The sequence below is a fragment of the Pyrus communis genome, chromosome 2 (genome assembly GCF_963583255.1).
Source record: "Pyrus communis chromosome 2, drPyrComm1.1, whole genome shotgun sequence".
Classification (NCBI taxonomy): Eukaryota; Viridiplantae; Streptophyta; class Magnoliopsida; order Rosales; family Rosaceae; genus Pyrus; species Pyrus communis.
The window spans coordinates 30789217-30933395 of NC_084804.1; the positions used below are offsets into that span (position 1 = coordinate 30789217).

The window sequence follows — 144179 nt, forward strand, 5'->3', positions numbered from 1 at the left end:
ATAATTCACTTTTCTTTTATCCAAAATCGAATTAGGTTTTGAGACCTTTGTATCACCATAGAAAGTAAACTTTTCTCCATCTGGGGTTGTCAAGGTTATCAATTTCTTTCCACAATCAATAATAGCTTTAAATCGCTTAAGCAAATCCATTCCAAATATTACATCATAATTCAACAAGTCCAACAACAACAAATTGCAATCCAATTTATGATGTAATATATCTATTATGGATGATCTACATACTCGATTTACTTCCACACAACTTCCCCAAGGAGATCCAATAAAAAATGGACGTTTTATAGATTTAGATTTTAACTCGAGAATGGACGCAAATGATGTAAATATAAATGAATTCGTAGCACCAGGGTCAAACAATATCCTAGCTAATGAGTTAGATATTAGAAATGTACCTTCCACTAATCCTGCTACTTGACCAATAGCATAAACTCGACCTTGAGCAAGTTGTCCGGGTCTTCTAACATCTGGCAATGCCCTAGGTCTCCCTGGTGTAGGTTGTCCTCTTGGATGTTGTTCCTGTTGATTAACAGGTCCTCTAAATTGATTCAATGGAGGTTGGTACGAAGCACGATATGGTGGTGGTGAGGGTGCATGGAATTGTGGTTATGGAATTTTAGGTGCTTGGTTCATTTGCAACCTTGGACATTCCCTTTGATAGTGTCCTAATTGCCTATAATAAAAACAAGATCGTCCTCAAGTTTGACCAAAGAGTGTTTGATTTTGTTGAAAGCGAGGTGGAACCAACCTTGGGGGTTTACTACTTTGCCCTGCACCTGGGTTCTTATACTCCAAAGCTCTTTTAGAAAGCATACCTCTTTAGTTTAAAAAGTTCCACTTTTTCTTTGATCTCTGCTGTTAATCTTTCTTCCAACTTTGTTGCTTTAGTAGTCTCATTTGGAATCATGTAAGGTGCAAAACGCATTAATTCTTCAAACTTCGACACATATTGTGCCACAGTCATTTCATTATGGCAAAGATTTACAAACTCTCTGGTCTTCATGACTCTCATAGGCTCAGGGAAATACTTCTCCAAAAATATAACCTCGAATGCTGTCCAAGTTGTAATTTGAAGATCAAGATTAACTAGCACGGATTCCCACCAATGATAAGCTTGTCCTTCCAAGTAAGTACAAGCAATTGTTACTTTCAAATTTTCCGGAACATTCTGATCATTCAATTTTCTCTTGATCTGGCGTAACCATTCCTCCGCTTGCATTAGGTTTGGGTCACCTTTAAATATTGATGGTTGGGCCTTCCGAAATTCCCCTTGAATCCTCATTATTTGATCACTTTCTATTTCCTCATGAGGTTCATGTTATGTTGATTTGTCTCATGAATCGCTAATGCCATATCTTGAATAGCTAATAATACTTCTATATTATTATTGTTCATACCATTATCGTCAAGTCCTTCTACTTCTGCCATCTCTATAACCAAAATTTGAAAAATAAATCTACCATAATAATATTTAACATAAAATGCCTTTTAGAATAGAGAACTTAAGGAGAAATAAAATAAGAAGTTTGTAAATTCAATCATGACCAAGCAAATCAATCCAATAAGAGTAAACCACTTAGAGAAACTTGATCACATTCGCTTACAAAATATAATTTGTAGATGTACCTTAAGAAATAATAATAAATCAACTAAAAACAATCATTCAAATAGATAGTATCATATGTTGAATAAAAGCTACTTTTGTTGGAATGCAATACTATGTTATATAAAATCAATCAATAGTTACTTTCTCTTTTTATACTTGTACAAAAGATGTGAAACAAGTCTGATTCACCCCTCTTTTGTTTTCTTTCCAACAGTAGTTCAATCAACACAAAACCAAGCAGAACAAAAGAATACAATCTCAAAAGTATAAGTCAGACTTTAGATGTATAAATTAAAATAAACACACCTATTATACATTGCTAACTTATTGGTTATAGGTTAACATCAGTAGCGACGCATAATTTACAAAGCTTTCCCAAAAGCTATAAGAAACACGTTTCATAAATTACAAAAGTACATCGAAACTTCTGTTACGAACAACAGCAAAAATGCATCAACGGCTATCCTTTGAAGGCTATTACTTCTCCCAAAAGCATATATAAGGTTGTACACTAATTACACCAAAAATTAGCCATTCATATCAGTCCTTCACTGCAAAATATTTACACTAGTCACTTCCCAAACCTGAACTTAGTCTTCATTTAAATCGAATTGACATTCGGGAAGTCCAACACTTTGAGAAGGTTCACCAGGGTCCTCTTCAGGGTCATCTTCATCATCAAACTCAGAATGGATGGAGATAACAGGTGGAGGAGTAACTGATGGTGTAGGAATAAAAGCTACATTATAAGATAGGTCTTTCGGAATTTTTGGTACTCCTTGAGCTGGAACTTGAACTGGAACCTAGGCTAAGTTAACACCTGGCGAAGGCTATATATTTCCACCTCAAGCTATCACATGGTTCATCACATCACCATAAAGATTTTCACTGGACTCTATCTGGATACGATATTGAGTCTTGATGTTCAGCAACTTGTTTATATGCCAAACTACTTCCCATTGCATCTCTGGCCTGTAAAACATTCTTCTATGGTTGCTTTCGTATGTATCATACACCAACTCCATAAAAGCTTCATTACGAAGGCGGGTATGGTACAAGTCTTCATTATAAGGCTCTAAATCGTTGGGCCCCACCTTAAATCCGCCCCATGCATCATTTCCATTTGCAGGATGCATCTAAACATCATCATATAAAGTTAGTAATCAAATAACAAATAAACGCATACGGTTAAACAAAACCTAGAGTTCTAATACCAAATTGTCACACCCCAAGCCAAGGGTTAACGTAAACCTTGATTCAGAACGTGAATCACACCTTAATTATAATCTTAACTAATGTAATTAAGAATGTGACTTGAAATAAAGGCATGTATAACTCGCTTGGAATAAAATTCAAATTTATTATTGAAAGTTTCAGCCAAAATTTCCAACTTATGAACTACTCAGAGTTCACACAAAAGTAGTTCTTTATTCAAACAAGAGAGCAAAAGCCAACAAGCTCACCTTTTTATTTCTTTATACATAGTTACACAACATACAACAAGCAGACCTTTAGGTTTCTAGTTCTGTACTTGCAAAATTTCATTAGGGTGAGCTTAAAAAGCTCAGTAGAGACATATACCTTCATTACTAAAATAATAAAGTATAATTAAAATAGCATAATTAAAACCATGATCAGAATGATGCGTAAGATTGCAATGCAAATGCCTTAACCATACCCGTTAATCCACATAACTAAACACCCAAACCTTGTACGTCTCATTCCGTACTTATACCACTTGATCCCGAGTGTTTAATTATATAAACTAACCATCATCCCTAAACATCCCCGAACTCCTTTTTTTGTTAGTCATCTTGCCTAAACTTTTCGTTTCCAATCCCGAATTACCTTTAAAGAATTTATGCACTGTGGCCTCGCTTGAGACCTGATACCTACTAAGAGTTTGGCTCAACTACACAAAAACTAATAGTCACCACTTTAAATTCCCGAAGTTCTTTCTGACAACCCCACTTTACTCCCACATCATGGATCTAAATTTCATTTTCAACATTTATACTTAAATAACCATCAGAAACAGTATTCATATTCAATTTGAATTCAATATGTATATCAAACTTGTATGTGTACTTAAGTAAGAAATAATTAAATTAATAAATATAGAAGGTTTCCCAGAACCCTCTACCTTGAATTCGATTAATTTTGTTTCTCTGAAGAACCCTTCAAATCTCTGAATCCTTCATTCAAAATCACGTTCTCTATCTCTCAATTTCTCTACCCCCTTTTCTATTTCTGATGTTTTGCCACTTCTGTGCAACCCCTTTTATAGTTTCTCTAGTCCTACCCAATCCTATCAGAGCCATGATGAAAACCTAGCTTCCTAGGCCATCCACCTCCTGCTATAGACCTCTGTGTCTCTTCTCAGTTCATCCTCTGCCGAAAACACTCCTTAGTGCAATAGGAGATGAGCAACTCTATATAACACACTCCTTTGATCAATCAAATCTCGACCTATCACAAGATTTCCTAACCTCTATCCGATTTGAGTATGAAGAAAGAATATTTTTTTCTTCCTAAAGCTGTGGAAGTGCCACCTCCTCCCAGCTTCTTTGTTTCCATCGCACAGAAAGGAAGAATGTGAAAGAACGTTCTTTTCTTTTCTTTTGTAAAATATATATATATATATATATATATATATATATATATTTTTAAATACTACTTCATTGCTATACCAATAAATCCTTATTTGTACCCTAAAACAATTATAATAATAACAATAATAAGAAATCTAATAAATGAAAAGTATAGTATTAAAAGCTATTAAACAAATAAAAACGAAGTAGACTAAAATTTTGTATAAAAACAATTATAATCACTCTTCACTCTTACTTAAACGAGGGAAGGTAGCCCACAAAAATACATCTGCGTGCCCTTGGATCAAGTTTGTGTGAAGGTTTAGTGTTGCTGGCGTAACACAAGCAGCCAAAGACTTTCATGTGGTTGTAATGAGGTATGGTGTTATAAAGCTTTTCATATGGTGTGCTTTTGGAGATGATAAGTGTGAGTAATCTATTATTATATAAGCAGTAGTAAGAAAGCTTTCCCCGCAAAATGTAAGTGGTAAGTGAGCTTGGAATCTTAGAGCACGATAAACTTTTAAGAGATGATGATGTTTGCGCTCAATGACTCCGTTTTGTTGTGGTGTTGTTGGGCAAGAATGTTGGAAAAGAATTCCCAAATCATTAAAAAAAATGACGGATTGAAAGAAACTCACTCCCATTGTCTGCCCTGACATGTTCAATGTTGCATTGGAATTGTGTTTTAACAAAGGCTATAAAGGATTTTAGTAAGTTTTGTGTCTCAGATTTAAAGGCTATAAGATACACCCAAGTGCAGCAGGAAAAATCATCCACAATAGTTAAAAAATAATGGGCATCAGAATGTGAATAAGTGCGATGGGGACCCCAAATGTTACAATGTATGAGATCAAAAGGTGCACGTGTTGAAATTGAACTTAAATTGAAAGGTAGACGAGTTTGTTTTGCCATTGGGCAAATTTCACAATGCTTATTAGGATGAAAGGAAACATTGAGAATTGTTCTAGATAAAAAATTGTAATGGTGCAGCAAAGGGATGTCCTAGGCGGTAGTGCCATAAATCTTGAGTGGTGGAGACAGTGTTGGTTCAGATTTCTGATGATGGTTTAATGGTTGTGTGTTTGGACAGATAATAAAAACCGTTATGCTCCTTCCCCAGGCCAATCACCTTCATCGTTTTCAGGTCTTGTAAGATACATAAATTAGGATGAAAAATGACGATACAACATAAGTCACGAGTAATTTTAATGACTGAGAGTAAGTTGACTTGAAAGGAAGATACATGAAAGACATTTTTGATGAATAAATTTGGATAAAGTTGTACTGATTTAACAGATAGGATATCTATATATGAGCCATTAGGTAAACCAATAGTATCATGGTAAGTTGTTTGATTTAAAAGATAAGATGAGGATGATATATGATCACTAACACCACTATCAATAATCCAGGTTAAATAGTCTTTGGTATTAGGTTTACCTGTCACATTTCCACAAAACTGATTTTTACCAAGTAAGGCCTTTATCTAATTGTACTCCTCCTCTGTGAAGTGGGGAAAGTTCTGGTGTGTATTTTCTACAGTGCCGGGTTTGGCATTGTGAACATTGTTGGTTGTGGTACACTTGTTCCTGTTTGGTGGCTTGACTGCCTTGCCATGGAACTTGTGCCTTGGTGGAAAACCGATAATGTAGAAGTAGCGATTAGCTGTGTGTGTATCACCTTCACAGTATGGGCAAAGAAAGGATTTCCCTTTGTTGTCTTGTGATTTTGCCGGCTGCTTATTTCCTGTGTTCTTTGTGCCTTTCGTCACATTCATAGCATGAATAATTGTGTCATGAGCATCATCAAGTTGTTGCTGTTTTTCTTCTTGGAATAGAAGTGAGTAGATTTTTTTGATATTCGGAAGTGACTGCATCAAAAGGATTTGTCCACGAACAACAAAATATATGTCATTCAATCCCATGAGGAACTGGAGGATTTGCTCATGCTCTTCCCTTTTAGAAATCTTCTTCAACCCTTCACAATTACATGAATGTGGAGGGTTGGACATTCCCAGTTCGTCCTAAAAAGACTTAAGTGTTGTGTAGTAAGTTGTTATGGACTGTTGTTGTTGACGATGCTCAACGATCCCTCGTTTAAGTTCAAAAATACGGGAAAGATTAACTTGTGAGAATTGATCTTTAAGGTTTGACCAAACCTCAATGGATGTATTGGAAAAGATCACAGCATTGGTCATGTCTGGGCTAACTAAGTTTAGGATCCATGATTTCACGATCTGATTGCATTTTCTCCAAGCTTTATATTTGGGATCATCCTCCGACGACGCTTTGATTGAGCCGTCAACAAAGCCAAGTTTGTTCTTGGCCTTAAGAGAAATCACCATGCCATGACTCCACATCGCGTAGTTGTCACCCTCCAAGAGTTGAGTGAAAAGATAGTGCACAGAATCATTGAAATCCATAACCTCTGTAGGTGAGGTGATGGTGGTTGACTTCTTTGTTGGAGTTTCAGACATGGTGGTCGATGATATAGATGAAAGCAAAAGTGAGCAATATTAGGCACTAGGATGGCACTCTTGTACCATAAAGAATTTGATAATGAAGAAAAAGCTTTCTTGTATATTTATGTGTATCTGTACAACTTGTTTACAATACTTATATAGGAATACATTCAGTCTAAAAGAAGTAAACTAGCAGACAAATAGCTAAACTTTAAGACCTAATTACAGTGATTACAGTTTGATTTATTCTCTAATATTTGATCCACAAATCAAGCTTTGATTGACGTTGACTTTGATTTCTAACAGGCCAAGGCATCACAAGATCATAAATGTCCATATTTCTCCTTGTAATTAACCACTGTGAAACGGAAACAACAATCATCATCATAAAAGAAGGTTCAATGTTGTCAATAATCATATATACAAGCAAACACTGGATGAAACAATTTTACAGGTCACAAATCTAATTCTCAAACCAACTGAATTAAGAATAGAGTAGGAAAGGGAATAAAGAATCATGGAAGCAAAAACATCAAATCTTCATACCATTGTTTCGCGTCAAACCTGTAATCTTACATCAGTTGCATCATTCATGCATCACCTATGAATGCAAATTTTGTCCGTGGCTGATTTGACAAAATTCCACCTATAAGAGAACAAACACAGTGGCCTAATTGACGAACACCCCAGAAAAAGGGGAGGTGTCTACCAAAGGAGCCTAAGAAAAGGTAGAGAGAAAAATATAATGTGAGAGAATTCTGAATAGTAAGTGGCGATTTCCATTTCCTATAAAAACTTAGCTATTTATAGGGAATAAACCCTAGCAAGCACTGGAATGGGAGGCAAAGCATATTAGCTAGTCCTTAATAATGCAGCATAGTCTCAGCAATACGCCCATCTAGTAGTCTTAAAGGTTTATATTGGTAAGAGTACAGGTATGGTACGGGTATGACCTGAAGAGCCTGAAGAGCCAGGAGATCCCATAATCTATGTCATGGGTGGCCCAAAAAACCCATAATGTATGGCATGGGCAGCCCTGAGAGCTCATGGCCCGTTAGTGGCATAAAATTCAATTGCTTACAAGCAAACTACGTCTTATTCCCTTTAGGTAATTTTGTGGTCAACTTCCGACGTTAAGGATAAACTAGTCACGTTGAGCATATTGTCCATGTGTCATTCTCCTATTAGATGTGGTTAATTTATGTATCCACATCACCTCACCAAATTGTCTACCTTAGTGACCTCCTCATAAAATAAATATTATACAATTGAAGAAATCATGAGAACAACATTGCCTACGTAGCCAAAGATGAAAAGAAAAAATTGAAAGTGTGGGAGAAAGAGCGACAAATACTAAAAAGAAGAAATTGAAAGTGTGAGATGAAGAGTGACAAATACTAAAAAGAAGAAATTAAAAGTGTGAGATGAAGGCCTGGTTTGGTACTGAGGTGATTCTGAAAAAAGCTGGGAGCTGTTTTTGTGTTTGGTAAACATTCAGCTTCAGCTTTTCTTCACAGTTTTGGGTGAAAAAAAGCCAAAAAACAAGAAGCTGCGAAACCTAGCTTTGAAAAACCGACTGTTTTTCACATCTATTTTACATAAAAGTTTACCAAACACTATAATACTGTTTTTTTTTTTTTTTTTTTTCAAAAGCACTTTTACAAAAAATTTTACCAAACACTCTGCTACTTTATTTCACAGCTACTTATTCTCACAGCATAGCAGAAGCAGCTTTTTTTCAAAGCACAGCAATACCAAACTAGCCCGAAGAGTGACAAATACTACCATGGCAAATGCAGGTAAACTCATGCCATCAATTTGTTTTAACTCTCAATAATTATGTTTGCTGTAAAAATAAAATAACAAAAACAAAGAACATGATTTGAGTAAATCTGAAATGGAAGGATGAAGCAATTAATCCAACCTCCAAATGGCATATGTGCGTCAATTAAAAGATATAGAAAATTAAATGAAGAAAATCACAGATAAAATAGGAAAAATTTATCTATTAGAACTTGTTTGGGCCCAGATTAATGGATTTGGGCCGAGTAAGGTTATAAGTTTGGCCATGGTGAGACACGTTCAAGCAGCCCAACCTAAAGTACTTTAGCCGAGTTTGAATTGATGAAGGACACTTGAAGGTCAAAAGTGGATTTGGCTAAGTCTTGATTCGATCAGGAGTTCTCAAAGATAAGGATGATGTGAGAATATTCATAATATTCTAAAGGTCTGGTTAGAACAAAGAACATAGGAAATTTAGGAGCTAGTGCAATTGATTTACAACTGTTCGACATTGAGTGAAGGGCCATGATTAATTGATCTTTAGGATTCTAACAGAAAGGATCCATAGGTGATCTGGTCCCTACATGCTTATTTGTTTCTAGATAATTCCAATTTTTCACTCATGACCTTATCTAACAACCACGGCTAGGATCGGGTAGTCAGTCAAAACGAGTTAACGGTGATCCTCATCCCAAAGTCAAAGTACAAAAGAAGACCATAAAATAGTAGAACAGGGTAGGGCCACGTATCCGAGCTCATGATTCGTTGGCGTAGCGGATACACACTCTTTTGCATATAAAATAAAGCGTTTGAGGGCCTTTGGGAGGCCAGATAGTTTTTCCCAGACGCTTTCTTCTTCAATTTGTTAAGCTCTCCCCGATATTCGCTGCCATGGCTCGCCGCTCAGGAGGTACGCGCCGCAGACTCTTCTCTTCCTTGTATCTGTTTTCTGCTTTTTTATTATGTAGATCAGAATCCTCCGTTGGGTTTGGTTTCCATTTGTTTTCGTTGATTCTAGGGTTTCGGATTCGATGAGAAAACCATGAATCGATATGAAATTTATTTTTCTTGTACAATAGCATATGTCGATGTCGCTGTTTAATTAGGGTTAGGGTTCTAGGGTTTCTAATTTCCAAGGACATGGAGGTTCTAGGGTTTAACTTAATTTATAAAGATTTTTATCTAATCGTTTTCATTTGGTTTTCTGAATTAGGTTTATTGTTTGGCTAGGCGAATTAATGCATCCACAGAGACATAAGGGATGCTTTATGAATTGTGTTTTTCCTTTTGTAGTGCGCTTTACATGTTGTTACGATGTTCATAACCGAATGAAAGTTATTAGATGTAAATTCTGTTATGAAATTTTAGGGCTTGTATGTTCCCATGGCTGGGATAAACACTCTGCATTTTTGTTGTAGTAACTTTTGGAGAGAGCTTGAGTTTGGGTTTGATTTCTTCATGTCACGGTGATTTAAATGTGTTTTCATTTTCCCCATTTACGGGTTGTGTATGGTTAGTTTATTGCTCGTTGAACTCCTTTTGCAGGTCGATCTGCCCGCCCAGCTCCCCGTCATGCACCTGCACGCAACCCTCCTCAGCCTGGTACTTATTTAGGACTTTACTGATAAATTAGCACTATTGCTAAATTAACATTTATTGCAGCAAGATTTATTTTGTTTGTCAATATATAATATTGCCCTTTCACCTCTAATTGCATTATCTGTGTTACAATGCAGTTCGCCAAGCTCCTCCTCCAGCTCCAGCTCAGTCTGGAAGTGGTGGATCTATGCTTTCCGGAATTGGATCAACCATAGCACAGGGTAATTTGTTTGTCTGGTTGCTTATTTCTGTGTTTGCACGATAAAAAAAAATGGTCTTGTATGTCTGACTTCCCCTCGTGTTGCAGGTATGGCTTTTGGTACTGGAAGTGCCGTGGCACACAGAGCTGTGGATGCTGTGATGGGTCCTCGCACTATTCAACATGAAACTGTAGTCTCTGAGGCCACTGCTGGTGCTCCAGTCCCCATGGCTAGCAGCATGGGTGGCTCAGATGCATGCAGTAATCACTCCAAGGCATTCCAAGATGTATGCAGAACTCTACACCATTTTCCTTTTATTTTCCTGAGAATTTAGTGTCTCAAGTAAATGTTACTATGTTTCTTTGTTATACTTGTGGATGAGTAAGGGGAGGAATAGGAATGTACCCTTCTAGTGTTTATTTTTTATTTTATCTCTCTTGCCCTTCTGCATTGCATTTCTTTGGTGTGAAATTTGGTAGTATCTTGCTAGAATTTTTTTTATACCCGTTTCCAAGAACTTGTGGTGCCCAGCGTGGATTTTTTTATTTGTAATTTCATAATATCTAGTTTCCTTTTGTTGTTTTAGCATCGAATGAGTAATCTACAGAATCCCCTGTGGAATTTTCATTCCAAATATCCTGGATTTTCAAGTGCTTTTCAGAAGGGTGTTGTAATGTTTGGCATGGATATCCTTGTGTTTTTATTTTTGGTGAAATAACCAAACGATGATATGAATCATGAGATATTTGTGTAATGACGTTTCATGCATCTGGAAGAGTTTTCTAGGTAGTTGAGATATGAATTATCTTTTTAATGGTTTTCACGTCGGTTTATTTGACCATCAAAATGTTCTTGTTTCAACATTTATGTTGTAATTTATTTGACTGATCCTTATTAACTGAAATGAAAAGTGTGAAGTGGCTTCAGAACTAACTTCAGTCTATTTGTTGACATTGCAGTGTGTCAACCACTTTGGAAGTGATATAAGCAAGTGCCAGTTCTACATGGATATGCTGTCCGAGTGCAAGAAGAACTCCGGCATGTTGAATGCCTAAGCACACTACTTCCTTTGCCATGAGATGAATTATTACCCGATTTAAACTCTGAACGTTTTATTCATTCCTGTGCCTGTCATGATGGTGAATTAGTGGTCTATTGTGGGGGAAGGATTTATAGAAATCTTTGTATGCATGGTTTTACATGCTGCGTTAATTAGTACCTCTTATTGAAACTCGGTTTCTTAGTATTCATGTTGGTAAAATAATGATTTTTGGAGCTATACTGGTTTCCGTGTTTTAAGTGCTCATGTCTTCTGCTCTGGTCTTTTCTTTACTGGAGCTGCTGTGGGAAGACTTTTTTTGAACAAATGATACTATTTACACTGAGAGGGAGGGGTGGAGAGGGTGAGATTAGCCAGCCTTATAATGGGTTAGAAATAATGTGGTTCAAATTTGTCTTTGACGAGAATTGATCCTAAGGTCTCTTACAAGTGAAGGAATAGTAGGAATGTTATTAGATCGTAGTAGTAAATGGTAGGGCATAAAGATTTATATGTAAAGAAAATGCAATGTTCCTCTCCCAGCAATTCCAGCCCATGGAGATAGGCTGGTCCAAAGCCTAAAAATAGGCTGGCACCATCAAAAACCACACCAGCCGAGCCAAATAGGCTGGCCCAAAATGTGTTAAGCAATGTTTTGGCCTATGTGACATCACGCTGGCGTCCAATGAGGGGGTGGCTTTTTTTTTTTTTTTTTTTTTGGCGTTAGGCACGTAGGTGCATGTTCCAGATAGAAAAAGGCGGCGGGGCCCGCTGTTGTAGTAATAATTGGGAGCTTGAAGAAGCCACGTGGTGCGTCTCTGTCCGTTGGATTTCCAATGGTAAAAAAAATTTGAAATTCAAACCCAACGGCTAGTGACGTGGTGCGTTCTGGGCCGTCCGATTCCTAAATCAACGGTTCATGAATTTTGGCCAAAAAATGTAAAAAGAAAAAGAAAAAAGAAAACAGTCAGAATTATGACTGTTGACCATGTGTCCAAATCTGGGTGGTTGGATTTCAATCTTTTTCAAATCCAACGATCTAGATTAATTAACTCAATAAAAAATTAAAAAAATTGTTTAAAAATACATAAAAAATTAAAAAAAAAAAATTATTATTATTTTTTTCTATAAATACCTAGCCATCATCTTCCACTTTACACCACATTTCAATCTTGGCTAAATTATTGTAAATAGATAGTGACACGTGGCGCTTCGGGATTGGTTGAAAATCTTATTGGAAATCTATCTACAAAATAGTAATTTTGCTTTTTATTATTTTATAAAAAAAATTAATAATATTTTAATATGAATTGACTAGACTTTGTGCCAGCGCATTTTTTAGAGGTGAATATGCATTTGGCCAATTACTGCTCATTGGGGTCAATCACTATTCATTTCAGTGAATTAAATGGTTTGAGTGTCAATGCATTTTTAGGGATGGGCTTGCTTGTTTCCAAAGTACTACTCGGGTCATTGAGCTTGAACAAAATGTAGGGTTCCTCTCCCAACTGCAAGAAATCCTTCTCTTTGTTATAAGAATTAAGAAATTCATTCTTAATTTCCCAACAAACTATAACCTCAAGCCCATTGTTTTCTATTCCTCAAGCTTTAAGCTTTTTCCTTCCACTTCTCATCCTCTACCTTTGAAACCTCAACCACCATTGTCAAATGCTCACCAAGACACCAAGAAAATCCTTAAGCCCTGATTCCACACTCAAGCTAACACCAAAGGAAGCTCATGCACTCTCATCTGCTAAACTTGTGAATCCTTTAACTCCCATACCTCAAGCTCTCATGCCAAGCCATTTTCCAGTGTTAGCATATCACCACCAAGCATTTCGACAGTTGCCAAAAACACTTTATCATTGTCGGGAGAATCTCAACAGAACATCACACCAAACACTTAGCAGCTTCTGGCAAAAACAACAAAGCATTCTCTAGGGACTCGCTTCACCTTGAAAATGCTTTGGGCCTAGTTCATGCACTCATATCTTTAAGAACCGTTAACGTGTGATCAGACAAAGATCAATTAGTTAACGTATTAGACCTAAAACTCATTATTTTTATATCATTTCGAGTCGATTTAATAGATTGTGTGATTAATTGCCAAGTCTAGTTGAAAATGTTGAGCTGTGAACAACTTGTTGGCCCACTGCTAACAAATCCAACCCTCCACTGCTGGACCCTTTGTTACGCATTTTTCTAATTAAAGTTGTCTTCTCGAGAATACCAACATTATAGTGAGAAAAGAAGAATTCCTTCATGTGGAATTCTTCACTTAAAAATTTTATTATTTTTTATATGGAGTTATACAAATGTTGCGTTGTGCCGGGCACCAAAAATCTCAAAACCGACCCTGCAACTTCTTTCATGTCTTCCCTTATCTCTACTTTAATCTGTACTGTTATAAAGTTGTTTGGACTATAATTTTTCTAGGCATTGGATGTCAACCGTTCGAACCATAATTAATTATATTAGGATTGATTTGCAGTAATTTTTGTTTCCTTTTCGCTGCATGCTAGGCCACGGATGTCAATCATATTGTACTAGTTGAGTGAGATGATCAGAAAATGCAAAGATTTTACTAGCAAAATTAAGCAACCTTGCAAATTCTTCTTCAAATTATACTTGATAGCATATTAATCCTTAAGCTGCCAACCTAAACACAGTTACCAACCTAAGAACACTGAAACAGCTAACGACCCTTTCTTAGCCTCTCCTCAACACACAACATATTCACACTTAATTTTTATTTTCTTTCCTTCTCATAAATTAGTCATTTATCATCATAATTCACCCTTGAGAAAGCTTCTACAAACCCTCTTCCATGCCTCTCTGTCTGGCTCACATGCCTCCACCTTGGCCTTCAATTCTTCAGTTTCCGAGTCCTAAAACCAAATCAACAATAACAAATTAAACTGTTGCATGATTTGTTAACTAGACGAACATTTGAAAAGATAATGATAACGATTTTGATACTCCCAATTTAGCTTCTGGACCGCTAAGCGGAATATTTATAGAGTGTTTACGATCACAAAAATGTTATAGAAGTATATTACCAAGATGTATTCGAGTTTGGCAAGGTGATCGATAAGATTGAGAAGAATGTCTTTGGTGTACTCAGGGTGTCCTTGGATTCCCATCATGTGATCTCCATACTTAAACATCTCCACACCAGTCTTATCCGACCAGGCAATTAACTCAGCCTTAGGCGGCAGTTCCCACACCTATTTTTTTTAATGAGATCAATGACCATGAATTTATCTATTAAAACTGATGCATAACAAGTTAAGCAACATATAATTAATTAAACTTGACTTTCGCACTTGGTAAGGTAAACCCTAAACCCTAAATGCTAAAGCATTTTGCATGAAAGTCAAACTGATATTGTAGGACGATCAACGGAGGAGAAGTAGATTTGTGGACACACATACACACCTCATCTCGATGGATTTCATATATGGAGAGAAGAGCTGGAATTTTGAGAGTGGATAAGGCCTTGGAAGATGATGACACGTGGATGGTTCGGATTCCGATATCCCAGCCTGTGATGGCTCTGCCAGATTTTCCTCCCAATGCACGGCTCAATATCTAATCAAAGCCACAACTCTCAATCATTCATCACAAACATAAACAAGCATCAATGGCATTAATTTGAAGGGTGGAGAAGGAGTTGGCTGCTCAACCATTTTCAAGCAACCCAAAACGAAATATAACTAACTAAAAACTAATAGAATTGACATATAAGTTATAACACACCAAAAAGTCGAGGCCATCTATTGTGTCCTAAAAGAGCAATAGAACGAACTAAATCTTTTACTTTCGTTTTTTTTTTTCGTGACTTTTTTCACATTAAGTGCCTCCATATTTCAAAATATCACATCCTCAACCAGTGACTCGTTTATTAATCAGTAATCAGAATAACAAGAATTGTATTGAGGAGGAGTTGGAATGAAGTGGAGTTAGAATCAGATTCCTATTGACATTGTTTACTAAAAATTTATGAAATCATAGTAAAAATAATACGATTCCGTATAAATTGTTTACTAATATAATTCACATGAATACGAATATGAAAGCCAATGTGTGTGATTATAAAAGCTCTTATTCTAAATAATATATTTTAGATGCTTCTTACTTGTGTCACTATTCCTATGCACACTATAATACTTATTTTTAATAAAACTTTTTATTAATTAACCTAAATAAATTTTAAAGTTTTTTATTTGTTAATTGTTTTTTGAATTCAGTAGAACTTTTCCAGCAACTAGCCAGCTATGCAAACATAATAAAGCATGTCTCGTATTTCAAAAGAAAATTCAAGGAAATAAGGACTGCGATCATGGACAGAAGAGGAGAACATCGACTACGGACAATAGAGGGAGGAGAGGCAGCGGCCATATCCCATGTATCAAGTAGTGGGAGGTGAGGTAATTCATTCACGAGAAGAATCAGAATCCCTCCCAATAAAGGCAAAGTTGCATGGAAGTATAAGTATACATGTATATTTTTAACGTATGCATGTGGTGTTGGACACGTTTATCTTACGTTCATAACAAGCAATTGGCGACAGTGCGAAACCATGCACACGTTTCTCTCTCCTTCCTCCAAACCAAAGCACCCAAAAGTCACAATCCCCACTTTTCTCTTTCCTCCCCCACGATCCAAAAGAAGAGTGTATTTTTCTCACCATCCTAAATGTTGGTGCTGCTCACCACTTTATCAATTACTATTTTTCACCTCTTCGCCCGTTATTTTGGAGCAAGTCTCTACAGTTTAATAGATCTCCATCCCAAACCCTCCTATACGCTCTATTTTGAGTATAGATCCGTGGGATTTGGGGTGTTATTGTGGTTGTGGTAGGTTGAAGCCACCATCTTCCGCTGGTTTCCAAGGTGGCCGTGCGCTTTTTGTCCGTTTCAGTGGCTTAGCCACCTCGCATGTCAAGATTTGAGCCGAATTCACCTTGTTTAGGCCATAATTGACGCTAATCCGTCTTGATTCGGCAGTGGTGTGGACGGTTTTGAATCTGTCACCACTCATCATTGATTTATTATGACAAATTTGCACTGTTAATTATTGTGTATTGTGTTGTTTGTAGTGACTATGCAGGGAATTTACTATGTTTGTTTGTGGTGCTTGATCACTGGATAAATACACCCAGTTTGACACTTCTATGTAATCATGTTTTTACTTTAATTTTATATTGCTATTGCTATAAAATAATTAAAAAAAAAAAAAAAAAACACCGAAAAGCCAGAAGCACACAACATTTCCTATCAAGTTTAGTTTAGCCACCGACAAATTACAAAATGTCATGGAAACTTTCATAGATATTATATTTAATTCTGCCAACGTCAATTGAATTTAACTTTTATAATATCTATTGGCCAAAAAGAAAAATATGTGACCATAAACCAATATACCACGCCTCTTTCGTCCTAACCCAATCAAATCACACTCAGGAACAAAATAGTCACCTAATTCAACACACATTACACAAATTACACGCATGTTTAATTTTATACCCACCTCTCTTTAGTGTCAGTCACCGACTCTTGTTTGAGACCCAAATGCTGGTTTGTTAGTTCACAGACTCGGACAGATTTTTATTGGAATTTATGCTCTATTTGAATGAGCAGCACTGTGATTTTGTCTCTGAGTGAAAGACAACCAAAGCAAAACAAAAACAAATATGGCCAGATATTATATTATCTTTTTATGACATATTTTATCTTCAAATAAGGAATGTATCAAGTAAATGGATGTATCATTGCTAAGACACAAAGTGTCAGTCAAAAGATAATGAAAATAAAATGAGAACCAACGCTGGTTCTCCAATAACGTAAGGGTAAACCGACAAGGCTATGTTTGCGACATAGCCAAAAAAGTTGAACATTATGTCTATAATTTTTTGAAAAATAAAATGTGTTAAAAAATTATTGGACCAAATAAAAAATATGAGTATATAAATCGCTCACTAGTGAATATTTAAGTATTATTTTCTAACGGTTACTTAACTTATTAATCACAATTAATTCTGTGCTCCCATAAAGACTATTATACCCTTAGTCTGAAATGACTGAAAATGTCAGTGTCCAGCACGAAACAGTCTTTTTCCCACCATTTTGTTCTTCTCAATAAATGTTTAAAATTTCTTTAATATTATTGATATTTCCGTGGAAATATCCGAAAAATCAGAAAAAGATATAGAGGGGGTAAAGTCTAAACTTCACTATATATAAGAAAAACTCTTAAATTTCAGCTAAAATCAACATATTTTGTTGAAATTTCCGACATATCAGTTAAATATCGAAGAAATCCTTATATTTCGTCTAAACTAATGTTTGACAATCCTTAAAATTTCATTTTTTATAATTTCCATAAAAAACAACCGATATCGATATATCTATCGATATTTCAACATATTACATATCGATATTTCTACCAACATCAACATTTTAAAAACTGTTCCCAATATGGCATCCAAAATCAAAATCCAAAAAAAAAGAAAAAAAAAAATTCAAATAGGAAACCACATCAAAGCAAAATATACTAAAACGACCAAAATGCCCTTTCTTAAAAAATCCAATTTCCAAATGGAAAAAACAAACCGATTACCGATTCGACGAAGAAAACAAAAGACAGACAAAGAATGAATGAACAATATATACAAGGATGAATTGTGAATATGATTTTTCTCATCAATTTTGATTTGGGTTCAAACCCACACTCATTTCTTAGTGTAAATTAGAGTAATAATATCGCTGGTTCTTGTAAAGATGATCACAAAAATAAAAATGATGGAATGATTATGTACCTGATGACCAAAGCAAATGCCGAGAACTTTTTTCCTGATGGAATCCAATTTCTGGAGGAGTGAGAGGAGCCTGCAGATCCAGGCATCAGTGCCGTGGGCATCCCTGCTGCTTCCGGATATCACAAACCCATCGTAGCTTTCAATCTCATCATCCTCCGGAAACTCACCGCACGCCACCCGGTACAAGTCCCAAGCCTCCCCCTCCTCCGCCAGCATTCTCAGATACACCCCAAAATATCCCCCGTACGTCTTTTTCACAAACTCCGTGTCCTCTGCGCACAGAAGCACTGCGAATTTCTTCCCACCCATCTCAGGGAGAGGGAGGATTAATTGGATTTCTTAATGGGGTTTTGGAGAGAGATATTGCAATGCCTCTCTGCCTCTCCAAAAGAGGAAGTTTGAGAGAGAGAGAGATGGTCTGGTTTGGTCTGTGTAAATGTTGAGTTTTGGGTGTTGAAACTCCCTGGACTTGCAAGAGAGTTGGCCACATGCTTTTAAACTGCTGGGTTCTAGAAACGCTCACGTTTCGAAGCCAAATTTACGATTTTGACACCTCAGTTTCCCAAAAATACCCCTTGCCATTTGAACAAACGATGATATTTACGCGAAGGAGAGGGATGGAGCTTAGTTTTATAATGGGTGAGTAATAATATAGTTCAAATTCGACTTTGGTAAGAATCGAACCTAAAATTTCTTACTTATAAATGAACATGAATATCACTAGACCAGTAGTTAGTACTAAGTGGCTACCCCTTGCTATTTGGGTCGTTTTGTTTTTTAGTTTTTGGTGTTTAATTTTTTATGCATGCTGGCTACAGTGAACGTAAATGAATCTGCCCGGCTTAATGGCCTCCATTAGAAGGTTAGATGAACCTTCTCATATATAATTCCCACGTACGCAAACTTGCCTTTTTTTGCCAAAAAGATGCTCTCCGGATCTCTCCTGCCAAATCCACCAAGTTCACTTATTTGGACTCTTAAAATTTGATCAAACGGCTACAAACAAGGAATTCCTTAAAAAGATAATAATTTTAGTTGAATCAAATTTCAAGAGTCTGGATAAGTGAACTTGATAACTTTGATGGGAGAAATCCGAAGAGGATCTCTTCCCTTTTTTGCCCACTACTCACCATCACCATGCCTAAGTTAAGGGCTCAAAAGTTAAAACCCCACAAAAAAGGAAAGAAATCTGTTATTTGGATATGTTTATCATATTTAGCGTATGTGATTGGGGTACTAAAAGGTATTGCGTCTAATTAAAAAATTGTTTAAACGGAAACAATATCTTTTGAGCTTATGCCGGCGTGTTGCGGGTTACATGCAGATTGCGTCTAGTTAAAAAATTGTTTAAACGGAAACAATATCTTTTGAGCTTATGCCGGCGTGCTGCGGGTTACATGCAGGATTATTATATAAAGGAAACTAATGCAAAATGTTTGAAAATTTTGAGTTTCAACAATAAGGATAAAATAAAGGGTAAAGTGAATAGTACTAGAATTGACTTTTTAGTGTAAAAATATGATTTTTCGTTAAAGTAAACAGTATTTGAAGCTTTTCGTTAAAATTCTCTATTATATATAAAAAGTAGCTAGGGCTTAATGTTTTCTTTGTTTGCATGATGGATGTACACAATGACGGCATAACCATGAATCTTATTTATATTAACTTCTTCCTTATCTTCTTTTCTTTTACTGCATGGATTAAGATTGCCCTTATCAAAAATCAAAAGAAAGTTTTTTGTTTCTCCATCTATCATCTTTCATTTACTAAGTTTACGGATATTGAAAAACAACAACGTTGGGTTGTAAGAAAGAGAGTATTTTCATGTAATGAAGTTAGATCAAGGGCAAAATCTAGGTTATAAGTGTTATCATGGTTTCATGTAATGGAATTAGATGAAGGGAAAAATGTAGGTTGTAATTGTTATCATGGTCTTAAAAGACGCCAAGCAATAGTCTGACAGTGAGTAAGAGCCTAGCACCTAGGCTTCTAGGCTAGTTGGGGGCCTAAGCAGCTTTTTTTTTATTTTTATTTTTTATAATTTAATCAAATTTGTTGTATAAAATGTTGAAATTTTCAGGTCGGAGGGCTAAGGGCCTCACTCCAACATCACTGATACTATTCCCAACTTGGTAATTACCACATGCCCAACTCGTCAGGTATGAGGTTTTATCACAAAAGACTTCGGTGTTAATTAGAGTGAGGTAATCCTATTTAAACTCTTATTCTTCTTTCCCTTTGGTCGATGTGGGATTCAATAAAACATATAAATAAATGTCTACTTTTGCTTAAAAATTACATAATTGTATTGAGATAAATAAATTACAAAATAGAATTAGATATAAATTATAAAGTACTAGACCATGTTGAAAACATGAAGAACAAACATAATGAGTGTTCTTCTAAGCATCTAACAAGTCTCTTACAATTAATTGAATAACTAAAATGCAAGATGAAAGTTATCTATTTTCTGTCTAAATGAAAGTCACTACGCCACTTCCTTAGATTTTTTTTTCTTAAAAAAAAAAAAGCAAAAAAAAAAGGTTTCAAACCCGCCCATCTCGTCTAGACCACCTAGGCGGGCAAGGTGGATGCCTAGGCGAGTTTAAGCTGGCACCTGGGTAGGTCTAGGTGTCCTTTATTAATTTTCTTAAATGCCTAGGAATTAATTGGGGCGATGGTCAATCCCCTATATTGCATTATCAAAGAATGAGGTTATAAATGTGACGTTACTTTCGATTCAACATAAGGAAATAAACCAAAACTCTAATTGTTACCCGTTGTGGAACCAAAAATAATCTCAAAAATTCTAGAGGCGACACATGGACTTTTACTCAATAAAGACAAGATTGCCCTCAATAAATGGGCAGGCTCCTTAGATACTCCTATGCGCAGCTCAGACCCCTGAAGATCTCAGCAGTTGAATACGATTGCCCACAGCTCACCTGCCCTTGACAAGGAAAAGTCAAAGCATTAACGATAAGGATTAATTACCCAAATCCTATTTTTAATATATTCCCAATTGAAGAATGACTCCAATCAAGTAAGTAATCCCTATTTAAATCAATAAGGGATAATTACTCTATTATCTCAAGATATTATTTCCTATTTAATATTTTGAGAATATTTTTCCATAAACATTGGCCAATAGGATGCTGCTATGTGTAGGGTAAAACCCTAACACTATGGCCGACCCTCTTCCCTATACATACCCCATATTCTACCAAATTTCAGAAGCTTTTACTACCCTTAAAAAGCCCTAAACACTTTACTTTCTCAGATAAATTGACTTAGGCATCAGAGATCCATTGGCCTAACCCCTACCTCTTGGGCGCGTGAAGCTTAAGTCTTTGATCAAAGGTGTTGATTGTTTTGCAGGTGCATTTTCGTCAAGATTGGAGACAGCGAAAATTTGCATTGACAAATTGGTGCTTTTATTGAGAGCTAATTCAAATACTCGAAGAAGCCTCTTGCATTTGTTTCTTGAATTTCTCACACGTCATATCAATTAATTTTTCCAAGAAAAGTTTTTTGATCAATTCTTGGAGAAAGGATATAATGGTAGGAAATTTAGAAACCATGACGAATGGAACCCCTTACATACAAGGATTTGGAAGGAGAGTGTAGACAAGGACATAACCCTATGACGGCGATCTTCAAGGCTCAACGCAACAACAAAAGGAGCCCTACCACCGCCACCGCAACCCAGCAGCCACGGTAGGGCCACCAGGCCATGACCCAAATGCAAGCACCGCTGGCCTTGCAGCACCACAGCCCTCAAAATCTTAGGAAGGAGGCCCAGATCCACTTCTTAACCTATGGGCAGGAGACCTAGGTCTACTGAGAAGCAGGCTGAGCCCAAGAGGCCCATACCACTACAGCTAAGGCCGCTAGCCAAGCAGCCCAAGTCGTAGCAGCTGGAGACCAACCAACAGCCTAAGTTGCAACATCCCAGGCCCAACTCGCTGCTAAGGTAGCTCAAGCCCACTTAGCTGCCTATCGAGCCTAAGCTCGTGAAGAGCCAGCGCTGGCCCATCACACAGCACAGGCCCAAGGCCAGCTGCCACACGCGCGAGCCCAACGCACCCATATGCATGGCCCAGCCACCCAGCTGGGTTGGCCTGCCCCGCGACCCATTCCGATGACCCCTTCCCCCAACCCAATCCAATTCGAGGCCACTTTCGGCGATCCAGTTTCTGATCACTAGTCCTGCGATCGACTCAGGGTTATTTTCACCCCACATTTATGCAGGAATGCCCGTTCTGGGCTCAAGCTTTGTACCTATAGTCCACTATATTTCCACCACGCATGGAGATGTCTATTATCCAGACTTTTCCAATCTAAATGGTGAACAGTACCTGCCCCAGTAGGTCGCCAATTTGATGAATGCCCTCGCGCAACAGACCATCTTGGTGAACCAACTCCTCGAGCATAACGAGATGCAGCGCGCCCCATACTAGGTGTCCCGCAGCAGGATAAGAATGGAAGAACGTGACTCATTTCAACGACATTTTGGCAAAGAGCCGCTCAGCCCACCACAAACCGTGCATTTAGGTAGTGTGCACTCTAGTTTGGGCCCTCGGGAAAACGTCTTCTCCCACTTAGATGTGCAGAGAAGCGTTCATTCCCGACTTAGCTCACGAGTCAGTGTGCATTCGAGGTTGGGTCCACACTTCGATTAGCACTCAGGACATTTTAGGCAAAGCATCCACACGAGGCTAGGCCCACAAATAGATCCTCCTACGAGGCACCGAGGTAGGCAGTCGCATGGCGGACAAAGGAAAGCATATGAGCAGTCCAGCTCAAGTTCCACTAGCAGCCCCCGCTAAACGAGACGGCGAGTAACACAGAATGAACCCCGTGCATCGTGATCGCGGCACATATGAGAATAACATATGGAAGAGCAACATGGACTAGCAGATCAGCACCGGGGACAGCTGGAGGCTCCGCTACCCAACCAGGCACAAATCTAAGAGGAAGTACAAAGGCTCATAGTAGAGCAGCTGCGCGAATTCTAGTGCACTGATACTACCAATGATGTTTTTCGTAGAGACGTGGCCAACCTGAGCAGGTCACCATTTACAGACGAGATCGAGTAGACGGAGCCACCACGGAAGTTCAGTTATCCACATTTCACCTTGTTCAAAGGAGATAAAGATCCAGATAGACATTTGATGCACTACCGAAGTGTCATGACCCTTTATTGCAGCAATGATGCTTTCATGTGTAAAATCTTTGCCACGATGCTCCAAGACAAGGCGTAAGACTGGTTCCATACCCTACCGCCACGATCAATCCTGAACTTCAGCGAACTTTCCTTAGTTTTGACTAAGGAATATTCGTCCTACCGCTCGATCAAGAAGAAGTCTGACCACCTCTTTAACATGAAGAAGGACCCAAAGGAGTAACTCTGCATATCTGTCAAGAGGTTCAAGGTAGAGAAGACGAAGATCGTCGGATGTGATGACAACATTGCATGCTCAGCCTTTCGGAAAGGGCTCTCAGCCGATCACCCACTTTTTGGAGAACTGATTATGGGTGAGAACTTGACCCTGGTAGGCTTTTATGCTTTAGCAGAAAAACACTCATTCTGGGATGAGGCCAAGCGGTCTCAGAAGCAGCTTGAGCAGCCTCGCAAAAACGCAGAGCCAACTCAAAAGAAGGAGAACGATAAACCACTCAATAAAAAAAACAAGCCAGGAAGCAGACGCAGCGATCGATTTTCGATGAAAGAATGCACAACACCCAAGATGTACACCAAGTTCTTAAGGAGTCGAATAAGACGTCTTTCGCCTTAGCAATAGCAGCTGAAATGCAGAAAGACGATTCTACCTCCACCAAATAGCAGCCACAGTGGATAGATCAAGAAGATGGCGTCAAGGTAAACAATGCCCTGCCAGATGAATTAGGATGAAAACCCGAAGACAATGCTGAGCACATCTCCCTTGACCTTAAGCAGCGGTCAGACCATGCAAAACACACATCTTAAGAAGATCTAAGCGATCCTGGAAATGAAGTCCTCCACCGCTCTGAAGGAGATCTAGTGTCTGACCTGACAAGCAGCTCCATTCAACCAATTTCTTTCGTGACCTATCGACCGATGTAAGTTTTTTTCAATGCAGTTAAGACGCATATCGAGACAAATGGAACGATGAAGTGTAAGAAAACATTACAGGACTTGAAGAAGTACTTGACATCACATTCCCTACTATCTAAGTTAGAAGCAGCGAAGGATTTATGCATCTATATGGTGGTATCTGAACCAGCAATAAGCTCTATCCTCATACGAGAAAAGATGGGGGCCTGACCACTTGTATTCCACAGTTTAAAAACTCTCATCGATGCGGAAACTAGATACTTGAAATCAAAATTTTGGTTTTGGCACTATTTGTTGCAATCTGGAAACTCAAGCCATACCTTTAGACGTACGCAGTTATTTTCGTGACACGATATTCTGTACAATCCAAACGCACGATGTTAAAGGCGCGAAAACTGGCAGACATTCTGATGAGTGCAGCAACTCAGCCCAGAAACGTCTCAGAGACAGCCGAGCACATTGTAGCCGCACCAGCCCAACTAGTAGAAGATTTCTGGCAGTTTGCATGTCGATGAATCATCCAATTACCGGGGATTGGGAACAGGTCTAGTTCTCACTACCTCGGACAGTTCGATGCTCGAGCATGCAATCACTCCAAGCTTCAAGGCGTCAAACAAAGAAGTAGAGTATGAAGCCCTACTAGCAGGTGTTTGATTGGCAAAAGACCTAGCAGTGAAGAAGCTCAAGATTTATTTTGATTCCCAGCTGATCACCAACCAAACCTCAGGGGAGTACGTGGCAAAGCATCCAAGGATGACCTGATACCACGAGAAGGTACGAGAACAGCTAGCGACTTTCTAGGCGTACACACTCACTTAAGTTCCATGAGCAAAAAATGCCCACACAAACGCAATAGTAGGCCTAGGCTCTGCCTTAGACCATCAACTCAAGTGCTTTATCCCAGTCGAGTACTTGGAGAAGTTGAGCATAGATGAGGAACCAGGAGTAGAGGTAGCGTATATCAGCACAACTTCGAGTTAGTAGGATCTCATCATCGACTACATAGTCAACGGAACGCTCTCCACAGACAGACTAGAGTCCAGAAAGCTCTAGGTGAAGGTAGCACGCTATTACATGTGGAATGACATGCTTGTTCGCAGATCCTTCTTAGGACCACAGCTCTGTTGCCCATTGCCTCTTGACGACCTGAAGATTCTTAGCTCAATCCACAAAGGTGTCTGTGGAAACCACTCTGGAGGCCATTCCCTGGTGCAAAAAACTCTTAACACATGCTACTACTGGCCAACTATGCATCAAGACGCTAAGAAGTATGTACAAAGGTGTGACAGCCGCCAGCTCTTCAAGCCCGTGCCCGCATTACCTGTCATCGAACTCCACCCGCAGACGAGCCCTTGGCCATTCATGGAGTGGGCAATTAACCTAGTAGGACTAATGCCGCCTATCACTAAAGGTAGAGGGATGATGATCGTAGTGACCGACTACTTCACAAAATGGGTCGAAGCTGAACCCATTACTACAACTACCCAGATGGACATAGAGCACTTTATACGGAAGAACATCATTTCCTGCTTCGGTATCCCTCACTCCATCGTCATAGACAATGGTCTGCAGTTCGTGGGCAAAGCCTTGGCGAAGTTCGTGGGCAAAGCCTTGGCTCCATCGTCATAGACATATGTCCACACCCTAGTACTCGTAGGGAAATGGGCAGGCCGAGGCGTCCAACAAGACCATTCTCGACTGCCTCAAGAAGTCCCTCTCAAACAAGAAGAACAAGTGGCCAGATGAGCTCCCCAATGTTCTATGGCCATATCGTACCACCAAGAGACGAGCAACCGGCGAAACTCCATTCTCTTTGGCGTATGGCTCTAAGGAAATCATCTATCCCAACATCATGGTGCCAAGCATTAGCAATGTATTGCTGAATTTCGAGCAGAACGAGAAGGAGATGACCATAAACTTAGATTTGGCAGGGGAAGAGCACGATAAGGTTATCACCCTCATTGCGGCCTATCAGCAGTAGCTTCTCTCCAGCTCCAGCCCATGAAAGAATTCGCGTGACTAGATGGTACGTCTTTGACATGCAAGTCTTCATGAACATAGCTTAGTTTTAAAATGTTGCAATACTAGTTAAGCGACATGCGGAATCAAGTTACAACTTGAAAGGATATGGCTTCTGAGGCACTATTCTGCCTACACCTTATGCCTAAAACGCCTCCGAGAGCCAAGGACAACACCTGAAGTGGTCACGCGGGTTGTTTGCTTCTGTAAGTAAGATGCCCGGTCAACGACCCAACGGCTGGTAGCCCAAGGTAATCCGTAAGTCGAGACTTACACTATCTATGACTACACGGACCCGTCTACTTATTTAAAAGCAGCACTTCCGACCGATGGTCTACGATTTAAGTTTTGCAGGAGCTAAAGCTGAAGTCAGATTATAACAGCTACATGGATTTCCTCTGCTTTCTACGAGAAGCATGTATCTGACCGACGACTCTATAAGTTAAAAACTTTGCAACATGCCCCGGGAGGGCTAAGGATCGTGCAGCCACTAAAGCCGAGATATGACTATAGCAGCTACACGAATTTTCTCTTCTTTCTACAAGAAACATGTGCCTGGCTGCCGGCTCTATAAATTAAAAACTTCGCAACACACCCTAGGATGGCCAAGGCTCGTGTAGTCGTTAAAGCCAAAATTCACGACTATAGTAGCTACACGAACTTGCCAGCTTCTTTCGGTCGCTGGCTCTATAAGTTAGAAATCTTGTATTTTTTCCTCTTGCAAATAAAGTTCCTTGTGTCCCAAATCCAAAGCTAGAACCTAAATGACGACGTGGGATCGACTGCTTCATTGAAGCAGCTCACCCAGCCGCCCGTTCTACGGTAAAGTTTTGCAATAGACATGGTGAGAAGAAGGATGAATTAAAGCAAGGAAAGCTGTTTATTAAATTTCTAACAAATTGATTAACCAGCTCGAAGGCCAACAAAGTTCCAATAAAGTAGAACAAGGAAAATAAGAAAATTCCTAAGTCTAAGCAAGAAGACCAGTGGTCCCTCAACTGTTGTGCATTCAGCAGCCACACCGCTCTTAACAGCCAAATCTTCTATCAGTTCATCCTTAGCCACCCTTGCCTGGACTGCCTGACCTTCAGCTACTTCACTAAAGGCAACCTCGAACGAGAAATTAAGCAGATCAATTGGATAAATAGAGAAAGTCTCGAAGTTCTTCTCGGATAATCCGACAACCTACCCTAAAGATGGTCTACATAGCCAAACTTGTAGAAATCAACCTGACAAGAAGCAAGTGCCACTTCATGACCGGCCTTCTCATTATTCAGTTGCACATTCACCTTAACAAGCCCAGTGTGAACATCCTGCAGCTTATCCAATTCCTTTTTTCAAGTTCTCGTTAGCAGACAGCACACCTTGCAGATCCACCTCTTTGGACTCAAGCTTACTGGCGACATCCTTAAGACGAGACACTTCAGCATGCACAAATTAAAGCAACTTGTCTTTGGCAAATTAAGTAGATCATAGTTCCAAATTGAGATGTTAATGACCATCGGTGAAATAGCCTGAGTCGCACTACGCTTAGCCTTCAAGTGGGCGACCTCCTGATGAGCGATCTCCGGCTGTATAGAAGTGGGGGCTGAGACATTAGACCCCTTCAAAAAGGCGAGTTCAGATTCAAGTTTCTCGATCTTTTCAGCAGTCGGGCAAAGCTGAGCCATTAATGCCACTTCGGCCTCCTTAGCACACTTGACAGCATCTTGATAAACGCGCATTGACTTAGCTGCTAGGATCAAAGTCTTATGCATTGTAGCAACCAGGGATGACCTTCTTGAGTAGACAGGACATTTCGCAAAAGAGTTTGAGCGAATGACAACTTTCCTAATACTGTCAACGAACTTGGCACATACATCAACATCTTTAAGCATGTTAACCTTCAGTAGCGTACAAACCTTAGAAACTTTTCAGTCTCAGACTCGGTGGATTTCTCACAACTGCCCGTGCAAGCAGATTTCCTTTTCTCAGCAGACGAGTCAATCGCAGCAAAAACACGAATAGGCCCAGGTGCCACCTGAGCTATAGAATCCACATTCCCGCTTTTCATAACGGTGAGCCTCTTAGAAGTCGAACCAGACTTAGCTTTCAAAGCGCGCTTCGACACATACCTAGACACCAAGGGCACTACCGAACCTTTTTGCTGGGCAATCCTCTCAGTAATGGATGTGGCAACCTTCAGAGTAGCATGTTTCATAAGCTCAGACTCGATGGACTTTTTCATCCCCTTTGGATAAGTCAAATCGATGACAAGCTTCTCAGCAGCTGACGAGCCCCTACGAGCAGCATACAGGCTTTACGGTAGTGATCGGACGAGCAAGTGCCTCATCCTTCATCCGATTTATCTCTTCCTTCGGAAGCAGCTCGCATTTCTCCTGACGAAGAGGACTGAGCAGCTAGCACCACTCACGGTACTCAACAGGAAAGCCCAAGGTGATGTGCACTTTCTTTATATGTGCCAAAGTTCTTGGAGTTGATCCAAATTCTAAATTTACACAAAGTAAAAAGGACAATTAGTAAACTGAAGTCATGGAGCAGCTCAACAAAAATTCAAGCAGGCCAAGAATGAAGCAGTTCACTTACCACTGATAAAGACAGTAGGAACACGCAACTCAAGAGAAGAGTCAGACTCCCACTTTCCACTAACCTCGATGGTGTCTCTCGCTCACTCATGATCACCTTTGCAAGAAGCATTAAGCAATCTACGGTGATACCTCAACTGCCTCACGCCTTCCTTGTGGTCGATTTCGAAGAAGTACCATAACTCATTTATGGTTAAGCCAGGATCAAAGAACCTGCTCAAGTTTGAGAACCCCACCATCGCACGAACTGCATTCAAATAGCACTGAGCAGGCACGCATTTCATGGAGCAGATCACCTCCTAGAAAAGAAGTTGAATGGGAAAAGTAAATCCCAACACGAAGTAATATGGATGGAATTTGATAGCCCTCTTCCTAGCAATGACACCCTCACCGCACGATTCATAGCCGCTATCATCCTTTACTCACTTGACGCGAACCCTGACGGAATCGTATGCTTGTTCATCTTAAGAAAATTATGAAATAGCTCATCGGAATTGATCTTGACATGTACGGCCTTGAAGTAGCCCACCTTACCGGAAGAACCACCTTGATGGTACAAAGGTGGATGATATTCGTCACTTTTGCGATCAGAGGAAGACATCACAAAATCTCTGCAAAAAGTACGAAGGAAAATATTTAGAAGGCAGCTCGCGAAAAAGAAAAATAATATATATATATATATATATATATATATATATATATATATATATTATGAAGGACCGTTAGCCCAATGCCCCAACGCCAGGCCTCACGGCCCAACCCTCTCATTAGCAGAATGGCCCAATACGGGTTCCACCTGCACTTCGTCTCATTTGCTTACCCACCACCCCAAGCAAACAGGCCTAGTCCTTTTGGCCCAGCCACTAAGACTCGAGACCCAGCCCATGCCTGTCTCTCCCACTCTCTCACCTCCTGCTTACATAGGCTCATGCCTAACAGCCTCAAAGGCCCGGCCCAAGCCGGCTTTCCCGTGCCCTAGCGCCCAGCCACTTCGGCCCAAGCTAAGCTGATCACCTGGCCCACGCTAGTCGATTCCCATAGCGCACCCCCATATGCAGTAGCACCGTGGCTCCCTTGTCGCAAGTCTCACACACCCTCAGCCCCGCTGAGCCAATTTTTCAAGTCCCAAGACTCCCAAAAAATTTAAGAAGAAGAAAATTCAAATTTCTCTTACCTTGGTGTGGCATGGAGAACAAGAACAACAACGAGAGATGACTCTTTGCAAGGTCAAAAGAAGAAGAAAGCTAGGGGAGGGGGAAGAAAAATTTCCTCTGGCTTCTCTCTTCCTTGTTGGAATGATGATTATTCTCCAAATTTATTTAATCCCTGCTTAAGGCAGAATTAAATAGGTATTGGGGGCAATTGGTTTCCTTTTCTTGAAGAAGTCTATCTCCAAATCAAGAAAGGAAACCAAGTTCAAAATTGAGAAACAACTCTACAAGCCCATGCAACTTAGGATTTCTACACCTATTGCCCTTTTCCTATGTGCAGCCCAACATGTGTGGGGGCATTTGTGGAACCAAAAATAATCCCAAAAATTCTGGAGGCAACATGTGGACTTTTGCTCAAGAAAGACAAGATTGATCTCAATAAATGGGCAGGCTCCTCAGATACTCCCATGCGTAGCTCACACACCTGAAGGTCCTAGCTACTGAATAGGACTGTCCACAGCTCACCTGCCCTTAACAAGGAAAAGTCAAAGCATTAAAGATAAGGATTAATTACCCAAATCCCATCTTTAATACATTCCCAATTGAAGAATGACTCCAATCAAGTAAGTAATCCCTATTTAAATAACATCTTAAGAATATTTTTCCATAAACATTGGCCAATAGGATGCCGTCATGTGTATGGTGAAACCCTAACACTATGGCTGGCCCTCTTCCCTATAAATACCCCATATTCTACCAAATTTGAGAAGCTTTTGCTACCCCTAAAAAGCCCTAAACACTTTACTCTCTTGAAGAAACTGACTTAGGCATCGGAGATCCATTGGCCTAACCCCCTACCTCGTGGGTGCGTGAGGCTTAGGTCTTGATTCAAAGGTGTTGATTGTTTTGCAGGTGCATTTTCGTCAAGACTGAAGATGGCGGAAATTTACGTCGACACCCATCTTCTTTCTTTCTCGCCCCTTGCGTCATTTTCTTTTTACTTCGCTTTCATTCCTCAGCCTAACAACCAATATACTTTGGACAATATCCTCACTATATAAACTTAAGCAAAGTAAATATAAATAGTTGAAGAAAATCATGGTTCTCTGGAACTGCCGGCACGGGCGAACCATGGAATACCAAAAGGACTTTCGTTGTTTGGATTCGACATGGTAAGGAGAGATACTTGTTAGCGAAAGTAACTTGTAGTCTGCTCTCGATTAAAACACTAATTACTTGAGCACAAACTCTATCACATGTCATGTACGGCTGAGATTGGACCTTTATAACATTTAAAGACCTCAAAAAGCATATAGGAGGCACCCATGTGGTGCCGGCGAAGGATTCCTCAACAGTCGAGTCAGTATATAGATAGAACTTCTCGATGCAGTAGGCTTAGAGCAGGGATTGTTCATACATTGCATGGTGAATGCGAACTTAGATACACTTCGAGGCTTGCAGCCCAAGTAACCCGCCTTATATAGGACTTTATCATACTCAAACCACACTCAAACCGTATCTGGACTCTCTAAACTTGGGGAGTCTGATCCATTCAGCACAGACCTTCCAATGTCTTCATTTGGGGCAGATTTGGATTTTTTTCATCTTAATCACTTTTAGATTGCCGAACCACTTATGTCACACGACATCTTAAAAATTGTGGTTATGAAATAGTTGTTTCACATTTTTATCACATAATGTCACAATTTGTACGTAATGACATGCCACGTTATGAGATTACAATGTGGTATGCCCATGATCTTGCAAAATGTCCAAAAAAAAGAAAGAAAGAAAGAAAACAATGTTTCCTTACTTTTTCTTAGATTGTTAACTTGCACGCTTTGTTTGCCAAATTATTGGAACCATAAATAGATGAAGGTGATATAAAGCACTCACTCATTCAAAAAGCACCTAGTCATGTTTCCTTGGTCTATATAATTAGCTACCCATGCTTTTATAACCTAGCTTTGATCGGGGGAATCCCATTGTCGATATGCGCTTTGCCTGTTGGATTAATCGAATATTACCAACAAAACTTTTGATCACAACGATTACCACTTTCCAATTTTCGTGCACGATCTCATTCAAATTATGTTAGTGGTAGCTGATGAATCCACCAATTCGTAATGTCATATTGATGACGGAACAATAGCAGCAATTCTTCTTTCTCTACTGTTAATTTGATCCTTTCGAAGGACGGATTCAATCAAATTCGAATTCATATTTTAGTTATTTTAAAATTATTTTCTTTGCTCAAAAAAAAAAAAAATATTCCAAATGAGTCCTTAATCAAAATCGAATGAATACTCTGGTAACAAAAATCTGTCTGCAAATTTGTACCTACAAAATGATTAAACTCCTTTGATCAAAGACCAAAGCCACGCACCCATGGAGGGAGGGGGGATGGGTTGGCCAATGGATCTTGATGCCTAAGTCAATTTTTCTATAAAAAAGATAAAAAAAAGAAGATACTTTAGGACTTAATTGCATAGCAAAAGCTTACCAGACTTTGGTGGAGATTGTGGTATTTACAGAAAGATATCGGGCCATATGTGTGAGGATTGCCATGCTATGTGTAATATCTTAGAATTATCTTGTAGAATCTTTGATTGAATTTGATTGTGATTCTTTGTTTGATTGGGTTGATTTTCAATAAGAAGAGCCTTAAAGATATTCCCAATCACGAAATTATAACCTTCATTATTTGCAGACTAAATGGTAAAATTAGGGCAAGAGAACTTGAATAGATAGAAGTTAAAGGATTAGAAAAGATGCTTAATTACCAAACGAAAAATGTAGATCGATCGAGTGCGTCAGTCTGTCTGCTGCACCATCTGCTTCTCTTCTAGCATGCATGCATTAGTTCATGTTTCATCTAATTTTCTTGGAAACCCAGTATGCGCTTTTGGTGAAAGATGAATTTTGATATACATAGCTAGACAGAGAAAAGAGAGAAGTTGTAGTTGAACGATTGTGGCTGAGGGGGCAGTGGTGGGGAAGTTGTAATAATTATCCATAATTTTGTTCCTTTTTGCCAATGGATAGATTTTATTAAATTCTAATCGATAAGTTTACATCATCTGTCAGAATATTGAAAAGAAATTTAGGTCCTATACAATCCCACCTATGGTCACCACCAACCTTGGAGGCATACGTTGCTACTTAATTTAACTTCGTATCGAAATTAAGTTATGAACATATGGGCAAATTTGTCTTTTCACACATTTTCGGTTGATAAAGGCTCTTCTCCTAATAAATTGTGTAGATGAGATTATTTGAGTTGATTATGAATGATCATAAAGAGAAAAAAACTAAACGTTTAGATCGTTTAACTTTATACTCTCTTCGTTTGGGGTTTAACTTTGTGTTTGCAACTTACAGAACGATAGCAAAATCTTGTGCTTTTCTATTTTCGTTTCTACAAAATTAAAAGATGGACTAGATTTTTACATCGTTTAAGGTTTACTTTTAGTTTTGAGTGATGTTGACGTTCAATTTTAATTCAATGATGGACTAAAATTTTCATCGATTAGGGTTTTTGCAAAACTCAATCTCTACATCGTTTAGACCTATTCTAATCTTTGGAATAAAATTTAAATTTTAAGTTTTAAACTTAGCCCAGCTTGCTCTAGTTCAATGACCTAAAAATGAATTGACTGAAAGTGCAAAAGCGAGTATAAACAGAAATACAAAATATATTAGGAGTCTTATTATATATATATATTTTTACGAACAATAACATTAATAAGTTAAATTATTAATTGTTAGGAGAATGGAGGATCAAGCACTAAAGTGTACAAACAAAACTATTTTTCATCAGTGCGATAAAGCGCGACCTACAGTGGCGGAGAAAAGAAGGGACCAGGATGGGGCTAGGCCTACTTGTTCTTTACTTCAGCCTTTTAAATTCCACCTCCCAAGTCCCAACAAATCCGTTTCATATCCTAATATTTACGGTAATATTTGTATTTTACTCTCTCATCTCTCTTTCAATTTTTTTTTTTTAAATTATGATTTTGTTTGGCTTTTTATATTAGTACCCTATAAAATGTTGAATGCACCCTACATTAAATTTAGTATTAAATGATTTATTTACCCTACTATGAAATGACAATTTTGACCTTATTAGGTTAAAAAAAAAAAAATTCTATATACACCTCAAATCACTTTTAACGTATTATTTACTTTCTTCAAGTATCAAAACCCCTCAAACCCTTCATTGTTAAATAAAACCTTAACCAGTGAAACTACAAACATGTTGATTGAGAAAATTTATTTTTGACGAATGAAACACGAAATCGATGTTTCGGAAGCTTCACATGAGGTAAGACTTCATATTTTTTTATTGTTTTAGTGATTTTGACGACATCGATAATTATTTAATCTTGCTTTTGATGCGTTATTCAAGCGTCTAAGTTCGTATTCATCTTTTAGGGATCACATGGATTACATGAAGAATTAAACACTTAAAATTACCACCAATATTAAAAACTGTCACATCCCGTCCCGGGCTCGACTCCGCCGTAGCACGATATTGTTCACTTTGGGCCCCAATCACATCCTCAAGGTTTTGTTTCTGAGAACTATACAGGCTTTATAGTGAGGGGTTATTATGTTTAAAAAGAGAAATGTATTTTCAAAAACTTTGATTTTACCCACTCACATTTTCTATTTTGCGCCCTTTCAAATTTTAACTGCTGAAAACAAAGATTGTTGACAAGTCTCATTTGTGTAGATAGCATCACCTTAACATTTGTGAGAGGCCGACAAATTTTCTTCCACTTGCCCGTCGTGGCAATTAATGGTATTTACGTGTGCGTGTGCACGTGTACCGCACACTTGCAAAATTTGTCATAGTGCATACATTACATTTAGGGTTTACATTTAAAAGCCCATTCGAATCAGCTTTAAGAATTACATGATAACAATTACTCATCTTTAGCAATTTAAGGTGCTCAACCCTTTGACTCAGATATTTTGTAAAGTGATACCAACTTGTAATCACTTCTATTTTTATGGTATTCATTACTTCAAATGATACTAGAAATATTTTAATCATTTTTCTATTAATCCAATTATTTTAGAAAAGCCTCAAAATTAAGAGATTGACTACAATATTTGCATATATTTGATACAAGTTATCTCATGGTCAAAAATATCATATGATTATACATGTTTAATTCAATTACTATCTGACAGTTAAAATGATGTTTGTATTAAATACATGTATATTGCCAAATCCCAAAGTAAACCACCTTCAACTCCCAAAAAGATTAAACTCTTCACTGGTCCCAAAAATAGGGTTTATACAGTGGAGTTTAAATATCTCTAAGACATGTATTCTGCGCTAATGCAAAAATTACATCCACCAAAGTTGTAAAATCTTGTACAGCACTCCCCAAAGACCCAGCAGCTTCTGCTACAATCTCTTTGAGGGCTCTTGCCTTCTCTCTCATCTTCTTCCCTTGTTCACTTCTCACTTCCCGAAATCAGCTCCAAGCTCTCGAGCACTCCACTCTTTGTGAGTATTCCGCCCTCAATTTTCACTCCAATCCCCCACACATCCTCCACCATCCGCCCGTTCATTCTTTGGTCTCCAAATAATGTCCTGCAGATCATTGGCACCCCATTTGCAACACTTTCATACACAGAATTTGTCCCGCTGTGCGTAACAAACACACTGATGGCAGTATGAGCCAACACTTGAGCTTGGGGTGCCCACGGCACTATTTTTCCACTCTTGTTTGTGATCCTTTCGACAAACCCGCTTGGTGATAGGTCCTTGAAATTGTCTTTTAGGGACCAAAGAAATGATACGCCGCTTGCTTCCAATGCCTCTGCCAAAGCTATCATCTCATTCGGAGTTGGAGCGCCGATAGTTCCAAAACAAATATATGCCACAGATGAAGCTGGTTGCTCATCTAACCATGAAAGGCAACCTGTGGAATCCGAACTTGATGGTACAACCATTCGGACTGCTGGTAACAAGGCGGTGAGAAAACCTACATTGAGTAACTTGGGAACCTTCGACTTGAGATCGTTATTCAGGAGCGTGGGATTTATCTCTTGATAGGAATTCAAGACAAGAGCTGTCATTTGGTGCAGCATTTTGCCCCATTTGACTTAGCATCTGTGACAAAAGTGAATCACATGCAACTACTTCTTCAGGTAAGTCTGCAATGTGCATTGCGGACTGCCCTGGAACAATTTCCAGGGTCTTATGTTTGTGCAAATCACCATTATCAATCTGATTATCACTATCGAGGCCAACATAATTTTGAAAGAGCTCGCGCCGGATAAGATCAGTGTAAATGTGAGCTGAGAGGGTGCATGGCATGCGTATCCAAAGAGGAATCCATGGAACACCCCAATTTTGAGCCATCTCTCCAGCAAAGACCAAGAATCCATCTGTAATCAAACAACTAACCTTCTTGCCTGTCTCTGTCACTGCCTTCTCTATTCCGATTTTGTAATTTTCAGGTGTGGCCTTGATGAATAGCTCCACTGCATCCATTGAATGGCCCTTCAAGACATGAGTTTTCGGCACACGATCTGAGACATTGTAGTGTTTAATGTCACTGGGAATGTTGGATTTTGATTTTTCTGAAAACAGCAGGTTATTTGATTTTTCTGAGCTGAGGAAGGAAAAACACATGTTTGGTGATGTACTGTTAGCTAGCCTGCACACCAAGTTAAGCAGGGGCTCAATGTGGCCGCCAAATGGAAACGAAAGAACATGTCCTTGCTTCGAGCTTTCGATCACAGGCATAATTGATGATTCGATGGGTTGGATTGAAATCCTAATAACAGATTGGACGGATTTTGTAGAATTCCTTTTGAAATGTTCAACAAATTATATATCAGAATGTTTTGGAGATTTGTTTCAAACTGGTTTTGTTTAATGGTATTACGGCTTCAAAAAATTAAGAGAAACAACAACGTTACAAATGCTGTATTAAAACTCCTGCCATGAATTCACTGCTAGAGGGAATATATAGTATCAGTTTGCTATTTGTCTATATCAGTTTGAAGAAATTCTTGGTCGAAATTAACACACCTTCTATGTTTCAATGACATATCACATGTTCAAATATTTAATTCATGGTATAAGTACAATATAATTAAATACTGATTGTCTGTAACGATAATATGATGAAAACATAATAAACACTGAATATTTCTGCAATCAAATGTTAAAAAACGAATCAGTCATGCTAATTAAATAAAAATGTTACCAATTGTCTCTTGGTAAAAGGTTTTGACTCACATAAATATAAAGATGATATTTATTTGTGATTAATTCGATACATGATAATAATAACATTCATTAGCTTATATAGGAGAGAATCAGAGTCGTGAAGGAACACGGCAGCCTAACTAGAAAAACACATAAAAAAAAGTTAAAACGCTGAAAGAAAGAAACTGGCAAATTGGAAACGTTTACTACTACTTTAATCAGACGTTCCTAACTCAGCCTGATAAATAACATAATTAATTATCCTAACAGCCTCATAGGAGGACAGTTACAGAATATTACTTTCTGTTTCCAACCAAATTGGTCAGGAAAATCCTACCACTAATTAATTTAGACTTTTAAAAGCAACATTAAGTTTATACTAAAAGAATAAAAATTAGGTTCAGTTGCGGTCCCTAGTTACTAATTGTTAATTATTTTTTTTGTCGAAATTAATTGTTAATTGTTATAGACTCAAACCTCATGCATTTTACATGTTTAATCGAAGTTCCTCTCTTGCCATATAAATAACATAATAATAAAAAAGATGCAATCATACCAATAAAGGCTCAACCGTTTTTTTGCTTTCATTTACACTACCAATTCAATTATTCAAAATTGGCATTCTAGATATATAATGTGACGACTGGTACCTAATTGTCACTGTAGTTTCTTTTCCGTTGGTGTAATTTGACGATTTTACCCCTTTTTGGGACAAAAGTGGAACCTGATGTAGACGTGGTTTTCGGCTTTCAGTTTCTTTTATCTAGTTATGTACTTAATTAGTACTCGTCGTTACGAACACGTAAGCGCGAGATAGACCCGAATTGGATCTGTAACGAAAAAGTTACGCTCCATTAAAGTACGTTGACCATGGGTATTTTTGTACACGTGCGTGCAAATTTACAGTGTCGAAAACACTGTCAAAGAGGCATATTTTATACATTTTAAATTGTACAAAATCCTTTCCTTTCCCTAATTGGTGGATCCGGTCTTCTCTTCACCTCGCACATCCACCAATCACTTTCCATGAAACCCTCCGCACCACCAATCAAAAGTCATCACCATCACCCTCACTCAACCAATCATATTTTTCCCAAAAATTTGTCCCCCAATCAAAGCACTCAAACTCTCTCTCTCTCTCTCCTCCCGAAGGCCCTCTCTCTCACTCTCTCACTCTGCAACTCTCTCAAACAGGCCAAAACCTCACAAATGTGACCTAAAAACCACACGATCGCGCTCCTCTTGAACCCATGAGCATAACCATACCATCATATCATGTTTTGACCGAGTTTTGGACATCGAACTCAGAAGGTCCGACTTGGCTTAGTTTTTTCCCAACGAGTTATGAGCGAGTTACAAGTTTTTAGGAAGTCTAAAGGCCTCCACTCAACTCCCCGATGTCTTTAGTGAAGGTTTGAAGAAGAAACAACTTCGAAACACAAGGTTTCGAGAAGTTAGAGTTTAACTCGAACCTTTCGAGCCATTTTCAGGCCACCTCCGTCCACTTTTTGGACTTCCAAAAGGTAAAATCATGTTCTACTCTTCATAAGCTTCATTTCCATTTAAAATTTGTGAAAAATGGTTGAGAAATGAAGAAGATATGAAGGTTTGAATTTTTAACCAGTTTCCAGCAAAACCAGACAGCGGTTAGCGACTACGGACGATGGAAGGCGGCGACCGGCGAGGACCATCGGAGAAGATGACGGAATATGCTGTCAACTTTGATAGAATATCCTAACAGCGTCAGGTAACGCCGTTACCATTTAATAGAATATTCCGTCACTTTAACGGAATATTCTTAACTGTCGTTAGGGCCTCTGTCAGTCTCTGCTAGCGTGTGGTGGCGCGTAGGGCCATGCCTTAGGTGGCATGTGGCGGCGCGTCCGGCCTTTGATTGGCTTTCTATCAATTTGTGTAGGTCTATGACGTCGAGTAGATCGATTTCGTATATTTAAACCCTATATTTGAGTAAACTATGAGGGTTTTACTTAAGTTTTCATTATGTGTTATTAAACTAATTGAATTAGTAATTTCATATATAGGTGAAATGTATCCTGAGGAAGTATGGGGTCAAGCAAAGCTCAGAGGCTTCGTTCTTACTGCGTATCAATGAGTGGGCTTTTTGTTTTCGTATATATATATAAACTTTATAGTTTCCACAAATGCATTTAAATGGATTTATGCATGTTATGCCACAATTTATTTAGTTTTAAAAAAGTTGTTTTGTGATGGAGATTTATATATTGATATGGCATATTCATATGCATTTTTACCTGCTTATGAATATTGTATTGTTATGAAATGCTACGGGACGCGCAGGTAAGTTTAGGTAAGTTTGTTGTCTTGATAGGAATAATTGCATCATTATGGCATGCTTATACTCATATAGTTTGCTCATCATTGTTGCACCCCGGTGTTAGTGCTCCTGCCCCAGGCCAGGGCCAACCTTCACGTGATTGTTCACCTCCTGCACCACACGCTCGCCTTGGATCCAAGTTAGGTGCTAGCCTGTTGTACAGGTCGCATTAGGTGACTCCACTCGTAGGTGACCCGCGCAGAACGCTATCCTTCACGTGATCGTAGCACTAGAGCATATATTATTACACCTAACCTGTCATACAAGTCACATTAGGTGACTCCAACTCGTGTGTTAGCATAGATAGATGAGCCAAATGTGTAATCGTACAGGTCACATTAGGTGACTCTGACTTGCGTGCTAGTATAGATTATTTAGCACATGATTATATTCTTATTGTCGTTGAGATATTTTGTTGTGGCATATTTTCTGGATTTATTGTTGGAATGCATTTGATTTCATACTTATACGTAATATGATTTTCAGGAAACTATACTTGTTTTATAGCAAGGGGTTAGTATGTTTAGAAAAAAAAAATTGGTTTTTATAAATCTTTATTTTTATGCCCACTCACCCTTCTGTTTTTCGCCCTTCTAGGTTTTAGTAGCTGAACTTTCGTATCGATGAGGATTCATGGTAAATCTTAGTATATGTGGATATCTCCAAGGGTATAATTCTCAATCCACTCTACTGTACTTTATTTATGCTCTGACGTCACGTGTGAAATGGGTTCATTCCCGCTCACCAGCGCACTTTTGTATTTAGGCACTTTTAGGTTTAAATTTATTCACATTTTCCACATCACTACACTTTATGGCTTTGTCACCTTCCAAGTGTCGGCCAGCACAGCTCGATTCGGAGTCCTAATGGACATTCCTGGTCAGGATGTGTCATATAAAAAAATTGGGATTTTATTTTATTTTTATAAAATATGAGTACATTTATATAGTAAAATTTGGCTACAGTTGCCATACAAAAAATTGGTACATTTATAAAAAATGTGGGTACATTTTACATACAGAAAAGTGATACATTTTATACAAAAAAGGGGCAAGTTTTATATAACAAAAAATGGGTACATTTTATATATATAAAAAACAATGGTACATTTTAGATTAAAATAAATAAATAGATTTTACATTAAAAAATGGGTGCATTTTACCTAAAAGATGGTACCAACAACAAAAAAAAGGATACATTTTTCATATAAGAAAATGGTACATTTGTAAAGAGAAATGGGTACATTATAAATAAATTATGGGTACAAATAAAAGGTTAAAAAAAATTATGAGTACAAATAAAAGTTTAAAAAATAAGGGACAAAAAGAAATTAATATATGGGTACAAATTAAACTTTAAAAGAAAATTGGTACAAATTTAAAAAGGGTTGCAAATTAAAAATGGGTTCAAACCTCATTGGTGACTAATCTAACATTTAATCTAACAAAATCTATCGTCTGACAAAAAAAAAAAAAAAAAAAAACACTAAATGAATATATTTAGAAATAAAATTCAATTATCTTGACATGTAAGAAAATTTTATTTTTGAAATAATTAATGACGTTTATTAAAACCCAATGACCTTGAGAACCTAATTTCTCCAAAAATTAGTGTAGAATATGACTTATGTTATAAACTTTCCTAGTTTAAGTGTGATTGTGTAAATCTTAGATAAGATTTGATTCTAGTTATTCTTTCCTATATGTACTTGTATTCCTTAGGGATGAAGGATTTCTTTTCCCTTTTATTTCTACAAATAAAGGCACTACGTAGGAGGGAATAACACACACATTCTTCTACACAATTCTACAAACACATCTCTCTTCTCTCTTTGCCGCCTCCCCTGTTCCCTTTGTCAAATAAAATAGGCTACAACATGTTATCAGCACACTCCTACTGATGTGCTTAGGAATCTGACGTGGAACTTTTCTGTATCAAACCAATTCATTCATATCATCACGCAATCAGGTTCTTCCAAAACAACGATTTTTATCTCGATATTTTTGCAACCCTAATAGCATGAACATTCACCATAATGCATGACCCAACTTTACGTTTTTCGAATTTTAGATTCTACATAGATTATGTTTGCATTATATTCATAATTGTTGAATTATGTGAATTTGATATTGCCATGAATTGCATCAAATATATGTCCATGCATTAAAATATTTGAATTGAATATGCCTGCAAATTGAATTAAATTCCATAATCTAGAATTAAGAAAAAAAAATTAAATTAAGGCTTTGTTAGAAAACCATTCCTGTCTCATCAAGAGCCGTCGGCTTCCATAAGCCGCGCCGCCTCCAACATCAGGCCAACAACCTGCGTCGACTTGGCGAGCCTATCCCAGCCACGAAACTCAAGGTTGCAAGCCTAGAATCGAAACGGTGCATTTGAGGCATCATCGTCCCCACCCCGACCCTCGGCCTGAAGCCCGGGTTTTCCTCGTCGATTTTTCCGATGAAACATAACTGGCAGTCGTGTGATTTGGATAAAACTCATCGTTTTCATCAACGATCTTCAAAATTCCAGAAGAATTTTGTGAGTTTTTAATCAGATTCAACTGAATCCCTTCGATTCTCACCCCAACCCCCTCCCCCCGACATCGAGTTTTCACCTCTGTCGTCCAATTTTGGTTCTCCAATGAATGAACGGCTTGCACCGATTATGGAACACTGCCTGAAGCAGTGCCATTGACCAGCTCCAGTGAATCCCTACACCTAGCGCCACTAGGGTGGCCTAAAGATCCAACCCAAGCCCCAACGCGCCTCAAATTCCCTTTGGTCCATTTGCACAACACCCTTGTTTTTGGGCCTGCTTGTGCCAAGAGTCTTAACCCATATCACCAGCCCATTAGGCTTTGGTGATGACACGGACCGAGAACCAGTTGAGCCCTTCTAGGCTCCTACCATTTCTCCCAAGCTCTCGTGTCTGCGTCACAGTTGATCCGTGCCCTTCACAGGACCTTATTTTGGTTTGCGCATGCAACCCACTTATTTTGTGATGCTGAGCCAACCTGCATGCTCGACCCGAGAACAAATTTGCCCAATATTTAGGCCTGAGACGTAGGCACCTATTTGATTGGCCCACCTGTGGACTTTGGCCTACTATTTTGGGCCCTGAGTTTAATTGCCTAATTATTTTTAGGCCCAATGGGTTTTATATTTTTTAACCCACCCTTTAAATTTGGCCCGAAGTCCAAATAATTAATTCAATTATAATTCTAGACCTGAAGTTCTATTTGCATATTTTCTTGTTGTATATTTCTGTATATATATTTGCGTTTGTCTACAGGAACTTATGAACCTGAAGTTTATAATTATTTCGAAACCTGAAGTTTCTATAAATAAGCCTTGTTTGAAAACCTAAAGTTTTCCTTAAAAACATCACCCATGAAAGCCTGAAGCTTTTTCATGTGAATTTTAACCAATACATGTCTATTAGAACTTGAATGTTCTACTCCCATGTGAATGGATTGATTTTCTTTCTCCATTACAGTAATCATATCTTGTCCTTTATTTTGTGATAGGAACATGTCGAATTTGAACAAACTCGACTTCACCACTTTAGAGGTCTCTGGAAAGAACTACATCAAGTGGGTCTAAGATGTGAAGCTCCACCTTATTGCAAAGAATTTGCATCGCACCATCGAAGATGGGATGGACAACCCAATTGGTGAAGCTGAGAAAGCCACTGCCATGATCTTCATCCGAAGATATATTCATGTCGCACTGCAAATCGAGTACCTTGCTAAGGAGGATCCACGAGCACTATGGATCGTTTTGGTTGATTGCTTTGATCACCAAAAGGACATCTTATTGCCTGAAGCAAGACATGTCTAGCAGCATTTGCACTTCCAAGACTTTAAGTCTGTGAATGAATATAATTATGAAGTTTGTCGAATCTAATCACTTCTCAAGTTTTGTAACGAGACTTTAACCGAAGAGGATCTCCTAGAGAAGACCTATTCGACCTTCTCTGCTACTAATATTATCCTGCAACAATAATTCACTAAGTTTTCAGATTTGATCTCTGTTTTACTTCTCGCTGAAAAGCAGAATCAGTTGTTGATGAAAAATCATCAAGCTCAACCTAATGGGGCGACTGATGTGCCTGAACACACTATAGTGCGAACCAACGCCCAAAACGCCAAAAGAGGCGTGGTAGGTATGGCCAGAATCCACCCCGTGGAGGTCAACAGAGCTAAGGCCCATGTAAGGGAGGAAACAAAGCCCAGAAGCGCCCTAACCTATCTCCCAAGACCCCAAACTTCAAGAATAAAGGCAAAGCACCCGAAACCATGGATGCAAACATGTGCTATCGATGTGGTTCAAATGACCATTGCTCTTGTGTTTGCCGTGCTCCTTAAAAGGTTGTAGTTAAATATCATTCTTGTCGTAAGAAGTTTAAATCAAACTTTGTGCAAGTGGACTAACCGGAGAGTACCAAGATGGAGGTTTCTGACTTTCAAGAGGATACCACCCCTATGGGAGATTAGAATCTTAAACATAAACTAGTTTTTAGTTGAAATAACACATAAGGGCCGAATTCCACAGTAGTGGCTGAACCCCCTTTTGTTTTTTTGGTTAATTTTGAACAATTTTCCTTTATGTTTGGATTATTTGTTGGTGATTTGTTTTTTCGATATTAAGTTTTTAAATAATTTCTGTCCTTGACTACTTAAAATTATTTTGAATGGATATTTGTTTTTTAGAATTGTTATGCACGTGACCAATTCAAATAAATTTTTCATTCTAGGTATGACTAGTAGGGAAGTTAGTTGTCTAGCAGATAGTGTAACCACGCACACCGTTTTGCATGAGCGTATCTATTTCACTAACTTCATACCTAAGAATCAACCTCTAACAAACCTCTCAGGCCTATCCAACCTGATCAAAGGTTACAATAAGGCACTTATAATGTTGACCAATGGTACAATTTTGACCATTAGAGATAACAATTACCAAGCTGAAACCAACGTAGAAAACGGAGTTGAATTTTTGTGCATAACTTCCTATGAATATGGCCAGAAGCGTATTCTATAGAAGATGAAGTGTATCCTGAGTGGTATGTCTACTATGACTATACTTCCCATAGAGAGCCACTATAAGGCCTGCCCTACCTTTAGGACCGCGCACGAGATTACACTTTGGCATGATCGTTTAGGACATCCTGGACGAACAGCGATGCGCCGTATCCTCAAATCATCATACGGGCATCCACTAACCCAAAGTTTAGGTTCGATTCAAGGAATCACATGTCAAACATGTTCAATGGGAAAGCTTATTACTAAGCCTTCTTATAACAAGATTTGTTCGAATCCTCCCATTTTTCTACAAAGGATTCAGGGGGACATTTGTGGATCGATTCACCGTCCCTGTGGACCATTTAGATATTTTATGGTTTTGGTTGACGCCTCCACATGTTGGTCACACGTGTGCTTGTTATCCACAAGGAACGCTGCATTCTTCAAACTGTTGGTTCAGGTTATCAAGCTCAAGGCTCACCATCCTGATCATACGATCAAATCTATTCGATTGGATAATGTTGGAGAATTCACATCTAAAACTTTTGATGACTATTGCATGTCGGTTAAGATTGAAGTTAAACATCCAGTACCCCGTGTTCACACCCAGATTGGCCTGGCAAAGGCATTCATTAAGCACTTACAAATGATTGCTCGATCATTGATCATACGTACCAAGCTCCCGATCGCTGCTTAAGGCCATGCAATATTGCACGCAACCACGTTGGTCCACTTGAGGCATGTTGTAAACCAACCATATAGCGCCCTTCAGTTGGTTACTGGATATGAACCCGACATATCACATATATGCATTTTTGGTTGTGCAGTCTATGTGCCGATTTTGCCGCCCTTACGTACAAAAATAAGGCCTCAGCAAATTATAGGAATCTATGTCAAATATGATTTTCCTTTGATCATTTGTTACTTAAAACGTTTGATAGGTAATCTATTTACTGCTCATTTTGCGGAATGTCATTTCTATGAGACAGTCTTCTCGTTGTAAGGGGGAGATAAGAACTTCAACGTTCTTGAAGAACGACGCGAATTATCGTGGACGACTCCCACTTTGTCTTATTTAGATCCTCGCACCGTTCAATCTAAAACTGAAGTGCAACGCATATTAGATCTTTAGAGCATAGCTCATAGCATACCAGATGCTTTCACCGATCTAGCATGAATGACAAGATCACATATTCCAGCTATGAATGTGCCTGTAAAGATGAATGTAGCAAATGTCTGACAGACTTCCCTTTTGGAAGCCCAGGACGCTAACTTTGGTGATCCACGTACATTTGCAGCTAGCCAATCATCAACCCCTACACAAAAATGTGGCATACCTCTTGGTTCAAAGGATTCACACCCCTAGAAGAGGAAACCCATAACACTGGCACTTGAAGAGCCTATCGTGAATCTGACTATCGCTTACTCACTTTATCCAACTTATGGGGAAATTCTAGATTACGGAAACGTCCTTGAAGAAAAGAATCCACATCTCTAGAATCATGTGATTTCAGTCTATTATGCTAGCTTAGATGATGTGTGGTGCAAAAATAAGATGATCGTTGATGATGCATTAGCATATGCAGTAGCTACTAAGATCATGTTGAGCGATGACATTGAACCTCGTTTCGTTGGTGAATGTCAATGTAGAATCGATTGGTCAAACTAGAAAAAAGTAATCCAAGTCAGACTCAATTCGCTTGTGAAACGTAAGGTGTTTGGACCCATAGCTCATACTCCTCTACATATGAAGTCCATTGACTACAAGTGGGTTTTTGTTCGGAAGCATAATGAGAACAACGAAATTGTGCGTTACCAAGCTCATCTTGTTACGCAAGGTTTCTCACAATGCCTCGGGATTGACTATGATGAAACTTATTCACCCATTATAGATGTGATTACTTTTCGCTGCCTTATCAGTTTGCTAGTTTCTGAAAAACTGAGTATGCAGCTGATGGACGTAGTAACTGTGTATCTCTATAGGGATCTTGATATGAAAATTTATATAACAGTTCCTAAAGGACTTACATTGATAGGATCAAATATTTCCAAACCCCAGAACATGCTCTCAATTCGGCTGAAGCGTTCACTTTACGGTTTGAAGCAATCTGGAAGAATATGGTATAACCATCTGAGCGAGGATTTGACTAGTCAAGGATATGTGAACAACGAACTATGCCCTTATGTGTTCATTAAGAAGTCACATTCCAGTTTTGCAATAGTTGCGGTTTATGTTGACAACATGAACCTTATTGGAACTCCTAAAGAGCTCGCAAGAACTGCTACATACACGAAGTTGGAATTTGAGATTAAAGATCTAGGAAAGACTTGATATTGTCTCGGTCTCAAGATAAGGCATCGTTCGGATGAAATCTTAGTACATCAAACAAAATACACCTAGAAGGTGTTGCACCGCTTTAACGAGGATAAAGCGAAGCCTTCGAGTACTCCTATGGTTGTTCGATCGCTAAATGCAAGACAAGATCCCTTCCGTCCGAAGGAGGATGATAAAGAGATTTTGGAGCCTGAATTTCCTTATGTAAATGTGATAGGCACTTTATTGTACTTAGCTAAATGCACTAGACCCGACAACTCCTTCGATGTTAACCTTTTGGCAAGATGCATTAATACACCAACACGTAGACACTGGACTGGTGTTAATGACATCTTCCACTACCTTAAGGCTACTATGGATTTAGGCTTGTTCTATCCTTACGGATCCTCGAGTGATGCCGCATCCCTCGCTCCTTAAGTTGATTCTCGCCTTGTTGGTTATGTCGATGCATGATACTTATCTGATCCACACAAGGCGCGTTCTCAAATGGGTTATGTATTTACCGTTTGAGGCACCGCAATCTCTTGGAGGTTAACTAAACCGACCTTAGTTACCACTTCGTCTAACCATGCTGAAATTCTCACCTTACATGAAGTAACTCGAGAATGTTTTTGGTTGAGAGCAGTTATGGGCCATATTCGAAGCTTCTACGATCTTTACCCCGTCGTTGATGTCCCGACGATGATCTATGAAGATAACACAACATGTATTGAACAACTCAAGAAAGGTTACATCAAAGGAGACAACACCAAGCACATTGCACAGAAGTTCTTCTTCTCACATCAACAACAAGAGCATTGAAAGATTGAAGTCATGCAAATCCATTCACAAGACAATCTGGCTAACCTCTTCACCAAATCACTACCGAAGGTGACATTTCAGAAGCTTGTTCAAGGAATTGGTATGCTTAAACTTTCTGAGTTGTAACATTGCTAGTTCTCTTTGGAATTGTCAGGGGGAGTATCCTGAAGTATACTTGCTTGATCTTAATGTACTCTTTTTCCCTATGATTACAAGCATTTTTCCCACTGGGTTTTTGCTACCCAACTGGGTTTGAACGAGGCACCCACCTTAGGTTGATCATATCCTTGATGACGTCCCATAGAAGTTTCATTTGACTTTGCATTTCTCACGCATTTTTCCTTAGACTATGGATTTTGTCCCTACTCGGGTGTTTGCCATAGCCTTAGGGTTTTTTAGTGAGACTTACTTCTTTATGAAAGTTCCTACCTTATTGAGAATAGCGTTGTTGCCAGGATCAATGCCGGCGAGTCGACTTCCTCAACTTCTACATAATGCCGAATCTACCTTAAGTATTTACACACTAGATTAGAGTTGCCAAAATCAGTGCCGACGAGTCAACTTCCTACCTTTTTTAGTGTGATAGTGTAAATCCTAGATTAGATTTGATTCTAGTTATTTTCTCTTTTCTCTCTTTGCCATCGGCCCTCTTCCCTTTGTCAGATAAAATAAGCCACAATAACTTATAATAAAAAAAAAGGTAAAAGTACATTTCAAAGAGAAGAACTAAGATGGGAAATACACCACATGCGTTGGCAGCAAACAAAATCCCAGAGGTGGTACTAGGATCGTCGATCAGCTCGAGGAGCATGCCCATGCTTGGCTTCGGCACAGTAGTGGACAAGTTAGAGCATCATGTTCTGAAAACAACGGTTCTTGAGGCGATCAAGCTCGGTTACAGGCACTTTGATACGATCGGCTTCTATGTACAGGTCCTAGCAGACTCTAAAAGAAGCCATCCAAGAAGCACTTAGACTTGGTCTGGTTGCTTCTCGAGGCCAAGCCTTCATCACTTCAAAGTTATGATTTACTGATGCTCACCCTCACCTTGTTATGCCTGCCTTGCACAAATGACTTCAGTGAGTACTACTACTCTCACAATCTCATCACCATTTTTATAATTTAGGTTCGTTTGTTATGATTTCAAGCATGGGAATTTTTTTGAGTTTCTACAATGAAAAATTACAATGCAAAAGCAGTGTAACATAAACAAATGGGGCATACTTATCTCACTTGCAAGAGACATCGATATAAAGAGCAAGCATGACATTGAATCCAGGTCAAGCATTCTCCTTTGACTATTCCCAACATCACATTCATACGAATTTGCATGAAAAGCTAAAAGGACATGGATAGAATAACACGTGAACCAACACAAAGAAAATTCCAAATTTAGCCACTAAAACCACACCTACTCGAGCCAATTGTCTGAACATCAGCAAAAAGCAAGATATTCATACATCAAGCAAAGTAAAAAATTATTCTCGAAGATGAGTTTATGCAATTTTGTTATTTTAAAAACAAATCAAAACTAAAAATCATAGGTACATTATAGTCATAGGAACATTGATATACCTCATATGACAGCTATGTATGCATGTGGATGTGCCTAAATACATTATTATCCGCGGTTGAAAATGTAAATACTCTAAATTCTGTATAGAAGTCTTGGAGTGCCTCTCTTTCTCTATGATTTATCCTTCTGTGAATTAGGTTGAGATGAACCCATTATGGCAACAAAAGAAGCTTAGAGATTTTTGCAAAGCCATTGTGACTCAACACCAAGCAATGAAAGGGTTACCAATGTAATCCCTTGTAGAACAAAATTTGGAGTCCACCAGAAAGTTGAGAGAAATCTCAAAGGGTGGTTGTTTAATTGATAATTTGATAATCAATACAAGGCTTAAGAACAAAGTATAAAGATTTACTCAAGAAAACTAAAAAACAAGCAATAAAACCCTTGGAAAACTAAGACAAATAATAAAGCTGTTGAAATCCCAAAAGACAAATAATAAAGAGCTCCATTTATTAGTAGGTTGTTACTATTGTCAAATTCATGCAAAAGATGGCTCAAGCCACTTTTGTGGGAGAATTGCTTTAACAGATTTATGCGAAAGATGGCTCAAACCCTTTTTGTGGGAAAAGAACACCTTTTCTATGACCGCGCCTTTTGTCTTCTGACGGTCCATCTCCTTTTCAATCCATTTTGCCATTTGTTCTACATAGTCCCTTCTACTTCAGAGAACTTGACCTTGAGATTTGGTCATGATATAGAACTTTATCATCCTTGAACTTATATAAATCAGTAACATTGAAAGTATATGAAATTCCCATAGCATTTGTCAAATCAATAACGAACCATTGTCATTAATTCGCTTAAGAACTTTGAATGGACCATACTTTCATGGTTTTAACTTGCTGTAAGTTCTAGCAGGGAAACTTTCTCTTCTCAAGAACACCATGACAGAATCTCCTTCTTTAAACACTTTAACTCGCTGGTGTTTTTCCGTTGGTTCCTTATGTTTGGCATTGGTTTGTTCAAACCGCTGCCTGACATCTTCACGAACTGCCACCACATCTTCAGCCATATTTTCTGCAGCAATGCTAACTCTATGTCCCCTAGGTAGTTTCACCAAGTCCACCACATGGTGAGGGACGACAGTGTAAACAATGGAAAATGGTGACTTCCCTGTAGCACGATGCATGGCACTGTTATAAGCAAACTTCATCTAAGCTAGCGAAAGGGCATAGTCCCATTGTTTTGACTTTTTTCCACAAATCTAGAGCTCAAAACCGTGTTGTTGAAGCTTTGAGTAGACGAGCATCTTTGGTGATCACTATTTCCTAGAAAGTTGTAGGATTCGAGTGCTTAAAGGAGTTGCATGCAACCTATGACGATTTTCAGGAAATCTGAAGGAAGTAAATTAACCTGTGGCAAATTACTTTGTTAATGAAGGTTTTCTGTTCAAAGGCAACCAGTTATGTGTTCCCGTCTTTCCTTGCAGGAAAAGCTTATTGAGATTTGCATGGGGGAGGACTAAGCGGCCATCTTGGTCGTGAAAAGACGATAACAAGTTTGGAGAAAAGGTATTTTGGCCACAATGGAAATGGGAAGTTGGAGCCATTGTGAGTAAGGATGGCAACGGTCGGTTGGGGGACGAAAATGTTATATTCATTTCCATAACCACGAAAATTAACCGTTGGTGATTATCCATCACCATACCCACCGAGTAACGGATTTTCCATTCATCCAAAAGAAGAAAAAAATTATATTCATCCAATTAACACACTATAATTTAATATATACTAATTTCGTCATTAAAATAGTCATGTCGAATAATAAAAAACATAACAATATTTTTGAAGTTGTTCATGATAAGCTAATATGATAAATTGGTCCAATGAAAAAACAAAGATGACAAACTTGGAACATTTGATATATAAAATGATTCAATGAATGAATTTTGTAGAGTATAAAAAAAAAAGTATTGAATAAAGCATTGGTGATGTTGGCTGATGATAACTCTCATAAGCATGATGTTTGGTGCATAATGAATATATTATAGGGTTTGATGGATATTATTATATTATATAATACTATTATACTAAATATAAATTATATTATACATTATATATGTTATTCGGGTCGAATTTAGGAAAGGATACGGATTGAGGACCCCTCAAGCCATATCCAAAACCATAACCAAATAAAGTTCACGGTTTTTCCCCATATCCATAATATATCCGAATTTTCATACCCAAATCTACTCCCTTCAAGTGGTTATCCACAATTATCAGGTTTAACGGTTTGAATTTTCATCCCTAATTGTGAAGAAATGTTATACTTGTCAGGTTTCAAAAGGGCAAGTCCAAAATATTGGCCTTTACATGCCACTGCCTATTCCTAACAATATTTAAGAGGACATTGCTATGTATTTTGTGCTCGGGCTACCTCTAATGCAAAGAGGAGTGGATTTAGTTTTTATAGTGGTTAACAAGTTCTCTAATATGGCTCATTTCATTACTTGCAGAAAGACCGTTGACACATCAAACATAGCCAAACTGTTTTTCAAGGAGGGTACCTAAGTCTATCACTTCCGATCGAGACACCAAGTTCTTGAGTCATTTCTGGATTCTATTACGTAAGATGTTTGGGACTACTTTGAATTGAAGTACTACTGCACATCCCCAAACTAATAGACAAATGAAGGTCACCAATAGACTCTTTGGGAACATGGTTCGAAGCATTTTTGGAGAAAAGCCGAAACAATGGGACTATGCCCTGCCTCATATGAAGTTTGCTTATAACAGCGCTATGCATCGTGCTATGAGAAAGTCACTTACACTGTTGTTCCTCACCATGTGATGGACTTGGTGAAACTACCTAGGGGAGATGGAGTTAGCATTGCTGCATAAAATATGATAGAAAATGTGGTGGCAGTTCGTGAAGAAGTCAGGCATTCGAGCTTTTTTTTCATGCTTTTTCCAGAGGTATGGAGAAAGCTGCAATCAATAGGATTTTCCTAATCCTCCCTTCCCGAAAGGAAGAACATGAAATTCTTTTTCCTTTCCGCAGAGACCAGGAGATTAGATCTAGCCATAAGAAGAATGATTGGCTAATAAATAGCCCACTTCTTAGTCTTCAACCCCCTCAATCACTACGAACGCCCCCGATCAATGCAATGGGATGTGTCTATTTATCTATTTCTTGACTCAAAATGGAAGCAGGTTTGAAATAGGATCGTAGAGTGTCTAGGGTTGGGCCATGAGGGTCTCTTAATGCCTTCTTTTTTCTTCTCATCTGGTTCAAGTCCAGAGGCTTGAACAAATCAATGCCAAGTATAAGAAAGCAACAGACATACACCGGCGAGTTGAAGTGTTTAAAGAAGAAGATTATGTCGTAGTGTTCTTGAGAAGATAACATTTCCCTACTGGAACTTACATCAAGTTAAAACCATGAAAGTATGGTCCATTCAAAGTTCTTAAGCGAGTTAATGACAATGCTTATGTTATTGATTTGCCGAATGCTACGGAAATTATCAATACTTTCAATGTTGCTTATGTGTATGAGTTTAAGGACGATGAAGTTCTTTATCTTGACCATAACTCGGGGTCAAGTTTTTCTAAAGTGAAGGGACACTAATGTAGAACAAATGGTTGAATGGATGGAGGAGAAGATGAACTGTCGGAAGACAAAAGGCGTGGTCATAGAAGAGGTGTTCTTTTCCCATAAAAGTCGCTTGAGCCATCTTTCGCAAAAACTTGTTAAAGCAATTCTCCCACAAAAGTGGCTTAAGCCATCTTTTGCAAAAATTCGTCAACAATAGCAGCCTACTAATAAATGGAGCACTTTATTATTTGTCTTTTGTGATTTCAACGGCTTTGTTATTTGTCTCTTAGTTTTTCAAGGGTTTTATTGCTTGTCTTTTAGTTTTCTTGAGCAAGCCTTTATAAATTGTTTTTAGGCCGTATTGATTATCAAATTTTCAATTAAACAACAACCCTTTGAGATTTCTCTCAAACTGGTGGACTCCATAATTTTATTCTCGAAAGATTTACGCTTGTGATCCTTACTAACTTCGTGATGTGCCACAATGGTGTAGTTTTGACTGCCTTTTCTCATTTGGGTGGCATAGGCTCTTGTTTGGGGTAGTAATCATGTTTCGAAAGCAAAGTCCTCTAGGAGATCGCGGAGGAACGGCGAAAGACTATTGCTCAAGTAATGCTCTATTACACTGTCATTCATTTTTTTAATTTGTTACGAGGATGTGTAGAGCTTAGGGAATTGAATGATCATAAAGTCCATGGCTATACAAATCAATGACGGTAAGGTTACTTGATTTACAAGAATACAAAGACAACTAGGAGAAGAAATCCAACCCTAACCCTAAACTTGTGGTACTTTGGTAGGTATGTATTAGATGGGTGTATCAAACAGGAGCAACATTTGTCGTTAAGAGCTACAACAAGGAGAGGTTGAAGCAAAATGTCGACATCTTTGACTGGGAACTATCTAAAACGGACATTGAGAAGACCAACGGAATCCAGCAACGTAAAATGATACTCAGAGAAGACCTAGTTTCAGTGAATGGACTGTCACCATACAAGCCACTTCAAGATTTATGGGAAGTTGAGCTATAAGCAGATTTAGGAAAGAAGAACATATACTACGACAATGAAGAGTTCATTTGATCATTTCTAATTCCCATAAATAAAAAATTCACTAAAACACAAAATGAAAAACAATCGAAATTACAAAGACAGTTGTTTTCGACTCTAATATGACGGTAGTGGCCAAAGTGGTGTGTTGAAGAAACAGTTGAAGAGGCTGGTTTGTAAATTTTCCATGATGAAGAACAGCGGGTTGAAGGGTGTATTAATATAAAAATGGTCTATGCATTGGGTCTACGGCTTTTCTCCACTAAACAAGGGTGGTTCTGAGCGAATCGTAGCCAAGGAACGTTGGAACATTCTGGCTGACCGTCATGCAGACGTGTCGGGCTACAACCAGTCTGGAATGATCTTACGATCCATTTGTGGTGATGACTTAAGGACAAGGACAAGATCCCTGGAAGAATGCCAACTCAAAGCATCTCATAAGTTGATGTCTTCATAGGGTTTCTTTTGTTTTATTTAAGGATGATGCTAAGAGACCAAATTTCTAGACTAAATTTCTAAACCAAATGATGTGTCATCAATAGGAAATACACATGTTAACTATCACTTAAGTAATAATTAATCATCAACATTCACATCATTTGATTTACAAAATTTGGCATAGAAATTTTATATGTCTGGCATTACTCTTTATTTAATGGTGTTTCATGTAATTTTTAATTGACTAAACATTTTTCTAGACTTATTATATTTATTTATAAAGATTTTTTTTTATTTTAACTAATTAACTACGAGGGTATATCCGTCTTTAAAGGGATTATGTGAAAGTGAATAAAACCTCATGAGGATGTAGTGATATTTCTTAAACGTAAGAGGTTGTGTGAAAATAGGAAAAACCTCAGGAGATGTTAGTGTTGTTAGCAAAAATCATACGATAGATAACATTATAGATAACATTGGCGTACTTTTTGTTTCACGTGTCATGGTCTTATTGATGACTATAACCTACAAATGTGGTCATTACCACACTAAATCACTTTTCGTTTTAAGGAAAATAGCCATTAACCATTCTGATCTCCTTAGAGACTTGAGGCTCCACCTTCTCTCTAGAAAAAATGATCTCTTTGCTGAAACACTAACCCAATATCCTCCTTCGACGCCGACCCTAGCCTTTCGCTTGGGGTGGGGTGGGCAATGTTAACAGAGAGTTAACGGTAAAGCTAATGTTAGGCATGAATCTTAACGGATTTTATCAAGAGGGTATAAATCCGAATTTTTTCACCACGGAGGTTATTTTTCGATTACCTTATTACCACAGGGACCATTAATCCAATTTATATAGCCATTTTTTTAAACAGTAAAAACCCTAACTACTACGAGATAGACAAACCAAGAAAACATACTGCGATGAACTGATACGCAGATGACAGACGCACTAAAGCAAGTTTGATCCAGCAGATTAAATCCGGAAGGATCAAACCCTCTTTGATACCAAGTTGAAAACCAAGGTACGCGTAACAAACAAATGATCACTATGAAACTACGAGTATTATTTATAACAAAGAATTCCGAGACGGCTATCTATATGACTACATCTTTTCAGACTTGTCCACAAGTGAATAACAAGTATCATATTTATAATAAATTTATCTCTAATCTCTAAACAAAAACCTAATCCTAACCGGCTGGGCCCAAATCCTAAATTAAACTTATTATTTTCCAACAATAAATATCAAACAAATCTGAAAGAGTATAGGGTAATTACGGGATGATTTGAGATTCTGGTAATTTTAAAAAAAAAAACCAACTTATTAAAAAATCCAAAACAACAAATGTGTTTGGTAAAACAAAAACAAAAAAGAGTTTTTTTCCTTTTTTAAATTGTTGTCAGTGATAGGGGTAAAACATAAAAAAGTAGAAGCACAGTCTACCATGCTTCTAAAAAAAAATGTTTTTTTTTTTTTTTTCAAAGCATAGTAATTAGTGTCCGTTTAATGATATTTTCTAATAGCAAATATACTCCCGCATATTTTATAAAATTACAAACTTTACCCCTACATTATTCTCTTTGGCAATTATTATATCACATTAAATACCACATCTTTTTTAGTCATTTAACATATTCACGATAATTTTATATAAAAGTTTACAAAACATCCATATGTAATTTTTATTTTTATATTTTGTTAAAAGCACTATTACCAAAAAAAAAAGAACAAAAGGAAAAAAAGGGTTTACCAAACACTTAATAACTTTATTTTTCAGCTATTTATTCTCACAGTACAGCAGAAACAGTTTTTTTTTTTTAAGTACAGCAATAGTAAACTAGCCGACGATATAAATTGGCAAAGTAACTGAAATACGAAGAGTGTTAGAACTGAATTCGAATTCCAAACTCAAAGAATTTAGTAGAAGCTACCGCATGTTATTTCCTACTTCATGCAACAAAAATACAAATGATTACATCGATTACAATGATCATTTGACGAACCAAAAAGAAAAGATTGCATTGATCACTATAAATCAACGTTCTCGATTATATGCTCTAGACAAGGAAGAACTGCTGCTACTGCAAATGCTACTAAATAAAAGAGTTTCTAAATTTGGTTCCAATACTTAAAATTATACAAAATAAAAGAGTTTTCAAACCAATTTATTCATAGCTCCAAGTCCCTAAACCGTATGTGCTTTCGATAATACAGCAAACGGAAAACCACCAGGCCACGGGGGATTTCACAATTTCCTGTCTACGGTCATGGCTGAATTATTGCCATTAGCTGAGGAAGGGGCAATGTTGGCACCCATGGCTACAACATCGGAATCCTGAACTCCGCCATCAATCTGATATAAAACAAAAACAAAATGAACCCATGAAGGAATTCCAGGTATAAAAAAAATAACAAGAACTTTCTTTATCTTCTTTCGGGGGTGCTTGGGGTGGTGTACCTGTTCAATTCCCTTTAAAGAAGGATCCTGGATACCTACATTTAGAACCTTAGGAACACCTGTTAGAGATCCCTGCAAAATGTTGAGCATACAGTGTAAGATGAGCGAATAATTACCAGCCATTACTTCCTATAAAGTTTTAGTATCCACCACCACAGAGGTGTCAAACACCATCAAAAATATATACTACACAAATGAGATGCAAAGTGGCTGAAATGGTCTTAGCCTAAGGATTAGTAAACATATCCCTTTTCAAGAACATTTAAATGGATTCAAAAACATTGTTCGACAATGCATTTTTTATAGAGGATAATTCATCTGCATGTCAGGTCCAGTTCTGCTGTACACTTGATCTAATTAATTCACTTGCTTATCTCTACCTATCCACACATAAGGGATGGAGTGAAAACATGAAGTCCCACATTGGGACATTCTAAACGCCTTCATTTCAGTATGTAACATTGAAAGTCTCTCCACTTATTGGTAATTGCTTTTGGGTCGGACGCTCTAACTTTTAACTGGTTAAGTATTTTATTAAGGTATCTACTAGGCCCTAAACCATGGAATAACGAGAGAGTAGTAAGTTCATCCTATGTTTCCTACTAACTGTTTGGATTTTCATCCAACAAATTCAACTAGGAATGTTGTATTTATGTGTCGTAAGTGTTTTATTAAGGTATCTACTAGGCTCTAAACCATGGAATGATGTGTCTAAGATTTGAAAAACTCCTATGTACACAAATGCATACACCCACAAACAGGTCTTGCAAGTAACGAAATTAGTAACCAATCCAAACTGATATATCCATGATTACAATATACCCATCAGAAATTGCCAGCCAGCTCTTTCCCTTCCGGACGGAGACTTTGTAAGCTGACAAGAATTTTTGTTCTGACCTTGGACAACTTGTCTACTATTTAAAGAAAAACATTCCCACTGCAAGGCGTTTTTACAACAGTGTAATAAAATCTAAAGGAGGAGAAATGGTTACTTGTTTCAACTAAGAACTTGTAGACCAAATAGTTGCTCTCTGCTAAGGTCCCCAACAGGAAGTTCTTGGATTTGATATAAATGACTGAAATGCATTAAGATGCAATGACCAATTGTGTATTTAAGCCATCCATAAAAGAATCCAACACTTCTACTGAGGAAAAGTGACATAAGCAGTGAAGAAGAAAATAGAATTTAACCTCAACCTCTCAAAACACTTGTAAGTGAAACAAAAGAATGCAGAAGTGGAGATCATGGAGAGAATCCATTTCTTATTGTGCATTCATTTCTTAATGTTTCATGTGTGGTTATAGGTATATTGTCTCTCACAATTAGATGGATCTGTTTTCTCTCATTTACGCGATTGAATATTCCAAAAGAGAGTTATGACAGCACAAACAATATAATGTCTCATTTGCACTCATATATAACTTTTTAATTATGCCTACATCGTAAAGAGGATTAAAAGACAAAATAACTAAGGATTTATAAATCCCACAAACCTTGTTGGCCCACTTCAGCCCACATGCATTACATAGAGTCCTTGGGCCTGCTGGCCCACGACGCATCATTGGAGTTGACTTTGAGCTTATCCCACAATGTGTACACCTGAAACGGCATTAAGCATTATGTTTCAGAACACAGAGAATGTTAGTATTTATCTTGAAATAACGAATACACAAATTAGAGTACAAAACCTGCATCTCAATGTCAAAACAGCATCTCTTTGACTCTTTCAAGGAGAACGAAGAATAGACCGGAAATTCAAAAAAAAAATATAACGGCCCTGAACCTTATCAGGACCTATCCTAAAAAAATAAAAATCTAATTGTACTCAAAGCATAATCAACAATATATGAAGATGGATTGACACTTACGAAGTTTCCTGCATGCTCTCATCTTGTCCAGAGCCCTGTGTTGATGAAGCAGGGCCTCCATCATCAGAACTACCCTTGGACGATGTAAATTGACCCTTCTTACGCTGCATTCTGAAATATGTACGCATCGTATATTATAAGATGGCCAGGACAAAAAGGATTCTGGAACAAAACAAATGTCAATTCATTAAAAAAAAGCGTAGGACTGAGTGACAATTCCTATTCCATTAATGTTTTCCTTAAAAAGAGCTGTCCTTCAGGTCTATGATAACTACAGAAATCCTGACCTTCAATTTCGTTTCATATCCATGCCATTTGCACTGTGGTATAGAAAGGCTTTATGAATGAGATAACCTTTACATTTCACTTTAAAAGTACTCAACTGAAGAAAGAAAAAAATTGTAAAAAAAGTTTCATATACAAAAGATCCACTAGAATTTCCAAATAGAAGACCAGTCTTTTGCAAACACATTCATATGCGCTACGAGCTTATGGTAATGTCCTGACACAATGTTATCTATTTATTTCCTCAATGTCCTATTGCTTTAGATTTGTGTATGAAGTTGTGTTTAGGAAAGGACTGAGGTGATAATTCCAGCTGATCGTGTATCTATTTCCTGGGAGAAACTTAACTCTTTGGGGAAAGGAAAAAAGGTAAAGGTTACATGGATCCATGCACTGTTGGCGGTGATCTAGTTTGGGTTGGAGAGAAGAAACATAAGAACTTTTTAAAGTTATAGAGAAGTGGTGAAGGTTTTCTGGGATGAAGTAAGGTTTTGATCCTTTGAGCTTCAGTTTCTTCTGAGTTCTGGGAACTATTGTCTTTCATTTTATTTTTCAGACTCGAGGGCTGTTTTTAATTAATTTTAGGAATGCTTTTTTTTTCCCTCTCTTACTTAATTTAAGCAAACTGAAAATAATATGTATAGTTGAATATAAAAAGATATATATGTACATCAATCTGTACAATAAATTCCTCTAAGAAAGATATCTTACTGTTGTTTATAATAATACAGATCGCTTGATGATAAGCATACCAACATCAAGACCATCAAACACTAATGACCGCACTTACATATTATACCAATCCTCATTCTTCAGTATATTTTGTCTCAAAATATAAAAATAAAAACAACCACATAATCAGAAATGGTTGTGGTAGACAACGTTAAAAATCATGATATACATTTCCAAAGGAGACAGTGTCTTTGTAAGAGGAAGGAAAAAGAATTCTCAATTCAGAAAAGATAAGAAAAATGAAATAATGAAAGTAAAGGATCATGCCGAACCTGAGTGCAACTTCTTTCCGCACGGTGTAACGGATTTTCTTATCAAAACAACGTTCTTTTCTCTTCTCGCGAAACCGACTTAAAGAAGCAGCTCTCTGCGGTTGAGTTGGCCTTGCAGGTAAGTCATTCATACCCTGGAAGGAATGCCATTATAGCAGCAAGCAAAGTGAAGAAAGTTAACACGAAAACTACAATTTCTAGGAACTTGGCTTGATTTATACATATCTAAAAGTACCAACTTGCTGGTTAAGAGGAACTGGCCCCATGGAAGGAATGCCGGAAGGGATTTCATATCCACCCAAAAGCAGCAGTACTGCCTGCACCTGTGAAAAAGAACCACAAAAGCTCAAGATTCTTATGTAACCCTCTCTCATTAACACCTGAAGCACCTATTTTGATTCGTATGACAGGTTTCCCGTACATATAAAACCTAAATAAATAAGTTGCCCAAACAATGCTCAGCAAACACTGAATCACCGAAAAAAATATATATATTTGCTTGCCACATAACATAATGAAACAAAGAACCGCTCCATTGTTGAAAATTTCATTGAAAGACTAAAAACTTTTAATTTACAAGCCATTGTCCAAAATAACATGTTTTCTTCCGCAGGACAAGTTTACAAAAACCTCTCACACCATCTGCGATAATCAAACCAATAGGCCACATAACTCTTTTGAAATTCAACTGCTAATAAATCACGTAAATGAACTACGTTTTCGCGCATGACAAAGCAAACACCAAAAATGTACGCATTACGGAAGTGCAATGAAACACACATCCTTCATAAATGCAGCTACTTAAACAATAAAGCATGACTCACAAGTTCCCCAAATAAAAATCAAACTTTCAGAGAAGAACAAGACATATCAGGTATAGCATATAGAACAAAACAACAAAAGAAAAACATATAAAGGAATGCGAAACTGCTGCAAGTGAATCACTACCGCTGCACAACTCGCATAAGTTGAGCACTAAACCTTACCTTGTCGGGCGAAACAGCGTCGAAGACATAAACCTCGCCATGAAACGAGAGAGTTAGCTGATCAGAGGCACCGTTTGCGGCTGCCGGCGGAGGGTATTCGGAGCTGGGAAGGTAGAGTTGATTTGGAGGAATGGCGGTACTATCTTCGAAGCGTATGTTAGGGTTGTCAATGGGCTCTTCAACGTCGTCGTCTTGGTCGTCAACTTGGTTACTCTGCGTCACTCCTCCTGTGCTGCTGTAAATTGAATTCTGGTGCTCGGACTCTGCCATTTCAGATACGAAAAAGATAACCCAGAACCCCAACCTCCAATTCACACACAAATACTAAGTTGATTGAAAGCAATCCAAACCCTAATTTTGATTTCCTTAATTTTTTTAATTAAAAAAAACAACATAAATTTTTGTCTGAGAGCAAAAGAGTGAGGACCATAATTTGGGAATTCAATCAGCAATGGGAGATGGGAGCCAGAGGTTGAGGATGACGGGTTCGGGAAACGAACCTGCAAGTTTTTCACATTTACAGATATGCCACTGACTTGGACAATTATTATTATTTTATTTTTTTTACACGAGGACAGTGTAAGTTAATTTTAATTGGAATTTAAATTTCTTTAATACAGATTTTGTTAATTTCAAGAGTAAAGTACACAAAACTACTTCAACTATTAGTGTCATGCCACTTTCATATCTCATCTTTTAAAATTGACAATGTCATACCTTATCTTACGAATTTGTGTCAATGTTATACCTTCCGTTAGCATGCCGTTAATTTGTCAGTTAAATGCTGACGTGGTTTGATCCAAACCCCACTTTCTATTAAAAAATTTAAAAAATATTAAAAAATAAAAAAAATCATTTAATATTTTTAAATATTAAAATAATAAAGAAAAGTTAAAACAAAAAAAAATCAAAACCTTTCGTCCCATCCACCCCCTCCCCCCTTCTCTCTCTCCCCATCTTCTTCTTCTCTGCGTGATTCAACCAAAAAAAAAAATTTGAAAACTCATCAACCCCCAATCCCCCCCCCCCCCGAAGAAGAAGAAGGAGGAAGAAAAAAAAAAATTAAATAAAAAAAAAAAATCCCCAACCCAGTTCATCTCCCCCCCCCCCAAAAACCAAACCCAGTTCGTCCCCTCCCAAAACAAATCCAACCCCCTGCCAACCCAGAAAGAAATAGAAGGAGGAGGAGGAAGACGAAGAAGAAGAAGAAGAAGAAGAAGAAAAAACCCCAGATCCCGTTCGCCGATTTCGCAAGGGGAAGGTGCGAGGTTGGGTGGGTGCGGAGGGTGGATGCGAGGGGAAGACGAACTGGGATTTTTTTTCTTTTTCTGGGTTGCAGGTAGGGGCTCGGGTGGGGGGAGAAGAGGGGGGATGGGGGAAAAGAAAGAAGGACGCGGGGGGAGGGTGGGAAGGGATGAAGTTTTTTTTTCTTTTTTTGTTTCTGGGTTGCAGGCTTGCAGCAGGGGGTGGGGGGGATGGGGGAGAAGAAAGAAGGACGCCGGTGGGGGGGGGGGGGGTGGTTTTCTTCTTTTGTTTTCTGGGTTGCAGGCTTGCAGCAGGGGGTGGGGGGGATGGGGAAGAAGAAAGAAAGACGTGGGGGGGTGGGAGGGGATGAAGTTTTTTTTTTTTTTTTTTTTGCCCTTTTTCTTCTTTTGTTTTCTGGGTTGCAGGCTTGCAACAGGGGGAGGGATGGAGGGAAAGAAAGGGTTGTTTTGTTTTATTTTTTTTTATTTTTTATTTTTTTTACTTTTCTTTATTATTTTAATATTTAAAAAATATTAAATGATTTTTTTTTATTTTTTAATAGTATTTTATTAATAGAAAGTCGGCCCTAAATCAAGTCACGTCAGCATTTAACTGAGAAATTCACGCCAAGCTAACGGAAGGTATAACATTGGCACAAATTCGTAAGATGAGGTATGACATTGTCAATTTTAAAAGATGAGGTATGAAAGTGTCGTGACACCAATAGTTGAGGTAGTTTTTTGTACTTTACAAACTCTCACTCATTCATAGGAATTTGAAAACGACAATTTATAAATTCTGATTTATTTAAAGGGTAATGCTTAGAAAACTAAACTTTTAGAAAGAGTTTGTAAACTAAATGATATGTCACCAATATGAATGAGTACGTTTATCAATGTTTAAGTCATAATCTAATAATTACCTTCCATGTTATTTTGTTTACAAATTTAGTCTCCCTAACATCACTCTTATGAAAATTCTAAGTTTATTTCTCTTATCCAAACATAGTGTTAAGTTAATTCAAAAATAGAGGATTTGAATTTGCTTAGACTGCCTGGCTAGTAGCTCCAACTACTTTCTGCCCTTGGCTCGCGGCTCGAGGACTTTGGTCTCCTACCTGTGATATGTGGCTACCGTAGCAGCGAAATGAGTTGCTGCAGCATGCTCCTGAGCTTCAGTTTGGGCTGCTGCTGCTACAGTGGTCCTTGTCGTGGGCTGCAAGGTGGTGGCCACAGTGATGGGCTCCTCATGTCGTCGTGTTGAGCTTAGAGGATCATCGTCATGGGGCCACATTCTCATCTCTACACACCAGTCCAAATTCTTCAACGTACAAGGTTCTGTTCGTTGTGGTTTCAGAATTTCCTACCATTGTATTCTTTTTTCAAGGACTAATCAATAAACTTTTCTAGCAAAATTCAAATGGTATGATGTGTGAGAAATTCAACGTAACAAAAAATTCCAAAAACCAATTGCGAGAGTCTTCTTTGAATATTTGAATCAAGCTCTCAATGAAGGGTCGTTTGGTATGCAAACATGACGGAATGGGACAGGACGGGACGGGATGGGACGGGACAGAATAGTGGTTCCACGTGATGTTTGGTATGCGCAGGACAGAACGGGATAGTTGTTTCGTTTTGCGTTTGGTAAGTGCAGGACAGAACGAAACCAAAATATTAAAATGACTAACTTACCCCTGTTTTGTCTGTTTTTTTTCTTCTTCTTCTTGCTGTTGCTTATCTATGATATATTTTGTACACTATATTTTTTTTCTTCTTCCTCGTCATGATCATTCCAATTATGTGAGATGGCCATATAATCTATCAAAGAAGCCATAATATTACATATGTAAAACAAAGAAACATATTGTTAGTGGAGCAAACATGATGCAATTAAGTTAATATCTGCCTATAGCTTTTTACAAAGCTAAATTACTTCCTAGTGGAAAAGGTAATCCAGTAAACAATATATATGATCAATTAAAAAGAAAATCCAGTGAACAATATATATGTTCTTTTTTTCACTGTTGTTTTGGGCAATATTGCAACTCTTTGGTTTTCATATACAGCATCAATAGGCTGAAAGCATGTTATTCATATGCAACATCGCCGATGCAGCATCATAACCTGTTCATATTTGAAGACATATATGCTTTTCTATGATATATTTTTTTACAGTAGCACATGGCTGAAGATATGTTATGCCATTTGTTGACTAAAGACATGGCAGAAGAAGCAAAACGAAAAACAATGAATGACTAAAGATTGTATTCCTTGAACAATGAATGAATTACAGAGAGAGAGAGAGAGAGAGAAAGAGAGAGAGAGAGAGAGAGAGGTGTTTGTTATTTATACAAGTATTCTTTGCTTCACTCATAAGCTACTAACCAACTAACTTCCTTATATCCCTACAAACCCCAACAGACTAACAGCCTTCCTATAATCTCAACAAAGTAACTGCCTTGCTAATGTGTAACCTTCATGCTGATGTGTCTGTAGAGTCATACTGATGTGTACATATCAATCAACAAACCCATGGTTTGAAGCAATAACTTCATTGGCAAAGACTTAGTAGATACTTTACAAAAGAAAAAAAAAAAACATTAAAAGGGTAAAGACCACTGCGGGGAACATCTTATACACCACTTTCAGAATCTCATCAAATACCTGAAGAAACTTGCGGGGAACATCTTATACTCATTTTTCCGTTCTTGCAATTACCTCCACCTTAAAATCTGGTTTTTCCCAAACAAGTTCCTTCCAGTACCCACAATCAGTGATGCCAACAGGCCAATCATGTGAAAGAAAAATATCAATTGGTTCCTCAACTTGCATGAGTTTGTGGAAATCATACTCACAAACATGATACAATGACCTGATAGTATGACCATTATAAGGAGGCCTCTTAAAGTGTCTTGCTCAAAGGAAAAAAAAAATGAACCGCTTTCAAACATTTAACACCATATATCAAATTGCACACACCACCATCGCTATATTTACAATAATAGCAAAACATAAACAGCTATTGTTTTACCAACAAAAGATAAGCAATGAAGTAAACACCAATTCGAAGGTTTCCGAACTTGACTACACCAGCAAACCCCAAGAAGTTTATATTAGGTGCTGCCCATCCTCCATAGTACCTATACAAACAGCAAAAACAAGTAAAAGACTCGCAACAATCATTCATCCGAAGCGAAAAAAAACGACACGAAAAACAATTGGAAGAGAATGCCATAGATTATAGTTAAAGAAGGGACTCACAATTCCCACAAGTAATTAGAAGCCTCGTGATTCCCACCGATGAATGTGGTCGGGTACAGAGCCACTGCCTCACCGGAATAGTATTTCCAAAATGTGTTCATGCTTCGGAATTTACGAGGCACTTTAACCCACTAAATTGCACAGCTCGGAACCAGATCCAATTCTTTACAAACAAGAATCATAATAAAACTTAAAAATCAGACTTTGTTCTTTTTTCCAAGCACAAGTTAAACCAGAAAAACCAAGAAAACTTACTTATTTTCTCATAATCATCCTATTTTCCATGGAAAAATCAAGAAAACGAAGCTGGAGATGCAGCAGTTACGGGAGAAGATTGAGATCGAACCTAGAGATGCAGCGGCTACAGGAGAAGATCAAGATCGAACCTGGAGATGCAGCTGCTACGGGAAAGGATGAGGAGGAAGGCTACGGGAAAAGGCAGCGCAGGTAGAGAAGATGGAACGAAGAAGATAGAATTTTAGGGTTTGTTTTTTATATGGTGTAAATATTGAAAAAGATAAGGGGTATTTTTTTCTTAAAATGTTATAATTTTGTGTTCCACAGATGTGGAACGAGTCGTTCCAGGAGGGTGAGGGGAACGAAAATTCACCCAAAACTCGTCCTGTGGAACAGCGCGTTCCACCCGTTTTAGACGCACCAAACGTGGGACGGAACACCTCGTCCCACTCCATTTCGTCTCGTCCCGCGTACCAAACGCACCCTGAAGGCACCAATTTGTGGTAGTGAATTTTCACCGTCTTCAATCTTGACGAAAATGTACCTACAAAACAATCAACATTTTTTATCAAAAACCTAAGTCTCATCCGAGGTTAGGCCAATGGATCTTGAATGTCTAAGTTAGTTAGTTTCTCTTGAAAAGAGTAAGTGCTTAGGGCTTTTAGGGTAGCTAATGCTTACCGAAATTTGGTAGAGATGGAGGTATATATAAAGGAGTGACCGGCCACAGTGTTAGGGTTTTGCTCTACGCGTGGTAGCATCATATTGGGCAAGGTGTGAGTAAAGAATATTCTCAATATATTAAATTGGAAATATTATCGTGAGATAATTGTGGAAATATCCCTAATTGATTGAAATATGGATTACTTACTTTGATGGAGTCAATCTTCAATTAGAAATGTATTATAGATAGGAATATAGGAATTGGTAACTAATCCCGATCTTTAATGCCCTTGACTTTTCTTTGCCATGAGCATGAGAGTTATGAGCAGTCGTATTCAGCTGCTTTAACCTTCAATGGTGCTGAGCTGCGCGTGGAAGTATTTGATAAGCTTGAGCATTTAATGAGGCCAATCTTATTTTTCTTGAGCGAAAATCCACATCTCGCCTATAGGATTTTTAGAATTATTTAGGCTCCACAAATGATATTGCTATTAAAATTCTAAACTAGTGTTGTGATACCAAATTGGAGTTCGGGCTTAGTTAAATAGTCGAATAACCATTATAAAAAATAGACATAAAGCTTTGCACATAAAACTCAACATGTTTCAGAATGATGCCTACTCACAATATAGATTTAAGGCCACAAGGACTGAGCGCATAAGTACTGAGAACTCAGAGGTACCCTGATTAATCTCTAGTTAAATGTATGACAATCATTCAATTATAACAAAGCGCTCAAACAAAGTATGATCGTCAGTTTAGCAAAATAATAATATAACTACAATAATTTTGGTATTTTGAAAATATGTTGTCCCTACATGAAATGTAGCCCAAACATTGTCCCTTTTAAGCAATTTTTTCTTAAATAAATCACTCGAAAACAACGAATAATATTTGCACAGTGAGTGTATAAGCAGCTAAATAATGGTGATTTTTTGCCATTAGCCTAAGTTGTATTTTTTATTTTGGAAATATGGAGGCACCAAAGAAAAATGGAAATGTACCCAAAATTTGCTACGTTATCCGAAAATGGAGATTAAACAATTGGTGGGTTGCGATCCGGTCTTGTCACTTGACTTGACGTTTCTCTGTGTTGTTGGAAAGGTTTTTGCTTTTTCCACACCCAACGCAGAAGGAGGAGTGCAGAAGCGAATCCATCAAATCATCAGCCATGAATGTAGAAGAAGAGGTCGAGCGTCTCAGAGAAGAAATCCAAAGGCTTGGCAAGCTCCAAGACGATGGTTCTTACAAGGTTAATTAAATCTCTCCTCTTGCTTTTTCTTAGTGTGTATATCCAGTAATTATAATTGTAATGCTGCTCTACAATTCGACCCAGATTGAGAAATACAAGTTACTGTTTGGATCTAAAATTGTTGGGCCATGTCAATGGTGGATCTGTATTTTTCTACTTGTTTACAAGTTTCTGATCGCATGATTGATCTAGGCTGTGTATTTGATCATTCATCAAAACTCACTACAATTGCAAAACAAGACTCGAATCGATTGGTGTTTATTTCGTGCAGGTATCGAAAATTCACTACTGTTGCTCATCAGATTGTGCTTGACCTCATTGTTTTTTGGCTTTGATAAGATTTCTCTGCGTATCTACGCATTACCGGTTAACATATTCTTTGTGACTCGTCTCAAGATGTTTGCTTCTTTTGTTTCAAGTTTGTAGATGTATTTGATCTTTGTCAGTTGAAGGTGGCATTTTCCCCCCTATAAAAATGTGGTCATTTTCTCTGCTAAAAGCCTGTAAGCCTATAAGAATGTTGGTATGTGAAAACTAGGTTATGTATTTTCTGCTACAAGTAGAAAAACCGTAGCAGATGAGCATATGTTCTCTTCCTTCTGCATCCCCCGTCGGAAAATTGTAATTTTTATTGCATTTATCACTTGAGAGGGACAAATAGAGAAAGAAACAGACCTCGTCCAGATTGAAGGAAGTAGTTATAGCTGATGCATTTTCATGGTGATTGAATTATTTGGTGTTTGATATGTTGTAAAGTCATCATGTGTCGATTCAGCTCATTCAGAATTTCAGATTTCTTCAGGTTTCTGTTATCAACTCCGCTGTTTGGGGTATGTCGGTTTAATTTCTAGTCTTCTGCACATCTTTGACGCACACGCACACACCAAGAAGATTTTTAACTATTTTGAACGAACATTTTACTCTTGTGATACCTTAAGCTTCAATACTTACGTAAATCATCTTTGTGTTTCCTACAATCTATGAACTTTGATTTATCGGTGTAGGTCACATTTGGTGTGCTATTTAATGATGATAGATGTGCAAACATATTTGAAGCGTTGGTTGGGACGCTAAGAGCGGCAAAGAGGCGGAAATTTCTCACATACGATGGTGAGCTACTGCTGCAGGGTGTCCACGACAACGTGGAGATCGTACTCAAACCAAAACCGGCAGCAGCGGCGGAGGCAACTGCTGCAGTCGGGACAAGTTAGGGAAGTACGATGCACCTGTATCAATTTCATGTCATGTTATAGTCCATATATCATGTACTGTCTTTGTGTGAAAGAGACTAAAATACTTTTGAGAGACCCATGTTTGCCAGTTGAAAGTGTTTATTTCGCTTAATCTCAGGTCCATTTCCAGTATTACCTAACATTCTTGTTCCTAAGTTCTTATCCATATGATGCTGCCCATGATCATACTCTTCATTATCATCATAATCATCAGCGTCAAATTCATCGTCATATGGCTAGGCGATATTGTAATCTACACTAGTTTACGAGAATGCGAACTTGAACTCAAGTGCAACCGTACGAGTATTGTCCTAAACAACTGACTTAACTCATATATGTTTATCCCGCCCCTTAACCAAACAAAATACCACAAATTAACACTTAATCCCACTTGTCATTTTAATTTATACACACATCACGCATCACCTTGTTAACCTTGAGAGAATAATTGAAACACACTGTTTTCCTCTTCCTCAACTGTCACATTACAATAAACAGAGGTAATTGAGCAAAAAAGATTAATTTATTAAAAGACTGAGTTAACTAAGCAAACGCTCTCGTATCAAATTCCTTCCTCTTCGTTTCTCAAGAATACATCAATATGGCAGAATGATTAACAACCTCCGAAACATATTGGTAAGCCGAAAGAGAAAAGTTTACTTTTGCTTAGCTCGGGACTGGCATTAAAAAGAAACCCTCAAGGCTGAATCTTCCTACCCTAGTGTACAATATTTGACAAAATCAAAGGCCGATTGATTACCAAGCCACTGGAGTCTTCTCCTTCAAACATGTCGCAAAACCAACTAGTTGCGTGACGGTCCAGTAAGAATGAATGCATGTAGAAGGCTTTGTGCTGCCTGGGTTTCATCAGGTGTCCCAGATATGACAATTATCCTGTCAGTTGTTCCAGGACGGGGCTCATGCACTATGACCTTGGCACCAGAAATCTGATTGAAGGAGAGAAAAAGGAGAAAATGAAAGAGGATAAGTTCAGGTTGATGTATAAACAATCTGTAACACTATGCATATGTGATATCCTCAAAGTTCACGACAGCGTGTTCAGCTCATCACAACTATCGTCCGGGGAAGTAACTGTATTCTTCCCAGCCACTTAAATGTACTCTTCTGAAATTTTGTGCAATTCCTTATCAGGAGTAATACCAACTAGAAATTTAAAGACATGGGAATCCCTCAAATTTAATAAAGCCAAAATGGTCATTTGAGGTTTCATATCCAGCAAGCAAGAAACTTGATAAAGACCGGGGTGCTTCCTAGCCACACGTGAAGAGCAGTTTCCTTAAAATAAAATCAAAGAAGCAAACTACTAAAAATTATGACATATACCTGTCTTAGACGAGCCAAATTGGTACCATGCTCCCCATACACAGAGCCAATAACATTTTCAGGAACTACGATCTCTACAGTTGTATTTGTCACAATAGCAGATTTGCTCCCGCTGCTAATACACAAGGACATAGTTCAAGAAACGAAAATTTAAAGCAACAAACAAAAAATGATAAGCACATTCCATTAGTAACTTTAAGTACCTAACTGCACGAATTTTCAGTATCCATTTGAAACCGAATATGGTGGGTTTTTCAATTAAGTGACATTGAGGTGGGATATGGAATAATAATAGAGAATTTTAACGAAACTCTCATGGTACTGTTCACTTTTAACGAAAATGACATTTTTACTCTGAAAAGTCACTCCTGGTACTATTCGCTTACAACACCCTTTTGTCCTTTTGATTAAAACTCAAGGTTTTCAAGCCCTTTTCATTAGTTTTCCTATATTATACGAGGGGTAACTAGCCTATGATTACTTTTAGGTGATATTCAAGGGTACTTCGATTAATTATGAAATAATGGCTGTGCATGGCAATCAACTAACCTGAGTAGTCAAGTTCCTAGAAAGAGGTGAAATATGAACCTAGATATAAATGTTTTTAATGAAGAATATCATTAGTTGATGTTAACTTCAAGAGCAAAGAGTGTAATCAGTAAAAAATTACTAACCACAATGTCTGATTTGACTACTAGCGGACCTTAGTCCCAATATATTATTCAATTTTTAATTTCACTTCATATCCATAAATTCAGACGCAGCTCACTAAAATGGTGGCTCAAGCCAGGAAAATCACACCGAGATGACCTCCTATCTAACAAGTTTCTAACCGGCTCAGATCTTGTGATCTGAAGCTATTTATTCATGCTTCAAGACAACATCCATTTTTCATTTTCAGACCCCTTTATAGCTTAGCGGTTTAGCCCAATCTCATTATTTTCTAACCTGCCAATTTCCGTGCCACTTTTTAGAGAAGTCAAACCCCTTCCAACATCTGTGAAAGCTGCCATCTGCAATACAATGCATAAATCAACTAAAATAAACATACAAAAATTACAGCTGAGAGCATGTGAGATAGACTTACCTGTGATGCCCATGGTATTGGTGGGGAAGGATGATGTAAGCTATGGGAAAGACCAAGATGATCCATACTTTGAATTAGTGTTGTATGATGGCTGAGACCATGAGGAACACCAACTGATGACGATGGCTGAAATCCAATAAGAGCTGGATCCCTAGGTCTTCCATAAGGACTTGTATCGGTTGAGCTTAGCATGGATGAACTGCTCCTTCTTCCAAAATTACTTACTGTGCTGGAGAAAAGGTTATCTCGTAATCTACCAGTAATATTGTACAAAGCATCTTGCACGTTTGAAAAATCTCCTGAAATCTGGGAAACAAATGTAATTAAATATATGAGAAAATTGCAAGTTCATATCGTCAACTTTAGATCGCCAAATATAATGAATTTCACCAATGGAACGAAATGAAATCTAATTATTACACTTTCCTTAAAGAATGTGATAATACCACACCTGTACAACTTCATCATTCTCTAAGGCACATTTCGGGACCTGGTCACCCCCTATTATTCGTATACCAGTACCAGTTTGCTTCCGGATCTCTGAAACTATTGCACCCCCTTTTCCCAGCAAACAACCAACTTGGTTTGATGGAACTACAAGCCGTGCAGTAAGGGGTGAACCTTTATTTGAGCTTGAGTCTCGCCCCTTTTCTATGCCTGCCTCTACAGACCTTGAGAAGACAAGAACAGCAGCCTTTTGTGCTGGCGAGTACCTTGATTCAGGATTCTATAGAATATGAAGCAGATATAGATATAAGAAAAATATGCCTGCTTTAACAGATATAGATATAAGAAAAGAACAAAAAAGAAAACGAAAAATAACAGAATGACAAACCTCAGATGCAGAAACAGTAATTAATCGTTCATCACACTCAGCCACAGATGCTGCAATACTTATTGAAGCACCTGTTTCATTTTCAAGAACCCTGACAATGGAACCCCCCCTTCCAATTACACCCCCAATCCTATCATTGGCACAAAGAATCCTGAAAGAAACTTCCTGTTGTTTTGTCTCAAGTGTGGGGATCCTTTTAGCCTCTATTGAGGATGGACGAACTCCTGTAGCATAACTCATGGAGCTGATTGGCAAATTAAGCATTGAGTTCCTCTGTGAAAGTTGATCTAAACGCAGATCAGGTAGAGTCTCACGAGGAACTGCCTCAGGCCTGCTTCCAGTCATCCTTGTCTTGTCAACTGGTGGACAATCTTGGAGACAGCCAGAGACAGCAACAAGTGCTTTCTTTACAGCCAAAATATCCCCTTCTATCTGCCACACCATTGACACAATTTCCAGGGGAGAAAAAATATAATGTTGTTCTTTTTAATTACCAAAAAACAATAAAGAGGAGGCAATCAGACAATTAAGAACTAGAAGCATTAATATAACACAAACGAAGGAATACTTTGTTTCTATTTTCTTTTACAACAAATCTGAAAGGCAAGTGAAGTCAGAAGTTTAGCTACATAAAGGATACATACGTAAGAAGATCCTGAAAAAATGATGGCCTTTAACAGCTACCAAGTTCATTCCACCTATTTGGTACCTAACTTAGCAGATCTACAACTGCCAGCCTTTGTATCAGTAACTCACAGATATTGTTAGCATTTATAACACCCTATAGTTTTTATTATTTTTTATTAACAGCCATTAAAATCCTAATTATGAGCAGACATGATAAACTTTAGAACCTTCTGAACTAATCATACATGTATCCACCGCCCTCATCACCAATATATGTAGAACCTTGCATGTGTTAGACCATTCTACATGATAAAATCAGCAGAAGAAAGGTGATCATATCACATTTGTCAGTATCCACGGTCCTGAAGTGCCAGTAGCACCACTTACTCCAAAACTGCTTCTATACTCCTATATTTTTTCTGCCAATATGGATGTGGTTCTCATTAGGATCTCCAAACTAAACTTTAATTTCCAGAAATTACATTACCTAAAAAATAACGTTGTTCCTATCACTCTGGACAACAAAACACAGTATTCGACCAAATGTTTGCCTGTAAATGTTAAGCTTAGTCAGTATTCTATTTGTTGTCTTCTTGGTATACCAAGTCCTACCTCAAAACAGTTAGCCTGGATACAATTCCTTTCTATTGTTATATAAAGTAAAATTTCTCATATGTTACTGAAAACATGTGAAAAAATTTAAAAGCCCGCAAATAACTTTTGTAATTCAGCATAACTACAGCCTCCCATACATACCATCCTACTCAAAGTTTTGGTTCCTATTGACAACGAAATCAAGCAAAACTACACAGGACCTTCTAGACTACTAAATAAGTTGAGTCACACAAACATACATGGAGTGCGCCAACAAGTTTCGATTTTCACATAACCCTAAACAGAATTTACTAAGTTCACATCAGCTAAATGAGACAAACTAACTACATCATATACAAATATCAATAACAAGACAATGCAGGAGTCACTACTCATAAACAATCCGACTAATCAAAACCTAAAACTCAATTCCCATTTCAGAAAGGCAAAGAAACAACCTTACCTCAATTATCTCGTCTGTGGCAGCAGTGCGGGTAACTCCTCATTCAAAACCGTAATTTTACCAGTTTCTTTCCTAATCTTCTCTACCACCTTACCCCCCTCCCCCTTCTCTATCACTGACCCGACCTGTGCCGCCTCCACCAAAAACAGCGGCACGACAGCACCCTAACCCCCACCGCAATCGCCCCAGTCTCCACCTCAACTTCCAGAATCCTATCGAACACTCTCAGAAGCTTCCTGTACCTTGGAAGCATCAATCTCCTCTTCAACACCACCACCACCGCCACCATTATTAACATTGCTGAGAGCTGGAGTTTTGACCCAAATCTTTGACTGGATTGTGCTCAGAGCGATGACCACAACGACCCGGTCGGGGAATTCGACTTGGGACTCTTCGATTCAGATCTTGGCTCCGGTGGTTTAGTGGAGCTGCTTGATCAGGGTACCTGACTTTCCAATGACGACACTGCTGCACGAGGCGTGGTAGAGCATGCGGAAGGCGACGGGGGTGGGAGGAATGCTGAGGGGAGGAGGAGGGGGCCTGGAGCACTTGGAGGATCCGTTTTCGAAGTTGGGGTTGGGATTCGAAGACATTGTCGATGGGGAATGTTTTGCCGGTCGGGAGAGAAAGGTGCTTCCCATAATACTTTCTCTCAATGCAAATAGTTTCCCCTTCGCTCGCACTCTCTCTCTCTCTCTCTCTCTCTCTCTCTCTCTCTCTCTTCTCTCTCCCTATCTTTCTCTTTGGTACCTATTTGGTACCTAATTCAATCCAGTCAACCGGCTATGGTTGAGGTCAAAATTAAGTATGCAAATGGCACACGCCCATCTAACCCAACTTAGCGGATCTAAATCTGCCAGCCTTTGTATCAGCAACTCACAGATATTGTAAGAACCTATAACACCCTACAGTTTTCAACATGATAAGCTTTAGAACCTTCTAAAAGTAATCATACACATATCCACCTCCCTCATCACCAATACATGTAGAACCTTACATGTTTTATACCTTTCTATGTGATAAAAACAGCGGAAAAAAGGTGATCATATGATTCATATCATATTGGTTCCAAATTAGCAGTATAATTGTCAATATCCATGGTCCTGAAGTACCAGTGGCACCACTAACTCCAAACTGCTTCTATATTTGTGTGCCAATATGGATGTGGTTCTCATCAGGATCTCCAAATGAAAACTTTTATTTCCAGAAATTACATTACCTGAAAAATCAAAAGTTGTTCCAATCATTTTGGACAACAAAACAGAGTATTCTACCAAATGTTCGCATGCAAATATTCAGCATAGTCAGTATTCTATTTGTCGTCTTCTTGGTATATCAAGTCCTACCTCAAAACAATTAGCCTGGATACAATTCCTTTCTATTGTTATATAAAGTAAAATTTCTCATATGTTACTGAAAACATGCAAAAAAACTTAAAAGCCTGCAAATAACTTTTGTAATTCAGTATAAATACAGCCCGCATACATACCATCCTACTCAAAGTTTTGGTCCTATTGGGAAAGAAATCAAGCAAAACTACACTACACCTTCCTAAACTACTAAATAAGTTAAGTCACGTAAACATACACCGAGTGCACGAACAAGTTTTGATTTTCACATAACCCTAAACAGAATTTACTGAATTCACATCAGCTAAATGGGACAAACTCACTAATCATACACAAATAAACGAATAACAAGACAACGCAGGACTCACTCACTCACAAACAATTCGACTAATCAAAACCTAAAACTCAATTCCCATTTCAGAAAAGCAAAGACAACCTTACCTCGATCATCTCGTCTGTGGCAGCAGCACAAGCGGGTAACTTCTCATTCAAAACCCTAATTTTACAACCAGTTTCTTTCCTAATCTTCTCTACCACCTTCCCCCCCTTTCCTATCACTGACCCGACCTGGGCCGCCTCCGCCAAAAACCGGCACGACACCACCCCAACCCCCGCCGCAATCGCCCCGGTCTCCGCCGCAACTTCCAGAATCCTCTCGAACACTCTCAGAAGCGCCTCCTGCGCCTTGGAAACATCAATCTCCTCTTCAACACCACCGCCGCCACCATTATTAACATTGCCGAGTGCTGGAGTTTTGAGCCAAATCTTTGACCGGATTGTGCTCGGAGCGATGATCACAACGACCCGGTCGGGGGATTCGACTTGGGGTTCTTCAATTCGGATCTTGGCTCCGGTGGTTTTCTGGAGCTGCTTGATCACGGCACCTGACTTTCCGATAACGCCGCCGATGCGCGAGGCGTGGCAGAGCATGCGGAAGGCGACGTGGGCGGGAGGAACGCTGAGGGGAGGAGGAAGGGGCCTGGAGCGCTTGGAGGATCCGTTTTCGAAGTAGGGGTTGGGGTCAGAAGACATAGTCGATAGGGAACGTTTCGCTGGTAGAGAGAGAAAGGTGCTTCCCATAATACTTTATCTCACTACAAATAGTTTCCCCTTCGCTCTTCTCTCTCTCCTCTCTATTTTTCTTTTTCTCTCTCTAAATTTACATACATATTTGTTCGTGTATGCATCGATTCAACCTGCTGCCGCTGCGGTTTCTCTCTCTAGAATCAGAAGATGTGTCCAAAAAATAAAATAGGAATCAGAAGGTGTATTTATGATCTTCTCTCTCTAGCTTCTCTCTCTCTCGTGGTGCGCACTTCGCAGTTCGCACTGCGGAATGGGGGTGGGTTGTCTGACTTTCATTTTCATACTTTTTTCATATTTTCGTGTTAAATCACGTTAATATTTTATATTAATTTTTTATAGAAATAATAAAATAAAAAGTAATAGGAATATAAAATGTTGACGTGGCTTAACCGTAACCACACAAACAGGAGGGCATGGAAAGAGTATGGAAATGGAAGGGCAGACAATCCAGCTCCCTGTGGAATTGGGTGTGCACCTGACCCACACACACCCTTTGTCATTTTTTGGGTAGTCATGTAAAAGCTCGTTTGAATGTACTTTTAAAATAACTGAAAGTATTTTTGGTGAAAATATTTTCGAAACTAATCCTTAGTAAAAATGCAAGTAAATCCTGAAAAAAGCATTTAAAATGCTTCCTGAAAAAAGTATATAAATGGTGCTTCTTGCAGAAAGTACTTAAAGTATTTTTGGAACCCAAAAACATTTTCACTAAAAGCGCTTTTAGCCATTTTAAAATCACATCCAAACGAGCCCTAAGTAAGTACATAGAAAATATTAGCAGTTAAATTGAAAAGAAAAAAATGGATAGATAGGGTTTCATTGCATCACTTGTTACAGGAAAGAAGATCGAGAGTATTGAGAGAAGTAAAGGTGAAGTCTGACAGGTGTTGCCGTCATAAAATAATAAGGGAAGTACAGATCTATTTAGCTAAGGAAGGGGGTGATGTAATTTTTGTATTTTAATCCTACGTTTTAACGGACACTAAACAAAAATCTCAATTTTGGGCTAAAATTGCTAACAATATTCATCACAAAAATTTAAAATACCAATTTATTTATAACAAGAGTTATATTCCAACTATCTTATAACCACGAGGACCACATATCTTATTAAGCCTTTTCTTTTGTTGGAAAAAGTTAAGTTAACCATACTAGAGTGTCCATCTCATTGCGCCAGAGTTGAGGTTCTCTTCACGTAAATTAAAATAGTTTATAACTATTCAATTTTTAGAATGATTCTGAATCGGTTATAACTTTTTAAAATGCTCTGAATAACTACTCAATGTTTTGAAAAAGGGACACTCGTTGAGGAACCAATGTCAACTGTGAAGTGATCATGACACTACCGTTAATTTATGCTTGCATTAATGTTAAGTGATTGCATAGAAAAACATTGGAACTAGTCTAGTTAAAACTTAGAGCAAGTCCACCATGGGCAATAGCCTTGTGGATTGGCAACAATTGCAAGCCAATTGCCTCCAAAAGTGGCGCCAGCCCATTCAAGCAATTGGGCTGAGTGGGAGCCTGTGGGAAAGGTCAAGAGAAAGTCCAAGGCAGAGCTCCTGAGGGGGGTGTGATGCAAGGTCAACATCAGCATGATGTCTGACGCCAGCCACGTTATAAAAAATTGCATCAGGCACGTGGACAACACAAGTGCATGGAGGTTGCGTCTCTGACAATATTTCAGACGGTGGGGCCTGTGTGGCAACCCACTCAAATATTGTTGACGTGGCAAAATTTGGACTGTTTGATTTACATATCAACAGTCCACGTTTTTTAGCTTTAAAAATTTAAAAAAAAAAATTAGTAAAAAATCTGATATGTTACCGTTAGGCCACGTGTCACAACCTGGACTGTTAGATTTCAAATTTTTGGCAATCCAACGATTCAGATTAATTAAGTTAATAAAAAAATTTAAAAATTAATTAAAAATCCAAAATATTTTTAAAAAATATAAAAAAAAATTTCTATAAATACCTTACCCTTATATTCCACCTTGCACCACATTTCCATATTTTCAAATACGTTCAACCACATTCCAATCTTTATTCAAACATAAACACACCAAATAAAATTACATAACCACACCAAAAAAAATTACAAAAACACACCAAATAAACCTCATAAAAATTTTATCGATATCTATCCACAAAAATTGTACTTCCGGATAATGATACGTGATGTGACGATATCAGTTAAAAATCCTATCCAAAATAAAAAAAAATAAAATTATTTTTTATTATTTTATAAAATGAAAAATACTAATATTTGAATACGAATTGTCTGGGTTATTCAGTTTAGGGATGGAGATGCAATAAGCAATTACTGTTCATTAAAAGTAATTACTTGAGGGGATTGAATTGCCTATTGTCAAGGGGGGCCTTTACACACTGGAAGTACTCTTAAGAGCAATCGGTTTGGGAATTTAAACCTCTATAGATAACATTAAAGTAAAAACCTGTTTCAGTACTCGAAGGTAAGAATGCGTAGGCGCAAGCGGAATTGAATTCGGAGTTATGACGAAGATTTTATGGAAATACAAACTTGAGGGTACTTTAGTAATTTGGTATTTTTGAATTTTGATCCTTGATTATTTTAATATTTTATGGTGGGATATTTTAATTATTTTAATAATTTTCTGGCCTAAAAGGCCTACACCCACACCAAACTCCTCACTCCTCTCTTGTTAAGTGTGCATTCTCCCACTCCCTCATCACTCTCAACACTCTATCTCTCATACTTGCTCTTCCTCTCTCCACTTTCCTGTCCTCCATCTTCTCTGCATCACCGACAACACCATCACGCCGTCGACACGATCCGGCAAACCTCACCACCACCACAACACCACTTGAACACCTACGTCATAAACCCTAGCCCTAGAATGGTTACTTTCTCTCTTTTCTCTCTCTAGGCACCGCCACTGTTTAAGACTATCTCCGACGATTTCTCGCCGTTCCCAACGAAGGTAAGCCTTGAAACCCATAAAAACTTCTTAAATCTTGTTTTGGTGTACGATTAGGGTAAATTTGAGATGTTTTGGCAACGTTTTGATGTAGAAATGCCTTGAGGGAAACTTCCCTAGTTTTCCAGCGAGAGATTTGGCGACTTCGAGCCATTTTTGAGCCAATCTGGACCATAACTTGACTTTATTTTGGTATAAAATTCTTCTTCTCTCTATGAGCTTCAATTCAATATATTATATGCTAGTTTTAGTTGAGATTCAGAGCTAAACAGAGCTTGGGAAGTTCCCTGGCTAAACTCGTCCCAGTTCAGGCCTTTTTTTTCTTTGGGTCTGGCAGACCCATGAGCCCAAACGAGTTAACCTGACTAGAGAAAAAAAAAATCCAAAGCTGAGATCCGCGACCCGGATCCAGATCCGAACACGGGATCCCATTCGGCCCATTTCCTAATGGAATATTCTCAAAATATTCTTTGGAATATTCCTTGTGTTGACTTTTTCAAAATTTTCTCGGAAACCCTCCTAGGTTAATTTCAACATCCCGAGTCTATTTTTGACATCCATTTAATGAAATTCCAAAGTTTTAACGTAGTTGATCATTGGGGTGGCTTGGTTGGCTTTTTAGGGTTGACCGCTGACTTTTTTTTCGAAAATTGTCCGAGACCTTTCTTAGCGTACTTCGACGCACTGATTCCAAATTCGCACTCTGTTTTCTCAAATTTAATCATTTTAGTAGATTTTTATAATGGGCCCCAATATTATGGTTTAGGTGCAATTACTATTGGAGACTCTGGGTTTCCTAGCTCAAACGAATGTGACATCATAAGTAACTGTGGGTGGATCTTTGCTTTTAAATATTATATATTTATTTGTATCCATTTATATATTTAATAAATATTTTTCTACATTACGCCTAGATTAGACTAACGCTTTTAGAAATTAGAGTATTGATGGAACTTACTGATAGGAGCATATTTATGCAACTTAAATGGCTTGTTCTCGTACATTTACGTTATGTTTCTTTAGTTATTTTAGTTCTTTATGCTTCTTTTGTGTGTTTTCAGGTTCTAAGGGCAAAGTATGCAAAAGGATGCCTTTTGGAGCCTTTTGGAGCAAATTAGAGATTGGAATGGATATCATATGCTTGGAGCCAAAAGGATGGACGAAATTGAAGACTTGAAGTAGGAAAGTTAAACCATTTAAACACATGTACTTCACCTACAACATCCACCTTCTTCACCTACAACATCCACCTACTTCACCTACAACATCCACCTACTTCACCTAACCTACTTCACCTACAACATCCACCTACTTCACCTACAACATCCACCTACTTCACCTACAAATGACATAGCCATATGTTCCCTCCACTACTCCTATAAATACCCTTGCATTCATTCATTCATGGGATCTCATTTCATACACAACACACCACAAACACTTCCATTCCTTCTCTTTGCCGTGAGTTCCCTTGTAATCCAAACACCATTTTCCCATCCATTCCCTTATAATCCAAACACCACTCCTCATCCATTTCCATAATCCCCCAAACCTCACCTTAGACCTTGTGCTACAACAACGAGGAAGATAAGAGGGCTTAAACGTTCATACAATTCAAGTGTGAGTTGTTGGAATGTTTAGGTGTTTCTTTGATTTCAAAGTTTAAATTTAATTCTCTTTGTTTTGTACGTATGAGGAATGGAAGAGAAGAGTGCCTAAACGTTCATACAATTCAAGTTTGAGTTGTTGGAATGTTTAGGTGTTTCTTTGATTTCAAAGTTATGAGGAACTAAACCCCCTTTAGCTAGGGGGTGATTCGAAACTATGTTTATATTTGCAATATGAATTGATTAACTTTCGTTGGAATTTCATAAGTTGTGGATTCAATTTGTTTAACCGTTTGATTGATAACTTATTTATGAATGTTTATTAAGAATGCGCGCTTAATTTTCATGCATAAATATGACGCTAGAATATAAGTGAATTTCACCTAATCGTTATGAACTTATATTCACAAGTAGTGGAGGTTGCTTATAAACAATCGCGTTAAATGAATTCTTGGCACTAGTTTCATGCTTTTCATAGTAACGAATGCCTCGTCAACACTTATAGTTTTCATGATACTTAATGATCTTTGATTGTATCTTTATTGTGCTTTTCACGTAAAGGACTTTTGGAGAATGTGGTGAATTGCGTTGCGCTAACCCATCCAATTCATTAACTTAAGGAGAACTTGACGGTTAATTTAAGCGGACCTAATTAACCCGGGGTATTGAGAATTAATGATTTATTGAAAGACCAACTGAGAATCAATATTGTATGCAAGTGTAACATGTGTGGAGAAGAACCCCTTGGCTATTCCATATCCATTCAACATCCACCTACAACATCCACCTACTTCACCTACAACATCCACCTACTTCACCTACAAATGACATAGCCATATGTTCCCTCCACTACTCCTATAAATACCCTTGCATTCATTCATTCATGGGATCTCATTTCATACACAACACATTACAAACACATTCTCCTTTCCCTAGCCGTGAGCTTCCCATCTCTCCCCTTATAATCCAAACACCATTTTTCCATTTCCCTATTAATCCAAACACCACTCCCCAAACTATTCACACCATCAAACTATCCTTAGACCTTGTGCTACAACAACGAGGAAGAGAAGAGTGCCTAAACGTTCATACAATTCAAGTTTGAGTTGTTGGAATGTTTAGGTGTTTCTTTGATTTCAATGTTTAAATTCAATTCTCTTTGTTTGTACGTATGAGGAATGGAAGAGAAGAGTGCCTAAACGTTCATACAATTCAAGTTTGAGTTGTTGGAATGTTTAGGTATTTCTTTGATTTCAAAGTTATAATAAACTAAACCCCCTTTAGCTAGGGGGTGATTCGAAATATATGTTTATGCTTGCATTTTGATTTGATTAATTCTAATTGCGTTTCATAAGTTGTGATTCAATTTGTTTAACCGTTTGATTGATAACTTATTTATGTATGTTTATTAAGAATGCGCGCTTAATTTTCATGCATGAATATGACGCTAGAATATAAGTGATTTTCACCTAATCGTTATGAACTTATATTCACAAGTAGTGGAGGTTGCTTATAAACAATCGCGTTAAATGAATTCTTGGCACGAGTTTCATGCTCATCATAGTAACGAATGCCTCGTCAACACTTATAGTTTTCATAATGTTTAATGATCTTTGATTGTATCTTTATTGTGCTGTTCACGTAAAGGACTTTTGGAGAATGTTGTGAATTGCGTTGCGCTAACCCATCCAATTCATTAACTTAAGGAAAACTTGACGGTTAATTTAAGCGGACCTAATTAACTTGGAGTGTTGAGAATTAATGATTTATTGAAATGCAATTGGAAATCGTTTTATTATGCAAGTATAACATGTATGGAGATGAACCCCTTAGCTAGCATTCATCCATTCAATTCCATCACATTCATATTTACATTCTGTCTAGTTTATTAACTTGTTTCGTTATTTCAATTTTCGTAAAACCTAAACCCCCCTTTACTTTCTTGTTCTTTAATGCTTAGAATCTGTTTAGTTTATGTTTTAAAGTATTTTTGAATTCTTTGAGTCTAGTTTAGTGTTTTATATTGTGTTTTTATGTTTTTGAGTCAAATCCAAGTGATTAACAATCCCTCATAATCCCCGGTCCAGAACGATCCCTACTTGCACATATACTACAATTTGACGAAAAGAGGGTTTAATTTGTGTGCGTATAAATCTCGCATCACTTACGAAGTTATGCTAAATCCTACGGGATGCACAGGTAGGCAAACTATTATGGTATTTTTATTTACGGCCATGATTAGTATTTTATTGAATAATATTATGTCGACTAGAAATTATTGATTTATGTTGTATGATCATATTTACGTTATATGCTCATCGTGTGCTACATTGGTGTTAGTACTCGCCTAGGTCAGTGCCACTTTTCACTTTTATGTTCACATTGCACCGTACGCTCACTATGGATCCATTGTAGGTGTCAGTCCTGTCCTAGATTGCTCTAGGAAAATTAGGACTCGTATGTAATGCGCATAGCGCCAGTCTTCACATGATTGTATCACTAGATCGTAAATCATTTCTTTACATCCAATCTTGTTCATGTAAGAATACCTCTGCATGAACTCGTGTGTCAGCATATCTCGATGAGCACTCGATGTGATATGTTTATTTCTATGAGATATTGTGATTACTGGAAGTTATATGCTTATTTACGAATTATTGTGAAGTATTGCATTTTTGAGGTATTGGTGGCTATGGTAAGTGTTTTCATACTATATGCAGTCTGTTATATTTGGAAACTATACTTGTTTTACGGCTAGGGGTTATACATTTTCGAAAAGGTTTTTACAAAACTTTATTTTTAGGCCCCCTCACCCTTGTTTTTCACCCTTCCAGGTTTTAGTGGCATAGCTTTTGTGTCGACAAGACTTTCTAGCAAAACATTTTTATGGGAATACTCCCGATGGTATAATTCTTCTTCTACCATTACTGTACTTTACTTATGCTCTGACATCACGTGTGAAATGAGTTCATTTCCACTCACATGCGTACTCTTGCATCTAGTCACTTTTAGATTTAAATTTACTCACATTTCCATATCACTACACTTTATGGCTTCGTCACCCTCCTGGTGTCGGCCAGCATAGCTTGATTCAAGTCCAGGTGGACATTCCGAGTCAGGGTGTGCCATTGGTGGCATAACGAATGTTCAATTTTTAAAATCTTAGGTAGTTATTTAGAATGTTTTAAAACATTTAGAACCAATTTGGAATCACTTCTAAAAATAATATAGTTATCCGTACTTGAACCCCCTTTAGAATAAAATGATATTTTGTAAAATAAAAATAAAAATATTACAAAGTGGTTGTATTTCAAGTGACACGCACGATCCCGATATCCTCCAAACACTAGGGTAAGCACGTGTTGGCCGACACCCGAGGGTGACGAATCCATATTAACATGCATGTAAGTTATGAAGAAAGAACGAGTGTAAATAAAACACGTAAATTTTACTAATAAAGAATATGCCAAAGTAGGAACATGTTCAGAGCATACAACTAATCAAGAATATTGTAGAAGAAATATTATGAAAAGGTACGAACAAAGGAATCGGTCCTACACTGAGAGGACTCAAAGATACCAATGCGGGAGAGCCTTGACGTCGGGATTGTACGCCTCGATTCTAAGTCCTGAAGGGGGTGCAAAACAAAGCATAAGTGGACCAAGTTTATATATAAGTAATACTAAAACAATTACTCTTCAAATGTACCAACCCCCAGTTTTAGAAAAACTCATATAGCTAATAAGTAATAGGATTTCCGAAAACCCTAGCATGCCATAAAACCTTCATAAAACATATATCGTATATAATGTGCTTAGTAGTGGTATCACAATCACTCGAAGGCACTACATTGCCCCCCCGAAGGCGCATACACACACACATATGTATATATATATCCACTACGTAAGCATAGAAAATCCTGAACAAAGTATATCTCATTGAAGCTTAATAGCTCAAATATCATATCATAAATTCATAGGAGCGTTCATTAGAAACCATGTTCATAAGTATGTATATTCATAAATATTTCACAGAATGTAAAGTCGATAAAGCATTATATTTCATAAAGTGTAAATCCTATAACTCATAAACGTTTCATAAAACATAGTCATAAAATCATGCTTTTCATGTATGCATTTCTAGTTATAAAAATCATGCATTTTAGAAGGGGTCCACTAACAGATACTCCGTCGTCGAATAACCGTTTGAACAAGGGAGGACGAAATCGCCACTAATAAACGTACCTAAGCACATAAAGGGACCAATTAGTAAAACCCTACTAAAATTATTGAATTTGGGAAAACGGAGCTCTAATTTGGAATCAGTGCGTCAAAATACCCTAAAAGGGAACCCGAGCAAATTTCGTAAAAGTCAGCAAAAAGTCAACAAGAATATTCCCTAACGCAATATTCTAATATTCCAGAGAATATTCCCTAACGGAATATTCCATAAAATATTCCCTAACGAAATATTCCGAAGAATATTCCATCGGGTCCGGGTCGGGTCGAATTCGGGTCAAATTCAGGTTTTAGATTAGGTTTTGGGTTGCGGGTTGAGTTGACCTGGTTTCAGGCCATGGGTTGGCCGGTTTTAACGAAGAAGAAAGACGGAGCTTTCCAAGCTCCGTTCATCCCCAAATCTTCCGTTCATCCCCAAATCTTAACTAAAACTAGTCATTCAATATACTAAATTGAAACCCAAGGAACAAGGAACAATATTATACCTATCCCGTGGCTAGCCATGGTCGAAGTTGGCCAAAAAACGGCCTGCAAGATGACAGTTTTCGCCAAAATTTTGGGAAAGTTTCCCCCAAGCCGTTTATGTGTCCAACATGCGTATAACTTAAAACTTACCTAATATAACCTTAAAACACACCCAAATGGTTCTAGGAGCTTACCTACGTTGAGGGTGGCGAGAACTCGCCGTGAGTTCGTCGGGGAAGACCAAAATAATGAACTCTGCCATTGCCAGAGCTCTACAGCCTTGGCTAGGGGCCAAGACAACAAGGTTCAGATAGTGGTGGTGTTGTCGTCATCGCTGTTGTTGTTTGTGTGTTGTGTGTGTGTAAGGTACCCTCAGGGAAGGTTGGCTTCCAAGAGAGAGAAGGAGATAAGAGATAAGAGAGAAGAGAGATGAGAGAGAACTGAAAGGTTTAGGGGGAAAGACACAAGGTAAAAGGGAAGAAAGAAAGAGGATCAGGAGACCAAATAAAAGAACTAGGCCCCACTGGCACACCAAACAAGCCATAGAAGACAAACATGCAAAATATCTCCCACACTTGAAATTACAAAATTGCCCTAGACGTTCCGTGTTTCGTAGAATCCGGAACGGGTTGTTACAATCAACACCCATTAAGAAAATTTCGTCCCTAAAATTTGAAATAACTTGCTATACACAAATACTCGAAGATAGGAAGAAGAATATATATAAAGAAGAAATCAAGTCAAAGTAGTTGCATAAAAAAGAATACCACTCCGTCACGATCGGATTGCAGTGATTCCTCTTTCATGTCTTCAAGCTCATACTTTCTTCCTCAACAATATAATAGTAGTATTATATCTATACATAACAAAATATAGTCGAAAATATATAATAACGTAAGGTCAAAAATATGTACACATAATAAGATAACATCAAAATAGATATGTATTAACATAGAAGCCGAAAACTTGTACTGAATTTAAAACTGAAAGCGGAAATGACCACCCAAACATTTGCAACGTCAAAATACATATATGTAACTATAATAATGCAAGTTAAAATACTTGCACAGGAAATTAAAACCGAAAATGAAAATGGGTCTCGTAACATCACGTACTCCGAAAGTATGTGTGTGTCTTTGGGTCGAGCCCAAACAATAATTAATTAGGAACTACTACCGTAGATGGGCCTACTTGCCCACTTGTTTAATGAACTCAATGAATAAGCCATCAATATTACAGTCTACAGCCCGCAATATCGACAACTCATTGTTGTCTTGATAAACAAGTAGTAAATCTCAAGGGTGTAAACTTACCATTTTGTCCAAACTCCAAGGCGACATCATTTGAAGCATACAGTTTCCATATCGAAATTTCGATCCTTTGAATACCAGTTCGCAATACTCTTCTGTCTAACAAGTGTTGCCTGTAGAATCTCTCATACCATGTTTCAAATAGTGTCATACCCAAATCGAAAATAATAATTGTCATCATAAACAATTCCAATAGAGAACAGTGCAATTTCTAATCATGCTAAAACCACATAACGGATAAACACAACACCTCTTTCAAGGTTTGGATAGTTCGTTCAGACTGGCTAACAGTCTGAGAATGAAATGTGGTACTGGCCAACAACTTAGTACTCATGGCCTTCGAGAAGGCTTCACAACACTTGGAAGTGAAATACGTATCCCAATTAGGTACAATAATGATGGCATACCCTATAACCGAACAATGTGATTCACAAAGCCTAAGTGAGCTAATTTAATAAAAATTTCTCTCAGATTTAATGAAAGACTATGTCGAGAAGGCTAAAAGAACACTCAAGAATTTAAGAGTCAAATCAAGTCCATTGAATCTAGAGTAAAAGATAATTGGATTGGATGCGTAACTTTGATGCAAGAACATGTGTGAGTACCTAACTTGATTATGTGTTGACAAGTCGAGATGGTTGAGCTCAGACTTGACTCGATTGGTAGTCTAAAGTAATATAATAGGTAGGAACTTTAGACTTTTTCCTATTCCAATATTCACAACTTGTTATAACAATAACCTCAGGGATATTCAATCACCAGTGGTAATGATTCGCTCAATAAGGTATTAATGGGTGATTGAATGACTGATGGTCTCTGCTAAAACTCCTAAGTGGTTTTCCTAAACAATTTGTCTGCTTTAGAAATGATACGAAGTGTTGTAGGGTAAACACGAACTGAAAGTTGACTAGAATGCCTTCCAGTACCAGGAGGTGGATCTAGGATTACAATCGAAATCGATGTTAATTAAGACGTCAGTCTAACGAAGTCTAGAATGAAGAATTATGCCAAACGGTCGAAAGTATAGTCCTCACGGACTGGTAGATAATATGCTGAGTGAGTTGATCAACAAATACAGAAATGTCATCATAGTCTCCACATGTACAAGGTGCTTTGTACAAAAAATCTATGGTGGCATTTACTTGTTTCGATTCGTATCCCCAGTGGGTCCTCAACAACTAAAAAGGACAACCATGGAAATTACTTCCCACCTCCAAACAGGAATAGAGAGAAATTGAGATAAGCCCAATTACTTCCATCTTTCCGCTTCCACTTACCAGTAAATCAGACATTTCCTCATATATTTAGTGATATCCCATTCATACAATACCAGTTATAAAATGGACGAAAGCAGTGTTACAATTTAGTACTGCCAGCATGCATGGCATACGCTGAAATGTGAGCCTCATCAAGAATTTTTCCTTTTTCACAGCTTCATTACCTTTAGGCAAATACAATTTGTTTCTTATCAACAGAGTTCCAACTCCTTGGACTTTCAAATCCCGTCTTATGCCACCTGACACTTGCTCCTTCAAATTCGCACATTACTGATCAAACTCTTGGGCTTCTTACCTGAAATCTACCAATACAGGTTTGATTTAGAAGTGAGCCGACAATACTCACCATGGATCGAGTGCCAAAGTAAAGTCAATTCCTTGAAAAGAAAACAATAGTAGGACATGGATAGCTCGAATGAAGGCAAAATGTCCATTGGATTTCTAACTAAGAGCATCATCTACGACATTTACCTGACCAACATGATACTCAAAAGTTCAATCAAAATCACCGATGAGTTCCATCCACTTCTTCTGTCTCAAACTTAACTCATTATGTGTGAAAACACACTACAACTTCTTTGGTTAGAAAGGATGCAACACTTATTGCTGTAGACGTCACCAAATTTTACAACAAGGGAAATTGTTGCCAACTCTAGGTCATGAACAGGATAATTCTTTCTGTGAGGTTTGAGATGTTCAAAAGCATAGTCGATGACCTTCCCATGCTACAGCAGAAAACAACCTCAAACATGACAAGGATGCAAAACAAGAGACTTAAAACTCACCACCAACTTCAAGAAAAGCAAGGACGGAAGCATGAGTAAGACGATGTTCCAAACTCCAAAAAGTTTCATTCCTAACTTTCATCCCACATAAATTTCTACAAAGAAAAGCTGTCATTAGGTTTTTCAAGTAAGACGGTAACCATTGGCTCATGGTCGTAGATAGGATGGTTCACTTCACGTGGTTTTAACTGTTAAGAGGCACATGCATTACTCGGTCATGCTGCATCAGCGTGCAGCCAAACATTCAATAAAACATCACTGTAGAATTTGAAATTTATCGATGTCATCAAAAAGTGTAAGAACAATGATCAAGTGAGACAATATTTCAATTGTCAGAAACTTTGTTCACCTTCAACATCTCAAACAAAATTGACTTGTTTCTTTGCCAAAAAAGAAATAGGGGTATGCTCAAAGAATCATTAAGAACTGCAGATAAAAATTGACAAGACAAAAAATATTTCGTATTTCACAACACCTTGTGAGGACTTTCAATTTTCAACAGTCATAACCCTTTTTGGAAATTGATAAGTATAACGTCTGCTACAAAAGAGTCTCCCAATAAAAGTATTTAATCTAAACAACGTTTGAATTTGATGTAAAGCTGACTGTCAATGTTTAGTGAACTTAACCTCGTTGTTGGAGTAGACAAGAAGGTTATCGATAAGAAAATCACGAATCCGTCGGAATATGGGTGGAATAACTGGTCAGTTAGGTTCATGAGCATCGCTAGAGCATTCGTCCACTTGTTAGCAAATGTAATCACTGAGAAATCTTCTAAGTGTCCACATGAATTTCCTCAGTGGAACAACAAACTCGAGGACATTGATTCGGTCCAACCAAACTAATACTTGCTAAACTTCACATACAACTAGTGCTTACTCACTTTCTCCACATGAACTTCAGATGTTTCGAGCAATCTCCATATAGATACGACTCTGCCCGCCATTCCTGGGGAACGTAAGTTGCAGAGTATTATCCTTATTTCAAATCTTCAGCTGGTCTTAACCAAACTTCCTCTTATAGAGATTTTTCTATTTCACGTCACTTCAATGTAAATCTAACTCTGCCCGTCATCCCTTGGGAATGCATGTCGTAGATTATCGGTCCATTTTTTAAAGTTGTCCATCAAACAATTACATCGCCGATGAGGCACAATCGCTACATGAATTTTCGTACTTCAAATAAGGATGTGGCAATTTAGACAAAAAGAAGATTACGCAACTGTGCCGAAAAGGTACCAATAAACGGAAGCCGTGACATCGAAATGATATCAAAGCTGACAACTATTAGAGTAAGAGACAATCCTAAGTATGCTTTGAACAAACCATGATCTGATACCAAATTGACACGCCCGACCCCAATATCCTCCAAACACCAGGGTAGGCACATGTTGGCCGACACCCGAGGGTGACGAAGTCATATTAACATGCATGTAAGTTATGAAGAAAAAATGAGCGTAAATAAAACACGTAAATTTTACTAATAAAGAATATGTAAAAGTGGGAACATGTTCAGTGCATACAACTAATCAAGAATAGTGTAGAAGAAATATTATGAAAAGGTACGAACAAAGGAATGGGTTCTACACCGAGAGGACTCGAAGATACCAATGCAGGAATGCCTTGACACCGGGATTATATGCCTCAATTCTAAGTCCTGAAGAGGGCGCAAAACAAAGCATGAGTGGACTTAGTTTATATATAAGTAATACTAAAACAATTACTCTTTAAACATACTAACCCCTAGTTTTAGAAAAACTCATATAGCTAATAAGTAATAGGTTTTCCAAAAACCCTAGCATGCCATAAAACCTTTGTAAAACATATATCGTATATAATATGTTAGTAGTGGTATCACAATTTCCCGAAGGCACTACATTGACATACCCCGACCGGAGTAGAGGCATGTTGACCGTCACCCGAAGGTGACGTAACCAAAAGTGTTAGTGATGTAAAAATGTGAATGAATTAAAACCGAAACTAGAACTTATGTAAACTAATAAAGTGAGTGCGCAGTAGTGGATAGAACCCATATAATACAAATATTCATAGCATAGATGATAGTCTAGTCGAATCTAGTTAAGTACTTAATACACAATAGGAACAGCTGCTACATTTAATTATAGATATGTCAGAACCGTCAGAGATTCCTCATATGCCACAGAGAGTTCAGCTATCTAAGATCTGGAGGGGCAAAAAACAGAAGGGTGAGTGGGCAAAAACAAAGGTTTATAAAACACATTTATTTTCTGAACATACTAACCCCTCACTGTAAAATATGTATAGTTTCCAAAAAATTATACTACGTATAAATATGAAATCAAATGCAAATCAACAATAATTCCATAAATATGGCAATCACAATATCTCAAGAGTAGCATAATAAAATCAAATGCTCATCAATCTATACTAGCACACAAGTCAAAGTCACCTAATACAACCTATACAACTGAACTGATGCTTATCAATCTATGCTAGCACACAAGTTAGAGTTGCCTAATGCAACTTGTACAACATGACTAGGTGTAATCATAATATAAACTCTAGTGCTACAATCACGTGAAGACTGGCACTATTCGTGATCATATGCGAGTTGGAGTTACCTATTGCAACCTGTACGACATGACTGACACCTACTTGGATCCAAGGTGAACGTGTAGTGCGGATGTGAACATACATGTGAAAGACTGGCCATGGCCCTGGGCAAGCACTAACACCGGGTGCAGCAATGATGAGCATACTACATAAATATAAACACGCCATAACGATTCAATAATTCTAGTCAACATAATAAACTTACCTGAGCATCCCGTAATATTATTTTAGCATTTCACAACAGTACAACATTTCTTATAACATTATTTAATCATGGCATAATAGACATGAATCAATTCAAAAGCATTTGTGGAAACTATAAAACTTTATATATCATATATATAAAAACAAATGCCCATTCACTGATACGTGGTCGAATCGTAGCCTCCTAGCCTCGCTTGTCCTCGTACCTCCTCGGGGTAATTTTCACCTATATGTAAAATAACTAAACTAATTAATTTAATAGAACATATACTAAAAACTAGGTAAGTTTCCCCACAGCTTGTCAAACAGAAGGTTTAAATATACAAAAATGTTCTACTCAACGTCACGGTCCCGTACACGTCAAGCACATGCCGGTCGGTGGCTAGACGCGCCGTCACACGTCGCCAAGACAGGGCCACACGCGCAGGCATGCACTGACAGAAGCTAACAGATTCTAGGGAATATTCCGTTAGAATCTAATGGAATATTCTGTTAAGTTTAACGACGTTACCTAATCGCGTTAAAATATTCCGTTAACTTTAACGAAATATTCCCTTTCTTCTCCGGTGACTTCCGCCGTTTGGTTTCTCCAAAAACCAGAAAAAGTCGCTCGTTTCTGGAAATTTTTTCAAAACTTCAAAACTTGCTCATTTCTCAACCATTTTCAACGCATTTTATATGGAATTGAATATCTTGAGGAGTAGAACAAGATTGAACCTTTCAAAAGTCCAAAAGGGGGGATGAAGTGGCCTAAAAAAGCCTCGAAAGGTTCGGACTTATTTTCTTCGCCTCGAAACTATGTGTTTCCACATCAACTCGACTTCAAACTTAGGCTATTGACTCGAGGGAGTTATATGGAGGCTTCCAAACGTCCCAAAAGCTTGTAACTTGGCCGAGAACACTTTGGGGAAAACTCATCCAAGTTTAAGTTTCCAAGTTGGGTGTTCAAAACTCAACCATTTCACGATCAATTTGTACGGTTGGGTTTGTGAGGATGAGAGGAGTGTGATTGTGGAAATTTTAGGCTCGATCCGCAAGTTTTGATGATGGTGTATGTGTGTGTTACAAAGGGGAGAGAGTCATGGACGAGGGAGAGAGAGAAAGAGAAGGTGAGAGAAAGAGATGGAGACATCTTTCAGATTGGGCAGAGATGAGAGAGAGTGATCTGATTGGTGGAAAAGAAAGAAAATCTGATTGGGTGAGGGAATTGAGGAAACAAACTGATTGGTGAAGGGAATAGGTACACAGGTCGATTTTAAAGAAGAAAAACGATAAGGTTTTCAGATTTTGTACAGTAAGTCGTACACAAAAATTCGTCACCTTATCAAAAACAGTGTTCCCAACACTGAAAAATTAACACACATGTGTACCAAATTTTCCCGCTGTTAACATACTTTAATACTGTGTAACTTTGTCGTTACAGCTCCGATTCAGGTTTAACTCGCGCTTACACATTCGTAACAACGAGTACTATTTAATTACGATAACGAGAAAAATCATTTAAGGGTCGAATAACTACGTCCATATCACTTTGCCCACAAGGGCATAAATGTCAATTTACACACTCGGGGAGAAAATTACATGGGAAATTAGGGACAGGTCGTCACAAAATCGCCCAGCTGAAGGCATATATATTTCTTCCACCCGAAGGCACTACATCGCTTGCCCGAAGGCATATATATCTTCCACCCAAATGCACTACATCGCCCACCCGAAGGCTCACACACACACACACACACACACACACGTATATATCCACAAAGTAAGCACATAAAATCCTGAACATAAACTTTCCAAAATATATCTTATCGGAGCTCAATAGCTCAAACATCATATCATAAATACATGGGAGCTTTCTAGCTCAAAACATCATCATAAACCATGTTCATAAGTATGTATTCATAAATATTTCAAAGAACGTAAATTCGATGAAGCATGATATTTCATAAAGCGTAAATCCGATAACTCATAAACATTTCATAAAACGTAGTCATAAAATCATGTTTTTCATGTATGCATTTCTGGTAATAAAAATCATGCATTTTAGAAGGGGTCCACTCACAGATACTCCGTCACCAAAGATCTGTTCAAACAAGGGAGGGAGGAATCGCCACTAATAAACGCACCTAAGCACATAAAGGGACCCTACTAAAATGATTGAATTTGGGAAAACGAAGCACAGATTTGGAATCAGGGCATCGAAATACCCTAAGAGGGATCCCGGACGAATTTCGTAAAAGTCAACGAAAAGCCAATAGGAATATTCCTGAGAATATTCCCTAACGGAATATTCCATCGGGTCCACGTCCAGTCGAATCTAGGTCAGATTCGTGTTTTTTATCAGATTTTGGGTTGCGAATCAGATCAACTCGATTTCAGGCCATGGGTTGGCTAGTTTCCACGAATAAGAAAGCTGGAACTTTCCAAGCTTCGTTCATCCCCAAATCTTAACTAAAACTAGTCATTCAATATACCAAATTGAAGCCCAAGGAACAAGGAAGAATATTATACCTATCTCGTGGCTAACTGTGGTTAGAGTTGACTGGAAAACAGCTTGCAAGGTGACAGTTCTCACTGGAATTTGGGGAAAGTTTCCCCCGAGCTGTTTTTGCATCCAACATGCATACACAACTTAAAACTTACCTTAATCTAACCTTAAAACACAACCCAAATGGTTCTAGGGACTTAACTACGTCGGGGGTGGCAAGAACTCGCCTTGAGTTAGTCGAGGAAGACCAAAACAGTGAACTCCGCCACTGCCAGAGCTCCACAGCCTTGGCGTAGGGTCGAGACGACAAGGTTCAGATGGTGGTGGTGTTGTTGTCATCGCTGTTGTTGTTTGTGTGTTGTGTGTGTGTAAGGTACCCTCGGGGAAGGTTGGGTTCCAAGATAGCAGAGAGAGAGAGAGAAGAGAGAAGAGAAAATTGAAGAAAGAGAACTAAGAGGTTTGGGGGGACAAGACGCAGGGCAAGAGGGAAGAAAGAGAAAGGACCGAGAGACCAAATAAAAGGGGTGGACCTCACTGGCACACCAAACAAGCCATAAAAGACAAACATGCAAAATATCTCCCACACGTGAAATTGTAAAATTGCCCTTGACGTTTTGTGTTTCATAGAATCCTGAACGGGTCGTTACATCAAGTGTTTAAGAACATTCATTATTGCAATTGAGGTTTTGAATTTGACTTCCTATTTTCTATATCGATTGTATACAAAAAAATTAAAACATAAAATGTTTCTTTTGAGACCAATAATCTGAAAAATTAGCACTCTTAAACTATGAATTATGTGCTCATACCAAAAAAATAATGATTATAAAGTATGTGTCACGATTTATTTCAAGTTAGTAATAGAGAGATATTACGAAAGAAGGATTCTCCTACTGGGAATTATATCCTACTCTTTGCCTCCTTTCACAGATAATGGAGAGATGAATTGATCAATTCATTGGATCCTAGGTCGAGACTGACAGGGCTCGAACTTGCAGCTTCCGCCTTGACAAGGTGGTGCTCTGACCGATTGAACTACAATCCCAAGAAAATTAGGTATACAACCTAAAAATTCTTTTTTTCTTTTTTTTTCTCATTGGATTTCATTCGAACATTTTTGTTTCGCCGTGTTGTAACAAGCATCAGTATTTTGTTGGTTACCAGTAAAAATAACTACACGTTTGGATTTTCTTGAACGAATCTGATGATCCTCTACCACAGTTTCTTCTTTCCCCCTCCTGTTGTTCAAAATCGCTGATTAATTTGTATCACATCGAGGAACGTTTTTTACTAATTTCTTTTATTCCAATAGATTTTTTTTAATCATTTTATTGTTGGGAACAGTTCTAATTGCATCAAATAATAATTTTAAAATTTTGATTCGATACTTGGACCAAAAAAGAAAGCTTTTCTTTATAGCAGATGGTGCTTTACCGCATGAGCAATCATGTCTATGCACTATAGTGCATGTTTAATCTCTATCTATTTCTTTTTCCCCTAACAAGTAACTATTTGACTTAGTAACGTTACCGCTCTACTAAGAAAAAACTATTTTCCTTTGTAACTATTTATCTATGCGTCAATGAAATACCGTTTTGCTTTTTGGTTCTCATGAATTTATTTCATTCACTAATACTTTCAGCCAAATATCATTTACCTGCTGCACTTCAATGAGATAAAGAAACAGTCATCAATTCTTGGCAACTTTTTGCTCAAACAGGACTTCTAAATTACAAGAATATATCATACAAACTAGTCTTCTTTACATGATAAATCACATACAGAAGATATTCATGTCACCTGGTTTTTCACAGCCACTCTTCATGACATTTAGTTTCCAAGGAAACGAGGAATCACACACAGCTTCAGAAATCACAGTTGGACCTTTGTGACCAAGAAAATAAGCCATTCCCAGGTTTTACTCAGACGATATATCCACCGGATTTTGTGAGATCAGCCTATTGATGTTGTCAAACCTCGTATCCTGGGTTCACTTTCTGTTGCACATCTCCGTAACTCTCTAACTCTTCCATGTCCTCCAAACTCCCCAGGAACAGAGGCAGCCTTTGGTGCAGCTTGACTGGCTGAATCGATAGAATTCTACTTTTACCATCAGAACCTTTGCCCCCGGCTTGCTCCACTAGAAAACTAAGAGGGTTGGCTTCGTAAACCAGACGAAGGTGGTCCCTTGGATTCATTGTCACTCCACCATACAGTAGAGTTCGATGAAAATCTGCTACCAGAGAACAGATATAACGCGCAGAGTACTTCTTGGGGTATCTGCCTTTCCCTTGTCTCACAGTGTCTATGTATTGCCTTAATCCATTGGGCCAGTCAAAATATCGAGCATCATTTACAGAATATATTTGCCCTGGAAAATGAAGAACCAGCGTAAGCACACCTAAATGCTTCTTCTATCCAGCATTTTTCAGTATCATTGAGCATTATTTACAGAAAATATTTTCCCGGAAAAAAAAGAGAGCCAGTGTAAGCGCAATCTAAATGCTTCTATCTAGCAGTTTTCAGTATCATCAATCACCATTTTACAGAATATGTTTTCCTGGAAAAATAAAGACCCAGCGTAAGCGCAATTCAATGCTTCTACTAGTATTTTTCAGAAGACTTATATTGCAGTCAATAACCATTATAGTGCAATTTCTTTTCAAGGTGTAATAGTCATCGTACAGGTTAGATAATTTTGTGATGGTTTCTAAATAATCTGTTGTTTTTTCTTTCCGTAAAAATGTAAATAAATTGTCAAATGAAATCTCATACATTGAAGCATACTAGTTTGGAATTTACCTCGAGGAGGAATTTTTAAGCTTGGGTGTGTGAGAATGAAATCTCCTGTTGAATGATCCAGCGTGAATGCATGTGTTCCTGAACCAAAGCTGGTGCAGAATATTGTGGCAGATGAATAAAGAACATAGCCGGCAGCAACAAGATTAGTTCCCTTCTGGAGTGAATTCAGCAAAGCCTTCTCCTCCTTTGGTAGATGATCCAGCTCCGGAAGGCGTTTATAAATCCCAAAAATGGTTCCAGTGGGAATGGACGCATCAATATTTCGAGAACCATCTAGAGGATCCGTTACCACCACAAATGGGCCATCATCGGTTATCCAAATTGGAGTATCATCTTCTTCTGAAGCCATGACAGCTACTTTTCCAGAATTTTTAAGAGAGGACAAGATGATTTCATTCTGCAAATAAGAAATTTTGGTTAATCAGAAATGTTTCTTCGATTTCACCATTACTAGATTGCTCCTGACAATAAGGCAAGCCGGTGTGAGAACTAACAAGCAACAAAAGATCAGTGCTATATCACCAGAACATTAGATTGTTCATTTGGTAACAACACTGTACACCAAAGATGGAAAGCTCAAATCCCTTGGAACCTTAGTGAAGAAAGGATTTGATCCTACACCTCTTGTACAAAACAAGAAAATTTACCAGCTGAAGAAGTTAGTGTCCTTAAGCATTTCGTTTAATCACTATTCTAAACAAATAATCTTAAATGACCATGCCGTAGGTGAGTCATTTCAATAGATATGTCATAGATTTTCCGACCCATATTTGGTGCGTACAGCTTGTACCATCATCATGACATTAGAAGAATAGATTGAATAGGCATTTCACTAGATAATCATCCACAATACCTACCACTTCACTTCTGACCAAAAGTTGTGTTATACTGGGGCAGTCAGGTTCTTCCCACTCAATGCGGATTTGATGTGGCTTAGAAGAACAATATAGGTATACATATATGTACAGGAAGGGATGAGAGCATAAATTATGGAAATTTGCAAACCAAACACAAGCCCTTTGGCTCCAGTTTTGACCCGATTCTTTGATTTCAAAACTTACACCCCATCAAGCCAACCAAATGGCATTCTGTTTCCTTTCAAACAAAACGAACAGGCACCCTCAATTTCGTCCATATCTCGTCAGTTTCCATACAGATTTGAGGACATTTCACCAAAATAGGGAGTTATTTTCTGCTAAAAATTTAACCCTTAATCACTGAAATTAGAGCTTTAAACAAATCAGTCCAACACAGCGTCGTCCAATGACTCAATTAAAATAAAATCAACAAAAAGCATTGGTTTATACAAATGAGTATGCATGATTGCAGAGAGAATACAAACTTCCTGAAGACAATTATATCTTGGGGTTAAACTTACCGAAACGATATCAAGAGGCTTCGGTGCATCCCGGCCTGACCCAGCAGCCGAAGCGCCGCCGCCAGAGAGACCCTTGTGCTTCCCAAGGCTGGAATTGAAAGGAGAAGCTACAAGAGCTGCTATTCTCTTGCAGGCGTACTGTAATTGGTGGAACAGAAGCACCAGATCATCTCCTACAGTGGCACCTCCCTCGCCGGCCGCATACTCAATCAGGGTGCGCACCTCATCATCGGCAACACTGCCACTAGTACCGGAAGAAGCCACCAGTCGGGACCCAATACTGAAACCGAACCCAGAAAGATTTGCCATTGCTGGTCTGTGGTTGTGGAGGATGGTTTTTGTAGTAAACAGATTTCTGGGCGGGAAATGAGGGCGATTTGGTGGGAAAATTGGAGCAGGGCAGGAGGTGGACGGTGGTGTTATGGTTATGATTGTGGTGGGTAATGGCATGATAATATATATTGAGTTTGGGTTTGGGGGCTTTGAGCCTTTGATTAGAGTGGTGCCATTTTTGGACTTTGATTTGAGTTTTCAAGGAAAGGGGATAAGGGATTTGCTGTATATCATTCAAGAAATAATACAGAACCCGGTTCAATGGGGTCGTCCACAATATTCACCTCTTAGGCCCTGTTTGCAAGATTGGATAAAGGATTGAATAGGATTAGTTATACGGATTTGGGTGTTTGGTGTTCATTCGTACTAAATAAGCGTCGAATTAATTTAACCGGTCGGATAAGATAACACGGTATACACCCGCTTAATAAAACCAACCAAAACGCCCAGATTATTTAGTCGGTTTCATTCTCCTCTCTCGCGAAGTCGACCCTCTCTCTTTCGCGAACTCGACCCTCTCTCTCTCGCTTCTCTTGGCATCGTTGTCCTCCCCGTCACCTTCTCTCGCCATCTTCGTCCTCCCCGTCGCCTTCTGTCGGCATCGTCGTCCTCCCGTCGTCTTCTCTCGCAATCGCTGTCTTCCCTGTCGCCTTCTGTTGCGCCGCTTTCTCTCGCCATCTCTGCTCTCCTAGTGCTTGTCGCCTTCCTCGTCGTCCTCTCCTTGTGGCCTTCCTCATCACCTACTCGTCGTCCTCCCCTGCAACTGGGTCTTGCAAAGAAACATGGTGCGGTGGAGAGATGATTTCAATTTGGGATTTTTCTGCAACTGGCTATTTGAATTTATTTGGGATTTTTCTGCAGTCAAGGAAGAAGAATATGGGAGAGAAAGGGAGGGAGTTTGGGGGGTGTGGCGGAGAGAGCTGGGGAACAATTATTTGGGATTCTTCTGCAGTCGGGGAAGAAGAAGGGAGAGAGAGGGAGGGTGTTTGGGGGGTGCGGAGAGATCTGGGAACAAAAAAATGATTTCACTTTTTTAAATTTTTTTTTTTTTAAGTTTGATTCCTCCTACCTAGTATAATACCAAACATAGTATAAATAATACGGTCACTAATCCGATACTGCACCAAACACTCGACTAATTTAGTCAGTACTATTCGGTGGCTATTTATCCTATCCGACAGAAATAATCAGTACAGTCCGAGCTGCCAAATGAGGCCTTATGGCGCTGCCGGTTGTTTTTCAGAATTTTGATTTTAACTGATTACTCCCAACTTTTATCATTACTAATTTTCTCTCTAAACTTTAACTTTAGCCGGTCATTCTTCTAAAATTTTATACATTGTTAATTCCCTACTAGTGTTAGATAATAAATATCAAATTTTCCACTCTTAATATCTCATACAGTTTGTCATGTGTCGTATCCAAATAAATGAAAAATTGTATGAAAATTTTAAACTCTAGCGTTTAGGGGAAAATTGGCTATTTATAAAAATTCAGAGAAGTAATCGGCTAAAATTCAAATTCAAGGAGAAAATTGACTAAATATAAAGTTCAGAGGATCATTAGCTAAAACTAAATTATTTGGAGGAAATTAACAGTTCTATACGGGTTGTAAATAGACAAAGATGCCTACTAGTGTTAGATAATAAATTTTATACATTGTCAATTCCCTACTAGTGTTAGATAATAAATTTTAGTAACTTTTATCGTTACTCTTCTAAAATTTTATACATTGTCAATTCCCTACTTGTGTTAGATAATAAATATTAAATTTTCCACTCTTAATATCCCATACAGTTTGTCATGTGTCGTATCCAAATAAATGAAAATTTGTATGAAAATTTTAAACTCTAGCGTTTGGGGGAAAAATTGGCTATTTATAAAAATTCAGAGAAGTAATCGGCTGAAAATCAAATTCAAGAAGAAAATTGATTAATTATAAAGTTCAGAGAATCATCAGCTAAAACTAAATTATTTGGAGGAAATTAACAGCTCTATACGGGTTGTAAATCGACAAAGATGCCTACCGAAAATAACACTTGCGGACCCCGTCATCGGTAGCAGTGCCACTAGTACTGGAAGAAGCCACCAGTCGTGACCCAATACTGAAACCGAACCCAGAAGGATTTGCCATTGTTGGTCTGTGGTTGTGGAGGATGGTTTTTGTAGTAAACAGATTTCTTGGCGGGAAATGAGGGCGATTTGGTGTGAAAAATGGAGGAGGGCAGAAGGTGGACGGTGGTGTTATGGTTATGGTTGCGGTGGCTAATGGCATGATAATACGCATATAAGATATTGAGTTTGGGTTTTGGGGTTTGATTACAGTGGTGCCATTTTTGGACTTGATTGAGTTTTCGAGGAAAAGAGGAGAAATGGGATGGGATGGAGGACAAGGGATTTGCTGTATATCATAGAAAATAGGCAGCAAAGGAAGGAGTATCTTCCCCTCGTACTCTTTTCCGTTTCCTTATTACGATTGAGTCACGTCAATATTTTGTTTTAATTTATTTGTATAAAAAAAAAAGTGTGAAAGGAAGGGAGGAAAGGAAATGGTAAAAAAAGGGGAGAGAATTTTTGAGAGAATCCTACTCTGCGAAGAAAATACAAAACCCAGTTAAACAAGGTTGTCTAGAATTCTATTCTAGTACAATTCTAACCTTGTGCAATTTTTTTTAACAAACGATATTATCTACATTAAGAGAGTGGGGGTGGGCTCAACATCACAATGTGCTTACAACAATGTGGTTCAAATTCGTCTTTGTCAAAAATCGAACATAAGATGTTTCACTTATAGGTGAAGAGGATATTACTAGACCATAGTACTAAGTGACAACCTTGTGCAATTTCAAAGTACCGAAAATAATCGTTGATACAGTATAAGGATAAATTAGTCCTCGCCACAAAGGAATCCTTCGAAAATAAGGACATCTTTGGAGAATCACTTATATCGACTGTATTGGAGAATCACTTATATCGCCTATATTTTTGTACAAAATAAGGGTATGCACTCGATGTTAATGGTTTATTTCTTGAATGAAATTAGTTCTATCGATTTTTTTTAATGGTTGCCTTTTAAAATTACACACCTTACACGATGCACATGCTATAGTAATTAGAAGCTAACTACATCTTTCGGTGGCTTAATTTATGATGCGGGCATGCTAGTTTGCTACCGAGTTCAATCAGGCAAATATCTCTGAATGTGGTGTGGTGATACGCACTATTGACTCTTGAATCCATCAATTTCAGCTTCGGAAGGAACACGCTCGATTGTTGGTACTATAGACAAGACTATGCCTATTTACTGTAAAGTTCAATAATGGTTCACCTGCCCTTGATCCAAACACTGAATGTTAACTTGGGTCACTTCACTGAGAAAGCTAATGAAGTAGCTTCGTTTGGCAAAAAAATTTGAAGACTCTTTCCGGCAGCGACTTGAGATAAGTAATCAATCAAACTTGAAAGACTTCCCGTCTAACCAGGCAGCCAAGACTCCTAAGCCCGAACTAATTCTGCAACTTCGGCGCCATCTAACCAAGCAGTCGCCTTTACTGGTTGCTTCTGAAAAATCCCGTCTACTCAGACAGTTGTCGTCTGCCGACTGCCGACCCAAACCTATCTAACGAGAATGAATTTGTGCTGGCGTTTAGTAAGCAGTTTCTGCTCAAGGAATCATACAACAACTACCAAGATTTCTTGCGGATTTCTTCACTCGTCAGTCGTCACGAGTTATAAGGCCTCCCGCAACATAACATGTTCTTGATCCATCATGATGGGTTTTTCTTATGCTTGCAGTTGCAGGCCCCAACCCCCAAGAGAGGCAAACACTGCGGCTCTAAGATGGCTGGAGAACGAACCAAATGTAACGACCGGGCGCAAAGATTGCTGGGACGGGTTCTTGGCTTCAATGGAACCAGATGGTTCGAATGTTTTTCTACAACGTATGGTGGTCAAGTTAATTGGTTGTAGGAGTATGCACGGACATCTGCGTGCTGGACTTTGTTTGCTCTACATTATCAGCAAGAAACCGCAGTTTTCTTACTCCTTTGGAAGATGTAGTCGTTTATTCGCGTGACTGCACCACATTTGATGTTCCTCTTCAGGTTGCAAGAAACACAGAAGGAGCTTTAGCTCATCCTCAGGTAAATCTAACATATGTCTACACAATGCTTCGGTGCTAGTCGATTCTAAAATGAGAAAGGAAAGGAGGATGAGAACGTTTTCTTTGAAATGAGACATTCGTGCATAGTTCAACAAAAAGACTTCTAGGCCGTACACCTTAACATGAGAGTCCGGCATACTGCACCAAGCAAACACAGAGGGGTATATATGTGTGTGCGTAAGCATGTGCGTGTGCTCATCCGAATAAGTTGCAAGAGAACTACGTAGAACGTATCTGATATATGTCATGTAAGATGTAACAAATAAGGAATGAGCAAAGGATATCATGAATGTTGCTGGTAGCAAGCACCTAATTTTTCATGAACCACACTCAAAACATGCAAAAACAAAATGTAGCTCAGTCTGTTCAAGCGAAGGAAACTCGTACGCACTGCAAAACCAAGTAAAACCCATTCCAAATATAAAGCCATAAGGAACTTTAGTCTCAATCGTTAAAATGCACCACAAGAACACAAAGAACTACTCAAGCAATTCAAATGCACTACAACACCACCATAACAAGACTTCCAAATGACAACATTCGCGCAAATGTATTGTATCTAGTCATTTTCAAGTCCATCTACCTAAATTTTGCATTGCATCCTAAGAAATCTAGACTAAGTTCCATGGAACTTTAGAGTCTCTCGTCCAAACGTACCAAAATGTATGAATTCAAGCAGAAGATAGGGTTCCAAGAGAAGAGACCAAACTTCAGTCACTAATCGGCTTCTACTCCCACCATATACCAGCAACTCCTTTGCTCTCAAAAAATTTTCCCCAACAGGGAAAAAAGAGAACGGTTCACATCATCGCTTATTGATCAATTTTGATAGCCGTTTTATCTTCCTCTGATATAAAGGAAAACTAGAACCAAGAGATACCCAAAAAGTCAAACTCAACTCAATCAGAGAAAGACATATATATTACATCCATATTCCCAAACATTGCGACGACAGAAGAAACATGAAAACACCATGTAGATACCATCACAAATTGTTCTTGCCAAAATAAAATCCAATGAATAACTGTTAAAAAAATTGTAAACTAATTCTCGCATTAAAATGAGGGAGAATTGAGATATTCATATTACCTTTGATTTCTAATTATTTACATCGAACGAGCCCACCAAATACCTACAGTAGTTAATTTGTCACACCTGATTGAGGTATTTCACAAGCGCTAACTGCTTCAACACAACTCAAGCAAAAGCTAGAAAAAATAGACAGCACAAAAGCACTAACTTAAGTGTATAACAATTGAGACAAAACATTTGATGGTATGGCACAAGTTAAATACATACATTGATATCAAAAGAATTTTCCAACGACAGACAGGTGAATATCTGTTCTATTGCATTCCAAAGCTCAGCGCAGTTGCTTTTGAGTCAACATGCTTGCAAATGCACCAGTAGATATCGAGTAAATATCTTCTAAACTGCTGCACAACACAAGAGACAGCAAAGGAAACCTTCATCAGATGGGAATGCATCAACTATCATAATGCGTTGTATTTAAATAACTTGTTATTTACACAACAAATAGCAATAAAATCACAAAGGAAAGCCTTCCAATGATAATTAGCAAATTCATGGTCGATGTCCATACAAGAAAAACACAAAAACATCTCTTCTTTCAAAGAGCACGGCTGGTTATAGTTGATAAGGTTAAAATAAGGCCACTAACGCATCCATGCATCAATCTTTCGAAACAAATCCTACAAGATAGTGGTTGATCCATGCATACAACTAACTGGATATATAGTCTAAGCCTTTCCCAAATATAATCTGTTGCACCAACTCATCTACTCATTACACCACCCCATATTCATAGTACCCATCTTTTTCTGATTTTTATAAAGTTAGGAAAGAAAATATATTTGACCTCTCTTCCCTCCATCCTATTCGATTTAGTGTTTATTTGAAAACCCTATAAAGAACGTTAATTCTTGTAAAGAAACATATACTATATAGGCCTGATGCCTTGGAATCCCCTTTTTAGTTTGATTATCCCTTTTTAAGATGATTACTAAAAATTTCAGACACGTCCACTATAATCATATCGAACACCCCAATTTATGGTTTGTTACATTACGTATCAAAAGTTAATTATCAACTCAAATTAAAATGATGCTCCATAGCAAAAGATTGCCACTGGAATTTAGAGAACTCCAATATATGCGAGCAACTTTCAGAAGAAAAGGGATTGGACTACCTCCCTATTTCCTAAACATGATATGTATGAGTGTGTGACAACTAATTGTAGAGTTGATTAGCAGAAAACTTAACAGCAACATTTGCAGTATTACCCCAAAACTTCAATAGTTTAAATGGATAATTTTATTGAGAAAGAACTTACCCTACAAAATTTCATAAAAATATCTACTAACTGCAACGTTATGTACGATGGAAAGTTACTCTTGAAGCCTCAATCGATTGAAGAAGACCAAGAAATGATACTCAGGATCCCAGTAAACAAATCCAACAACAGGTCCACCCTTTATGTACTGCAACAGTTTCATAAAAGTATATCATATAGTCACTATGCATTCTGAAGATACTGAATGAGTACTTTTTGAGATAAAAACACAGGAAAAAATATAAAGCAAAATTATAAAACCTTCCCATCAAGAACAACAAGTTCACCATCAACCCATCGGGGATTGCGAAACCCTGGCTCAGCAAGCCTCCCCTGTCCTTTATATCGAGCAACCTGAGTTTCAAAAATAAATAAATAATAATAATAATAATGATGATGATGATAAAAGAAACTCTTCTGCAGAAAGCAAAACAAATGTATTCCAAGTGGACGCATGATAGAGAAAATTAATAACAAGTGATCAGAAAAAATTCGATCTAACAAGCTAAACATATACCACTCCAAATTCTTCTGGTATAATCCCTTTATGAGGAAGCTGATATCCTTTCCCAATCTTTGCACGAAATGCCACCTATAGAAACCAAGTGATGAGGTACAAGGACCAAGGTTTAGAAAAACTAGGTAACTAGTCGATGAAAAACAAAACTTAAGCCCAGATGTTGATTCCAAAGTTGAGAGGAGCGCTTTGGAAGGAATAAGGTGGTTTCCAGTCAACCAAGTATTAATAACATGTATCAGAAAAAAACAAAGCCAAATGCCGCATGAGGTTTTATTTCAATACAATATTATGAAGCTACAAACAATAACATTTTAAAATTACCTGGCCAGCTGGTACATAAGGATCCCCAGTCAGTTTTAAGGCTTCTACATATTCATAAAACTCAAGGTTTAGAGGCTCTTGAGTCCCACCATTCTCTTTCCATTGACCAAATTTACGTCTCAGGTGAATAACTTCTGAGGTGTAGAGCCCATGTGCACCAATGTAAAGCCCTGCTAAAATGAACCTATTTTCAGTACATTCAATATAAGGTGGGCTGAAGAATCTGTCATGGATTAAAGCAAATGCACTTAAGGATTCTAGTGACAAAACAGGACGATCAACCATAAGAACTTCTGCACAGCATCAAACATTACTTTTTTTTTTTCTCTTTTTTTTCAGAAGGGGGAGAGATCAGAAACCAGATTTCATTAATTCAAGGTGCAGAAGACTATAAACCACTGAATTCAGAGCCTACAAACTAACAAGCTTCTACTAATAAAAGTATAACACAAGCAAGATTGGCAATGCCTTTTAAAGAATAGCAGCCCTCCGGTAAGAAAAAATTATGCACAAAAATTTTCCAAAATTATAAGGGATATACCTAGAGTGATAGGAAAAGAGGTCAGGGTGGGAAATTTGATGAAAAGAAATTAAGTGCTACTTGGGAGATGGTTGTGGAGACCTCCATTAAAGAGGGATTCCTTATGGCATGCTGACCTCAGATGCACATATGAGTCGAACGAAAATAGTTGGGATTCCAAGATAGCGAACAAGGGATGAAGTCTCTGTCCATGGATAGACAATTCTCAAGGGATCACCTTCTTTTTCTTCTTGTTGCTTTATGGTGGGATACGGAGAAACGGTAAAATTATGGGATGGGTGTTGGGTTGGGGAAACAGGTTAGTGCACTTACTTTTCTCCTCTTTATAGCATCAAAAAGTGAAAAAGATAAAATATAATTTTGAAGGAAATCACCATTTAAAGGATCTGGAGAAGCTGGCATTTCAATGCGATTGAAAGTGGTTGATCCTGACAGTGGTTGATGGTTGTTAACCTGGCTGAGAGCAAGATTTATTAACTCGCCAACATCTTTGAGTACCTGATAGTCAAAACATAGAATGGCAATAACTTTAGTGTATAGGGAGTGGTGGATTTGGTAAAATACAGGTTGTTCAAATTGTACAGTGAAAATTCAGCCAACCTTCAGTGGTATCTTCTCTTTACCCATGAACTTAGAGAGATCAAACATAACATTGTCAATGCTTCGATGACCTCCAAGTTTAGCTTTCTTATCTACAGAAGACCGTTCCTTTTCACGGGCATCCTGTTGGTTAATATCTTTCTCAACAGTAAAGGAAAATGATAAACGACCCTTCTTCTCCATTTTAGCAGGTACTCGGAGCAAATTTTTAGTAGGCGGGCTGCTTGATAGTTTCTGCCCAAGATCACCAACAACAACTTTAAAGGCAATTTCACGTCGCTCTGCATTTTGAATAATTCCAGGATCAGCATCCAGTTCTATCACTTCTGTCTTTTCATCACCTTCAACTTTTTCTTCATCTTCAGCATCTAAACTCTCTATTTCACTATCCTTATCTTCATCATCTTCCTCAATAATCTGTTCAATCACTTTTGATATTAGATCCCTGTCTACCTTCCCTGGTGAGGTCACTTTCAAGACCTTGACCTTCACATTAGGAATCATATCTCTCAAGATACTTTGAAAACCAGAGATATCCTCAGAAAGATCAGAGCCATCATCCCCATCATTACCATCTTCAGCATCTTCACTATCTGCAACAAACAGATCACCTTTTTCTTCAGTTGAATCTATAGGATTCAAGCTGCTACTAGCATCCAATGATTTGGAGCTAACTTGTGGAGAATCCTGAAACACCCCTCCCCGCTTTAAATACACAGCCTGAAATTTATGGCATTAGAAATATTAAGTATATTAGCTGCACATCTTTAAGCATAAAAAATGATGCAATAAACAAGTATCAAGTAATTAATAAGTATCACTTCAAAATTGTCCTTTGTTGTTCCAATCCTATTCCACACCAAAGAATAATTTAAATTTTCACTAATTTACACCAATTGCCATTGCTTATAAATTAAAAACCAGACTGGACTGCCACAAATAAAGGATTGACCAGGATCTAGCACAACTGTCCACTTCATTTCACCCCCCCAAAGTACTGTTTCCTTAACTAAACCCCAAAACCAGTTTGGTTAGTTCAACCAGCATTGGAAACACAAAACTGTTATTCAGAAAAGTAACCTCTTTCATATCTAGAGACTGATAGGCAACTTGAAGCACAAACTGTACCCCTATAGTTCTTTCACCCCTACGCCTTTATAATCTACTTATGTCCTATTCCCTTCCAGACAAATGATCCACCGTCAAAAGGAGTAGGCCTTGTGTTTTCAGTCAATAATGCGCAACATCCTGCTGGAACCACGCAGCTCACCCTGCCTCACCAAATAATTTTGATCATAACCTACAGCTAGTGGACAGTGCAAAGTAAGTTATCAGCACCTTCTCCCTTCTCCATACACAGATTTTTTCTGTTACTTGCAATGTTTTAAAAGGGCCTCAGGGGGCGCCTAGGCGTCCTCTGAGGCTGGGCATGAGGTTAGCTGCCTCTGTTTTGAGGGAGTGAGCGAAAGGCGTCGCCGGAGCTGCCTAGGCGTGCCTCAGGGGCTTTTTTGCATTTTATTTTATTTTATTTTTTTTTTTACTCCCAAACCCAAATTTTGGGTAGGTTTTAACTGCCTCATACCTCTTTCTTGCACTATTGTCTCTCTGCTTTTTTTTTTTATATAATGGATGTGTGTGTTGTCTGTGTGCATTGTTATATGTGTGCTCATTGTGCTTTTCATCCTCTATTATATATATATATATATATAGTATGTATATATATGTGTGTATTTATATTTATAATATATGTGTACGCTCAGTGTATATATTAAAAAATTTAGGTCCCGTGAGGCTTTGCCGCACGCCTAGGCCGGGCTATCCCTCGGAAGCCTCGCCCACACCTCACGCTTTTAATACATTGGTTACTTGACATAAAAGTCAAAGAATTTCTTTTTCAAAATTTTCTTTGGAAAAACATAAAAAGTATTCAACAATCTAAATGTTTGTAGTTGAATATTCAACACTACAATTAAAATATTGATGTGTGCATATTATGATGTCATCCTAATTGAACCTCCAACCTGACCCTGGTTAAATCTCTATGCTTGCCCCTCGCTCTTCTAATTTGATGAAAATATAGTTTGGCAACATAACGATATTATACTACAAATCTATACAGCACATTCAAATAAGTCAACAGTCAATACTCACAGTTTGACAAAATAATTATCTTATGGTGCCAGACTGTCAAGCAAGTTAAAATTCCACAATTCAAGATTTCATTATGCATATATGATAACAGATTCTTAATTATAAAGAAAATACCTAAATAAGAACTGTCCATTTGACGAAGAACACTCAGAGGCATCTTACTAAAATTTGTTTTGGAATCTTGTGTTATAGTTTAAAAATCTTACCCTTTTTCATTATGGAATATTACCTACTATTTTTTATCTTTCATTATGTTTCACTGCTTTGTAATTATTGAAGATTAGAGGTTGCTTTTAGGGTTTGCTGCCTAAAGAATTTTTTTTTTAACGTAAGATTTTGAAAAAGGTGGTTTTGAGAAGCAATGCTAAAATAGAGTTCTGTTCTATTGTCCTATGGTTCTAGACATTCTATGAAAACAAGAAGACCTAAAATGCCCTAACTTCTGGATTCTGTCTGAAAAATCAAAGAATTTTTGTCAATGTGTTTCCCTATCTAAGTTGGTATAAGAACCAGCATGGTCATTAATATGATGCGCGCTGTGCTAATTCTTGTTTAGTTTATTTTTTCAAATGGATGTAAAGTCCAATTACGATCAAAAAGTCCCAAGCATTCACTGGAAATGCAAGCCTATTACTGCCCATTTTAAGTTTCGACCACTAGAAAGTTGTAATTGATGCATTAGATTATACTAAAAATTTAAACATTACAAAGATACCTGCTGTCTGTAGTCACCATTCTTATTTGCTGTTAAATAAATCTCAAAGAGTGGAACACCAGCTGCAGCAGTAGCAAGCTGCCTGAAGAGATGAAAGTCAATAAAATTATACACACTGCAGGAAGTACCAGTAGCGTACAGAATGGAAAACTACATTTGAAAGAAATTAATTGAAACACAGACTAAATTCATTGGAAAATACAAAATGATATATGTCTCAAGTACAATGAAAAATAAGACATGAGAAGCATTCCATAAATATCTATTCTTCAACAGGCAACATATTATAAATCTGATGAGTCCAATATTTTACTATATATTTTACCCTAATCTTCGTATTAATTTATTGATTATTTTGGTGAGATTTTGATACTTTGAATTATATTTCTAATGTAGGACATTCGATTTCCTCTTGAGCATAAAGTAATCAAACAGACAAATTTTAGAGTGATTCCAATTGGAGGATGTTCATGAGTCTTTCAAGATGATTGTATCAAAGTTTCAGATTTTTCTACTCAGCTGTTTGACTGTGGCAAAGAAATAAAGGCCCAGCGTGCAGCTTTTCCAGATTGACGTTTTTGGACGTTTTGGGTATTTTGGAGGTCAAGATGGCATACTTTGAGGAGGATTCCTTTTGAGGATTTGTTGGGGACGACTTAAACTTTCAAAAGAGACCTTTTGGGAACAAATCGGAGTTTATTTGGTTGGTCAAAAAGTCTGATTTTCTGAGAAGTCAAATTTCGGTTCAAATAGGAAACCTTTTATTTGCTGTTTTATTATTTTATTATGTTTCTTAGTTTTATTCTAAGATCTTTTCTGGGTAGGGTTTTATTTTATAGTAGAATAAATAAGGCTATTTAGGCATTAGGGTGAAGAGGGGGAAACACACTACTTTGGATTCATGATTCAAGTTTATTTTCTAGGTGTTTTCTATCTATTTTCTTAATAATATTTTGTTTTATGATTGTTCATAACTAGTCTCTTTTCCTAGGGCAAGGCCATGAGCCTTAGCAAGAATATATAGCTTCTTTTCAATTTACTTATGATATTATGCATGTATGTTATGAATTATTAATCACCGTTGTAAACTATCTAAGTGTCTTAGTGATTAACGACCATTAAGATGTTTAGAAAAGTAATTTGATGCAATTTTGGTATGAAGGTTCCCTGAAATTGGCGCTGGCTTCTTGTGGTTAATAATTGTAATTTCACTTAGGATTTACAGCACGTCTTAAGGGTTGCATGGTTTTTCAAAGGGTTTTCATAAAACTTAATGAGTCTTTCGTGTTCATATTTGTTCCGAACGTCCGAACGGATTGCATGTTAAATATACGCTCTATGTTGGAGGTTCCAATTAGGATATATATTAGGAAAACCTAACCTTCGAAATATGCATGGGTAATTCATAAGTGATTGGGAGAACTACATATGATTGTTAAGGTGACAGCGGAACCCTGGTGCTTTTACAAATAGTGTCTCTTTAAATTGTTTTCTAGTCGATTTATTTAATTGTTTTTATTTTAAATTCGTTTTTAATATTTTAAGTCACAAAATCAACCTTTTCCAAAACTTTGTTTTAATTAATTAATTAAGAATTGGTTTAAATACAAATTATTCATTCAATCCTTGAGGAAAACGACCTTGCTTGAGCCGTTTATACTACAGGTACCTTGTTCTCTTGCAAGTATTTTTAAGTGTTTTTATCCCTATTTGTGCAGTGGTAAAAATCCTATCAATATCAAAACAGTGGATTTTGAAAATTTCTCATAATTCCAGTGCAAAAACTGCTGATAGAAAATTACAGGCTCCGATCCATCAAAAGTAAAAATAGGTTCCGTCCTTAGGCAGGACTTCTTTTGTAGTTTTCAATACTGACACTAGGAGTCACATGGTACCATTTCAATCCAAGGTAGTGATAAGTACGGATATAAACGGAGAATTTTAAAAAAAGTATCTTGCTACTAGTACTATCACATCCAATTCAATAGCATCCCTTGTTTAGTGTTATTTTTTGGCAAAAATATATGCAAAGCCACTCGGACAAACTAGCATCTAAAATGGTTATAGATAACAAAAGAAAAGGAGAAGGGGTTATCCCTGTCCCTCGTAGATCTTCACAAACAATAACATGCCTCAACTGTTTGTCTTCTCAACCCCCATAATTCTTCCCATTTCTTCAGATTAAAACTTTAGGTCTTACAACTACAAAATAAAGTAACTAAACTATTAATTTTGAACTTTCTCTTACTTTTTATTGATTTAGAAGCTACTGTTACCAAATTATCAATGCTCTGCTGGTCATGGTCACAACAAAAAACAAAAGGTATACCCAAAACTAAACAAACAACGCAAAACAACTGACCGGGGACTGTAACTCCTTGCCACATATCTTCCATGCTCTGCAGTTACTCGAATAATTATGCCACGGGGATCCTTCTTATCTTTAGAAAGACCTGCCCACCAACCCACCTACAACACAAAATCGGAAGTCCAACACAAAATCAGAAGTCCACATATAATTAAACCAAGCGCAATTTTATCAATGCCAAGTTGAAATTCTACAACCCAAATATACTTATCCAAATGCATTAAACTGAAAAACAGGTACATTTTCACATTACTAATCAGAAACTCATTTCCTTGTTGATTGACTCACCAATCCTGCACCAGCATTATCTCGAAAAAATGCAGCGTCCTGGTATCGCTCTTCCTCTACAGCTCTCTGAAATATGAAAACCAACAAAATCTATTTTCAGAAAATGAAAACCAAAATTAGAGAGCAAACGGAGAAGTGCAGGGAGGTAAAAGCACATACATTGAGATGAGATATGACTCTGCCCACGACATCGTTTGTGGCTGCAGCGGCAATTGCCACCTTGAGCCTTGCAGCATCCTCGAAGTCCTCTGCATATACAGCCCGACCCAACTGTGACTGTTCAAGTTTCAAACACAAAATTCACATAAATAAGCAAAATCATCATCGCTTCGACAAATGTGTGTGTATATATATTGTTGTGATTTGGCTCGTCAAAATACCAAGGACAAACAGGTATAGGTTTCCAGTTGATGTTGGGAAAGGAGAAAAGGAATGTGTACAGGTTATTGTCCATAAGAATAGGGAAATAGGTTTGCTTTGTAATCCCAATCAGTTTAGGCTTGTTGGGGGCTACGGAAAGCAGAGAGAATACAAGGGTAGAGAGTCAAGAGTGACAGAGAGATCTAAAGTAAGGTTTCGGGGTTTAGCATAAAGGTTTCCAATAAGTTCTTGTAACCGAGTGGTTATTCTCCATAGTGCAGGTGATTAAGTTCGCTGAACTTCACTATATTCTTTGTGTTTGTGTGTGGCGTGTTTACTTTGTTGTTCATATATTTGCATGCATCATCTTATAAGTTTGCATAACACCGGAGACTATCGATAAATAGGGATTAAAATCTTCATATATATATAATTGTGGTAAAAGGAGAGACCTTGAGAAGGGAGACAAGGCGCTCTTGTTGTTCGACCTCAAGGAAATGGTGGCGCCAGCGATCCCAGTCCCAATCAGGATCGTCGGTGTGAGAGGGTGCGGATTGGGCGTCGGGTTGGGGTTTAAAATTGACGTAGGAATCGAAGCTTTTGATGGCGTTTTTGATGAGGTCCTGGAGCGCAGAGTCCCACCTCCACTGAGTTGAGTCGGAGGAGGAAGAAGGGTTCTTCTGGCATCGGCAGAGGGAGGAATCGGGAAGCCTGGAGGAGAAGTTGGTTTGGGAATGGGAGGAAGGGGAAGAAGGGTAGGAAGGTCTTTGGGCAACGCAGGAGGGGTATGATTTGGGGTTGGGGAAGTTGAGCTTGTGAGGACTTGGGGTTGGAGAAGATATGGAAGCCATTGACACAGCAGAGAGAGAGAGAAGGAAGGAGAAGAAGGAGGAGCAGGAGTAGGATAAGTGTTGCGAATTTGCGATGACGCGTGCGCGCGTCTATGTGTTGTTTGTTTTTGTGTACAAAAAAAAGAGGGGCTGGAGGCTGTGGCCAAACTACTGGATAAGGTCGTCCCGTACTTTATACACCCGTGACATTTCAGGTGTTAAAACAAAACGTGGAGGGAGTTTGGGCTGGTTTGATATTGCTGTGATTTGAAAAAAAAAGTTATTTTTGCTATGCTATGAAAAAAACGGCTGTGAAATAAAACAGCAGAATGTTTGGTAAATTTTTTTTGTAAAAGTGTTTTTGGAAAAAAAAGCAGTATGATAGTGTTTGATGAACTTTTATATAAAACAGATGTGACTGTGTAAAATAATCAAAAAGGGTATAATACTAGATGTGCCATTAATTTAATTTTCTTAACCAATAAAAGTGAATTACTAAATATACTTTATTTGTATAAGAAACATATTTATAAACTTTATCTTAAATATTAATTAGTATGACAAACTACATCAATTGAAATATTTTAGACTAAATAGCTAGAATTCGTTAGTACAATGTTGTTAATGTACTTAAAAGTAATCTAATTAGATGCATTCATCAAACTTGCCGCTATTCTATTTCTTAATGTTTCTATCTCATGTGATCCTTCAACTTCATAATTTTGGTATTCTTCATCATCATCATCACTACTATCGCTCTCTTCACAATAGTCCCTAGGGTCATCAAAATGACGATCACGTTCAAAATACCTCTATATGTAGTTATGAAGAGCCATTGTAGCAACGACAATCTTCACTTGCTTATTGAACAGGTAATTAGGCACATCCCTTAAAATTGCCTATCTTTTTTTCCATACGCCAAAAGTTCGTTCAATGATGCTCCTAAGAAAAGAATGCATGTGGTTGAATACCTCTTTATGACCCGTTGGTTCAGCACCCCTACGAAAGTCCAAGAGATGATATCTTTCACTTTTATATGGTCCCAAATAACCTCTCATTTGTGAGTACCCCGCATCTACCAAGTAATATTTTCCTGACAATTGAAAATTTTGTTTTGTATTGTAATAATTATACAAAGCAAGTATGTAAAATGTTATAATAATACAAAGCAAGTATGAAGATTACCAGTTGGAGGTTTAGAAAAGTTTAAATTTGGATTCCGTAGCACGGATAGAAAAACCCTTGTATCATGTGCAGCGCCTTCCCATCTGGCACAAGCAAATATGAATTGCATGTCAAAATTACATGCAGCCATAACATTTTGAGTCGGTATTCCTTTCCTACCAATGTATGGAACTTGATCCAGAGGTGGTGTTGAAGCCTCAACATGTACTCTATCTATAGCACCAATACAATCCTAAAAATAATAACATAGAAGAAAACCGTCAACCTACATTTCTAGTTTGCAAATAAGTTAGAAGACGAGTCAAATTTTACCTTAAAATAAGGCATGTATCTTGTATCTCATCTTATTTCTTGGGAAATGCCACGAAACTCTGAATCCATCTATTTGATAATATCTATTGTCATCTTACATACGATATATCCAATATAGCACCAAAATATCTACTAACAGTCTCATCAGAACGTTAAAATCTCTCTTGCGCTAATCTATTTTTCACACCATGTCCCAACATATGCAAGAACATTCCTAATATTTCAATTGCACTCATTCTCCTTGAACCTTTCAATCCATAATTAGTTTGCAAGTCATTGGATAATCTATAAAAGACATATTTGTTCATCCTAAACATTCTATAGCATCGCACATGATTTCTTTGTAGTACTTTCATTAACCAAATATTACCTGTTTGGGAAGAATTCATACACGGAGTTTTGTGGACATATTTTAAATAATATGTTTCAACAGCTTTCGCTACAACGCATATAATTAGATCATCCTTCAAATCCTCAACATCATCATCATCATCATCATCATAGGTGTGTTCATATTGAATATACACCTGTAACATAACACATAATTCAACATTCCACAAGTCATAATCCAACGATCACTAAGAAGTCATAATCCGACATTCAAGAATAATCCAACGTTTAATAAGAAATCATAATCCAACATTCAATAAATACAAACCACACAGTCCTAATTCATAATTTTAGCTTTTTATTGTTCTTTGTTGAACATATATTTCAACCAAGTTAGCTGCACTTCAGGAGCTTTCATAGTGGCAAACATCTCTTGCTTCTTTGCACTACAAAATAAACATGTAGCAAACAACCATAACTTGCTAGGTGGCTCACAACCAGGCAATTTTGCAACACGCACTATCACTTCTGCAATACTACTGCCTATATGTAGCGGCATCATCAATGAGTTTGCAGAACTCCTACTTTCATAAACTTCAACAAGACAGTCAATTTGACCACAAAGTTTTGCAGAACCTCCAATTTATTTTCCTTTCTTATCAACCTTCTTTTGCAATTCTCCTTGGTTAGCCGCTCTTTTTTTTTCCCTTCCTAGTAGCTTGCCTTAGATCCTGAATAGTCTCACTTTCTTCCTCATCATCTAAATCAGTCTGCCCTATGGATTCCTCTCTTGTCTCTGGTGGTAGTACTCCTGATGAAGGTGCCCAGGCATGTTCACTGGTAGCAACTGTGTTCGAGAACATCCTATCTAACTTTTCCTCCATCTCAGGACTAATGCCATTTTTCACAATTTTCCATGTTCTTTGTTTATCTACAAGTAAAGAAAGAATATAGTTAATACATATTGCATAATATCATAATACATATTAAAAGATATATACACAAACCTAAATTTTATTATTCCACCACTCTTCAGAGGCATCAACGGTACCCTTACTCGAATTCCACCCTAGGCCAGTTTCTTTACCAACTAGCTCTTTCCACAACTTCCACTCATTTTTAAGTGCATCCCACTTATTTTTCAGTTCCTTTCTTTCATAATCATGCTCTGTCTCTACCTTGAAGTTAGCTATAATATTTGCATATCCTTCTTTGTCAAAGTGAGTGCCCGGACGATGTCCGGCCTCAACCTCCTTGATGCATACATCACAAAATATAGATATATTGTGGGCATTCCATGTAGTTGTAGGATTTGACGAAGATGCTTCCTTCTTTGCCATTGATACCAACTAGTGATTTGTATATATACATACATACATACATACATACATACATACATACATACATACATACATACATACATACATACATATTAAAACAAGAACAAATAATATTGTAATACAACCAAGCAAAAAACAGGTAGTAAACCTAACATAAGCAGAAGCAACTCGCAAGCAGAAAATAGGTAGTAAACCTAACAGACACCACAGTAATAGGAACATATGATTGGGCATACACCACAGTAAACCTAACAGATACTACAATTGCAACTCGCAAGCAAAAGTAAACCTGGTGGGTTATGTGGAAGTGCCATGTGAGTTAATGGAATTCCCTGGGATACATGAGGGTTGGGGTTGCATAATACATGGTATGCCATCTAAATCTCCACAACAGTTCGCAAGTCTTAGTACAGTTAGAAATTTCATAATGGGTTCATTAGATCCTCCATCAAGGAACAACGACAGAGTAAATGTGAAACTCAAACAAACTTCCCATAACTGATACTCTTGTACTCCCTATTCCAAAAACACAACAATAAACCACCGGTCAGAGAGCAGACAATGCTCCTCACTAGCATTTGGTGGGTTTAGTGACTAAATTGGAATCCCCGAATGACAAACTCTGTTTGGTTTGTAGAATATATCGGTAAAAGATGGTATTAAATATTTTATTTGTAAAAATTTGGAAAAAAAAGTACGAGCCTATACAACTGTCCAGCTTAGCTAAAGTGTTTGTATTCCACAAGAAGAAAACCTAATCACTAGTTCTCAAATTTTCTTTTTCCTCTCTCCTCTCCCCAACTATTTCTAGAAGCCAACTTAAGTGTGTGTGTGTGTGTGTGTGTGTGTGTGTGTGTGTGTGTGTGTGTGTGTACATATATATGAAACTAGAAAGCCAGAACAAGGTTAAAGAGAGAAGGCCAGTTAGCAGCATGTTTTCTATGGAACTGTAAATCCATGCATATCTATTTTACAGGATAACAAACAAGTCAATTAAACGATTAAGTTTGGGTTCCCCAAAAATTAAAAAAATTGTGTGACTTTTGGACCTTTAACTAACATGTAATATGATTGATTAGACTTGCAAAAGAAAATATGATCATTGCACTTTAAATTATTTCAAAAAGCTTTTGTGATCTAACCAAAAATGCAGTAGCCAAACTTCTGCATACCATGAGAAAACACAGGCTAGTATACAAGCTTAGTCAGAGGCTATAAATAAAAAGTTTTACCCTACAAATTACAAGCTTTGCAGAGGAAGCCACAACAACATCTGATTAATAAAATGATGTATTCCTGACTTAACAAATGCTATGAGAAACCATATCATCACATCCAAATTCCCACGTCCTCATATGTAAGAATTTATGTAGCTATGCAATTGAAGTCTCTTCTTCTCATCTATAATTTTCTCTTAACGATTTTATCTCTGCACCATGTACATTTCAAAATGATATGTGTGTTTGTGATTGTGTGCTTTTGTCATAGTCTAAAGAGGTTGGTTCTATTAACAGTTAACACCCACTTGGAATGTAGGGGTTGTTTGCCCTCTTTGTTATAACATGTGGTTTATAAGACTCTTCTCCAAGATTTAACTTTGTCTGGTGTTTCCGTGAAGCAAAACTAATCACATCAATCCAACGCAAAGTTACAACTAACAAGTCACAGAGCTTTATTTGGTCTTGTAAGGAAACTTGAAAAGAGAAAAGAAAAGAAGTTATTTAGAAAGCATAGTTAGGTTTCAAAATCAAAGATACATGGGCATTCTTTTCTAATTTAGATTATCCTAAGGTAATAGCATATAAGAATAAAACTCCAACAAACAAAGCAACACCGTCGTTGCCAATCAAACCCTAAGAACTGAAATTGCTTCATGAATCTCATGATAATAACCTTAATTCAAACCCCAAAATTGAAAATTAGAACATAACCCAAAACTGAAACTTAGAACATAACCCTAAATTGAAAATTAGAACATTAATTCAAACACCAAAACTGCAATTCCCACAACGATAGAAGAGAGAGAGAGAGAGAGAGAGAAAGAGAGAGAGAGAGAGAGAGAGATGGAGAGTGAGAGAGAAAGAGTTATGTTTACCTAATCAATGAGATCGAGCTCGTTCGTTGGTTGCCACACAAAACCCTGTTTCAAAAAACCCCAAAAAATGGGTTCATCATCAAAGAGCAGCCAAACCCTAACCTAAAAATTAAATTAATTAATTATAGCAAAAATTGAAAGCAAGTCAAGTACCTGGTACCTAGAAGACGACGGCGGTGTGGCGTTGAGATTGATGGAGAGAAAGGAAAAGGATGAGGAGGAAGAGGTGCAGCGGCAGGAAGGAAGAATGGCGTAGGAGTGTTTTGCGAGAGAGAAAGAGAGAGTGCATAATGTAGATGATCGGCGGAAGGAGAAAGGAGAAATGAGGGGGTAGTTTTGGCAAATTGAAAAAATTCATTAACTAGGGTACTGTAGCTCCGTGTTTTGGAAAAATAAGCGGCTTCTTGAAGCTACAAAATGCAGCTTCCACTTTTTGGCTTTTTTTCATGTGAAACTTTGAAATAAAGCTGTTTTGGGATGTTTACCAAACACCAAAACCCTTACCAACTTTTTTTCATCCCAGCTTTTTTTTCTTAATCACCTCAATCCCTAAGGTCATCTCCAACCGGAGGGCCATTGACTCTTTTTGGCCTCATAGTTTTTCAAAAAATTAATATTTTAATGAATAATATTAGATTGTTTTTTTTACTATCTTCAACCGAGGGGCCAAAGGGTCATAAGCTAAACATAGCCTTGTGACAAAAAATCATAGGGCTAAACATAATTTATTATTTTAATTGAATTAATATGGTTACTTAAATTAAACTACCTTAATAAATTTACATTATGGATTGTTAATAATTTTTCAAGATGGAATCTCAACAATGATACATTCATGTGCCACAAACAAGTACCTACAACAGGATCTTATTGCACATCTTTGGGTCAAAAGAAGCATGGAGTAGGCGTTTAAGTTATATATTGTTAAAAAAAAAATTAATGTTGTTTAAGTTCCATGTTGTTAAATTTTTTTTTTTGTTGTTTAATGTTACTTAATGTAATTTAAGGTTGTTTAACATTGTTTAATGTTGTTCAATGTTACTTAATGTTATTTAATGTTGTTTAATGGCTTAGGTAGTTATAGGGAAAAAAATAGAATTAAATTTTTTTTTTTTAAATTTGTTAAAAAAAATTCAAATATAACGGTTAGCTGAGGTCAACAAGTAGTTGATGGATTTAAACTGCTGAACCAACCCAGGGTTGGCGGGGCTGGGCCAGCAGGTTGGCCCTTTTCTCATTTTTTGGCCCAATAGAGCCCACAAGCCCTTTGGCCTAGCCCTCGGCTGGAGACGGTTTTTGTGTCATTTTGGGCTATTTTCAACCCTATGGCCCTCTAGCCGGATCGGTTGGAGATGGCCTAAGGGTATCTCCAACCGTCCTAGTCAAAGGGCCATAAGTCAAAATATAGTCTGTTTTGACATGAAACTGTCTCCAACCGAGGGCTAGGTCAAAGGCCTTATGGATCCCACCGAGCCATAATTCATCCACCAGGCCAACAGGCTGGCCAAAAAGAGTCAGCCAGCCAGCCAATTTGCATCAACCCAAACCCATGCTAGTTGACGTGACGTTAAGTTACTGTTGGATTTGATTTCTTTTTTTTTTTTCTAGATGAAATTTTTAATACCTAAGTCATTTCTACACTATTTCTCACCTCCTTTTCACCATTTCATACTATCTTACCTTATTTTATTTCAATTTTTCACCAATTTTTCACATCCTTTTCATTATATAAATATAAAAAATCCGGAGGCTTATTCATTTAGCGACAACTGGCACTCAAAATATGTCTGAAAACCTTATTTTAATATAGTAGTTTAATTCAATCAACCTTATTAATTCAATTAAAATAATAAATTATTGAGGGGGCTAAAAAATAGCCCCCTTCGGTTGGAGATGGGTTTGTTTGTCAAACAGGTTATGTTTTATCCTATGACCCTTTGGCCCCCTCAATTGGAGATTATATAAAATATGGCATGACATTATTCATCAAAAAAAAATTCTTGCAAGGCTATAGGGCTAAACATGGCGCTAAGGCCATCTCCAACCGAAAAAGGGCCAAAGGGGCATGTTTAGCCCTATAGCCCTGCAAGAAATTATTTTTAATGAATAGTGCCAGCCCATATTTTATGCCATCTTCAACTGAGGAGGCCAAGGGATCATAGGCCAAAACATAGCCCGTTTGACAAAAAAAACTCATTTCCAACTGAATGGGGCTATATGTTAGCCCCCCTCACTAATTTATTATTTTAATTGAATTAATATGGTTAATTGAATTAAATTATCATATTAAAATAAGGTTTCATACATATTTTGAGTATCACTAGTCACTAAATGAATAAACTTCCGGATTTCTTATCTTTATATAATCTCAATAATTTTTCGAATAGGATTTCGAGTGACATGTGTCGCTAAAGTAAGTAACTCTCCAGATTTTTTATCTTTATGTAATCTTAATAATTTTTCAAATAGGATTTCAAGTGCCACGTGTCGAGATGTAATTGGTTACGCAAATTTTAGATAGGATTCTTTTCTACGTGGCACTTCATATCTTCAGCTTCTAATGTTAATAAATTGGCTAGATACTAGGGTAGAATTCACACACCTTCATCTTTGCCCTCTCCAATATCTCTTTCAATTCAAGTTTGCAATGAATTCCAACTTTGGATCCTCTTTGTATTCCAACTGCAGGTCCTTATCCAATTCCGAATTGAAAGATAAATGGGCGGAGATGAGACTAGAAGATGCGGATGTGACCATTTGAAAATTATTAAACAAATTAAAAGAAAGATTATTGGAAGAGGTAAGAGAATAGAATGTGAAGAATTGAAATAAAATGAGGTAAGATAGTATGGAATTGAAAAGGATGTGAGAAATGGTATAGAAATGGCTTAGGTAGTTATAGGAAAAAAATTCGATTTTTTTTTTTAAATTTCGTCTATAATAAAAAATTAAATTCCAATGGCAACCTGACATCAACTAGCCGTTGCTAGCTGGCACTGTTGGAATGGATTTGGGCTGGTGCAAATAGGCTACTTGGCTGGCTCCTTTTGGCTAGCCTGCTGGCCTGGTGGATGATTTATGGCTCGGTGGGGTCCACAAGCCCTTTGGCCTAGCCCTTGGTTGGAGATAGTTTTCGTGTTAAAACAGACTATATTTTAGCCTATACCCTTTTAGCTGGGTTGGTTGGAGATGGCCTAAAGGTCCAAAAGCCAATGGAGAAGGCTAAAGGTCTAAATGCCAAAAAAATGGCCTAATTTGCCCATAAACTCATCTCCAAGTGATGGATGGGTTATCATTTTATGGAGCCCACCAGACCATTATTTGGCCAAAGGGGCATCATGTTGACCAAATATAGCCCACCTCTTAGCCCTTTAATGGGGTCTAGCTCATTAGTTGCAATAATTTATTCAAATTCAACGGCTAGATTTGAAAACAATCAAAGGTAGTTTAATTGAATTAACCAATAAATTTAAAGTATAAACTAAAAACTATAAAATTATTAAAAAGGCTATGTTTAAGCCCTTCACTTGGAGATGGTATATGAATATAGCCTGACATTGTTCATTTAAAAATAATTTTTTCGAAGGGCTGTAATCCTAGACGGGGCTATAGTTTGCCCTTTCGGTTGGAAATGGCCCTAGAGCACTTTCAGTGTAGAAAAGCCCCATAGGCAATACGCAACTCAATCTCTTTAAATGAACAATAAATGTTTGCACTAAACAATAATTGTCCAAGTGCACATTCATCCCTAAATTGAATAGCCCAAACAATTCATACTAAAATATTAGTATTTTTTATTTTATAAAATAATAGAAGATAACTTTATTTTTAATTTGGATAATAGTAAAATATTAGTTGAAAGTATTCAAAAATATTAAAATGTAGTGTAAAGTAGAAGAACATTGTTATGTATTTAAAAAATATATATATTTTTTTATTTTTAATTAGTTTTTTTTATAATTTTAATAATTTCTATAATTTTTTTTAATTTAAATTGTAGCTAACGTCATGATGACGTCAGCCTTACGTCACATGGACAAGGGGTTGGCTAGGCGATTATTACCTGACTTTCCATCGGGCTCGCTTTGGGTCTAATTGCCCGAGTGGGCTGGAATGTTTTGGGAAGAGGGGAGAGAGTGGATTGGGTTGCCTATCCCAAGGCAATAAACAACGTGGAGTTGCTCTTAATATTACATGGTATTCCCTTCACTTGTAAGTGGGAGCTTAGGTTCAATTCTCACCAAAGACGAATTTAAACCACATTATTGCTATAGCTCATTGCGAGGCTTAGCGCACTCCTCTATCTCACAGTGTAAATAACATCGTTTGTTAAAAAGAAATAAAAAATAAAAGGCTTTTGTTACTTTAACCGTTGGATCGATTTCCATAGCACTATGAAAAAATTCTTGGGTTTACAATAGGATTTGAGAAATCCTTTTATATGCTCGTCCATATACGACAACTTAATGGGATCATAAAAGATGGGGAAATTACATAAAACTATCTTAACTATTGGGTCAGTCACAGTTTCATACCCCATCTTTAAAAAATTTCAATGTCATACCTCATCTACGAATTTGTTACAATCTCATACCTTATGTCAGTTTATCTGTTAATTCTCCGTTAAATAGTGACGTGGCTTGAGACGGGGCCCACTCTCTATTAAAAATTAATTAAATGTTAAAAAATTAATTAAATATTAAAAACTAAAACAATAAAATCTTCTTTTTTTTTGCGTGGGGGACCCACCCCTTATCCCCCTCACTCTATCTTCCCCACCCTCGTCTTCCCCAAACCCAGATGCCACCTACCCCTTCGACCTTTCCCGCTGCTTCTCCAGCTTCAGTGGTTACTCACCCACGTCACCAACGCCACGCCATCACTTGACTCCCTTCATCCCTCCCTCCGTCCATATTGCCATCACTCGACTCCCTCTCTTATTCTAACTACATCTCCATGGCGATGACTCTGCCTTCACCAAATCAGGTCAACTGACCCTCTCTCTGCTCCAGCACCACTTCTGCCCTTTTCCCCTGCCCTTCTAAACACAGGCAAGGTAAGCAATCAAAGTTCTAAGCAAAGAAAATGACAGGAAGAAGAGATGATATGAGATACTCTTATTTTTGGAGAAGTAACGGATGAATCGGCACGTGCTTTGTTGTACTTGTTGACTTTCCACAGGTGTATTCTTGAACTGGGCTGGAGGGTTTTGTGGTTTCCTCCAAATGAGCGAGCCGACTCCAGAATTTGAGGGTCAAAACAAGTCCGTCAAATCTGGAGTATGTTTGATCCTAATGATATGGGATACTTCTGCTTTTTGACAAAGTAGTAGATGAATTGACACGTGTTCTGTTGCGCTTGTCTCCACATGCTTCTTTGTATCCTTTTCACTTGCCCTATCTATTCCCCGATCAGATGTGGTATCTTCTCTAGAAGCACAAGATGTTGAAGATGAATACTTGATAGCAATGCTAGGTAAGTAATCAGGCAAGGGGTTCCAGGCAGTTTGTTCCTGACTGGAAGCTTGATTCCAATCGCTAGTTGATTGCTCTATTTCTCCTTGTCTTGCAGGTAAGAGCAAGTGTAAGGGAAAAGATAGAACAAAAAAAAAAAAAAAAACATGATATGGGATACTCTTGCTTTCAATCCTAATGATATAAGATATTCTTGCTTTGATGTGGCTGGTTGGCAGAGGTATTATCGAGGGGGAAGAAAACGGAGTATTTCGAGAGGTTAGATTGAAAGTACCATTTCGGATGTTAGGAAGGGTTGAGCATTTTTTGACAGGTCTGCCTGGCTGTAGAGGATGGAGGTCGACATATATAGGAATTGTCCCAACAACGAGTAGTAATGCTGTTCCTTTACCCTTCTTGGTCAGAGCAATGTAGTGGTCGCTGCAAGGTTCACGTGTTTTAACTTTGTCAGAGCACTTTGAAAAAGTGGTATGTGGTATCCAGAAAACTGATGTTGCATGTGAAGATTGTAAATAAATTTTATCCAAGGAAATCTGGCTCTCGAAGTTCAGAGAATGGTGCATTTTTTATTTTCGAAACAAACAATCTTGCTGGGGATCTGGTTCTCGAGATTCGGAGAGCGGTGCCTCTTCGATTTCTAAGCAAGCAATCTTGTTGGGGATCTGGTTCTTGAGATTCGGAGAGCGATGCCTCTTCGATTTCTGAGCAAGCAATCTTGTTGGGAGTGCTTTCTCAGATGTGAAGAAAGGTTGGGCATTTTTGCAAGTCTGCTTTGTCACGGAGCACAGAGGTTGACACACATAAGGATTTTCCAATTATCAAGCAGTGGTGTTGTTTCTTTACCATTGTGGGTAATAGTAGGGTAGCTGGACTTTCAAAATTTACGCATCTTAACTTTGTCAGAGTTCTTTGGCAAAGTTATCCTTGGTATCCGAGGAACTGATGTCGCGTGTGAGGATTGCTAATAAATCTTACTTAGGGAAATCTGTTTCTCGAAATTCGGAGAGTGGTGCCTCTTCGATTTTTGAACAAACGGCCTTGTTGCCCTTACTTTTATAAGGGCACCAATTGCGTCAAGAAGTACGTTCAGAGAGTTACTGCATGTAGGAATTTTTCCCTTATTTTCATACTTTTGAGACTTATTGTACCTCATTTTTTTTCTTTATCTTTTCTGAGAATGTCTGGCCCGTCTGACGATCGTTTGGACTTGAATGTTGTGGAAGAGGTAGCCATGTCTTATCAGGATAACATATGGCGCCCATCCTTCTTATTTCCTACTGGTCCCCTTACTATTGGGGACTTTGTGATGAAGAATGATCTGATCGCTGCGGTGGTGGCCAAGAATATTCTCACTTCCAAAGACAACAGACTACTTTCCAAACGGTCCGATGAGTTGGCTGTTAAGGATTCTCTGGCTTTCAGTGTTCAGTGTGCAGGTTCTGTGTCTAATATGGCCCAACGCCTATTTGCTCGAACCCGCCAAGTTGAATAGTTGGCGGCTGAAATGATAAGTCTCAAATAGGAGTTTAGAGGGCTTAAGCACGAGAATAAATAGTTGCACATGCTCGCACATAGCTATACTACAACCATGAAGAGAAAGCTTGACCAGTTACAGGAATCCGAATGTCAGATTTTAAATGATCATCAGAGGTTTGTGAGTTTGTTCGAAAGGCATTTACTGCCTTCGTCTTCTAGGGTTGTACCACATACTTGGAAGCTCCAAATGATCAACCTCTGGTGCCTCCTTTTTCTAGGGTTCTGCCCAGTACTGAGGCTCCAAATAAACACCCTTTAGTGCCTCCTATTTCTGGGGCTTTGCTGGGTGTTGAGACTTCTCCTGAGCAACCTTTGTGAAGGCTCCCTCCTGTTTGTTTGTTTTGATTCATGTGTATACATGTATTTGTAATTTATCGAAGATATCAATAAATAAGTTTTACTTCATTCAACGTGTTGTGTTAAATACACTAAGGCATCATTCACTGAGTTCTTTGAATTTTTTATTTTGTTGAAGTTTGCATGTTGAAACTTCGTGGGTGGACCCTATAGGTTGAAGTAGTGCTCCCTTAATTTCCCAAGTGAGGAAAACTTCTAGGTTGGGGACTTGAAAAATCCAAGTCACTACGTAGTCACGAAACTTTCGAATACCAAGGTGTAGTGGTATATGGTAGGAGTTCCCTAAGTCTCCGGGCGAGGATAGTTGCTGAGGGAGGTGTCTTGGTAGTGGCCATGTTATCAAAGTAACGAAGCTTTTTTTTTGTGTCACACCTTCCTAAAAAAAAAAAAGACCTAAGGTCTCATCCCTTTGCCCATGATTTCTTCCCTATTTCCCTTACTTTTTCTCATTATTTCACTGTTCACTTTTTTTTGTATTTTCTGCCACTTTTTCCTGCTTTTAGCTTTTCTTTTGTCTTGCTTTTTCCTTCTTTGTTGGAATTGCTTTTCATTTCCACTAACAACCTGATTGCTGCAGAGTCATGTTGAAGGAAATGTGGATGAGGACTTGCTCTGATGCGGTGTTGGAGCTGGGGAAGTCGAGAAGGGAGTCGACGTAGAGGGAGCGGTAGATTTTCAAAATAACACCATCCTCTCCTCGAATCGCAAAGTTGTCTTCATGAGAGTTGTTCCTTAACTCGTGAACTACAACATATCCAAATTTGAGATCCATCGGAGCAGTACAACTCCAGAAATTCAGGTATGATAAGTGACTGTTCATTTTTTTTTTCTGTCAACCCGTCAGACCCGTTGTGGGCTTCGAAACTCCATTTGCTCTTATTCAGATCAACATACTTTCTTCATCGAAGTTGTTTATCATCCTTTCTTCTATAACATATCAAAAATTCAGAACAAGCTAACGATTAAATATTTCCAAATCTTCGAAACACTACAGCAGCTTTGAAGTCTGCAGAAATCCGACCGTTAGGTTTGGAGCTTCAATACTCTAACTTCCGTCACTTAAACAGAAACAGTTCCTTCTTGAAAGTTGTTCATCTACTCAAGGACTATAAGATATCCAAAATTGAGCTCCATTGAAGAAGAGCAGAAGTTGCAGCACCTTCATTACTGGTGGATTCTTGTACTTATATTCACCATTAAATGTGAAACTTTGACTTGTTATTTACTCTATTATAATATGTTTAGAAACATATATAAGGAAATAGGTAAGGTTTATTGGTTATGGGTTTTTGTTTGGGTATATAGCTTGAATGGTTGAAGCTATTTTAGGACACCAAACTTGATTTAGCTTCACACTATCTTGATCAAGAGTGTGTGAAGCTTTTGACATTTGTAGTTGCTCTCCATTTGGTGAAGCTTTGTAGGTGAAGCTTTGTGGTTGAAGCTTTGTAGTTTGATAGGAGCATATTCATGCGACTTAAATGGCTTGTTCTCGTGCATTTACGTTATGTTTCTCTCGTTATTTTAGTCCTTTATGTTTCTTTTGTGTGTTTTCAGGTTCTAAGGGCCTAGGGAGCAAGAAAGTGCATTTTGAGGCCATTTGGAGCATTTTTAGGCATGGATTGGATAGCTTATCCATGGAGCCAAGAGGATGGACGAATTTGAAGGCCTTGTATGCACTTGAAGACACAAAACAATGGCCCTAACCCAATTACATTCACCTTGCCTTGGGCTTAACACATTATGCCATACAAACCAACCTATTTTAGGCCCATTCTATGTACTTAAACCCTAGCCCTTTAAACTAGTTCATTTATCACTTATCAAACCATTCACTTATCACTCACCACATATCATTCACTTATCACTTAACATATCATTCATTTATTTCACTTCCATACTCCTCTTAATTCCACATGCATTCTCACACATGCACATCATTCACTCACATTTCCACCATTCATTCTTTATTCCACAAACAAGTCACATGCATTCACACATCAACAAAACAACTTCAATGTCGTGGGTTCCCATTTCCTTTCCAAACATCTCACATGCATTTCCACCTTCCTACTTCATCATTTCACCACATTCTCCCTCTTTAACTCACATGCATTCATCATAATTCACAACACAAAACAGCCAACACATGCACCAAAACCTTCAATGCCGTGAGTTCCCTTTGGAATTCCAGCATCTTCACATGCTTTTCTAGCTTTCCCTTTCATTTCCACCACTCATTCTTCATCATTTCAGCCACCTACATGCATTAATTATTAATATCTTCATCATTGCATCCAGAAAATGAGCAAGAAAGCTTCCCAAACACATGCATACACACACTATTTTCAGCACACACATGCAATTCCAACATCAATGCCGTGGGTTCCCATTTCCTTTCCAAACATCTCACATGTGTCCTAGCTGTTTTCTCATCATTCCTCCACACAAACACATTAAACAAACAGCCATTTACACCTCCACTCCTCCTATAAATACCCTTGCATTCATTCATTTAGGAATCATCTCATTTCATACACTTCACACAACACAAACACAACCCTTGTGCCGCAAATCCCCTTCCATTTCTGTGCAGTTTTTCTCCTCCATTGCAGCCACTATCCAACCACTTCCCATCCCTCCAAAACACTTCACATAATCCCCAAAGCTCACTTAGACCTTGTGCTACAACAACGAGGAAGAAAAGAGTGCCTAAACGTTCATACAATTCAAGTTTGAGTTGTTGGAATTTTTAGGTGTTTCTTTGATTTCAAAGTTTAAATTTAATTCTCTTTGTTTTGTACGTATGAGAATGGAAGAGAAGAGTGCCTAAACGTTCATACAATTCAAGTTTGAGTTGTTGGAATGTTTAGGGGTTTCTTTGATTTCAAAGTTATGAGGAACTAAACCCCCTTTTAGCTAGGGGGTGATTCGAAACTATGTTTATATTTGCAATATGAATTGATTACTTTTGGTTGGTATTTCATAAGTTGTGGATTCAATTCGTTTAACTGTTTGATTGATAAATTATTTATGTATGTTCATTAAGATTGCAAGCTTAATTTTCATGCATGAATATGACGCTAGAATATAAGTGAGTTTCACCTAATCGTTATGAACTTATATTCACAAGTAGTGGAGGTTGCTTATAAACAATCGCGTTAAACGAATTCTTGGCATAAGTTTCATGCGTATTCCATAGTAACGAATGCCTCGTCGATGTTTATGATTTCCGTTGAACTTAATGATCTTTGTTGAATGTCTCTATCATGCGTATTCCATAGTTAGGGACTTTGATTAAGAATAATTTGGTTGTAATGCGTATTCCATTCAATCCAACGAATCTAGGGAAATCTGAAAGTTAATTTAAGCGGACCTAATTAACTTGGAGCATTGAGTTTCACAACTTATCGAAAGACCAACTGAGAATCAATATTGTATGCAAGTGTAACATGTGTGGAGAAGAACCCCTTGGCTATTCCATCATCCATATTTTCATCACATTCATATTTACATTTTGCCTTTAATTATATTCTGTCTTTTTAATTTAATATCGTCCAAACACATTTCCCCCATATTTCGTTGAGTCTTAATCATTCGTATTTGTTTTATTTTTGTACCTTTAAGCTTTTGGAGTCATAAACACTTGCAAATTCGTCTAAATCAAGTTCTAGCTTCTATTTGAGTTAAATTGATTGTTTTAGACAATTTGAGTTTTTCAAAGCCATTCTGAGTCATAGTAGTCTTGTTAAGAGTATTTTAATTTAGTTTTTATGTTTTTAAGTCAATTTAGAAGGTTTTAGCAAGCCCTCCTAATCCCCGGTCTAGAACGATCCCTCACTTATCCATTCTACTACAATTGTCAAACGAGGGTTTAATTTGAGTGTCAAGTAAATCTCGCATCAAATTTTGGCGCCGTTGCCGGGGATTTGCAACTTTGCTAATCCCTTGTCTTTATTTTTATATTTTTTTTGTTTTTCGTGCATTCTTATTTCAGATTCTTAGTTTGTTTGTTTCCTTGTTTTTTAGGTACTGTGTATGACTCGTAGCTCTCGGCCTATTATAGAGAACATCTCCGACTTTGACGGTGATTTTGAACGCACTTTGAGGAGAACGAGGAGTCAACAAGAGCCACCACAACCTCCACCACAACCTGGGCTTGAAGAAGACGAAGTAGGTGTAGAAGAAAAGCCCACGGATCAGATTTTTGAAGAAGAACAAGCCATGGCAGCAGATAATAGAACCATCAAGGAGCTTTCGGCCTCGGGTTTGGATAATGCATTGCCTCTTTGTATCCAATACCCCACGGCTGCAGAGGGGAAGACTGAGGAATTTGAACTCAAATCCAGTTTGTTACACCATATTCCGAAGTTCCATGGCTTGTCTATGGAAGACCCCAACAAACACTTGAAGGAGTTCGAGGTGGTTTGTTCGAGCATGACCCCCGTCAATGTGGATGGGAGTATATTGAAGATGAAGGCCTTTCCATTTTCACTTATGGACAAGGCCAAAGATTGGCTCTACGAACTAGCCCCGGGAACTGTGACTTCGTGGGAGAGTATGAAGCGTGCTTTCTTGGAGAAATTCTTCCCTACTTCGAGAGTGATTCTCCTACGGAAGAAAATTAGTGGTATTCAACAGAATCATGGTGAGACATTCCCGGTTTATCATGAGCGCTTCAAGGGCCTTGTAGCTTCATGTCCTCAACATCAAATGAAGGAGGAACTTCTCCTTCAATATTTCTATGAGGGCCTCCTTCCTATCGAACGTCAAATGCTTGATGCATCAGCGGGAGGAGCATTGGTGGACAAAACACCAAGGGATGCCAAGATTCTCATAGCCAACCGAGCGCTCAACGCTCAACAATATGAAGGAGTGGGTCAAAGGGAAGCCCCACAACAACAAAGTGTAAATGAGGTGAGTGCTATTTCTGAAATTCAATCACAACTTGCTAATCTTACTTCTCTTGTTTCTCAGGTTGTGATTGGTCCAAAAGCACAAGAACACCAAGTTTGTGGCGTGTGCTCAATTCAAGGGCATCCATCCGACAAGTGCCCTCAACTAATCGAGAATGGTGGGTGGGAATCTGCCAATGCAATTGGTTTCCAAGGACAAAATCAAAACAACCCATACTCGAACACTTATAATGCCGGATGGAGGGACCATCCAAACTTCAAATGGAGGGAGCCACAACAAGCTGCCCAACAAGGAGGATTTAGGCCAAACCCCCCTGGTTTTTATTCCAAGCCGTATGCACCCCAACAACCCCAACAACCTTCGGCATCATTTCATTCAGGTACGTCCTTGGAAAGTGATCAAGCTATGCAATTACTAACCTCTATTTCGCAGGGGTTGCAAAATCAAAACAACCGGATAGCAAATAATGAGAAGGAGATGATAGATATGAAGAAACAAATAGGGCAGATTTCTGAGTTCCTTGGACAGATTAGAGAGCAAGGAAAGCTTCCTAGCTCAACCACAGTCAATCCAAAGGGAGGATTCGAATCCGCCAAGGCCATCACCCTAAGGGGTGGAAAAGAAGTTGGGACCGAGCCAAACAATCCCAAATCTGCCCAGAAAGTAGATGAAGAGACGACACAACCTGAGGAAGTGTCTAGCTCACCCACGGTAAGGGTGAAAAACCCAATGCCGCAGGCCCCCAATCACCCTAACTCGGCCAAATCAGGTAATTTAAGTTCAAATTCATGTACTTCACGTCCTAATCTGCCCAATGTACCTTTTCCTCGCAGGTTCATGCAAGAAAAAAAGGAAGAAAGCGAGAAGGACATTCTTGAAACGTTCCGGAAGGTGCAAGTGAACATACCGCTTCTCGATGCAATCAAACAGGTTCCAAAGTATGCTAAATTCCTCAAGGACCTATGCAATACAAAGAGAAGAAGGGCAAACAAAGAGGTAGTGAAGGTAAGCGAGAATGTGTCCGCTGTTTTGCAACGTAAACTGCCTACCAAGTGCAAAGACCCCGGTAGTTTCACGATTCCTTGTGTGATTGGACATAATCGTTTTGAACATGCCATGCTTGATTTAGGTGCATCCATAAATGTCATGCCTTATTCTATTTATGCATCTATGAATTTGGGTGAATTAAAACAAGATGGTGTAATTATACAATTGGCCGATCGTTCTAACGCGTATCCAAAAGGAGTTTTGGAAGATGTGCTTGTGCAGGTGAACCATTTAATTTTTCCGGCTGATTTCTACGTCCTAGACATGGAGGATTCAGCCCATTCTACATCTTTGCCGATTCTCCTTGGTAGGCCATTCATGAAGACGGCCCGAACGAAGATTGATGTATACAAAGGCACCTTGACAATGGAATTCGATGGGGAAGTGATTGATTTTAATATTTCTGAAACTATGAGATATCCCGTTGATGACCATTCTTGTTTTTCCATTGATGTTATCGATTCTTTGGCGCAGGTATACCTTGAAGAATTGAACGAGGACGCCCTGGAAACAACCATCACTAAGGCCATAGAGTGCAAAAATGAAGGATTTGGGCCAATGCAAGGCCACGGCAAGGAGGAGGAATTCTTTGCCATGGGTTCTAGTGAAGAAATAATTGAGGTTGTGGCAGCCCTTGAGTCATTGCCACAACAATATGGTAAGGTTCCACTCTCACTTTCAAATTTAGTTTCCACTAAGATGCTACCTTCTGTTGTTCAGGCACCATCGCTTGAACTTAAGCCGTTGCCGGACCATTTGAAGTATGTGTTTTTGGGAGAAGGCGAAACATTGCCCGTCATCATTTCATCAAGTCTCACGGCAATAGAGGAGGAGAAGCTTGTGAGGGTGCTGCGAGAACACAAAACGGCCATAGGGTGGACTTTGGCCGACATTAAAGGAATAAGCCCTACCACATGCATGCACCGTATACTTCTTGAGGAGGGGGCTAAACCAACTCGAGAGGCTCAACGCCGTCTCAACCCTCCGATGATGGAAGTGGTGAAGAAGGAAATAATCAAGCTTTTCGATTGCGGAGTGATCTACCCTATCTCCGATAGCCGTTGGGTTTCTCCAGTTCAAGTCGTTCCCAAAAAGTCCGGAGTAACTGTTATCAAGAATGATGAGAATGAGCTCGTGCCTACACGCATTCAGACTGGATGGCGAGTATGTATCGATTACCGGAAGCTAAATGCCATGACTAGGAAAGATCACTTTCCTTTGCCATTCATCGACCAGATGCTCGAAAGGTTAGCCGGTCATGCTTTTTACTGTTTTCTTGATGGATACTCTGGATATAACCAAATTGTGATAGCCCCAGATGATCAAGAGAATACCACATTCACATGTCCCTTTGGAACATTTGCTTATCGTCGCATGCCATTTGGCTTATGCAACGCACCGGCCACTTTCCAAAGGTGTATGGTAAGTATATTTTCCGATTTTGTTGAAAAGATCATTGAGGTTTTCATGGATGATTTCAGTGTATTTGGGAGTTCATTTGATAATTGCTTGGATAATCTGACCTTAATTTTGAAACGATGTGTTGAAACTAACCTTGTCTTGAATTGGGAGAAATGTCACTTTATGGTGAAACAAGGTATAGTTTTAGGACATATTGTTTCAGAAAAAGGAATTGAAGTAGATAAATCGAAAATAGACCTTGTACGTCACTTACCCTCTCCTACTTCGGTTAGAGAGGTACGTTCGTTTCTTGGCCATGCAGGGTTCTATAGGCGTTTTATCAAGGACTTCTCCAAGATGTCCAACCCTCTTTGCCGATTGCTTCAAAAAGATGTGCCATTCAAGTTTGATGAAGAGTGTAATTCGGCATTTAACCAACTCAAGGAGAAGCTAGTCTCGGCCCCCATTATTGTACCTCCAGATTGGAGCCTTCCGTTCGAGCTCATGTGCGATGCATCCGACTATGCATTAAGAGCTGTTCTAGGACAAAGAAGAGACAAGCGGCCGCATGTCATATACTATGCCTCTCGGACTCTCAATGATGCCCAATTGAACTACTCCACGACGGAAAAAGAACTTCTAGCTGTGGTTTTTGCTTTAGATAAATTCCGTTCATATTTAATTGGTACTAAAGTAATCGTTTATTCTGATCATGCAGCTTTGAGGTACTTGATCACGAAAAAGGAAGCAAAGCCGAGGCTTATCCGTTGGATTCTTCTTCTTCAAGAATTTGATATTGAAATCCGGGATAAGAAAGGAAGCGAGAATGTAGTGGCTGACCATTTAAGCCGAATGATCCACGAGGAGCATGAACATGCCGTACCTATCCCTGAAACTTTTCCCGATGAGCAGCTGCTATCCATTGAGGTAAGTGAACCATGGTATGCAGATTTAGTGAATTACTTGGTGGCTAAACAATTTCCAAATGAACTAAACAAGCACCAACGTGATAAGCTTAAAAATGATGCACGTTTCTATGTTTGGGATGACCCTTATTTGTGGAAGTATTGCTCAGATCAAATTGTACGTAGATGTGTGCATGATTCTGAATTTCACTCAATTCTAAGCTTTTGTCACACATATGCATGTGGTGGTCATTTTGGCACACAACGCATTGCCCTCAAGGTTCTAGAGTGTGGTTTTTATTGGCCGACTATATTTAGGGATGCTAGAACCTTTTGTATGTCTTGTGATCGTTGCCAACGAATGGGTAACATAGGTACCAAGGACCAAATGCCGCAAACCCCTGTCTTTAATGTTGAAATTTTTGATGTTTGGGGCATTGATTTCATGGGCCCTTTCCCTCCATCTTACGGTTTCACTTATATCTTGCTAGCCGTTGATTATGTTTCTAAATGGGTGGAAGCAAAAGCCACCCGTACTAACGATTCTACGGTGGTTGCAGATTTCGTGAAAACTAACATTTTTGCTAGGTTTGGAATGCCGAGAGTAATCATAAGTGATGGAGGGTCTCACTTTTGCAATCGGACCATTGAGGCGTTGCTAAGAAAGTACCATGTCAACCACAAGGTCTCCACACCTTACCATCCTCAAACAAATGGCCAAGCCGAGGTGTCTAACCGAGAAATCAAACAAATTTTGGAGAAGACCGTTGGACCAACAAGGAGGGATTGGAGCTTACGTTTAGATGATGCACTGTGGGCATATCGTACAGCATACAAAACACCCATTGGGATGTCACCTTTTCGGCTCGTCTATGGTAAGCCATGTCATTTGCCCGTAGAGTTAGAGCACAAGGCACATTGGGCCGTGAAGACTTTCAACATGGACATAGATGCAGCGGGATTTCATAGGAAGCTCCAATTGAATGAACTTGAGGAGATTCGGAATGAAGCCTATGAGAATGCCCGGATGTACAAAGCCAAGACCAAAGCATTCCATGATAAAATGATTCGAACCAAGACCTTCACAGTTGGGCAGAAAGTGTTACTTTTCAACTCTCGCCTACGTTTGTTTCCTGGTAAGTTGCGTTCTAAATGGATTGGCCCGTTTGTTGTTACTAATATTTTCCCTCATGGTGCAGTGCAAATCAAAAGTTCAAGGACGCAGCAAGAATTCAAAGTGAATGGGCATCGATTGAAGCCCTATTACGAGATGTTTGAGGAGCATGTCGTGGAGGAGGTACCCCTCCATGCCGTGGAACCTAGTCAAGCTTAAACGGAGGTACCGTCCGGCTGCAAAACGTAAAAGAAAGCGCTACTTGGGAGGCAACCCATGCATTCAACAAAGGAAGACTTAGAAAGCACTCCAAATCCAGATTCCTAAAAAAAAACTCTTCTCTTTGTTGCTATTTCGTTTCTGCCTTGTTAGGTTGTTTAGTTGTTATTGTTTGTTTGTTTATTAATTGTGTGAGTCTATGATTGTAACATTGAGAAAATGTTTGATTTATTGATAGGCACTGCTAAACAAAGAAAGATGGTGCTTCACAAAGGTTGTTTGCTTGAGGCCCCACTACTGGGCAAAACTCTAGAAGCAGGAGGCATAGATGCGGAAGGCATCGGAGCAGAAGGCATCGAGGCGGAAGGTATCGGAGCGGGAGGCATCAAAGAAGAGGCCTCAATACTTGGCCAAACGCTGGATGAGCCCGGAAAAATGTGCCTCTGGAAGTAAGCCGCAAGCCTTTGACGGTCACTTTGCATTCGACCAGTGGATTCTTGCAGCTCATCAAACTTCATCTTCATGCCCGTCGAATAGTTGTTTGCAAGAACATGCAAACTTCTATTCTCATACTTCAGCTGCTTGATCTCCTGCTTGAGACTTTCTACCTCTGCCATCAATGATTCCACCTGACGGGAGCGGGCCAGCGGGCGTTGGCCCATGTTGGACACAGAACTCGCACACTGAACACTAAGTGCGAGGGACTCTTGAACGGCCAACTCATCGGACCGTCCTGACAGCAGCCTACTATCTTTCGGAGTGAGGAGGTTCCTAGCTACTATTGTAGCTGTTGTGGCGTCCTGCATCACGGAGTCTTCACCTGTGAGAGGACCGTTAGAAGAAAAGAAAGAAGGGCGCCATACGTTACCTTGACGCGGCGCGCCCGTATCACTGCTAAGGCTCAACTCCAAGCTAAGGTTCGATGAGTTTGCCATTTTTCAAAAGTGTTCAAAGAGAAGGGATGGAGTTAAATTTCAAAGGGCCGGAGTCGATTTTCTTCAGAGTGTGTTTGTTGTGGTGATCGATAGCTCAATAAAAAAGCCAAGGCGACGCGTCCACCAATTCAAAAAGCCAGAATTTCCGGCGTAATTTAGGCGACGCTTTCTCGGCTTTTCAGAAGGCGCGTTCAACTTTGTCAAAAGATTTCTTCTTTTCAGACAACACGTGGAGGCCATCATCACAACTACACATCTTTAGCCAACAAGCGCAAAGTTCGGCGACGCTTTCTCTGCTTTTCAGAAAACGCGTGCAGCTTTGTCAAAATGAGCCGCATCCGCACTACTACGTGTCGCTCAGAAATCGAAGAGGCATCGTTCAGATATCGAAGAGACATTTGTCGACAAGGGTAAAAACACAGTACCACCACTTGATATTTTCTCTATATATGTCGACCTTCGTCTCTTATGGCAAGGCAAACCTGAAGAGAATGCCCAACTCTCCCTCACCTCTGAGGGCGCACTCCCAGCAAAGCCTTTCGAAATACTCAATTCTTTCTTCTTCCCCAAAGATGATACCAGATGCCTGGAGTACATATGACCCAGGAGGAAACGGCACAACAAATACATGTGCTGATTCATTCACCGCTTATTCAAAAGCAAAGGTATCTCATATCATCAAGGTCAAAAGCAAAAGTATCTCATATCATGCTCTTTCCCTGTCTTTTTCTTTGTCCTTGTTCTTACTTGCATGGCAAAGTAAAAGAAGCAATCAGCCGGCACTTGGAGTCAGTCTTCTGATCTGGAGCCAACTGCCTGGAATCTATCCCTGATTGCTTACCTGGCGTTGCTCTCGAGTAGTCATCTTCAACGGTTGATACACTTCCAGAGAAGGGACCACTCCTGCACAGATTGAACAAAGAAACAGATAAAAGGGATAAGCTCAGACCTTCGGGGAAGACCAAAAGAATCCTCCAGCCCAGTAGCACAAAGGAAAATCAATGATGGGCGGAAACCAGTTCGAGAGTAAGCCTGTGGAATCATCAAGATCAAGCCTCAATGCAATCAACAAAGAGAAGAGGGAATTTACACTCCATAACCAGATTTGCGTCCCTAAACTCTTCTCTTTGTTAATTACATTCTGCCATGTTTAGTATGTTTAGTTGTTGTTTGTGTGTTTACTTATGTTTTGTGTGAATCTATGCTTAAAACATTGAGGACAATGTTTGATTTAAGTGTGGGGGGGTAACTAATGTTGTTAATGCAAATTCGTGGGATTTTATCACCCATAACTTCAAATGTTGTTCCTTGCTGTTTTAAGGTGTTTTTAAGTTGTTTTAGAGTGTTTTAGTATGTTTTGTTTTTATAACTCCGAAAAACACATAAAAATAAAAAATAAAAAATAAAAAAAATAAAAAATAAAAAATAAAAAAAAGTTTTGAAAAGCCTAAAAAGAGTGTTTTGAGTCGTTTTTGTGAGTTTGTGTCTTAGGGTACCTTCCAACACAATGATAAGGATTTGGTTTATAATTGCATAACGGTTAGAAAGAGTTATTAACATAGAGAAAAGTTTGATTTACTCTTGGTATATGCTTGGTTATGGTTATAATGTATGACTTCACATGCAATCATAAAAGAAAAAAAATTCGTTTTTGTAACATGCTTGAAGGAAGGAACTCAAACAAACGCTACAACCCTGAGAGACTTGAGCCTATAACGTTCTTTGGAGAGTTTAATCTGTGATTTCTTGTTTTCTAAAGTCGTTGCATGATCTCATTATTCTTTGCTTGGTTACTACTTAGAAGGCGTTTCATCATATAGTTCCAAATGCTAGAACTCATGCCCATTTCATTCAAAGCATGTTATTGATTTGCATAACACATATTCAAGATGAAGTTGTGTAGTTGCCACCATAGCCAAATAGCCTCACTTCCCATATTTCGTATATGTTGTAAGTTGTACCCCCGTTGAGCCGTGTTAGCCCATGTTCTTTGTTTACCCATATTTTCCTCACCTAGCCTAGTTTAGGACAATCCACACCCTTGTTCTTAAAAAGATAGTGAGCATGACTTAATTGAATTCCTTTTGAGTTACATTATGAAAGAAAATAAGTGTGGGGGAGAGAATGTTTAAGTGTTTATGTTTTGAAATTCAAAAGAAAAGAAAAAAAAAAAAAAAAAAAAAAAAAAAAAAAAAAAAAAGAGAGAAAAGAATAAGTGATTGAAGAAAGGTTCCAAAACACCAATTCTGGGCGTAAATTGTCTAAATTCTCCCTTTTTGTTCAAAAGTTGAGTTTTCATTCAAAAGTGAATTCTAAGTTGATTCAAATGCTTTGCTCACTATTTCTTTAAGAACCTTTGTTTTCCATATCCCTTCTTTGTTATCCACATACCCCAAGCCCCGTTACAACCCTTGACTTCTATCTTGAGTGTTGTGTATTTCAATTTGTGGAGTTTGAACTTGGTATGAGCTTATGGTGTCACTGGTTCTCGCGTCTAAGTAGTAGCATTCCATTCATGAGATCATATCTAAACATGCTTATTAACTCCAGAAATTGCGTTCTTTGTGATACTTATATGTGAATGTTCGTTTTCATGTTACATCAATCTTCTCACATATGACTAGATTAGGGTGTGTAGTTAGAAATTCTGAGTGAAAATCGAGTGCATATCTTGTAAGGAATTGAGCAAATTCTCTAAGGCATGTTACTACATTCAAAACATGGTTTTAAATGCTTAATTGTGAACTAGTATATGGTGACTATGATTAAGAATGTACTTAAGTGTGAAGATGACTAAAATCTGTGAGAATGATGATTTTTAACATGTCATGTGCATTGGAAATCCCTAAGACGGTTGTTGGAAGGTTTAGGCTGTGTTTTACGTGTTTAGTGTCGTTTTGTGTATTTGTTTTTATTCTGTTTTGCTCGAGGACTAGCAAAAGCTAAGTGTGGGGGTATTTGATAGGAGCATATTCATGCGACTTAAATGGCTTGTTCTCGTGCATTTACGTTATGTTTCTCTCGTTATTTTAGTCCTTTATGTTTCTTTTGTGTGTTTTCAGGTTCTAAGGGCCTAGGGAGCAAGAAAGTGCATTTTGAGGCCATTTGGAGCATTTTTAGGCATGGATTGGATAGCTTATCCATGGAGCCAAGAGGATGGACGAATTTGAAGGCCTTGTATGCACTTGAAGACACAAAACAATGGCCCTAACCCAATTACATTCACCTTGCCTTGGGCTTAACACATTATGCCATACAAACCAACCTATTTTAGGCCCATTCTATGTACTTAGACCCTAGCCCTTTAAACTAGTTCATTTATCACTTATCAAACCATTCACTTATCACTCACCACATATCATTCACTTATCACTTAACATATCATTCATTTATTTCACTTCCATACTCCTCTTAATTCCACATGCATTCTCACACATGCACATCATTCACTCACATTTCCACCATTCATTCTTTATTCCACAAACAAGTCACATGCATTCACACATCAACAAAACAACTTCAATGCCGTGGGTTCCCATTTCCTTTCCAAACATCTCACATGCATTTCCACCTTCCTACTTCATCATTTCACCACATTCTCCCTCTTTAACTCACATGCATTCATCATAATTCACAACACAAAACAGCCAACACATGCACCAAAACCTTCAATGCCGTGAGTTCCCTTTGGAATTCCAGCATCTTCACATGCTTTTCTAGCTTTCCCTTTCATTTCCACCACTCATTCTTCATCATTTCAGCCACCTACATGCATTAATTATTAATATCTTCATCATTGCATCCAGAAAATGAGCAAGAAAGCTTCCCAAACACATGCATACACACACTATTTTCAGCACACACATGCAATTCCAACATCAATGCCGTGGGTTCCCATTTCCTTTCCAAACATCTCACATGTGTCCTAGCTGTTTTCTCATCATTCCTCCACACAAACACATTAAACAAACAGCCATTTACACCTCCACTCCTCCTATAAATACCCTTGCATTCATTCATTTAGGAATCATCTCATTTCATACACTTCACACAACACAAACACAACCCTTGTGCCGCAAATCCCCTTCCATTTCTGTGCAGTTTTTCTCCTCCATTGCAGCCACTATCCAACCACTTCCCATCCCTCCAAAACACTTCACATAATCCCCAAAGCTCACTTAGACCTTGTGCTACAACAACGAGGAAGAAAAGAGTGCCTAAACGTTCATACAATTCAAGTTTGAGTTGTTGGAATTTTTAGGTGTTTCTTTGATTTCAAAGTTTAAATTTAATTCTCTTTGTTTTGTACGTATGAGAATGGAAGAGAAGAGTGCCTAAACGTTCATACAATTCAAGTTTGAGTTGTTGGAATGTTTAGGGGTTTCTTTGATTTCAAAGTTATGAGGAACTAAACCCCCTTTTAGCTAGGGGGTGATTCGAAACTATGTTTATATTTGCAATATGAATTGATTACTTTTGGTTGGTATTTCATAAGTTGTGGATTCAATTCGTTTAACTGTTTGATTGATAAATTATTTATGTATGTTCATTAAGATTGCAAGCTTAATTTTCATGCATGAATATGACGCTAGAATATAAGTGAGTTTCACCTAATCGTTATGAACTTATATTCACAAGTAGTGGAGGTTGCTTATAAACAATCGCGTTAAACGAATTCTTGGCATAAGTTTCATGCGTATTCCATAGTAACGAATGCCTCGTCGATGTTTATGATTTCCGTTGAACTTAATGATCTTTGTTGAATGTCTCTATCATGCGTATTCCATAGTTAGGGACTTTGATTAAGAATAATTTGGTTGTAATGCGTATTCCATTCAATCCAACGAATCTAGGGAAATCTGAAAGTTAATTTAAGCGGACCTAATTAACTTGGAGCATTGAGTTTCACAACTTATCGAAAGACCAACTGAGAATCAATATTGTATGCAAGTGTAACATGTGTGGAGAAGAACCCCTTGGCTATTCCATCATCCATATTTTCATCACATTCATATTTACATTTTGCCTTTAATTATATTCTGTCTTTTTAATTTAATATCGTCCAAACACATTTCCCCCATATTTCGTTGAGTCTTAATCATTCGTATTTGTTTTATTTTTGTACCTTTAAGCTTTTGGAGTCATAAACACTTGCAAATTCGTCTAAATCAAGTTCTAGCTTCTATTTGAGTTAAATTGATTGTTTTAGACAATTTGAGTTTTTCAAAGCCATTCTGAGTCATAGTAGTCTTGTTAAGAGTATTTTAATTTAGTTTTTATGTTTTTAAGTCAATTTAGAAGGTTTTAGCAAGCCCTCCTAATCCCCGGTCTAGAACGATCCCTCACTTATCCATTCTACTACAATTGTCAAACGAGGGTTTAATTTGAGTGTCAAGTAAATCTCGCATCATAGTTGAAGCTTTGTGGTTGAAGGTTGATGCTTTGTAGGTGAAACTTTGTGGTTGAAACTTTGTCGTTGGAGTTGAAGCTTTATAGGTGAAGCTTTGTGATTGAAGCTTTAGGTGAAGCTTTGTGGCTAAGGGTTGAAGCTTTATAGGTGAAGCTTTGCGGTTGAACCTTTGTGGTTGAGAGTTAAAGCTTTGTAGGTGAAGCTTTGTGGTTGAACCTTTGTAGGTAAAGCTTTGTGGTTGAACCTTTGTGTTAGTCACCATAACTTGGATTTGCTTCACACTATCTTGATCAAGAGTGTGTGAGGCTTTTGACATTTGTAGTTGCCCTTCATTTGTTGAAGCTTTTGTTGGCACCATAAATTGGTTTTGCTTTACACTATCTTGATCAAGAGTGTGTGAAGCTTTTGAGATTTGTAGTTGTCTTCCATTGATGAAGTTGCTGTGTTCCCTTTTCTTTTTTTTTTCTTTTTTTTTTTTTTTTTGAAGTGGGGGAACTGAAAATGTGAAGTTTGAAATTCCCTAACTTGTGTGGAAGTTTGAAGACTTTCCATGTAGGGTTTTCTCATAGTTTGAATTTGAATTTTGAATTTCTTTAGTCCTGTTGAACTTATATAAGAAGAATAAGTCTCCACTATTTACCTTGCCTTCATTTGCTCATTTTGTTATAATTTTGGAAGGCAGAGTGTTCTCTAGAGAGGGATTCTGGCATTGCTTTGCACCATCTTCAGGTTGGTAGTCTTCTCCACTAGATCGTATACTTTCATTCTTGTTGAATTGTTTGAGTGTTCATGTATTTGGTTAAGAACATGATGAACCGGTTGAGCTTTTCTTCATGCCCTAGGAACTTCCTTATGTTTCGAATTTTCATGTAGTGATAGAGTTTGTTTCTATTTGTTGTAGATGTCAGAGTCTGGAAGTCCTAGTGATTAGGGCTCCCCTAGCTTTAGCTCTAGGTTTGAGCTTGCAATGTTGGAGTCTTCAGGGCCTTTGTTGGAGTCTTGTACCAAAGAAATGTTTGATGATTTTCGCAATTGTCAAACCTTAGCCAATATTGGTTCTTCCTCCTTCATATCAGTGGGTGAAGGGGTTGTTTTTTACGCTATACTCATATTTCGCTCTGAGTTCACAGTGGACCTTTTAGAGAAAAACTTGTTAAATAGCGAAAAACAGCTTGAGGCCCTAAGGCAGTTATGTAGTATCCCCTGCAGTGTAGGAATGAGTTTGGTACATCATGAAGAATTGCCCTCTGAACCACCCAAGGTTCATGTTATGTTCTATACCCAAATATTATTGACCTTAGGGGTGAAGTTGCTTTTGCACCCTTGGTTGCAGCAGATGCTATCTTTCATTGGATATGCGCCTAGGCAACTCAATCCTAGTTTTTGGGATACCTTGATTGGGTTTTATATTATTTGGATGGAATGTGGGTTAGGTAAGCCTTCCTTCCATCAATAGCGCTACTGCTATAAAATACGCCTGGTGAAAGCATGCCCTGGGTATGTTGAGTGTGCATGTCGAAGTGAGAGAGAGTGTATTGTCTTTGGTAAGAAAAAGACGTACTGCACTTGGAAAAATCGTTGGTGCTTTCTTTATAATGATTGGGAGAATGTTAAGGGTGTCACGCCTAAGCGACGTGTTCTTACTCACTTCCAGACTGTAGGTTGTAATGTATCCATTGTTTGTATTGTTTGATATTTGTTGTGATTTCTTCTTGCGTCTAACATTTTCCTTCATGCAGTGAT

General features: G+C 38.1%; 8 protein-coding genes and 2 pseudogenes across 11 annotated transcripts; 2 read left to right on the forward strand and 8 right to left on the reverse strand.

Annotated features, from left to right (window-relative positions):
* Positions 1 to 425: 425 nt before the first annotated feature.
* Positions 426 to 1297, reverse strand: LOC137725041 (uncharacterized). Its single transcript, XM_068463649.1, has 2 exons — positions 831 to 1297; positions 426 to 534 (listed from the first exon to the last, which is right to left on the reverse strand). The coding sequence occupies exons 1-2, from the start codon at positions 1295 to 1297 to the stop codon at positions 426 to 428; spliced, it is 576 nt and encodes a 191-aa protein (XP_068319750.1).
* A 7964-nt stretch (positions 1298 to 9261) lies between these two features.
* LOC137725258 (uncharacterized protein C6C3.02c-like) lies at positions 9262 to 11536 on the forward strand. The gene is made up of 5 exons (XM_068463886.1): positions 9262 to 9368; positions 10004 to 10060; positions 10195 to 10278; positions 10365 to 10543; positions 11217 to 11536. The coding sequence occupies exons 1-5, from the start codon at positions 9350 to 9352 to the stop codon at positions 11310 to 11312; spliced, it is 435 nt and encodes a 144-aa protein (XP_068319987.1). The 5' UTR covers positions 9262 to 9349; the 3' UTR covers positions 11313 to 11536.
* Positions 11537 to 13856: 2320 nt separating this feature from the next.
* On the reverse strand, positions 13857 to 18524 carry LOC137725256 (gamma-glutamyl peptidase 5-like). Its single transcript, XM_068463885.1, has 4 exons — positions 18117 to 18524; positions 14735 to 14887; positions 14356 to 14523; positions 13857 to 14184 (listed from the first exon to the last, which is right to left on the reverse strand). The coding sequence occupies exons 1-4, from the start codon at positions 18423 to 18425 to the stop codon at positions 14083 to 14085; spliced, it is 732 nt and encodes a 243-aa protein (XP_068319986.1). The 5' UTR covers positions 18426 to 18524; the 3' UTR covers positions 13857 to 14082.
* Positions 18525 to 35286: 16762 nt separating this feature from the next.
* LOC137725042 (anthocyanidin 3-O-glucosyltransferase 7-like) lies at positions 35287 to 36737 on the reverse strand (annotated as a pseudogene).
* A 19500-nt stretch (positions 36738 to 56237) lies between these two features.
* Positions 56238 to 61404, reverse strand: LOC137725344 (GATA transcription factor 24-like). Its single transcript, XM_068463995.1, has 7 exons — positions 60934 to 61404; positions 60187 to 60270; positions 59948 to 60081; positions 58659 to 58769; positions 58284 to 58389; positions 56790 to 56861; positions 56238 to 56684 (listed from the first exon to the last, which is right to left on the reverse strand). The coding sequence occupies exons 1-7, from the start codon at positions 61201 to 61203 to the stop codon at positions 56577 to 56579; spliced, it is 885 nt and encodes a 294-aa protein (XP_068320096.1). The 5' UTR covers positions 61204 to 61404; the 3' UTR covers positions 56238 to 56576.
* Positions 61405 to 67282: 5878 nt separating this feature from the next.
* Positions 67283 to 68934, forward strand: LOC137724452 (costars family protein-like). The gene is made up of 2 exons (XM_068463193.1): positions 67283 to 67590; positions 68595 to 68934. The coding sequence occupies exons 1-2, from the start codon at positions 67510 to 67512 to the stop codon at positions 68799 to 68801; spliced, it is 288 nt and encodes a 95-aa protein (XP_068319294.1). The 5' UTR covers positions 67283 to 67509; the 3' UTR covers positions 68802 to 68934.
* Positions 68935 to 69270: 336 nt separating this feature from the next.
* On the reverse strand, positions 69271 to 76432 carry LOC137724451 (KH domain-containing protein HEN4-like). 2 transcript variants are annotated; one of them, XM_068463192.1, is made up of 7 exons: positions 75563 to 76432; positions 72089 to 72520; positions 71705 to 71980; positions 71254 to 71559; positions 71115 to 71179; positions 70167 to 70278; positions 69271 to 69769 (listed from the first exon to the last, which is right to left on the reverse strand). In XM_068463192.1, exons 1-7 carry the CDS (start codon positions 76199 to 76201, stop codon positions 69626 to 69628), a joined length of 1974 nt encoding a protein of 657 aa, XP_068319293.1. In that variant the 5' UTR covers positions 76202 to 76432; the 3' UTR covers positions 69271 to 69625. The 2 variants fall into 2 exon arrangements, with proteins under 2 accessions (XP_068319293.1, XP_068319292.1); XM_068463191.1 differs by having other exon boundaries at positions 70167 to 70281; positions 75563 to 76431.
* Positions 76433 to 95773: 19341 nt separating this feature from the next.
* On the reverse strand, positions 95774 to 98890 carry LOC137725658 (fructose-1,6-bisphosphatase, cytosolic). Its single transcript, XM_068464428.1, has 3 exons — positions 98318 to 98890; positions 96940 to 97336; positions 95774 to 96508 (listed from the first exon to the last, which is right to left on the reverse strand). The coding sequence occupies exons 1-3, from the start codon at positions 98765 to 98767 to the stop codon at positions 96108 to 96110; spliced, it is 1248 nt and encodes a 415-aa protein (XP_068320529.1). The 5' UTR covers positions 98768 to 98890; the 3' UTR covers positions 95774 to 96107.
* Positions 98891 to 103839: 4949 nt separating this feature from the next.
* On the reverse strand, positions 103840 to 113978 carry LOC137725345 (protein EXECUTER 1, chloroplastic-like). Of its 3 annotated transcripts, none has more exons than XM_068463998.1 (12): positions 113482 to 113978; positions 112829 to 112945; positions 112670 to 112735; positions 112376 to 112482; positions 110014 to 110095; positions 107148 to 107867; positions 106922 to 107045; positions 106007 to 106176; positions 105683 to 105757; positions 105427 to 105519; positions 105166 to 105313; positions 103840 to 104248 (listed from the first exon to the last, which is right to left on the reverse strand). In XM_068463998.1, the coding sequence occupies exons 1-11, from the start codon at positions 113878 to 113880 to the stop codon at positions 105221 to 105223; spliced, it is 2046 nt and encodes a 681-aa protein (XP_068320099.1). In that variant the 5' UTR covers positions 113881 to 113978; the 3' UTR covers positions 103840 to 104248; positions 105166 to 105220. The 3 variants fall into 3 exon arrangements, with proteins under 3 accessions (XP_068320099.1, XP_068320098.1, XP_068320097.1); XM_068463997.1 differs by having other exon boundaries at positions 103840 to 104245; positions 106007 to 106179; XM_068463996.1 differs by having other exon boundaries at positions 106007 to 106179.
* A 2066-nt stretch (positions 113979 to 116044) lies between these two features.
* On the reverse strand, positions 116045 to 117026 carry LOC137725141 (L10-interacting MYB domain-containing protein-like; annotated as a pseudogene).
* Between the last annotated feature and the right edge of the window lie 27153 nt (positions 117027 to 144179).

Bases quoted from the DNA above. Each gene is read 5' to 3' on its own strand.
- LOC137725344 (XM_068463995.1), bottom strand. From the start codon at position 61,203: ATGGCAGAGTCCGAGCACCAGAATTCAATTTACAGCAGCACAGGAGGA. The intron at 60,271-60,933 runs GTAAGGTTTAGT...TCTTTTTCACAG, and splicing joins ACGCTGTTTCGCCCGACAAG to GTGCAGGCAGTACTGCTGCT. The intron at 56,685-56,789 runs GTACACCACCCC...GTTTTATATCAG, and splicing joins CTTTAAAGGGAATTGAACAG to ATTGATGGCGGAGTTCAGGA.
- LOC137725258 (XM_068463886.1), top strand. The intron at 10,061-10,194 runs GTACTTATTTAG...GTTACAATGCAG, and splicing joins ACGCAACCCTCCTCAGCCTG to TTCGCCAAGCTCCTCCTCCA. The intron at 10,279-10,364 runs GTAATTTGTTTG...CTCGTGTTGCAG, and splicing joins TGGATCAACCATAGCACAGG to GTATGGCTTTTGGTACTGGA.
- LOC137725256 (XM_068463885.1), bottom strand. From the start codon at position 18,425: ATGGGTGGGAAGAAATTCGCAGTGCTTCTGTGCGCAGAGGACACGGAG. The intron at 14,888-18,116 runs GTACATAATCAT...GGCTTTGATTAG, and splicing joins GCATTTGCTTTGGTCATCAG to ATATTGAGCCGTGCATTGGG. The intron at 14,524-14,734 runs GTGTGTATGTGT...TAAAAAAAATAG, and splicing joins ATGAAATCCATCGAGATGAG to GTGTGGGAACTGCCGCCTAA.
- LOC137725658 (XM_068464428.1), bottom strand. From the start codon at position 98,767: ATGCCATTACCCACCACAATCATAACCATAACACCACCGTCCACCTCC. The intron at 97,337-98,317 runs GTAAGTTTAACC...TCTTATTTGCAG, and splicing joins AGCCTCTTGATATCGTTTCG to AATGAAATCATCTTGTCCTC. The intron at 96,509-96,939 runs GTAAATTCCAAA...TTCATTTTCCAG, and splicing joins CTTAAAAATTCCTCCTCGAG to GGCAAATATATTCTGTAAAT.
- LOC137724451 (XM_068463191.1), bottom strand. From the start codon at position 76,201: ATGGGAAGCACCTTTCTCTCTCTACCAGCGAAACGTTCCCTATCGACT. The intron at 70,282-71,114 runs GTTAGAAAATAA...CTTGTGTATTAG, and splicing joins AGTGGCACGGAAATTGGCAG to CAGCGGGAGCAAATCTGCTA. The intron at 69,770-70,166 runs GTATATGTCATA...TCCTTCAATCAG, and splicing joins ATTTGGCTCGTCTAAGACAG to ATTTCTGGTGCCAAGGTCAT.
- LOC137724452 (XM_068463193.1), top strand. From the start codon at position 67,510: ATGAATGTAGAAGAAGAGGTCGAGCGTCTCAGAGAAGAAATCCAAAGG. The intron at 67,591-68,594 runs GTTAATTAAATC...TTATCGGTGTAG, and splicing joins AAGACGATGGTTCTTACAAG to GTCACATTTGGTGTGCTATT.
- LOC137725041 (XM_068463649.1), bottom strand. From the start codon at position 1,297: ATGAGGATTCAAGGGGAATTTCGGAAGGCCCAACCATCAATATTTAAA. The intron at 535-830 runs GTATGCTTTCTA...GTTAATCAACAG, and splicing joins GAACTTTTTAAACTAAAGAG to GAACAACATCCAAGAGGACA.
- LOC137725345 (XM_068463997.1), bottom strand. From the start codon at position 113,880: ATGGCTTCCATATCTTCTCCAACCCCAAGTCCTCACAAGCTCAACTTC. The intron at 112,946-113,481 runs GTCTCTCCTTTT...AAACTTGAACAG, and splicing joins GCCTTGTCTCCCTTCTCAAG to TCACAGTTGGGTCGGGCTGT. The intron at 105,520-105,682 runs GTATATGTTTAG...TTTGAAACTCAG, and splicing joins TACCAGAAGAATTTGGAGTG to GTTGCTCGATATAAAGGACA.